The 124,515-nt window shown below is 40.8% G+C and overlaps 1 protein-coding gene and 1 long non-coding RNA gene across 2 annotated transcripts; both read right to left on the bottom strand.

The window, feature by feature from the left end:
* Window positions 1-856: 856 nt before the first annotated feature.
* tmtc2b (transmembrane O-mannosyltransferase targeting cadherins 2b) lies at window positions 857-86,484 on the bottom strand. The gene is made up of 12 exons (XM_040025041.1): window positions 86,002-86,484; window positions 48,849-49,425; window positions 28,793-29,639; window positions 27,223-27,337; window positions 26,667-26,752; window positions 24,909-25,093; window positions 23,803-23,881; window positions 21,036-21,157; window positions 13,464-13,545; window positions 11,034-11,148; window positions 7,546-7,609; window positions 857-3,245 (listed from the first exon to the last, which is right to left on the bottom strand). The coding sequence occupies exons 1-12, from the start codon at window positions 86,082-86,084 to the stop codon at window positions 3,066-3,068; spliced, it is 2,535 nt and encodes an 844-aa protein (XP_039880975.1). The 5' UTR covers window positions 86,085-86,484; the 3' UTR covers window positions 857-3,065.
* A 7,800-nt stretch (window positions 86,485-94,284) lies between these two features.
* Window positions 94,285-98,113, bottom strand: LOC120729379. Its single transcript, XR_005694923.1, has 3 exons — window positions 97,919-98,113; window positions 94,655-94,659; window positions 94,285-94,296 (listed from the first exon to the last, which is right to left on the bottom strand). It is a non-coding gene; the product is annotated as an uncharacterized LOC120729379 (long non-coding RNA).
* Between the last annotated feature and the right edge of the window lie 26,402 nt (window positions 98,114-124,515).

The raw sequence follows: 124,515 nt of genomic DNA on the forward strand, positions 1-124,515 counted from the left end.
TCCCTTTTTTATTATTATTCCCTTTCCTTATTACCAGTGCTATGATCAGAAGTTCATGTTTGCCTTGTTTTAATAACTGCATAAAAATCTACTTGTCTGGTTGCAGACTCCACTGGAAACATGACACTCCCTATTTTAGGGAATGGTAACTATGTGAGCTGACGTGTAATTTCACAGTTAGCAAGCTATGGGAAGACAGTCAAATGCCTACTGTTTCATATAGCAATAAATAAAACTACGTCGCATTTGCGGCGTGACTCCACAACCCAACAAACTGTCAACTTTCTCTATTTGATGCAGAGATTAAGTGAAGCGCACCTGTGTTATGAGAAGAAGAGCCAAACTGGACTGGACAGTGCAAGCAGCGCCCATGCATTCCAGCTCGATAAGGAAATCTGGGCACCATGGTGAGCTCGGTTCATGAACGCAGACCTTCCAAGCAGAACATGTGAGAAACATCACAAGGCAGACCGCTTCGTTCACAGGGAAAGGCCCTTTACTTGTCAACAGGGTCTGAATTGTGGGACGGGTGGAATCGAAACACACCGACCATATGTGGCTCCACACTGCTACCCCTTCCATATGGCAATATTTACATGTCTCCTTTGTTGTACAAAGATCAAAGCAGAGGAAATTCATTTGAGTTGATTTTATGACACATTTTAGCAAATTTACAGGGGGCAACTTTATATACCCTGTAAAAGCTGTTCCACAGCATGGAAGATCACCCCATTAACGCTTAATACAACGGAAATTTGATGTAAAACTCAAGCTGTTGCTCCAAAGTGTGACTGGCAAAACCTTAATATCAATCTGTGACCTACACTATCAGCAATAATGGCTGCACAGGCACTCGTCAAAGCAGAACACCATCAATTTATTGTGGAAAAACAAACAAAACAAATAAGCAGACAAACGAAACAAAGAGAAACACCACTGGGAAGAAAGGTCTACTCTGGCACATTGTTCATTTTATAATACAAAAAGGAGAAAAAATGGGGCTACAAAGCTCGATAATTTATACAAATACAACAACTTTCAAAAATAAATTTTAATTTAGTAAACGCTCCGTGAACAAGTTTCTGCAATAGCCCACCGCTTGAGATCCCTGAGCAGAGACACAGAGTGAAACATTTTTTTTCTCAAACACCTTCATTAAAACAAGCTGACAGTGTTTCTTCATAAACACTTTATATATACATGTGATAATTCCACGATATGTCTGATGTGTGTGACATACGGTGCTAGGAATTAATGTGAACTGTGAATCTTCATCATAGTTAAAAACAGAACGGTGTTATAGCATTGTGACTGTAACAAATGACAGAAACTCAAAAAACGTTACCATTCGTTGTAGACGCTGCTCTGTATTCACCCACGACGGGCCACATAACTGGGTATTTACTCCATAATGACCACAGGAGTAAACATAACAGCTGTCGTTTCCTTCTTTTTACATCTAAAAACACAGTACCAGCTGGTTCTGCTGCTAGTTAACACAGAGCAATAACTTAAAATGAAATAAACAAAGGACACGGATAGCTGAGAGGTTTGTGACCAGTAACAAACAAATTATTCTAAATATGGTACATGCTGATACCTCTGGGAAGGTGCTGTTTCACTTGCTGACAATAAAACAAACAAATTACACAGAATATGTACAAATGAGACTGAAAGACTGACAATGTGAGAAATACTGTAATAATGTAAAAAGCCAAACTTGCTCAGTAACGCAGTCAAATTCGTGTCTGGCTACTTTTTTGCTGCTTTCGATGATTTTTTTGATACTATACACTATGTAGGTATATATTAGAATTAATTTATACACACACACACACACACACACACACACACACACACACTAAACTTACTTATATCAACATAAAGGCATTAAAATATTTCCCTCAAATGCACCATGACTGTGCACTGTTCTGTGGTTAAAAGGTGTGCATCAGCATAGTTTTTGTATTTGGTTAGAAGAACTCCTTCATCTGCTTAAGGTCCTTACACACTCTTCTATAAAAGCTTCGGGCATGTAGCAAGGCGGTGTACCTGAATCTACAGTACCTACCTATTTTTTGTCTGTTACTTCCACAGGAAGGTAGCTTAACATTTCTATGTATAGTTTCTTAACTGCCATGGTGACTTCTTAACCAATGCAGAGAAGATCTGTAATGATAAAAACACTTCCTGCTACACTCATGAAAAAGATATTACACCTTTTAAGTCATTACAATGCAAATTTTTCTTCACTTTTTGAGCTTAACTGCCAAAATATGCTGGGTTTTGCAAAGCGGAACATTTGCAGAGGCTACCGTTGTGCTGCAATGGCTAACAAATTCAATTCCCTTTTTCAAGTTGTCACCGAATATTAGGAGAGTGCTACAAATGGTTTGCAATAATAGCAAAGTGTGTATATTCTAATGAACAAATTTCATCACCGAGACTATGAATCAGTACACAAGCTGGAGAGTTGAGATATAAATTTAAGTTGTGATTTTGAATGTTGTTAGTTCTTCATGTACTGTCTTCATGATCAAAGTGGAGTATCTGGTCAAACCAAGAACTTCATTTAATGGTGTTGGAAACTACCCGCTCCCCCCCAGTGCAGCATTATGAGATCCTTTCCTCTCTTTTATCTCTAATATTAAATTTTACCCAGTTCAACAATTCTTTTTGAGAAACCTTTCAGCAGAATTGCTTCATTCTCATCTTGCTTCTCAACTCATCTTAAATGTTAAAGGATGTACCTGGTCTTACTTCAAGTGCTTTAGTTATAAAGGAAAAAAAGCCTTAATTTTGAAAAAAGTACTTAAAAGTCCAAATACCACATAACGTCTGCCAAACTGTGAGCAATGATTGTGAGGAAAGCTGCTGGCCTGAGGTGTATGCGAAGCTCAGGAGTCACTAGGAGAGCTGTGTGGTACAGTCACGGCCTCTTTGAGCAAACATTCTCCCTGAGTCTCTTCCATCTTTTCTGGATGACAGGAGCAAATGAGGAGCGTGTAGGCTGTCCTTTTCTCGGGTCTGGTGTGCAGATGGTGAGTAGGCGGGATCTCTTGAGCTCAGGGGCTCGTGGTCCTCAAGCCCTGTTTCTCCATGATGTTCCACAGCTTACGCAAATTGGACTGGGTGATGGCATCATCTGGTTTTAGTTGAAGTGCTCGGAGGTAATTGGCTTCAGCTTCTTGCAGCTTCCCATTGAGGTGGAGGATTGCCCCAAGATTCATCAAAGCTGCAGGGTACTGAAATTTAAGAAGAAAAAAGAGCGATCTTAGTTATTTTAGGGTAAGACCAATTGGATTCAGAGATTAAGCTCAAAAGACAATGCAACAGTTTATAAACTAGTGTAGTTGGTACAAACACAGCTGCCTGGGACATAGCAAACGGGAGCTAACATACACATAAGGACAGTGTTTTAACTAGAGACATGTTTTAATAAAAAATTCAAATTTTACTACATCCACGGGCTGATAAATAATGCACATAAAGTCCATCTGTTCACACTTTGGGATGTACATAATTTAATGGAAATGGAAAAAATGAGTAACAGTAACTTGTCTCTTATGGCAAAAGCAAGAGAAAATGCCAGAGGTGAGGCTTAAATAAAGAAAGTAATTTTTTAACACAGTGGTTTCTGTTCGTCTGATCACCCAGACCCTGTTTGGAGTTTGGTAACCATGCTGCTTTGCGTGTCTCTGTGTCTTGTCTGTGGCCGTAGATGTCAGAGGGAGCGACCGCGACTTTGAAGTGGGTTGAGATGAATATACTGTTTATTCCCGTTAGTGCCGAGGGGCAAAATCATCAGCGGTGCAATGAGTGAGTCATGAGGACCAAACTACAGGAAATGTGTCTGGGGTGCAATCATGTCAGGAGGATATCCAGGGCTAGGGAAGGGCCACATCTGATCACTATTTCAGTTTGAAATGTGAAAAACATGTCTAATCGTGTAGTGAGGCTACTGCTTCGGACTATTGTGATTTCTATAATTGTAATTCCTAGGATACGAGGATGTTAAAAAAAAAAAAAAGAAAGACTTTCTTACTGTAACGATCATCACATGCACGTCTGACTTAAAACATGCATGATTATGATATTTAAAGAGGTGAACAATTTCTTTTGGTCCATTAGGTAACCCAAAGTATTTCTCTTGTTGAAAGAGCGAACGGAGAAATCATAATAGATGAAAACTGAATAGATGACACTGAATCTATATCAACATTTAAGTAACTCTCCAAATAAACAACCCCAGACGAATAACTGGACAGTTTACATTCTTATATTAATGTGAATCTGGAGTTTAAGTGTCACACTTTTAAGCACAGAAGCTCTCCTAAGAGTGTTAGCCTTTGTCTCATATATTCCCAACTACGAGGAATTGTGTGAACGGTGCCGTTTGCTGGACTGTTCGCTTACAAAACATTTCACAGTTTTTCCAGTTCCAGAGTAGGATGAGTGATGCTCCATGCATGATCTCCATTTTAATGAGAAGGAGAGTGTTTTTCTCTTTGGCAGAATTCAACCAGTATAGCCCAACTATACCACTGTCCCCTTGAGAGAAAACCATTTTCTGCTGTAAACACATTCAATTCAATTCAATTCAATTTTATTTATATAGCGCCAAATCACAACAAGTAGCCTCAAGGCGCTTCATAGATACAGAGGAAAACCTAACAATCATATGACCCCCTATGAGCAGCACTTTGGCGACAGTGGGAAGGAAAAACTCCCTTTTAACAGGAAGAAACCTCCGGCAGAACCAGGCTCAGGGAGGGGCGGGGCCATCTGCTGCGACCGGTTGGGGTGAGAGAAGGAAGACAGGATAAAAGACATACATAAAATGTAAAACATAGAACACATGCATGGTCCAAAGGAAGGACTGACACGACCAAGACCTCTACTGTAGCTCGTTGGAGAGGATCTTTCTTTTAATTTAAAGCATCCTGGCAAAACTAAATTTGTTCTGCTAGCAGCCAGGGTTCTTGAATTTAATGGCTGAGGTAGTTCTGAGGCACTCTAAATTACCTTCTTTTTGACCCATCATTGGATGTTTAAATCATAGAATAACCGCCAGGCTTCAGTTTACAAGTTGGTGCATTTTAAAAGTCGGAAAATTGTGAGCCAAAGTATTTTTTCTTACACAGATGGACACAGTTGAAAGTGACGACACATAAACGGAGCCACAATGTATTGATGTATTGTGTGTTAACAAAAAACAAAAAATGTCATTGCCCCTGTCTCTAATACATGTGTGAGTTCACTGAAGCAGGTGGGCAGTAAGACTTTAACAAACAAACTCTGTCCAGTCAAAGTCAGGGTTTGAATGGATGGATCCTGGAGAATAGAAGTAAATGTTTTCCAGAAAGCTAACAAAGCTTGTATTCACACTTTTTACCGCTCCCCAGGACACTTTCTGATGAGTGGTGTAACACGTGAAACACTGTGCAGTGACTCCTGGGTAGAAAATCCACAGAGTGCTGGTTTTCTTCTTAGCACAGCTGCAGCATAGCTTCAAAGATTGCTCTTTTCACCCATGCACAACTTAGCAATCCCTGAATTTTGTTTCCCTCCTAAGTCTACCCTGCAGACTCAAAGACTACTAAAAGCCTTTGCTTCTCCCCCTTCTTCATATATCTAAGCCGTTTGTGATTTATACCCCCGTTTCTGCATTCTTCCTAGCCCTTGCAACACACTGCAGAACACTGGCTTGTCAAAAGCTTTTATTTTTTTCTCATTTCCTGCTGCTCTGTAACCTCTCTGCCTCCCCACCCTCGCTGAAATAGGCATGCAGGAGCAGAGGCATGTCCAGATGCAGAGCATATTAGCCTAGACTGTAAAGCAACATATGCTATAGAGGTTGTGAATGTTCAGTGTAAAACCAGGTGTTGAATGACCTGGCTGCAATGACTTTAAATAGCCATTTAAGCAAAGACTATCCATATAAAGTTGGAAACTTTGAAAGGGCAGATGTCATAGGTTATAGAGAGCAACTGATGCTAAGCAAGCATCCAACCCGATTTAGTTTATCTAGACTGAGGGAACTGTAGGACTGTTAAATCCTTTGAATGGAAGGAAGTGTCCTCTCTCCCTGAAAGCAAGCAGACATATGTGCCTAATATAAAACACCAGGGCCTTTGGAGAGCAAAGAGTCAAGTCGCAGTAAAGCATGAAATGACAAATGAAGATAGACAGCGTACGTGGCTTAAGTCAAATCACATTGGAAAGAACAAAGGATACAGGTAAGGAAGACGGATGAAGATGCTAAATTATAATAATGTCTCAGCTGTAAAGCAACACAAATAACAAAAAGTTTCCCAAAAAGTGGACCAGACAGGGGCAAAACATCTGCATGTGGACGAGGACTACGGAGTACACAAACATCTCGAGACTTTAATTTACAGACGAACTGAACAACACTGACACAGAAATGGTGTTGTGTGTATTTCATACACTCTCCAAACAGTTTGAAGCCAACTTGTTAACTCCAAACTGGCTGTAGTTGTGTATGCAAGAGTCTGTTATGGATTAATGACAAGAACCTGATGTGAGACTCCACAAAATCGATGTGTTATCGATAATGAGTTTGAACTCTTTAAACCTTTCAGAACACAGTTATGCTTTAAACATGCTCATAAATCATCCTGTCATATATCAAAACTGCAATATTTGATGTACAATACCGACAGGATTCATTAAAAGCTATAAAATGTATAATTATTATTATTGTTATTTAAAGAACAGTATTTCACATCTCGTTCCTCACTTAGCTGGGCACACGGAAAACACAGCAGCTCTACCTCGGTCTATTGTCGGCAATGTGGAGCACAATAAGCGGCCTATAAACATCTAATCAACGCTGGCTGTGCATTTTGGGTGGAGGCAGTTAACAGTAATTATTTAGACATCAGAAAAAGTATCAGTGGGAACGGTCAGGGATCTGAACAGTTACGCTCTTTGAATTTCGTCATGTATGGAAAAAACATTGAATTCCTCTGTTATACTCAAGTTTTGGTTGCTCCATTTGTCAGTATTTGTTTGTGTTATCCCAGGGTTTATGTGGTCCTAACACTAGACTTTGCTTTGTCTGTATATCATTGTTCAGATATAGTTGATCATTAATCCCAAACTGATTTCTTTTAATCAAGACGCAGGAATAAACAGGGTGACCACATGCCAAACATACTTTGCTCCTTCTGTGACCCTCACTTAAACAACTTGACCCTCCCTGTCAGAGCTCTCAAAGACTGGATCCCATTCATTTTCAAGACGTCACAGTCCCCTGACTCAGTGTTATTATCATTATTCTTTTCATTCTGCTTACCCTGGCCTCTCCTTTGAAGTTGGTGATGGATGTTGGACAAGCAAATCTCTGGGCATAGTAAAAACCTAGCATTCATCTGTCTGAGCTCCATTGACAATGCATGGTGTTGTGCAAAAGCAGATCAGAGAGTAATAATACTGGAAAGCCACCCAGACTGCGATTGCGCATTGTCCATCAGAGTAAATAGTAACGGGGGAAGATTAGCTAGCTGTGGTTTTACTCACGTTGGGTCTCAGGCTCGCTGCTTGTCCGTAATACTTCTCGGCTGCCTCATTTAGGCTGGCTTGTCTGCAAAAGGAAAACAGAGAGGCGGTCATTACTCATTTTTATTGCTGCTGGCTTCGGATGAGGCCTTGAACCCCTCGTGTTTACTAGCGCTCGAGGGTCAGTGAGAAAGTAACGCAGAGGAACAGCATGAGGGATGAGAAAAGCCAATCCAATCGCCCGTAGGCTTCTCGTTCGATAGCATCTTTTGATAACATCTGTGCTGAGCAGTGCACTGCAAGCACTTTCTGTTCTAATTGAACCTTGAGGTCAGGACATCTAGTTCATTGCATACCAAGAAACCGAGGCTCATCTGGAATATTCACTGTACATATCTGTTTACATTTAGTCTGGAAAAATGTGGGTTGCAACACTTGATAGATATTGAGATAGTTAAACTGTGCAAACACCATTAAAACAGAAACGTAATCATACCATCAATAAAAACCCCAAAACCAAAACAGGACAGCAGAGCGTACAGACCGAATGCTCCAAAATATGCTGCATATGCCAAATTGTGACAAAAAGGATTTTTGAGCAGATGGCTTGTCGGCATGAGTCCCTGGAACCAGAAACACACTGTTCCTGAGGACACGAAAACTACAGTTACAACACGGCTGCATCGTCTTCTTTCATAACCCACTGTACTACTGCACATAAGCCGGTGGCTCCTCGGTCACAAAACACTTCCTGTTGTTAACTTTCTGGCATATCAGAAATCACCTTTATGACACACAGCTTCAGGCTGTGCCCTTATGGTAACAATTGCCCAATTAAAAACAATTTAACACTGACATAGTCAAGGACGGAGTCAACAGCGGCCGGCTGTGGAGCCCCTTAAGTCAGAATGATCAAAGGAAGCGAAGCTTTTATAGCCATGCTTTCATTTAGGCTGTCGTGCTTTATTATGAGATCGTCATCTGCGTAGTTCCAGAGAAACGTCTGGACCTGCGTATACATCTATGTTTGGTTTTGTGAAATCTTAATCCTTTAATTTTAACAGATGAAGGAGATGATTTATAATTCAGAGTTAGAAAAAAATACCTATACCTTATATTTTATACAGCAGGAAAAGAGCCTCCAGAAAAACTTGTAGCTTGTAGCTCTCTGAGGCTAACGTTAGCCACATACTGGTGTTAGCTAAATGCTAATGTTCTGACGGGTGTCCACGTTTAGTGATCATTTGGTGTCAGTCCATTCCAGTTCACTTCAGCTTACACCGTGAATAAGAAGATCATTGTGGTGCTATAGAAAAAATAATCCCCCCAGTCAGTCGTCGTTCTTCCTCTCAAGACTGTTTGTACAAAACTTTATGGTAGTTGTTGATATATTCAAGTCTGTGACCACAGTGGGTCAACTGACACTGCCAAAGTGTTGTAATTGGATCTTAAATAAGTTATACGTTGTGTTTGCTTACATATTCAGATATACAGAAGAATACGCTATGGCTGGGTTTCTCCCTTTTTTGTTTCAGAAAGAAGCATTTTACATTCCAACAGGGATCCAAACACCAACTCGAGTTGCTGAATTTGTCCTGAGATTATAAATGTGGCTTTCACATCCAACCACAACCATATGTTTGTTTGCCAGCATAATATTTAGAAAGCAGATCCTTCAGAGATGAAAAATGCACAAATCTAATTCCATAATATCATTATCACATTTATAAACACATTAAGAGAGGAGAACTGGAAAGCTGCCACACTGTAACCAGCAGAGCTACAGGACCTCCTAGAGCCGTCTGACTGTGGGTTGTGAGAGCACTGTAGACAGTGAAGGCCAACCATTGGAATAGGAGCTATTGTAAGGCTATACCAGCACAGGAACTGCGAGAGAGGCTGATGACAAAAACAGGCATTAATGAAATAAAAAAATAATAAAAAATTCTTGTCCATAATTAAAAACCAGTGATCTTGTTGTCTAATGATGCCACCTAAAAAAAGGAGATCACAACAAAGACAAATTCTGCTTGTAAGCCTGACATTGGGCTGCAATTTCAACACTTAGTTGCAGTCATCAAATATTTCACAAAATTTACATTTGGTCTCATAGTCGGTTTAAGATTATGGCACGATAGCAGCGTACAGTACTAAGGGGTTAGGGTATGAAGTAAACTGCGTGTGGATAAAGTGCTTGTGTGTTTTATAATGTTTGCTTTTCCCAGGGCTGCCTTTGGAAATCTACAGATTGTACTTTACTCTACGACTTCACAGTGTAATTTTTCACTTTCACTGGCATTTGACATACTCATGGGAAGTACAAGCATGTACCTCTTGGCCTTACTATTGCCCAACTTTTCCTGTCCTACATTCGTAGTGAAAAAAATAAAAGAACTCTTAAAACGAAGCAGATGAAAATTATTAGTTTGAAAGCAAAATAGTCAAAACCAAAAGCCCAAAGGGGTAATAAACGACATTTGCAAATTTGAGAGCTACTGCTCCCCCTTTTAATCTCTTCCCCTCTCCTGTGCAGATTCACTTGTGTCCCCACCAACCGATGGGCTTTCCACATCTACGTCCAAGACAAACACATAAAGAACACGAGCTGTGGAGGGAGTGAGACCCCATGCCAAGCAGGCGGAGATGAGTTCAACCCGAGCGCTGCTTGATGCTCACTTAGCTGCCAGGAGTCTGGACTCTAGGAGAGGCTCTCTACGCCTGAAACCGTTGGTGGTGAAGATACTACACGATCAGCAGAGGTACGCTGAACAAAGCTGAGTGGGAGTGCACTGATGTACTCTTAAGCACAGTAACTTTGCAGATCTCTGGTGAGTCCAGCGAAGCACTTGTCCACGAGTTATCTTTCTTTACAGCTGGCAGTCGTAGTTTTGACAAATATGCAGAGAGTTGCCCACGGTGACTAATTAAACAAGGAAATCGCTACACTGGCTAATATAAAGTTGGAGGTTTATTCAGGGGGAGGGGGGAAGCATTCAGTAAGTTGGCACATAGCTGTATTTATACAATCCCACACATGGCTCTCATTCACAAACAACAGTTTGTGGGCTTTCCTGCTTAGCCTCAACAGCTGAACTTTGCACTAATTTGTAATTATGCGTTCAAATATGAGCACTGGCCAGTGATGGAAGACTGAGACAGAGTGGTATATGTAATTTGAGAGACAGCCCTCTGAGATATATAGCTACACTACGCACTAAGATAAACCAGGAGTTCTAGAGCTGGCACTGCAGCAAGAGAAGAGGATTACAAAGTATAGCCAAGTAAATCACAGAGGCTGAGGAATGGTGTAAGCCCCTGGATAAAACGTGCAGACAGTAGACCTCCCTCTCTCATACACAGCTTTCTTTCTACTCAGCCACAGAAAACTGTGGCCCACCCATCTCATCTAGGCAGAATAAAATACATCCAGTGTCTTTATGCATGCTCTTGCACTAAGGAAATCATCAAACCTGAAGAAAGAGAAAAAATCACGCCAATCAAAAACATACCTGAGCATGTGGGCTGCATTGAAGACCACATCAAATTCCCCACTGTCAAGGCGTGCAGCTGTCTTTGCCATCTCTGCTGCTTCAAGCAGCCGTGACTCTTCCAACAAAAACTGACCTGGCAGGGCAGAAGGGAACAGCACCATTATTAAAACACTTTGGGATCCCCACAGGGGCACGTAGGGATACACGGCCTCGCAGTGTTTCTTTTGGCCTGGGCAGAGGGACAGACTAGTCTGCACTTGTGACAATATGATGAAACATTAAATATAAGTGCAGCATAAAATCTCTCCTTGGCCATCTTTCAGACTCATTTGTTCAGATTATCAGCCTTGATAGATCTGTTCCCTTTGGATAAAAATGTTTTCAGCAGGAGGGTTACGTCTTATTACGGGTGCGCCTACCTTGCAGTTAACCTCTGTGGACCAGCCTAATGAGAGGGGATTATAGAAGCCTGACAAGGCCCAGTGCGGGGCGGACCCCTCGGTAAGAGCCAGGTTTAGGGGGAATTAATACACTGTTGATTTTGGTAAGCTCCAATGCTGTGCCAGGATGCTAAACCACCAAGTGAACCCAAGCGCATTTTTTTAATAACTGTGGATGAAACTGGAGCCTTTAGTGCAGGACAAGGCAAGAGCTGTATTTTAAGTGAGTTTTTAGGCTGCAACTGTGCACTAAAAACCTCCAGATCTGCAGTTTTGCACTGTTTTTGATAAATGAAATCAAATCTGTCAGAGACAAACACATCAACTAATAAAACGGACCCGACTTTGATACACAACAGCAAAAATAATATGCTTTTACTTAAAATATAATAATTGTTATCTTTTGCATAATTTCTTAATTGGAGAAAGTACGGCTGTACGATTTTGTCAGTTTAAGCTCATACCCAGATTGTGAGCGGGCTAGCTAATGCTGGAGGACAGATTTCTACGTTTTGGTTTTTTTTTCTTTCCTTCGAGCAACACTTCAGATTTGGACAGCTGAAGAAAAAGAACTCGGGCTAAGTAAATAACTTATGTTATTTATGTTGAGTATCCTAACAGTTAAAACTAACATTAACACTATATTATTTACAGATTATCTTACACAGTGTATAGAAAGAGAATTAAATGGGACCAAGACCTGACCCCTGGGGAACGCCACGCGAGGTTTTCATGTGACAATTAGGCTGGACAAGAAATAAATAAATGTATGCGTAATTAATTTACTTGACCCTTTAATTTACTAAGTAGTTGGGAATGCAAGTCTAAACATAAAAGTATCACCTATTAATACTATTCCCAGGCATATATGACTCAATTCTACAATGGAAGTAATTAATTTACCTTAGTAACCAGCAGAATAGATGGATGAAAGCAATAATCAGCTAACTTCTTTACTTATTACATATTTTTTTAAACTAAAATTCAAAAGCCCCAAATGAGGCAGTACACTTCTAATAATGCTGACTGAAACTCCATTTGTAGCAGGATAGTGTATGCCTTTTTTAATACATAGGAAAAAAACACATCACTAGCATTGCTGCCTAAGGCAGGCAAGTGAAAATGATCAAATAAACACAGCTAAATTAAATTCATGATTTTTAGTGCACTCTAAGACCTTTTTTGAAGAGTCTTCTTCAGGCCTGAGGACACTCGGTCTCAGAAACAAAAAACATTTTGAAAAACAAACAACTTAGTCAATCTAAAGTAATGAAAACCCAGCAGTATATGGCAGATCTGATGTGTTTAGCTGTGAATAGATATATTTGTAAATTAAACCATAGCTGTGATCTGAACAAGAAATAGAAATTAATTGCTGCATATTTTTACTTGGGCCAACAGAAATAAGATAAATGATGTTATATGGATGTTCCATATGGATATTATATCTCCTTTATTATTAGTACCGTTTAGTAATTTCTTGAAATAACACTGTCTCTGTGCTTGGATCAATGCAATCCATATCCTGATTGGCTGGATAATTAACCTACACACACAGTACTCAACAAAATGCATAAATCCACCATTAACCAATTTCCTTAAATGTCACTTGCGACCTGGTGATCACAAAGACAAGGCTTTAAATGCTTTTACAAACTCAAAGGTACTATGAAAGAAATTAAATCCAAGAGGTAATACTGCTGATTAATGGAAAGCTTGAGAAGAGGCATATGCTAAAATTGTCACGTTCTGTACACCCATCAAATCAGTGAACAATCTAAGGAAATCAACCCTGCTTCCTGTGACTCTCGACTAATCACAAAGAATAAAAACAGAAATGGCAGAAGGGTCAGCCAACTCTGTTGTACAAACAACCGGCTAAGGTGCACAAGTGCTCGTCTTGCACAAGTGCAGCATGTATGCGTGAAATTTCCAAATCAAATATTTGAAATGTAAGAAGAAATCTGGTGTGAGTCAGACTGGAAGAGAAATATATATCCGTGCTTACCATAATGCATGTAGCAGTTGCCTTTTGTGGGATCGAGTTGGATGGCCTTGAGGAAGTACCTCTCCGCTTCTGTTTTCTGCCCCTGAGAGAGATGGATTAAACACAGTCATTATTGTTTCAACTGCTCCTCAAAGCTACTCAGTCTAAAAACACCACACTCGACTCAACAGCCAAAATACCTCTGTGTATACCTAATGTCCCTCTTCCAACCACAGACGTACTCTAACAATAAATCTTAAGAAATAGACACGAAACACACGGATCGCTACTGTTACTCTGTCAGGCTCATGTGTCGTCCCACAAAAGCAGACGCTGTCACGTTTAGCACAGCAGACCAGACAGGGTAAAGTCTCATTCATTAAACATTATCTTTGCAAAGAGCACTTGCGGAGCATAGCTGCAGATTGTCAGTGTGTGTGGCCTAACTGCTATTAAACAAGACAGTGAGTAGGGAAGAGGAGAAAACAGAAAGGCTTGTGTCTATAATGCCCCAAGTACAGGTGTACTGCACACAAACACATATGATTTTTATTTTTGTTTTTATGTTCCAGAAAGAATCCATACCGGAGGGGGGGGCGAGCATAATATGATGTGAAGAAGACACACTGAAGCCCTGCAGACCGCAAAAGCTTCCTCAGGCCCTTTACACTGTGACATGTAACCAATCACAGCTCTAACAGAACCGAGCAGCTGGCCAATAGAAGTGCCAACTGGGACTCTGACACATCGCTGATCTCAGTTGGGCACCAGATGTCATCTGATCAACAATTAACCATGTGCACTCATCGATAAAAGCTGATGCATTAATAATGCAGCCATCAGTATGCATTTGAGAGAGAGATAAAGCCTTCTCATGAAGACTAATATACTAAGGCATTACTGGATTATGCAAAGCCAGTAAAAACAACGTGAATGAGTGGGACACTTAGCGCAGAACTTCAGTTCAGTCATACAGAAGGAATGGGCCCTATGTCGTATTAATGACTGCAGACTTCATTTTCAGTGAGCGGTAGATTCAATAAATACAGAAATTTCTAATGTAAACATCTGAGTGTAGTTTCCATTGATGCTGCAGAAAACGAAGCCTGTGCCAAGGACACGTTTAACAGAGCTGATTGAAGTTCTATTCTGAAAAGCATCACTTTTGTGTATTTTTATACTCATATTCACAGATGGGGGAATGCAGACATTTTACCGCCAGCTGCTTTTTTCAACAAAGACCTACAGTTATTAAACCTCTACAGCTTAAACTTTGACAGACTGAAATGGGTTTTAGGTCTAAGTGCATGAAAGGTGTGGACTGTGACACATTAAGAATATTAACAGAGACCATACACAGAATAAGCGAGATGTTGGTAGGACCTCAAAAATGTAACAACTTTTTTCTTTTTTTTATTACTTGTTAAAAAATCATTTATTATAGGTCAAAATTAATAACTGTGCTACCCTTTTTAATTTCACTGAATCCCCTTAATCAGATGAAAACAATCTTCTTTTATCTATACATATCTATTAGGGGTGCAACGATACACAAAATTCACGGTTCGGTTCGGTTCGATACTTTGGTGTCACGGTTCGATATTTTTTCGATACAAAAAAAATGTTCATGCCTTTTTAATTTGTCATTTATTAAAATTATAAATATATATTTTAACTCAAAAGTACAGTTTTTAAATTTAATGTTGCTGAAACAAAAGTAATTAAAAAAATAAATATATCTCAGGGCTCTCAAAATTTCAAAATCCCTGGTAGCCCTTCGGGCAGGGACTCTTCAGTTTTTGGTAGCCCAAAATAAATGTAAGTAGCCCGAATAAAAAAGAGAGCAATTTTTTTGATTGATGTTTTGTTTCCTTTACAATATTATACATTAAAGTATAATATTGTAAAGGAAACAAAACATTAATCAAAAAATTGTTGAAAAACAAATTACAACATTGTATAAAAATTACAATCATCAACTCAAATACTTGGTTCTAATTGAACAGAAATTTCTATGAACTTGTAAGAACTGTGTAGGACATGAATCAGTCTGTGTCAGATCCTGACTTTGAAATTTCCACTGAAGTCACGGGTAAGAGACAAGTGGAACCAAGATCGAGGCCATTTGCTTTTTGAAGTTTGCAAAGACTGCTACATTGTGCCAGTGGTAGTTCACTCTTTGCAACATAGTAGCTGTTCTAAACAGATTTTTCAGGTTTATTTTTAGTATGTTCTTTGCAATTGGTGTTTGTTCTGGGAAAGATATTGCAGACTGAGCAATAATGCATTTCTTGCATTTCTCATGAGTTCTAATGGGGGCCTTTCTTAAAATGACTGGTCCCAGTAACAAAGGCGCTTGTCGACTCAGAAATCGAGAGAAAACCAACAACACACCCGGCAGAACATGATGTTATTTACACGGGTGCACATAAGTGGTCCACATGTGCGCATTCGCTGTCAAAATAAAAGACGCGCACCAGATAAGAAGTTGCAACGCGCGTTTGCGTCCATATAAAAAGCACTGTTTTGTCCGCTAGAGTGGGATTTTCACGGTACATTCCGCACCACATCTCTGTGCGTTCATCATTTGTTTGAAGCCAGCTCACCTCCTGCAACCACTTTTCCGAGAATACGCGCTTCTTTTGTGGTTCGGACTCCTTCTGACATTTGTTTGGAGGTGGAGGAACACCAAAGTAATTGCTTAAAGGAGCTTCTTCGACATCTTTAAGAGTTCTAAACAAATGTCTGTCCTCCTCCAGAAAATCTTATGTATGCAAACACGCGTTGCAACTTCTTCTTTTTTTTTTTTTTTTATTTTGACAGCGAACGCGCACCTGCGGACCACTTATGTGCAGCCCCGGTTATATAGCTCGTCATATTGCAGCCACAGAAATTCTTTTGTCCATGAAACCATAAAGCTGCACTTTCTTTTTGCCTTATAGTCTGATTTGTCATAACTTCTCCGTTTTGTGGTAAGCTTTTCTTTGGCTGTCACTTCTTCACCCTGACCTGTCTTATTTGGCTCAGCAGAACTAAAATATATATCCTGCTGCTTTTACACACACACACACACACATAACAGTCAGCGATTCTCTGTGCGATCAACCTCTCACATGTTTAAGCTTGCTGCGGGAGATTTCACTTGTCATGTTTGCATAGTAAGCTAACGATTGATAAGACGATGTCAGAGGAATTGGTGCGCAAATTATCGTCACTCACCAATCAGTGCTGTCGCTCTCTATACACAGTTTGCGCGATTGCAAAGTGAAAGCAAAAAACAAGCGCAAATTCAAACGCGATTTCAATATGTCACATATTGACAGTGGCTCACCGATGCCAATGACATAATTACCCAGCTACATTTCCGAAAGAATGCAAAAGCATTGACATATATTTTTCCTTCCTACAATAGCCCGACGGGCAGGGCAGAGATAGATTTTGGTAGCCCGACTGGAAAAATCGCTAGCCCCGGTACGTCGGGCTAGCGATTTTGCAAGCCCTGTATCTGATTGAGGAATCACTCATCTTTGGAAAAGAGAGTTTATTACAGAGAAATGGCTCTTTCCAAAATAAAAGCTATACTATACGCTTCTTCTGGGCTATATTCTCAGCAGCATATTGTAGCGGGTCAGGGCTGTTCGGGGTTCTGTTTGTACAGTTATGTTTTGTTTATGTTGCCATAGTGACGGGTGACGCCCTCTCGCTGCGACGGTGTGTCCTTCCGGGGTCAGAGGGCGCCCTGTGTGTTGTTGTTGTTGCTGTGCGGTTGCCGCACTGAGCAGTTAGCTAGCGGCAGTGTTCTTCTGCAGATGTCAATAAACGGCTGTGCTCCCTGGCTAGCTCACGGGAAGCAAGACCAAATGACACCTCCGTCTCCTCCTTGTCTGAGCTCGCCACAATATTAAACATATCAGGTCCCCATAAGGAGAATCATGTCCTAACGGCTGTCTAAATGACTCGGGTAAAGTTTGTAGCATGCATGCTTGTTGTTTTTGTCTGATTCCACTTGTCTTTGCACTAGGATGATGTCTCCATAAATGTGCAGTCATATTCGTTGTGTTCCCACTAGTGCTGTCAGCGTTAATCTCGTTGAAATGACGTTAACGCCACAACACGGCAAATCTCCGTTAACGAGCTACCCCTGATCGCCCCGTGCGTGGGGCTAGACGGCCAACACCTTAACGAGCTAACTGCGCTAACACACTAGTTCCCACCCATGTAATTGAGCATTGCGTGGCACATCCAACATACTGTTTTACTTTAGTCCATGACGCGCTTAGCTTCAGGGTCATACGTCACATGAAAACCAAAATAATTCCAAACGCCAGATCTGAATGAGGGTGGGGGAGGTTCAATTTGCCATGTTGCAAGGAGAGCTTAACTTCTGTCTCGCTAGCTTGCCCTGTGCTCTTCCTTCTGGCAATGCTGTCTGTGTTGAACGCTCAGTGGATCTGTGCTCGACAGTGCAGCCTAGGCGGAGTAGTCGAACGCAGATTCACTGAGCGCTCAACACAGAAAGTTGATAAAATAAATTACAAATTTTGTATTGTTCGATACATATGCGTACCGAACCGAAAGCACTGTATCGAACGGTTCAATATCGATACGAGTATCGTTGCACCCCTAATATCTATATAGAAGCTGTGATTATGAGTGGCAATAAATAGGAATAGCTTTCATCTAAGGTACGACCAATGCAGCACGAGAAAGGGATGAAGGAACCTCGTCTATAAATGATGACTGTACTCTGTTTATTACTCCAGTAAACATATCACTTCATTGGTCATTGTAAAACAGTTAATAAAGCAGGATGTGCTTTAGGACATGAGCTAAAGGTGTAACCAAGTCGCTACCATGTGGAGATATCGTATCTTGGGTTTCTCAGCCAACTAAAAGATAGTTTGATGTGGCTGTTTAGGTTTAATGGTAAGTAGAATCTGTTTAAAGTCTGTTTGTCATTGTCCAACACTAGTTTAGCATGCAAACATACAAACATCTGCTGAGTACATGTGAATACAGCTTTGTCGGATATCTACTTATTATGCAAGGTGACTTATTGTGCAATATTCTCCTGTTTGTCGCACACTCGCTGAGCTCAGTTGCGCACGCCTCACACCTCAAATCTCCTGATAACACTGGGCAAACTGCAGATGCATCCCTGGCTCTGTGAGTGTCGAGGTTATTATGAATGAAACCTGTACTGTATTAGTTGTGGAAATGACAAGTGAATGACTGAATCCAATATTGTGAGCATTGTAATTATAATTATGCACAACCAACAACACATCCTGCTTCTTTAGGGTGTCGGTGAAGGTGCAGGGGGGGTCAGCAGGGATGAGCATGCAATACTGATCTGTGTGATTAACTCTCCCTTTCTTCCCCTGTTTGTCCTTCTCACCATCCACGCCGTCTCTTTGCTCTCTTTGCCTCAGCAGCCACAGAAAGGCTCGCTCCGCCACCCACCACTCACCCTTCTCTGACCCTGCTGCTAAACCTTATATTGCAGCCTCTCCCAGAGGGATCTGAACCTCAAAGTCCCTGACAGCATCTGAAGTGTCTTCATCACTCACAGTTGTTGCACAGGGAGGGCAGAGGTGGGAGGTGACAGACGGCTGCTCTTCCTGCACTGCTTTGGATCACATTAAACGCCGGAGTCGGTACATATTAAACAACAGCCTGTGTTCACAGGTAACATTTGTCTGACACATTTCAATAAAATCTTTCAGAAATTCCTTTAAAGAATAGAGTCACTGTAAGCCTATCCAAGTAAGTTAGATCCCGTCTTTGATCGCACTTTCATTTGCACTCAAGGGATCACAGGGGTTCAAGACCCCTAAACCATCCATCATGGTCAGAGAGCTACAGAGATTTATCCCCGAAGGTTTGAACTCTACTTTCCCCCAAATCAATAACACTTTCCTAAGTTTCTCCTCACAGCTCACAGACTTCTTCTCTGAATCAACTTTACCAAGTCTTAATACTCTCCTTTAAAGTATTGAGTTATTCCCTGAAACCATCCTTGCTGATGGGTTTTGGTTCCATTGAATTTTTCACAGGGATCATGTCAACTTAATAACTTCTGAGTTTTATCTGCGTTGCCAGTTGATCTATTCTTTCAGCTGGCAACCGGTCAGCGGACAGAACGGCAAATCAATCCACCGCCAGTGTGCAGAGGACTAATAACAGTGATCCACAACTGTACAGCACTTCAGCAACTCAGATGAAAGACAGTTTGTGGTTTTTCTGAAGACTCAAAAAATGCAGAAGCAGTCGGCCCGTCCAAGCCTACAGTCTGTACAAAACACACGAAAAAAAAGACACATTCTTTGTTTTTTTCTTTAGGGGTATATGCCAAACTATTTCCTGGCTGGGTTCAGTAACTTTTGGCACATAAAAATGTTATAACACCACAAAGTGTGGTTTTTACACCTCAGTTTTTGTATGGATTAAACAGCCCAAAAATAACGTGTTAATTAGTGATCCCCGAAGCCAAGCTTTTTATTTCCAATTCATGTGCTATGCTATGCTCACTAGCTACTGGCAGTAGCCAGTGCCATACAGATATATAAGTGGTAACTGACTTCAAGTTTATTTCCAAGGCTTTTGGTTTTATATGTGTTGACACAAAAAAGGGTAACATTATGTCTAAAAACTGTGGAAAAATTGGTTTGCCTGTTAAATTCCTCCACCTATCAGTGAGGATATTCACAAAATGATGATTGAGGAAAAACTATAAATGAAACAAACTTGAAAAGAATTCTGTTTCCATGGAGGAAATAAAAAAGGGGCAGGAAGAGTGCAGCCGTTTGCTGGAAATCCAGATATCACTGCTGCCGGCTCCTCTCATTAGGGCCCAGGCAGTGGATGAAAGGGGTGTCTGCTGAACACAAGGCCTCCACCCTTTTTTTGACCTTCTAAGCAAGCCTCTGTCTGATTTGTTTATTTGTCTTCTGACAGTCCTTTTCAGATCCGACTACTTTTTTTCTCAGCTCTTTTCCGAGTATGTACGTCTTGCTGCAGTCGATCACCGAACGACTGCACGACCAGCTCCTCATAAACTCAAGGACTCTGGAAACTGCTCCTATACTGGAGACGCCTCCATTTTTTTCATTAGTAAAACACAAGACAGGTTTCACTTTCACTTGCTGACCTGGAAGATGCCGGGCAGTGTTAGCTTTCTTTCCATTTAGTGTGGAGATTCGAGCGCTCTCTAGGCAGTTGATTAAGAATACTGTTTTAGTAGCTTCTAGTAACACATTAAAGATGCAAATGTGGAGGCACGACAAAATCAGGAAGTCATTTCATTTGATTAAACTTTACAGAGAAGCTTAAATGACCCCGAGGACATCAGTGTGTTTGTTTTGCCCTGAAACTTGATGTATTTGCTCCAAAGCAAAGAAAGATGCTATAAAACAGCAAAAGTAGAAATTAACTTTAAATTAATCTCATAAACCAAACACTAAATGTGGGACACACCTTTAAATAATAAAGTTGGTCGCAGGGTAGTGTTTAATCAGAACACTCACTAGAACGTATGATAGCAAACTGAATGGAAACACAGATAAGGGAGGATCAAAACAAAAACAACGTTACCGTCATTGCGAGAAGTTTCCCATAAGTGAGATGTGCAGGAATGTGGTCTGGCTTGGCTCGCAGCGATTCTCTGTACCAAAACTCAGCCTCAGTCAGCTTATTCAGTCTAATGTAGGCCTCTCCTGTGATGGCAAAGACAGCGTCACATGAGGGATCAAATCAAGTGTCAGAGGTTAAAACATCACACAGCTGTCTTTTATTCTTTTGATTTTTATTACAGGGCGGCAACAAATTCAGACTATAATCCAGTCATCAAACTTAATGATTTTTCTTCCAGCACTTTCATCATATTTTAAACACATGGAGTAATAAGAGGCTTTGGAGGATGTTGCAATTGCTTAAACATGTTAGATTCATACTGAAGAAATTATTTATGCTCTTATTTCAGGGTTTTTCCTGAAGTAATTCATTTCAGCTAAGTGTGCTTGATTATAGCAGAAATTCACCGTAATGCTTACAGAACAATAGGACAAGATTTCTCCCGTTGTCCTCCTTCACTCTTCCTGACCTGTCAGACATCATCCGATACCTCCCCCACCGCCACATCTGACCCTCTGCCTGCTAAAGCAACACCTGAAATAACAAAGCTATCCAGCAACCCTCGCATGGTTGGAAAAAACTGACTGGCTGGTAACGCAACACAGTAAAAATCAACATCATGATGTATTTAGGGGGAAAGTGTGAATAAAGCCCACTTGTTAAAATATGACTTGTAATATGGTTTATATTTCAATCTACACCAAGTCTTATGAACTGCCAAATGACTGAAAGAGTTGTTTAGACAAGAGGAGACTGAGGTTTGAATTCAGTGGGGATTCAGATTAATCGCTTTACTGAAAAGACAGCGATAAGCAACAGGTGACATACGCCTGCCCACAGCCTTCTAGTCTCATGAAAACACACCTCCTCATATAAGTGATAACATAGAGATACCTCTTTCACACAGACGCATGCATGCATGTAAATAATGCAAATACATATTAATTTTATTCCAAAACATGTTAATATGTTATTTTTTCTCCAGTTATAGAGTGTAGTGGTTTACACATTTGGTCAACTAGTGAAAGATCCCTGTTCTGATGATGAGAGGAGCCAAAAATCCCTTTGGGGTTGTGTCAGGTGTAAAAATGCAACATGCAGCGCTACCTGCTGCATGTTTCCATCAGATTGTAGCTACATAATAACAAAACTCCCATCAACAGCAGAGTGGATTAGGCAGCATTACACCAAGCTTTCCATTTCCATTGGGTCATAATGAAAACCTCTGTGTGTAAAAGTCCTACACCGGTGGTTATTTTAAATGTATATACTGAATTATTAGTTCGAAGGTTAATAAATAATCATCATGTTTATATAGAGGCTTATCTAACCTGCAGTGACTTATAGCTAATCCAAGGTGCTGAGCTGTTTAAAAATGCACATATTGGTCCATTTTGACACGACCTCTTCCTATATTGATTGGCTTAAAAGCAGCCAAATTACTTGACTCCATTTCCTGGCAGCAGACCTCTGTACCTCTGAGATTAGCACAAACATTAACGTGCAATTAGAAGTGACATCGAATCCAAGGAGCTGAAAACCAGCTCCTCGGAGTGGAACATTCCTCAGCCAACCAGAAAGAGCTGGAGCGAGACCAGCAGGGTACAGATTACCACCCAGGTCCGCCTCTGATGAAAGCTTCTGCTCCTTGGCGTCTGACAAACAGCATGAGAGCAGCGCAGTGAGTGAAACTGAAAATAGATATGAGCAGGTGTGCCAAATGTGCAAATCAGCTCAGCGAGGAAACAACGCTAAGCTGCAGAAATCACAGATCTGTGGTTCGGTGCCTCCATTACAGGCGCAACGCTGCTCCTTAATGGGGCCTGAAGCTTTCATCAACATTTTGACATAATCTCAGGAGCTCCGTCGCATTGCATTTTGCCAACACATAAGCAAACCTGTGGCACTGCCTAGTCTGGATTACTTATTGTTCCAGGTTTTCTGTGTGTGTGTATAAGTAGCCTCATATGTGTTTGTGTGTGTGTGTGTGTGTGTGTGTGTGTGTGTGTGTGTGTGTGTGTGTGTGTGTGTGTGTGAGAGAGAGAGAGAAAAACAAGCAGGAAGGGCAGAGAAAAAAGAAAAAGCAATGGAGTGCACAGATATAATGAGGCTGAAAGCAGCTGTTCTACAGCTGTAATGCAACAAGCTGGGTTGCTCTTGCAGTGAAAAGCATCTGTTTAACATGACATTGTAAAGCTTCCGATTGTCTACCTCTGTCTAACTGTATGAATCAGATCAGCTGTCTCACACACTGCCTTCGTTCCTTTAAATTAGCACAGTTTGCTATACGTGTATTTATCTAACTTTTGTTTTTGACCCCCCAAAAAATCTCAGCAACACCAACAGAAATCCTGGTTTTGGCTCGTATTACTAATTTTTATGACACTGTGCCTCACAAATATTTTTTCTTTCTTTCTTTTTATAGGATATGATGGACCTGAATAGTGATTCTTTGAAGTTTTCATGTTTGCATTTTTATTGCCTTTTATAGTAGCCTGCTCTGGAAATCTCAGATCTTTAATGTTTATGCAAGGAATAAAGAAATATAGTCCAAAATAATACACAATATGCAGGAAGTACACGGCCTTTGTACTTTTCTTGTGTTTTGTGAAGCATAAATGTGTGATGACCAGCTGATAATACCTCCAAGACCTCCACAGACTTTTTTCTTCCACAGTAAAAACAGTATCTATTACGCTGATGGTCCTGAAACATGAGCAGCTCTTACCCATCATGTTGTAGAGGCTCTGCGGTGCAAACTGTCGCGGCATTTTCTGTATCGCTTCTTTAAACACAGAGAGGGCCTCCTGCGAATGAAACACACAAAAAAGAAGGTTTGGGACGTTTGCATTAGAGAGCACAGAGACCCCGCCAGAGAAGCCGGCTCTGGGGTAACTCGTCATTCCTCCCATGCAGCCGGGGCCATGACAATATGAATACACAGCGTGGAATTGGGGGTCGCCAGAAGGCTGCTTCATACAGAGCTGAGCACAAAGGCTCTATCCTCAGTGTCACGGCTGTTAAGACAACTAGAGCCGTGTCGCTTGTTGACTTTAGCATGTATAATGTGTTGGTCCGGCAAGTCACCTCAGACTCGCTCAGAGTTTAAATGGCAGAAGGACCTGAAAGTATTTTATTGCTGAAGCAAATGTTGCGGTTAGAGGTCAGAGGAAGTGGGAATGCTCTGTTCCTCAAGGATGCCAACAATTTAGAAAGGCCTTTATTGAATCGGCCGTAGGACCGCTTCATTCCTGATTGAATCAGCAGCATCGGCGCGTATTTTCAATATAAATGTACAGCAAGTGGAAAACCAGTTACTTTAGCCAGCGCTGGAGGTCTTTTGGGGCATGAAAGAGAAAATTTGTTAGAAACAGCCTGAGGAGTATCTGCACATACGCTTTGTCCCCTATGACTGAGACCATTTTGTAACATGTCCATATAAAAGTAAGCTTTTGTTTTTGTTTCCCCAAAAGGCTGCTTGGGTAACTGCCTGCATTTCATCTCAGTTCACTGTGGTATGAAATTTTCCAACATTTACGTATGCAGAGGAGTACTGTTTCAACTCCCATGGTAGCAATGGATCTGTTTGTTAGACAAATATAAAAAACAAAGATGAGACAAAAAAAAGATTTATATTACTGCAAATGCAATCGAGACATTTCCTTTTCCTGTTTCAAGGGCGGGTTTTGGGGGGAATTCACAAAAATAAAAAACAGTATTCTTGCCTCCACTTGGTGTATTTTATTGTATCCTTAACCTTTATTATGACATGCTATAAGGTTATTATTGCCTTCAATATGTTCTTAGCATACGAGATCTGCAATCTGTCATTACCTCCTGGTGTCCCTGTTCATGGAGCAGCTTGCCCAGGTTGTACAGGCAGCTTGTGACTGAGCTCTTGTGGGCGTGAGGGTCCTTCAAATTCTCATCTGGGATATCAGCACAGGTCAGGAAAGTGCGTTTGGCCTCATCTAGGCGACCCTGATTCATCAGGATGATGCCTGTGTTCAAGTAGGCTGCTGTTGGGATCAAACGAAACACAAACAGAAAGCTTTAGACTGTTCCTGTCGCTTCACTCGATCGATAGAAGCTCAGTGATAATTGTGCTTACAATAATAAACTGGCATCAGACGCTCCAGTCACAGTGATATCAAGTGATAAAGCACATAATATTGTAGCGTGGCTCATTTATCTGGGATCCAGGATTCCTTCTCCCTTGTTTTTGCCTCTGTTGATTTGAAGCAACGGCTAAAAAAATCATTTTCATATGAATTCCATTAAACCACTGTTGATGCTTTTCCAGCTTTACTGTATGTTTGATATTTGCACACGTCCCGCGGGATACTTTGAATGTACGTTAAACTTTCTCTTGAACGGTCAAAGACGGCATCTAATGATCAATACGCAGCTGAAGGGTAATTAGTCTCTGTAGGCCTTCCTCTCTAAACAACTCCCTATCAAGTCTGGCTGCTGGAATAAATTAACTTGAAACAGAAGATCAATCAGGACATATCAAATCAAAAACAAATAGCTAGAAAAAAACCCTCCTTTTTGTTTTTGTTGTTTTCCCTCCAACGTCCTTGAAAATCGTTATCCTGATGCTTATGTTCTACTCTTCACTCTTCCACCTTACAACAATTTTACCCATTCTGCTTATTGTTGTGCATTTGATGGTAAATATCTGAACCCTTTTCCCAACGACAGGCTGTGCAGACGATGGACGGCAGATAAGAAAAACAGAGACAAAGGAAAACTTTTCCAATTTCGTCAGCCTTCTAACAACTGATTCTCTCTCTCAAAAAAGTGACACAAATCAATAGTGCCTCATCAAAGAATGGGATAAATGTGCATGCCGGGTATAAATGTGACAGTTTGGCCCAGTTAGCTCCCAATTAGCCAGTGAGTAAAAGTGTAACCTTGAAAAAACACACATTAGCTGTCACATTCTCATCCGCCTTCAAAACGTGTGCTGCTTAGGGTAATTAATTAACCTTGTTATCAGCGTTAACAGATTGGATAATTGCACGCTGAATGGAAATTTTCTAGTCTAACTGTGATCTTGATTAGGTGTATAATTAATCTGGGGAATAAAGGAAGAAACTTTCAGGATTGTCTGTTTATCTGTCATTGATTGATGCGCAGAACAACGGGGAGCTAATTTATTTCATGATCAGGTAAGAATGTGATTTACACTAATCAGGGAGCAGAAAAAAAAAAGAGGTGAAAACATAACAAAAGAAATGGATAAAACTGCGAGGAACTCGTGGTGAGAAGAAGAGACAAAGCAGAGGAGGACAGGAGAGAGAGAAAAATAAGTAAATGAACAAAGCAAGAATAAAATAAACAGGAGCACCATGGCTTCAATCATAATAAATCACTTAATGTTTATGCTTTATCTGCGGACATATCGGGCTTTGAAAGCAGTCGCACAGCTGCACCGAAGGTTTAATTCAGCTGTACACACACTGGCCTTTGCCACCTCTTCCCTTCCCTTCACATAACCACAGCCAGTGTTCGCTGTTGCCTGGACACAGCACAACCACGACCACAAGTGCTGGAGATTGTCAATAAAAAAAGGAGAGCTGTACTTACAAGCCAGAGTTGGCCGGCTCCCAATGGCCAGCTTATAGTAGTGAAGTGCCTCTGAGAACTTGTTGCTCTCCTGTAGCAGCAAACCACTGGAGCAGACAAAGGAAAAGACAGTTCTGACAATTTAGAGCTTTAAAAACTCTAAAGAGGAGATCGTTTCAGTTTAAAGCCTCTGTTATGATTAAACACCAACATCAGCCAGCTGATAAATGTGAAGGGAACAGTTTCGCAAACCACAGACATTTGATCACACTGAGTATTGGCCGGTGTTTTGTGTTTTCCCCTCAGACTAAAACAGCATCATTAATAACGCTGTCAGACGGACAGCGCCCCGGGGAATTGAAAACAAGACGGCACTTCCTCTCAGAGGAGCTCTGATCAATGTACACATGAGAAAGGAGAGTTTTTCCAATCGTTCATTCACGTTTTAAGACAATGAGATGGTTATAAATGCACAGTCGCATCAACAGATTAAAAACAAACAAACAAATAAAAAATTTGGGGCCAATGTTTGACGAAAATATTGAATGCAACAATAAGTGTGATTAAAAACACTCACAGGTTATAGAGCATGTCAGCCATGTTGCTGCGGTAATACAGGGCATTTCTGTAAGCCTGCTCCGCCCCCTCCATCTCTCCCTGGCTCTTCAAGACATTTCCAAGGTTGCCCCATGCTGACGGGTCACGCAGGGTCACAAAAGAAAAGGTTAATCAAAAGAAAAAGAAAAAAGTCGGTGAATTATAACAGCAGGAGGAACATTTCTATGGCAAGTAATCATTTTCTTTTGTTATTCACAGCCTCATGCTGCCGTGGCTTCAGCGCCTTTTAACCTCTGAGGAGGACGTTGTTCTGCTGCAGCTGGCATACCAAGACAGTACTGCTGAAGAGAGATGGCACACCGGGGGAGCTTTGTGTATAAACCACCAGTTTTTCCAGTGTGTATGAAAAGAAGACCACCACAGCGCCATTGAATAGCTAACGGCATTAAATAGCAAAGAGCAGTAACTGACAGGAGATGTAAGGCTGCCAAGATGTTTTGTACATATTGTGCAGATACTCTGCAGTGTGGAAATACATCCAGAAAACATGAACTAAGTAATAAATACGAAGAGAAAAAGGTACAATAATGGGATTTTATGCTTAATGGCAGAGTGCAACATTAGCATCTCTTCAATTTGCTTTGGAATAATTTATAAAGTGTACAGTATTAAAAATAAAAGACTATTATGACTCCAGAGATGCGCCTAATGAGGTGCACGCTGCTCTAAATGTGTAAGAGTAGTACTTTTTAACCTTGAGGTATTATTCCATCTCTCCTCTCTAAAACTCATTCAATAGGAAGATAAAATCCATTAACGGGTGGTTACGCTGCTGTAATGTGCAGCGTTTAAAACACACAAGTGTCTAGGATAACGGGAAAAAAATAAAAGCTTTCTTCATTCACCTGCTCTGAACGCTCAGTGAAAAAAGTGTCATAAACATTCTGTGTAATCACAATTTCACACTTTGTGTGTGTGTGTGTGTGTGTTTGTGTATGAGACTGGGCTCTTTTCTCATCTCATATTAACTTTATTGAATGTGAGTCGTGGACATTTCTGCTCCTTGGTTCGGCTGATGGCCTGCCAAAACAAACAGCTGTCATGCCTCAGCGCCGCTGCAGAATCTGAAAGGGAAATTAGCTAACACAACATGCCCTTCTGCTGCTTTGTGGGGCCCTGTCCTGCTTCTCCGTTCAGCAGCTCCAAGAGCTTCGGTTTGGATAAGAATCAGTGTTTGATGACCTTTAATATGAAGCTTTAGAATATTTGATCTTTTACTAAAGGTGCCAGTCACAGATGGTGCCTTTCCAATTAAACAGATTGCATGCGGAGTATAAGAAAAGTGTCAGATCAAAACGTACAGCTCTGTTGTATTCCTTAGAATAATACTAGACTCGTAAGAATATTGAGAGTTAAAATGTGTTATTTGAGTTATTCAGGATGATAGCAAACTAATGGACGGTGCACATAATCAAACCTCACCTAAATATTTGCTTTGAATTATTCGGACAAATAAATATAATGGTTGCATATAAAGAGTGTGTGATTTTACATGTTTACACATATACGAATAAAGGCACACATCTTACCTTTAGCAGGATTGACATAAATCCCTGACTTGTAGAGCATTTCTTCATTTTGCCAGTCCTGGTTCCTCAAAACTGTTTTGACACCAAAAAATAGAACCAGGGCTGCGCTGGAGTACACCAACATTGTTCTGGATGATCTGCGGCGTAGTCGGATGTAGAGGGACCTGATCCCCACTGCAACCAGCAGGCAAAAGCCCATACTCGGGATGTACAGTACTCGCTCGGCTATCACAAATCCCACATAGAAAAACAAGTTTGTGGCAGGTAGGAAAGGGATAGCCAAGAGGCCCAGTGAGAACACCACAACATTTTCAGTGGTAGGTAGCAGAGTCCTGCTCTCATAGTGCTTTTTGGTCCCATTTTGCGTATTATTTATGTGAGCATCCGTATTGGAATTGTTCACGTGCTCATAATCATTATAACTGTAACTGTGCCCATTACTGCTCCCATTTCTGCCATTGGTGTAATGATGCACTTTGCCATTAGTGTCCTTTCCCCTCGGTGCACGATGTGTCCACAAGCCGAACCAAGCTAGCAACAACAGACCAGAATAGAAGACAACTGTATGAAAGTTCCTCCAGTCAGCAAGGCTCCTGATCAGAGGCACGGCATCCATCGACCAATCGAAACTTAGTGTGTCTGGGCAGAGGAGGAGCCAGAAGTTAACAGCAGGAAGGTAGAAGAAGGTCAGGGTCCTGGTGATGAGCGAGGGCGAGTCAGCCGCTGGGTTGTCAGAGTTGGAGAAGTTTGGAGGTTTGTTGCCCATCCAGTAGAAGCGACAGGCCAATAGGAAGAATCCCCACGCTGCCAGCAGAAACACGTTCAGCAGCAGGTGGGCGTTCTTTCTCTGAAAGACAAAGAAAACGAAAAGCAGAGATTATACCGTCAATCTGCAGGAAAGGAAAGTAGGAAATGTTACAAAATATACTGCAAACATTAAAGGCTCACACTGCAACTGTTTTCTCAGTGACTGTACATTTGCGACTCTCGGACCTTTACTTTCACTTTGACCCAGACCAACGAGTGGAAGAACAGAATCGCTACTTTGTGGCCTCGACTACAGACGCAGCGAGTCATCGGAAAGAGAATGATTCAATAACCATTCCTAAAGCGTTGACTAAACGGAGCAGCTTTGAAATGTGTTTCATCAAAATCTTCAGTTGTGCCCAGTGTGTGCGTCCACAGAAAGCTGTGAAATAAAAGCAATTACGTTTTGTGACACCTTTTTCCCTTCTTTGAACTTCATGCCTTCCAAGAGGAGGAACACCACATAAAGTTTTATTAAAGCCAGAACATTAACACTGTGTCAGTTTGGGAATTTTTCAAAATAAAGGTGACCTTGCATCCTAATGTTCTATTTATGGCCTCTGCAGACATAACAAAATAAACACAACTACATAAACGCCATTCATCGTGTTACAGGCTTAATATTAAACATTTTCCCAAATGTTGTGTGGAAATGCCGATGCAATATTTATAGCGTGTTTGGTTGTTTAATCATTTGCTGGCACAGCGTTGAAGAATTACTGGCTCTGTTTCTCCACGAGCCTGTTCCAAAGTTAGGACCAACCGACCTTTTTTAATGTGCTAATGTTGGAAAGTCTAACTTAAAAAAACATGTTTGTGTCCTACAGCAGAAGCCTGTACACGGCCTGGAAATAAAATGAATGAAAAACTGAAAATATTATTTCACACCCCAAACGCAAATAATATAGATCATCAAAATATGATCTGTTGGCTGATAGCTCACCCAAAGAGTCTCAGCCACCTGCATATAAATCACCAGGGCATCATTGATGCTGTAATCCAATTATTTAAGCTGAAACCCAAGGCAATCCTGAACCCACAGTGAATGTGATCTTTCTCCATCTCCACATGCCAAAGGGGATGATGATGTCTCATTTGTGATCATAGACATCATGCCACCACTGCTTAGGGGTTGTACTATTGATTTTCTCGCCTGTCCGTTGTCATTTCAGATTGTATCTGTGAAGAAAGGCTTCAGTAACCTCTGGGGACAGCTGTTGTCTGCTAATGATCACTGCAAATACAAAAAGCTGTCGCTGCCACACAAAGGCAGCAGGAAATTAGGCTTAAAACACAGCAGGCGACACCATGGAAATGATCTACAGACGAAAAATATCACATTCAGATGGAGAGGGTGAATATAAAAGACTCGTACATAAAAAACAAACCAACAGAAGTACTTTGTAACAACTCCCACTGGTGTGATACAGTGAAGAGTTAAATAAATCAACTCCCAAATGGCTTCTTTCACCTTATGCAACAACAACAACAACAACACAGACTCGCAGCTGAATATTGGATATATTATTCAAAACAGTTTGGGGAAATATCACAAGAATGGAAAAAAAAGATCTCGCATAAGGTCAGCTCTGTCAAACCCTTCACCGGAGGCCTGACATCAACCCCCAGCGATTCAGTATTTTGTGGGGATGTGCCAGGATATGCCACTGTTGGATAAGTCGTTTAGGCGCTTGGCAACAAAAGGTCAGATCCAGATCACAGTTTCTCATTAATCTGAGCAACTGTTGAAAGCGTTATGGTCAGCTCCCTGTGGAAATCCAGGGGAGACGGTAGGATGAAGACAAATTTTCATTAGATGCTATTAAATGACATCAAATTAGGGAAATGAAACAATAAGTCGCTGTGCAGGATCCTAATAGATGAACCACTCAAGTGAAACAAAAATCAATCTAGTTTAGATTTTATGTTGAAAGGCTAGACAAATTCGTAAAAAGCAATGACAATTATTTTGACCTAACCACCTGTCTGTGGTAAGGTCAAAATAAAGGTTAGAAGGTCTGGTAAAGAAAAAAAGAAACCATCTATGATCTGCTCGTTGCTGGACGAAGCACAGAACTGGTCAAAATAAAACATAAAACAATGAAATGAGACAGATCCTCAAATATGCAAATATGAAGCTACAGCTAGCAGCTGATTGGCCTAAATTAAACCTAAAAAATAAAACAGCTTTTTAAATTTTATTTTAAACAAATCAAACAAGTGAGAAGTGTTAACTGGGGAGCTTTAGAGTCAGCATGAGATGTATCACCTTTGCACAGAACCAAAGGCTTTTACTTTGTCAGTCATTGTGCCATTAGTTCATATTTGCTGCAAAGACACGATACACGGTATCATTACCTCTGCAAGAAGTCCCAAAAATGAACATGTCGATACCAGTCAGAATAACCTGTCTGTCTCATGATAAGTTCTTAGCGAGCTGCACACTGCACATGTGAATGAATTACATGCTTTTTGGCTTTGGGTAGCACTGAAAATCAGATGCACTTATACATACAGCAGTCCTTTAAAATGATTGCCCCACAGCCCAGATTTAAAAGCTGTCATCTGAACTTCGTATGAACTCTTCTTTTCCCCGGCACTTTTAATCATCTCTAAAATCACAGAAGCTGTGTCCAGTTTTGAATCTAAGCAGGTGAGCAGGAACCCTGCAAAGAAATGAAGTGGACTGAAATGGTCTTTGAGGCCCAGCGGCTGTACTTTGAGCAGACTTTAACAGAGAGGCTTGCTGAGCAGTGTTAATACATCTCAATGACTGCTTCAGGGAGATCCAGCTGGGATTTATGAGGATCTTTGACAGACTCTTTAGATGACTCTGGTTTAAGCAAATCTTAACAAGACGCTACCAAGCTGCAAACTTAAAGCACTGCAGGAGAAACAGGAAGAAAAGCTCCGTCTGTTTTTGACAGATCGTTCAAATCTGAGAGTCCTCGGTCACGGCGCCCGGTTCGTACAACAATCGAATGTCGTCTGAGGTGGTTTCAGTGCTGTTAATGAATTATGCTGTAAAAAAAAAATCCTATAAAAACTGTAATATTCCGGCAGCTGGGGCGCCAAAATACCAGAAAATACCAGAAAATAACTTTCCATGAAATACGGTATTTCAGTATGACAATACAGTTGTTGCCGCTAATTTGCATGGATTTTGCCTTTTTCAGTGCTTTTAACCCTTTAGACCTACCATAAACCAATCCGCCAGAGCTTTAATATTTTACCTGCTGTGGAGCCATTTGGGAGCATTTCAAGTTGCTAACATCAATACAACCATATAGCCCATGTTAATAATATGTATTCATTAGTGCATAGTAATTACAGAAATTGCAAAAAAGTGCAAAAACTACAAAAAAATTGAAAATCGTTTTTGCTTTTAACATATATTCTAGTTAGAGAATTTAAGAGGCTTATCCTCAAACGTAAATACAAATTCACAAAAAGTTTGCTACCACAGGAAACTGTATTTTGAGTGTCTTCAAGTTTTCAGTTTTGATACACCATTTTTATACCGAGAAAAACGAAAATAAATAATACTGCAAATTGGCAAAAAAGCAGCATATGCACAAAAAACTATTCCGCAGTGAATTGATCCTAAATCCCGAAACGACACGAAAGTCATAAAGTCAAAGATAACTTTAAAAAGACAGGATAGGCCCTGAGGCCGATGGTAAAAAGACTACATTTCCGCGAAATGACGTCATCCGGTTCGGGAGGTATGGCGGAAATGCAAAAGTTCGCGCTGACATCTACGGGGTGTTATGAACAGCTGATCGGAGCGGCAAAGCGTGTTCGGAATATATGTTTTTTTGCTGCAAGCGCTTTTAGCAGTTTTGCAAAGCTTTATGTGGAAGGAACCGTGACCTAGGACAAGCTGATGGCACAGATGTAGTAAACCTCCGTTCAATGCAAAAAAATTTTGCGCGAGCTACGTGGTTGCAGTGCTCCGGATTAAAATAGTACGCAAAACAGAGCGTGCCCGCCCGACGCCAGGGTTAAACAGTAATTAGGAAAAGTAAGGATAAGCAATGAAATTACCTATAAAAAGGTCATGATGCGGCAATAGAATAATAATACGAATGACGAAAACACAGTTGGTTTAATAACAATGATTGCATTCATATAGCGCTTACAGTCACTTTATAATTCCCCTCTGGCCATCACCAGTAGGCGGTAGGTGAAGCTTCTCGCCCGAGGACGCAACGACCGAGAGTGTCCGAGCCGGGGCTCGAATCGGCAACCTTCCAATTACAAGGCGAACTCCCAACTCTTGAGCCACGATCGCCCTAAATAACAATAATAATAATAATTATTTGATGTAAAAAAAGTTTATACGAATCATTTTATATATTTTTCCATAGCATTACATTTAACAGTTCAATCTTCCAAATAACGGACAGATATTTGTGAAATTATGATGCACTTGTGAATGTATTTTATCTAAATATGCTCATGTACAGACAGATACATTTACAAAACAAGAAAATTATGCTTTATTACATTTAGAGTGATTTTACGTTAATTTACATTTGAAATGTAGAATCAGAGTCTATTTATGTGAATTTAATGATATTCTAGAAGAACAGTACAAAACTGTAAAATACTTTTATATCACGATTTTTTTTACAGTGTACTTTTCTGCAAATAATTTTTGTTCTTGGCGTGATGCAGATCGCTGTCTACTGGACAATGAAGTGGCAACTATGTTTCAGTTCAGTCCATATTCACCTGTGGCAGCCCTAAATTCTAATCATTCGTACCTGGAAATGTGACAAACCGATATGCCTCGACTCTTCCCAGAGAGCAGCTAACACTCAGACACCTCCTCCTTAACCACGTCCATATGCCAGTGCTGTAGACTGAGGCGGTGTTTCATGCAAATTCTTGTGCTGCACTGAGGTTCAACTTTTTCTATGCATATCGAAGTCTTCGGGCAGCACCCAAAACATAAAACAGCCCTTTGATTTTGCTTCAGTACACATTTGTAACTCCATTACTCCTCCTGGCATACTTCACCAAATGCACTGACCTTTAAAAAATATATAAGTGGCAAAAGAAAAAAATGTGAAAATGTATATATTCTGGGACATGAACCCCGTCGCTATAATCTCTGGAATAAACAAACATGTGCATCCTCTATACTATGCCTCCAGTTAAAAACATCTACTGTTCAAAGGCATAAGTTCAATTACTACCAGGCAACGGCTCCCAGGGCGCTACGGCTCTATTATGCAGGAAAACCAAGGCGTTCCCGCTTTGTGTCTTTTGTCAATAATCCAGTTTAGTCTGAAATAGGTGGTTGAGCACAACCCTGTAGGAGGCATGGGGCAGTGTTTTTTTCTTCTCTTTTGTGTTTTAGCAGCAATCAGCTGAGAACTGAAACAATTTAGGCTTTATAAGGCATGCGTGTGAATAAAATATCCTTGGAGATAAAATGCAAAACAGGCCAATTACAGAATCCCTGTTTGTGCCTGCCTTTTTCCATGTCTCCACTTTGATTAGGTTCATTTGACTGAGAAGAAAACTCAATCAGGTTTTTTCTTTTAAACATCCATTTAGTTTTGTGAATGAAGGTTTGTGGCAAAAAAGTGGAAAGACCTCAGGGAGAAATTTAATTAATTTGTTTGGAGAAAAACGCTCTTTTCTCAAGGTACACACAAGCCTTTTTTTGCATTTGGTAAATGGGCATTATTCTATCGCGCAAGAGAATAAAAGAAAAAAAAAAATCAATCACACAACACATATAGGTAGCCCATCAAAATGCAGCGCTGTGACTGGCTTTCACTTCAGCGAGCACCTAACTGAAAATCCAGTGAAAGAAGTGGCATGTCTGACCTATCCCCACCTCTTCATCATTACTGAGATCAATTGTCTGCAGAAGGCCTTTCATCAAGATCCTGCCTCACATTGATAGACTTATAATGAAAGAAAAAATGAGCTCAGGGTACCAATCAGTGAGTATTACCTCTGTCACACGCATGTGCACACACACACTCCCAGAAAGCTCGAATTTAGTACGAGTCCCTAAAAAGTCTGCATAAACCTTTCTGCAGGCTTGATGGATACATTCTGTGCTCGTGCCTTTGATCTTTAACTGCTGGATCAACTAATCAAGCTTGTGGTTGATGGACCACAAATTTACCATCTATCTCTCTGCTGCTGCAGCTGCTGTGCTCTCCCTTTGTAAGACAGACTTTGGGTGTAAAACATGATAGTTAGCAAGTAAGACAAGACACGAGCCTGTCCATTTCCTAACAGTGTGTTATGGATCACCAACAGATGGCTGATGATAAAGCTCAATTAGCGGCTCGCAATTTTCTCTCACATGTGCACCAACTGTTTTATTTTATTATTTATTTAACCCTTTTATTTTATTCTATAGTAAAGAAATATAATAAATGTTTGTTTTTTACAGATTGCAAAATATGCTCTTTGGCTTTTACGTTTAAAGTTACATCCGTGGCTCATTTTCAAACTCTTAAATGGTGACTCCACAACTACAAATTTTTGGTGACTGTTAAATTACTTGCGGGCAATGTACATTGAAATGTATTGTAAGATATAACAAGTTAGTTGGATCAAGCTGCGGACTTGATCTGAGAAAGACAAGTGCAACTGTGTAGCATGAACAGTAATTTCAATGCAATTCTATTCTATTTATGCAGCGTCAAATCACAACAACAGTTGCCTCAAGGTGCTTTATATTGTAAGGTAGACCCTACAATATTCCATACAGAGAAAAACCCAACAATCATATGACCCCCTATGAGCAGCACTTTGGCGACAGTGGGAAGGAAAAACTCCCTTTTAACAGGAAGAAACCTCCAGCAGAACCAGGCTCAGGGAGGGGCGGGGCCATCTGCTGCGACGTCTATTAACACATAGTGAGTGAGAAAGGTGACTGAAGAAGAAATACTCCGTGCATCAATTTACCTGTAAAACGGAGACTCTGTCTTATGGCTGCCTGATAATCACTGTAATACTGGTCAGTACTAAGATGATGATTAGTATTATTCAAAACATGTGGAGTACATTGCAGTGAGAGAGATATGTTTGTAATGAAGAAGGAGGTAAGACAAAGTGGGAAGGAGGCCTACAGGAGGGGAATCCCACCACACGACTGATCAAAGACACTGACATGTTAAATGTGAAAATAACATTTTCATTTGTAAGTTCTGTGGTATCACCTGCTGTGGAAAAACTTGGAATTTATATGATGAAAGCAAGCAAATGTGAGCAAGAATATTTCCAACTAATACATGACAAAATATGCCAGTTCACGCTCTCTCGGTCAGCCTTTATTAACCATAATCACTGCAGCAACATGGGATCCATTTCTCTCAAAACCGTTAAGTCAACATTCCAGCCTCGCTCACTCTGTTTCTAACTGAGCCGCTTTAAAGGCCCTTACTGTAAAAGGCTAAAACATGTCATGCTTTCATGCTGCAATCAGAGGTCAGACAGAGTCACTCTCTCCCATTTATTCTGTCATCAACTGCAATCAGACATCTATAGATTTGTAATGGCACAGAGAAGGTGAACCTTATTCTGTCCAATCAGAGGGAGCAGCTGAGAGGATGAAATCTACACGTAAAGGGAGGAAGGTACTGTTTGTATCCACGAGGAGGATGACAAACTTGCTGAATGAAGAAACAAAATTTCATTTCATTCACTAACTTCTGCCATTTTGCATTTGTGAAGTTTTCCCAGTTTATTTGCTGGGTCACATCTGACAAACAAAGAATGAAACGACTCTAAAATCACCTTCTATACTCTGTATACACACTGGAAAAGGCAAAATGGTCAGGCTGCCCAAACAATAAGAACATAATGACAATGGAAAACCAAAGTGGACTCAAAGCCTTAACATTTCACAGACAATATTTATTGAGTGAAACCACAGAAATGGTTTGAAAAATAAACCGACTGTTCCCGATTTCTGGGCTTTCGTTTCCCATATTTATTTGTACTGCAAGGGCCAACCAGACTATGTGACCGCTACTGCAGATTCGCTGCGACAAGATGCTGATTCAAGCTTGAAGGGGGGGAATTTTTTTGTTGCTGGAGGGAGACGTGTGTGTGCCCCGCGCTGCTTACAGTACAAGTTCGAAACTTTAAAGATAAATGAAAAAAAAGTAAAAATGTTGCCAGTTGTGTCCAGACTAGATTTATTCTGTACATGCTTGGATTCTCTCTCATTACTATGCATTTGGGAGATCAGAGCCATTGTGTTGTTGGGTTTAGAGCGGCAGTAAGCTCCTACGGTGCATGAATGAATGACTCAAAGCCAGAGCAGGGTCCAAATCTAAGCAGATAGACTGTCGGAGGAATGTCACATGCTGGTTGTAGAAATTGCATTCTTCCTTCTGTCAACCACTTTCTGAACCACTCTGTCTGGTGCGTCCTGTTACAGTTCCCCACAGAAATAGTGACAGCATGTCATTTGTTACTGTGAATACTGGCCAGTAATAAGCATGAGAGAAGCCGAGCAAAGTAAAAAACAAAAAGATGACTTGTTGTGTAATAATGATGAAGAGTTCACACAAAATAAAAAGCAATTAAAAATGAATCTGAGCTGAATCATCAGTTTGTTTTGACGGCTGTTTGTGAGTCTCGCTCCTTTCACACATTTCCATTAATCTGACAGTATTCGAATGAGTCAGCTTTATGTCTGAATGAGCACCTTGCTCCTGACTGAGACCCTCATATTCCACTGCTACACTCACATATCATCATTTTAAACAAAAGTGCACGCCATTTTCTTAAATGGGAAGGGCACAAAACTACGGTTCGGACTGTTTAGAATAGAATAGAATAGAATAGAATAAACCTTTATTATCCCACAGATGAGAAATGTGGGTGTTATACAGCTCTTATAGCAAGGGGTACATCAAATATAGAATGAAGGAACAAAGTGGTGCTATATACATAAGCAACTTGTATATACAGATAACAATGTACAGAAATATGTATACATTTATAAAATATGTATAAATGTATGTATGAGCACACATCAGTGATTGACATTGAACTGGGCATTTTTAGCTTGTTAGGCAAATGTGTAAACCACTGCACTATGGAGCTCTGCTAATATTACTACTACTACAAATGCTTTGTCATAGTTTTCCAGTGTTTTTTTTAGCCTTTTTTAATGTCATGTTTTTACAGTGAGTCTTAGGGGAAATTCAATATGTTAGAATTTTTTTTAGTTTATTAAATGTAAATGTATTATTTAATTTAAACTATCCTCACTGCCGTGGAGACACTATGGGAGGGTGTGCTTTGCCCATTTTCCTCCTCAGGCACTGTTTCAGTGTTACAGTCAGACCTTCTCCTTCTTTTTAGCAGTGCAGGGTTCATTCTTCTCTCAGCACTGTCTGCACTCTACCCAAAGGTGAAACTGTTTGCATTGATTTAGAATAATTTTTATTCACTGACATACCACAGTAAATATGCTCCTGTGCACATTTCTTGAACACAACAGTATTTTTGTGTGTGCACTTATTTGTTTCATTGAGTACAAACATTTCTACACATTAGAAAAAGGAAAATCTTGGAGTGAGACTCCTGCTCTCAGTCGGCCACAGAAACACTTCAAAATGCTCTTTGAAAAAAGACAAAAAGCAACGAACAAACAAGCACAAAAAAAGAAAATCGACCCATTTCAAACATGTCGGCACCAACAATAATCTACAGACATCAAAGAGTGCACAACAGACACACACCTCATTGGCCTGAGTACACAAAGACGGCTCCAAAAATCACCGTTCGTGTTGCGTTCACTACGATAGTGAACTCTATCACAGTGAAAGACACATTCAGTGAAGGGCAGATTAACTATGACACTCACAAGTAACGACTTTTTTAAGAAGCAGGAGAGCAGGACACCGTCCAAAGGGAAAGACTGGGGTTGTGATGAGTACAGTCACCAGACCTTAACTGAGTGATTCAGCTCATTGTTTCACACAATTCACAGAATGCATCATCTGGTAAAATCCATGGCGAATCATAAAAGTCACCAAAGAAGCACGCAATTACTTTAATTTGTAGTTTTCAGCAAAGACACTAAATCAAAAATGGCCAAGCAGAGATGGGGTTCTAGAGAGTGAATTATTGATCAACATTACAAAGAAAAGGATCAAACAGAAAAGGAAAAAAACCTTTAATATTCAGGCATCCCAGACATCTTTCCGTAGGTCTTCAATAAAATATCTCAGTACAGCTGTATGGTGAGATTACCAATGAGTCGGGGAGTGACAGAAAAATTAACAGATGTGCTGGCACAGAAACCAGGCAGGTCTGACATCTCTTTTGCAATAAAAGGATTTAAGATATTACATATTTTACAGCTAAGTTAACACATTATAAAAGTATCTTTAATCCATTGAAGCCTCAATACAAATCACATCGTTGAAGAGGCTTCGTCTCACAATCTGAACCCATGTTTACAACTGATGGATTGTTCAATGTGGCTTGGCTTTACCACTGCAACAATCAATCCAGTGTGTCATTACAGAGAAACTAGAACTGGGTGTGGGCCAGATTCCATCCACACCAAACGGATGACTGAATGTTTAAGGACAAAAAAACCTGCAACTCAGCAGCTAAACAAGAAGGAACGGGAGACTATTAGAGAGAACAGCCAGAAATGAGGGGCAAACAGCTGAAGATCAACACTTGGCTGCGTTAGCATGCCCAACAATCTGCATGTGCTTAATCACAAGTTCAGCACACTGGAAGAAAATTTCCTGGCTCCACATGAAACTCTTTGTTTCAATACTAGCTGAGCATATAATCTGAGAGGAGAACAGCAGCTCTAAACGGACATAATTAGATCAAAAAAGAGAGAAAAGTTTACTGGAGTAGTTTGGGAGTGAAAAGCTGAAACAATCTGTTCTTCAGACTCCACGATGTCATCTTTATGGATGAATTTCACCTATAGTTTTATCTTATAACGTTAGTGCAGATAAAACAGTATTATTTTGGTCTTATATGCAGGTGTGTGACTTTTAATGCAACATGACTTTGAGGATGAGGAAAACCCCCAAAACTCTAAAAGAAAACATGATTTGCATGGTTTGAAAATGCCCAGAGGGATCCTTCATGACTGACTGATTTGATGAGTTCAACATCACCAGCTTGGTGTATTCCTAAATAGCATCCAGTGATTGAAGGCTCATGGGTAGCGACAGGCCATCCAGCAGAAGTATCTCACACAGACTCTACATCCTAAATTATCTTCAGTAGACCCGGGGTCTTCGTCTTTGTCCCTTGGCTGTTGCATCCATTACCATCGCTCTTCTTTAACACTTCTAACACATTCCAGCCCTCTTCCTCTTTTGCAGATGCACAGTTTCCCATCAATTCTTGTCCATCTTACTTGGAACGCCCACGCTGATAATCCTAGATTTGGACCTCATGTCATTTGTTTCTCCTGCTTCAGTTTGTGTACGGTGGCAAGCTGCCCAGGTTATTCATGTGAATGATTTTATTTATGGCAGCAGTTTAAAGTTTCCTGGATATCTGATTACACTTGTTTTGATTAGACTTCCTAAAAGCTGTATTTACTGTACTAAGAATACAAACAACTCACTTGAGAAAATTTCCCAGGAGTACTGTAAACCTGCCACACCACTCTGAGCCATTCCACATTTTATATTTTGACTGTGATTTGATTGTTTTGCATAACCATACCTCACAAAACCTCTGAAAACAAAGCGCTTTTGTAAACAGCTATATTATATGTAAAACTGAGGGGTGTAATTTTTGGTGACCATTTTCAATTTCCCTAATTAAATTAAACGACACTGAGTCAAGCGTTTCAAAGAGAGGCAAAAACAAGAATATACATGAGATGAAGTGTCTATATAAGGCTTACACAGGGCTGCGCTAGTCCATTTATATCGGCACGTTAGCTGGAAGTCTAGACGAAATGTAATTCTGACTGACTCATTTTATATGCCAGTTGATTTGCTGAGACCATAAAAGGATCCTTAAATAGGAGCCACGGATAAAAACTGAAACTATAGTTTGCAAAACTTTAAAGTCTCAGTCAGCCTTACTGTATCTAAAGAAGGAGCCAGCTCGCTTTAAATGCTGACTAAACATTAAAAACAAACAAACAAATACACTGAAGTTAATTACATCACTGCGACTCCCTGTAATACGTCTTGGCTGAATAAATTATTCCTTGTGAAAGCTTAATGATTTTGGGGAAACAGAAGGAACAGTAAATCCACACTCCATCAAGACAAGCGACGTATGCAGCTGAAGGATAGAGTAGGACACTGGTGCTGTGGGACGTTCCTTTTTAGAGCCGAGGTCTTACATAACAACTGCTATCGATTCGGAGACGTGCCGGCTACAAAAAGAACAAATGGTTTTCAGCAAGAAGCGAGGAAAGGGACAGTGTGAAATATTTCAAGCCCCATGCACTGTTTCACATCTGTTTTTATACCAGCATGAATCTTTTGCTTTTTTGTTTTTGTCAGCATAGTCAGGGCCACGATATTGGCTGTCGCTGGCAACGGGCCTGTCAGGTTCACTTATATTTAATGATCGGTACGCTGAGCCAAAGCCAGCCAAAGTCAGGTTCCATCACTGTGGTAGCACTTGCACCGTTTTAGCCCGAAGTGAAAGATATTCAAGGGCTGAAAGCCCGCCTCAGTAGTCTGTGTGTGGAATTTATCTCATATTGCACTGCTAGCATGTGAGCTGTTTTTTGGCGTTAGACGAGGTATCAGCAAACACTTCCAGTATTTTTTTTTTTTTAAATAAGAATGCTGACTTTTGATTAAATGTGTTGGCATCACTGAGTTGGACGAGAACATCTATGAGAATGTTAACAAAACCAAAATGCAATTTCAGCAAGTGGTTAACTTGGAATAAGATGTCAAGGTTCAAGTCAAAGCTAACACAGTTAGCCCTTCTAAAGCTCAGTTGGTAACATTTTGTTTGTTTTTAATTCTCTTATTGTTTGAGATCAAATGATGTTTTTCCAATGTATTACTCTCTCCTGGTTAACATTTAAGCTAACCATTTCTTCATTTTAGTCCTTATGCTGAGCTAAGATAATATAATTGCAGGTGTATAATAACAACAATCTTATAAAAGCAGTTCATGTCTTTAATTAAATACTATTTCCCCCAAATGTCCAACTAACATCATAAATTATGCAGCCTAAGCACTAATCCTGGTTTTCTATGAATGTGTTTACATTATCTATGCTTCCGATTAACCGTCTCCCAATCAAGACCAGAAGTGGGGATGTATTTCCCCACGTGAGAAGCAGGTGGGTGAGGGCAGGGGGCACTAGCTGAGCCCACCAGGCTCCATCTATCACACTGTGACAGGAGCCATTAGAGCATGGAGGAGCATCTGTGGAGCCTCAGGTAAAATGTGTGGGGTGGGCTGTGTTTCTAATGCACAGCAAGGGTATGTATGGATGTCACATTTGTATACAGGCTCTATACGTTTCATACACAAACTGGCATGTAGACACGCACTACACGTGTACATGCTGTATGTGTGCACGGACCTCACATCTCCCACATGCGCCTCCAGCCTCATGAGGTCAAGCCTTGCTGAACCCACCACCTGCACAAGACCTGAGCACTCAGTCCGAGAAAACTTTCACCCTTCAGACATGTTCCATCCATGCACACACGCCTCATGCTTGTGCACTTACCATACAAGCGTGAACAGAAAACAAGAGGTGAGGAAAAAATGATGCTTGTGATTTTGACAATCGCTAAGGGCCAGCTGGGTCTCATCCTAGATTTAGAAATGACTTTCCAGTGGTCTCGCTGTCAGATGTTGAAAGTGACTGCAGAGGACTGTCTAATGTTTCTTTTAAAGATGTAGCTGAACTCTTGTGCACTTGGGAGTTGCTATGGCTTGTGCAATATTGACATGACATCACCAAGACAATTCCTCTTTATCCATTTTACACTCTTAAAGCATCAGATTCCGACACCGCAGCTTCAAAGGATTGCTCTTGACACAGTCGTATCAGTGGTGTCGGGGCCTTAAGAACTCATACAGCATACTTTCAGGAAGGTGAAAAAACATCAAGACTGTGTTTTTGGTTAAATAAGGACATGTTTAATATGGCCATGATTCAAAGAGAAGAAAAATGGCCCCTTAAATAAAAAGAAAAGCATTTCATGAAGGAGAAGTATATGTCCTAACAGGTCCTGTTTTTCTCCACTGTTAGAACTTGCAAACAGGCCAGTTTCACTGTCTTCAATTGTCTAAACATGTATTTTATTGGTGAGCTAACAAAGAAAGAGCACCAGGTCCCAAGAACAAACACTTTATTGCATTATTCTATGGAATAAATTCGTCAGATCACATTAAAAAGCATTCCTTCCTCAGCTAAATTAGGACACTTAATTGCGTTTCAGTATCTCTTATTGAAAATGAGCCTATTAGCTAACGCTGTGCAGGAAATAGTCTCATAAAAAGCACGTTTTTCCACATAAACTGTGGTTACACCAAACATGCGCCACTGCCAACTATGCTACATTTGAATGCTATAAACTCATTGCCTTTGGAGTAGCAGGACACATAGCAACACATGGCCATAAAAGCTTTAATCAGGCACAAAGCAACTGGTGTGTATCAACACTGTAAAGGTCAACTTGAGTAAACACTTTAATGACGGTTTTTCATTTTTTTTCTAGTATTAGGAGACATCACACGTCTTAGAAAGAACTAATTAGCAGCCAAGGTAGGCAGAAGGCAGTAGTGACAGATATTAACACAGTAAGTGTTGGTACAGTCACAGGCTAATGACTGCACGGAGGAAAAGTAAGTGGGGGAAGGCGAGGTTCTTCAAAGAAACATGTCAAACTGTAAGTTCGACATTTTCACAACCGCTTATCCAACGTTACATTCTGGAGGTGAGGGCGATGGGACGAGGGGTACGCCTGCAGATACCATGAATCTGGCATCAACGCTCATGCAACACCTGTTGTTGTTGTTTTTTTATTACCGTCTGCGCCTATTGTTTCCCTCTAATCTCTTTCATTGTCTTTCTTTCAGAGCAGCGAGCAATATAAGCAGAAAGAGTCCTACACTTTGATTTCACTCCAAATGCAACATGTGTGAAACATTCAATGTTTACAATGCAAATAAATCAAATTCATGAACAATAATTGAATTTAAACATTAGGTTTTCTCTCTTTACAGATTTTTTTTTTTATGCACATTGCAAAAATATGCTTATCAACCCTTGCAACTTCCAGCTTTAGCAGCAATAGCCTATTTTCTTGTATGAAAGTGGGTAACCATTAGTAATAGTGTGGATGCCTCAAAGGGCATCCACACTATTGAGTTCCTGTTTCTCTTTATTCTTGATCTTCAAGTTGCTTCCGTACGTTTTTCGGTGTTCAAATCTTAAAAAAATTCTGCTCTTTCTTGCTATGACTTTTGGTGCTCATAACTTCTATACTTTTTGAGATGTTGAATTTTTTTTTGCAATATTTTTTGCCCATTTCTTCCACATTATCAGTGGGGTCACTGATTTTCCTTGTCGGGTTGACCTAGGTTTTAGCTCAGTGAGATGAGCAGCCGTTCTCAGACTGGGAGGCCCGGGTTCAAATCCCGCTTATGGCAGCATTTCATTCAGTTAACAGTTAAACTTTTTTTTAACTCTTTTCAGCAAAATTTTCAGTTTTTTCTGCTGTTTTCAGAAAAAAAACTCTTTTCTGCAGAAATTCTGCTCATTCACCTCTTCTGCAAAATTTTCAGCCTTTTCCCCTCTTATCAGCACAATTCTCAGCAGCTTCTGCTCATTTCAGCAGAATTGTCAGTCTCTCCACCTATTCTTTGTGAGAATGAGTTTGGCTCAGTGAGATGAGTAGCTTCCTTGAGACCAGGAGGGCCAGGTTTGAATCCTGCTCACGGCAAAACTTTTCATCACTTTTCAGAAAAAATTTCTCCGTCTTTACCCCTTTCAGTAGAATTTTTGGCTTTTCACCACTTTTCAGCAAAAATTTCTGCTTCCTCACTTGTTTTCAGCAGAATTTTCAGTTCTTCACCGCCATACAATTTTTTGCAACTTTTCATCTTTTTCAGCTGACAGCTTCAGCGTTACGGCATCCACACAGCATTTTCGCAGGAAATGCAAATTTTTCTAGTTGAATTACAAATATGCATACCCCCTTTTTCCACATCCAGAGTTTTACAGCAGTTAATATGTCCTGAATTTCATTTTAGTTCCAAACTAAAGTCACTGGAACAGCTTCTATACACAAAGCCTGGGAGAAAGAACTGTGTTTTATTTGGGGGACAAAAGTACAGGAGGAGACGATCTCTGAACATGCACGATCAGAAAGGAAGTATATTATGAGGCTCAGAGAAAAAGACACTAGTAGCTCTAGTTTTACATATTGCATCATATGCACATAATTCTCATGCACCCAGATCTGTTATGCAAATTTCAACACATTACGAGAAAAAAAAAAAAATCAGTCAAGATAATACCCATGCATTAGCTCCTGCCTCTGATTTGTATGCAGAGAGTCTGCAGTCAAAGTCTCGATGAGATGAGTTATGAACCTACATGGAATTACAGTGACGCCGAGTTTCGACTGCCTGCACTCTTTAAACTGCACACAGAAGCCGCAACGACACAAAGGGAGATTTGCAGCAGATATAAAACTCTAATGTAATTGACTGTGCGCCACAATCAGATAAGCAACACTAAATGTCAAATGACTCCAGCTGAGTGGAGCTTGGCGATAAAATATATAGTGCCCATTACGGCGTGTCAGTCATTCACCGAGCCCGCCTCTTTAACCTGAATGAAGAATAGTTCCTTGAAATCAAATGTGGAAAAAGCCAGAACAGGCTGACAGATCCTCTCTCTTGCATTTTATGCCTAGTTTCCCTCTTATCACAGAATATTAATGTGCCACTGTGGGTAGTTAGCAGCCAGATTTTCAGCACCTGATAAATCTCAACCCGCAATTTAAAGCGCAAACTGTATTTATTTTCACTGCGATCGTCATTTGCAACGCTGTATACAATTTAAATTTCATATGGGCGGCTGAAGGCTCAGCTCGCCCTGAGGAATAAGTCCCCCTCGCGTACCATTACTCAAAGTGACTGCCTCGCTCCACGGAGACAGAGAGAGACAAATGTACACGGTGCAGTAATGAACTGTTTGCCATTTGGGTAAGCGATTGGGTCACGAGACTCGCATACATACGTACTCACGAGAATACAGTACTGCAGCATTTCATCACAGATGTTCATATAAGAAGGAAACGTCTCGAGTTAACATGATTGAAGTGATGATGACAGGTCTCTGGCTGTTCTTGCTTTTATGTTGTCTGTGGTGTGACTAAATGACATGCTACGATAATGATGGTTGTCAGCTAAAGTTAGGAAAATCAAGCAAACTCACTTCCAAAAAATATGCTTTTTTTACAGTCTTGCCTCAAAAAAAACTTTGTTTTCCCCGTGTGCCTGACAGCCCACAGCTCCTTATTTGTCTCCTCAATGCACAATAACCCACTGCGACCTGACTTCTCTTTGTCTTGCAAAGATCTGTTATTTTTTCATACCAGTTTTAAGCTGTTTTGACTTTGAGTGACTGAGCACCCGTGACACTGCTTTAAAGAAAGGTGATCTGAATGATGCAAACACCACGAGGATACTCGGGCAAAGTTTACTGTTAATAAATTGCATACTTTTAAGTGGCTTTGCAATTCTTGAAAAACAACTGCAAGACAATCTTTGAAGCAAATGACAGATGTGACTTGTATTCTGTTATGAGAGCTACAGTAGAAATAAACACTTTAGTACTGAGAAAAGCTGACACACCACACCACACCCATTGTAGCAGCATTACACAGGCGTGTCCTCTTTTATAGAGCTGATAAAAAACCTTGTATTTCGATTTTACACGTCTCTGACTGGCTCAGCACCAATAAGACAAAGTAACAGCAATGGGACGGACGGCCTTTATTTGTCATTTCCTGCAAAAACAAAGAAACACATGCTGCAGACAAATCTTAACACTTCTCTTTTTAATTTTGCAACCTTGTTTACTTCAAAGAAATACATTACTCTTATTCGATTTTAATATCTGTAAAAAGCTTAAAACATTTTTATGTAAAGCACTTTGGCAACACACCGAGCTACAGAAGCTACGCTGGATGAGCGGCGCAGCAGCAGAGCATTTCTGACCCCGGTGATGTTTGCCAATTTAGCTGACCATGATGGCAAACCATGAAAGACATCTATAGGGCCTGCACTGTGCCAGAACTGTAACTATGTTCCAGTGGATTTTGTTTTCCTGCAAAGACAATTGGATCAGCAGGGTTTTTGGACTTTCAATCAAAAGTAGAAAAACTGTCAGCTTTGAGGCATCATCTCCTGCAGCCCTTTTGGCCCTGTTTCCTTTCTGGTCTAGCCATGCCTGACAAGCCATTAGAAGGTCTGTCCGCCTGCCGCAATAGATGGGCAATATTCCAGACAACACCGGGAGTCTGATAAGGCTTAAATCATGAGAGGACAGCTTGGACATGAAGCTAGAGTCCCGCAACCATCATTTTTAGACTATGCTGCACACTAAAAAGGAGAGGCTTCTCATTTTCTTCGTTGCTTTTTATCGTTTCATCTGTCTGTCTTATGTTTTACATACGGCCTTGCTGACCACAGTCCCTCCTTACCACACAGCATTTCCAAAAGAAAGATCCCCTTTCATTGGCTCCTCTGGAACACTTTTGTCACATCTGTGCACATGTCTCATTGAATTTGTGATGATGGGTAGGGATTCAGGGATGTCACAGGAAGTAGACAGCAAATAGTAAATACTTCTGACAGGAGCTGTTGGGGGAAAAGGGCTTCTTAATGGCTGGATGCTTCAAAGGCGACAAGGAAATATAAAATGACCATCGCTTTTTGTTATCTCAGCTGTTTCTCCTGAAAAATATTTTCATTTCCATCTCTTTTTATCGCTGCACGCCATCTGAATACACACACACACAGAAAAACGGAGAAAACCTCCAATGTCCATTGCATAAAAACAGCCCACTTGTGAGAGGATTAGTAATTTGCAATTTAAACATAAGAGGAGCACTGAGTGATCCTTCTGAATCGCTGCACAAAGAGACGATATGGAAGGGGGCAGCCCAGTTCAGATTAAACATGGACTTCACTTTTAAAAGGCTTACCTTGTTTTGCAAACATGAATGGCCAAAAAACTCCAACAGAACAAACCGTTTACCTTGTAAAGGAGCACAATGATCTGTCGCAGTTTGAGCCTGTGGAAAACGCAGACGTCATACAGCGCTGATACAGCCAGAACGGTTACTCCGAGCTCCTTCCAGAGCATGCTGCAGGCGGCGCAACCCAAGCTACCAAGGAACCAGGCCACGATTCGCCAGGACCCAGCACGCCCCCGCAGCCTACAGTGACGTATGTAACACAGCAGGGACAGCAAGAAGAAAAGGGCGGCACCTTCATCGGCTCGGCCGACTACACCTGCCACTGCCTCGGTGTGAATTGGGTGAGAGGCGAAGAGCAAGCCAGCCAGTATGCTCCACAGTCCTCCTCCGAGCAGCAGGCGAGCGAGTGAGGTAAACAGGCCTGTCACAGCCCCATGGAGGACCACATTAACCAGGTGGTAACCCCAAGGCTCCAGCCCACCCACAGCATGATTAAGGCGGAAGGAGAGGGTACACAGGGGTCGGTAAGACTTATGGCTGCCGCTGTGTGTGAGTAAGGTGCCCCAGAAATCATCGTAGAAGATGTTTGTCCAGGGCGTCTCTGGAAGCAGGTCCTGATTGGTCTTAATTGCACGGCTGTAAAGAGAGAGAGAGAAAAAAATGGTCAGACAAGAACTTCTGATTGCAACAAAATCAATCAGTATCAATCAGTATTTGATCTGAATGTTGCGTTGACTACTACAAAGACTACTGGTCTCTGACATTCAACAAACGTGTGACAACTGAAGACATTATTTGCTGCTGTGGGTTTCTACAGGCAATGCCTGAACGTGTGGTCATGTGGCATTCACACAGAAAATCAAACGGCGAACTTTAAGTACTGGGCATCTTTGCCACCACCACTTTGGGATTTAAGCAAGAGAACCACACCCAAACCCACAAATACAGACATCCGGTGTGTAATTTTCTGAAGTTAAGAAATAAGGTAGACTGAGACGACACCAGTTCGATTTCTGCTGCAGAGACCGAAGGAACAGATTTTTAGAAGGTAAATCGAGGTAAGTGTCCATGAGTAAGTACAAATTAAAACATTTAATGTGTAATTTTGGCCTCTGCTGGCAGCCGTGGCCACCAAATAAAAGACCAGTTAGACATCCCCTGACAGGGTTGAAGCTACATGACCTATCCTAATGCTGCTACATTAGCCACAAGCTGTGTGTCAGTGGTTGTGGGCACGGCCGACAGGGGTCAAGTAAGGGGGAAAGGAAGGCACATTTCTCCCTACGGGAGTCCTTACATAGATGTAAACTGATTTCCTATCTCTTCTGTCACACTACAAAGTGTCCGACAGCTCGTCAAACCTCTGCTGCTTTTTATCTGCTGATGATTTATCGACTCTTCAAATCAAACAAAGACATCAAAAAAAGCGAAAAACGTAGCGGTGTAATTGCAAATGTGATAGGTGGTGCATGACAGGTGATAACAAGCCAAGTGCACCCCATTGTAATCTCTCCTCACGGTTAACACACGATTAGTCTGGAGACAGATGGGAGAAGGTGAGACGGAGTGTTCAACGCCTCATGACGAGCAGTTTTTTTTTAAATATATGATTAAAATAAACACAAATTTGAGAAGAATTTAGGTATAAAAACCAAGTTGTCTCAAAGGTAATGAACTGCTTCCTCGGCCACTCTGAGACTTTAAGCAGAACACCTTGGCACAAGCCCAGCTCTCAATAGCAGAAAGCTCATGAGAAGTTTGGTGAGGTGCAGTGGGCACTTCAGCATTCATCAAATCACAAAATGATCCATCACCCAGTCTCTGTGAAACCGGTGAGCAGAAATAGCTCCACCTATGATGGATCTAAGGAAACTACAGGCTGCAGGATGTTGGAAAGGGCATGGAAATAATCAACAGGGATATAATAGAAATGCCTTGAATGTCAGCAGACAAATGACTGGATTTTTTTTCCCAATCTTCTCCAGTCACACTGAAGAAGCAGGCTCACGAGTCAGTAGCCCAACTCTACACTTCACCCCTCAGATACGCCAGTTTGTTTTCTCTGGCCCATTTGTCAAGCGAGATCTTCATTCCTCTGCAAAATCCTCACATAAGAGGCATTATGGTTCAATTACATCTCAAAGCCATTCTGGATAGAGTGTACTCTTTTTCCATTGCATAGTGCCGTGGAGCCAAAGAGGCCAGATAGAATATATATCGCCTCAAAACCACACCAGATTTTTCTGGCAGCAAAGCACAGACAGAAGCCGATGTGAGGCAGGCAAAGACCCACTGAGCCACCGTGCCAGGGCTCACTTCTCAGATTGTCTCTTTCTTATATGTCACAGAGGCAAGTGAGCACCTAACACACTCAACAAGCAGGGAATCGAGGAATACAGAGAAAGAGGAGGTGTGACATCACAATCCACTTTGCAACAACTACACAAACACGCCCAATAAATGAACACGGTTGGATACGGTCAGTTTCTCCGGTGTATTTCTAATTATAAATCCACTGCTTCTTGTCATCATCATCATCACCACGAAGCCCCATTGCTGTACCAGCTAAGAAGCCAGCTGGAGAGGAAGGTTCAGTTTCTGTTGTTGGCTGGGCCCATTCCTCGGTAGAGCTGGCAGCAGGAAGGACCTCTCTGTGCACTGCGAGCCTTTTCCAGGCGAGAGCACATTCCTCCTCCAACCGCCAGCCTGTACTCCGACTCCCGAAGGAACAGACGGATCATGTGGCCACTAACAAGAGAAGCCTCAGAAAAACTTTTCTACCTCCCATTACTCTTTCTCAATCATCTGCTTCTGGCTACCATCCTCAGTTCCTCCACAAGTTGTCTGGATCTCATTCACGTGCTTTAATCGGTCACATTTGTTTTCTTGTCAGAGTGTGGACTGAAACAGGGTCGTGTCAGAAACTGCGCTTTTATCCCTGTTGAGATTTGTTTTTTTTTTATATGAGCAAAGTTTTTGATTATTTACGAAACGGCGTGTTTACTTACACAGCATGAAATATTTAACGAGAAGAAAAAGGCTGTTAAGGCTCGTGAGCCTGGAGTGTGTGTTCTACTACGCATGCTGCGACCAATTGGAATAATTGTGGTGAAACTAGAAACCTGAGAGATGTTAAAAACATTTCCTAAACTCAATATTTTTAGAAAAGTGTAAGGTCACCAAAACAAGAATGTGTGTGTGACCCCGCTGAACTGAGAAAATAAAGACAGCATGGAGTCTGTTTATATCACATGCCTGACTAACTCCTCCTCGTCGCTTTACAAAAATTATCATTTCCATTCTCACACCACTTCTGAAAGCTGCCGGGGCACTGACCGATTCTCGTATACATCAGTCAGTCCTTCTGGTTTGTCAAAGACTCTTTGTTCATGGTTGACTTGGAAAGAAAGAAAAAAAATCCCTACTTTTCTTTGTGTCTACCTGTCTGCAGAACCTACAAGGCTGAATTTTGTGAGATATGGTCGAGGGGTCACGAGCCAGGGAAAAATCCCATTTTGATGCTGTGTTTTGGAAGCAAAGATTGTTATCATGGTTTGGTTACAAATTACATATTAAAGATGAGTGGACTACCGGCCTTGGAAGAGGTCTGCTATGACCACACAATGCAATTATAAACCCAGAATAAAAGCAGCACATCCATGAGAAATCTCCCCATCTCCTTACTCTCTTAGGCAGATCAAGAGAGAAGAGCTACTGGAACAATTTCATGTATAATAAGAATGCAGAAGGAGCAGGGTGGAGAAAAATATCCACATCTAATGACTGCAGGATTCCACGTAAGGCCATCGAACATTCAAGATTGATTGGCTCTTTATGGTTGAGACTAAGCAGCACATAGGAGACGAGCCTGGATATTAAAAAGGAGATTGAAATCCAAGGACATGTAAAGGGAAAATCCTGATGACAAGTACTCAATGAATTTGAGATGAAGCCATGAGGGAAACACAGCTGTATGACCAAACTAACCCCCCCCCCCCCCCCCTCCTTTTTTTAAATCCTCCAAAGCCTGAAGGAAAATGACATAAAAATAGGCAAACCATCCTCCCCACAGAATGCATCCAGGCTGGGCATGTGACCAGAAATAAATTACACAAGAGTAAAGGTTTTTGTAAAGTACCAAGTGCCTCGTATGCCTATGAAGAAAAAATATTCAGCAGCACTCAAGAAGCAAATAGGAAGCATATCAATAACCAATTTTACAAAGTGGAACACTTGAATTTTACTAGTAAGAGGCATCTTTGTACGAGTCAGGCGTTCTCATCGGATTCTAATTCAATCAGGTGATGAAGATCAGACTAAAGAACTCTCAGCCTGGACGCCGGTACACTGGAGACAAAGTTACCCTTTCAGAATAAAATACGTATTAAGATTTCAGCTTCTGACAGCATGTAAAAAGAAGAGAGTTTGGTGAAGATCTGCCAATTTTATGTCATCGTGGAGATTCGATATCTAAACGAAGCTCGCTGGTATTTTCGGTCTCCCCACTCAGACGCAGTGGTAGCCCACTCTCTGTTCCCCAAACGTTCTTTCCAGTTTTCCTTCTCATGAGCACGCTACCCGGTCATTCTCCCACTAGGTTACACTTCGTATATGCATGAGTGCGTTTTCTACTTTTTAATTGACTAGAAGGATAAATAAAGAAATAAATAGCTCTGGTTACGACCCCAGATAAATGGGGACGGTTGCATCTGGAGGGGCATCTGGCGTAAAATCGTTGCCAAATCAAGCATCAACAATAGGGATCAACAATAAATCTATAAACAATATTAACAAGAACGTGTAAGTGTAATTTCAGCTGAGCAAAAACAAGTTATTTGATTTGGCTTGCTTTTGCATCCCCACATATTCTGCATCTTAAACCAAATTTCATTATCACTGCAGTTTAAAAGAGCCAGTGACTGATTTCATAGATTATGCACGAAAGAGAGACGACAGTTCAAGAAGACAAACAGAGCCAGTGCCATTGTGGGGTATCTGCTGAAGCCAACACACTGCTGGGGCCCACCATAAAATCCCCATTGTCATGAATGAATAGCTTCTTTCTTCCACTTGACACATGTGATTAGCATGTTTATAACACCATTTCTTAAAACGGCCCGAGTGAACATTACGGATATTTCAGTCTTCTTCATTTTAATGTAATTGATAAGAATTGAAAATTGGAAACAAGTTCAATAAATATTAAAAGAAAATTAAGAGCACTGCCACTCCTTACTGTGGATCCCGTTCAGTCACTTTAATTGATGAGGGTGAGGGTGGATGAGCCGGTGGCTTTGTAGGCAAAGTGGCGGCTAGAGATGAGGGAAATCATGGTTCCTGCCAATTACGTGGATATAATTTGAGCCTAGCTCTACAGTCTCCTATGTATGTTGAAGAGTTTAATTACTGGTGGTGCACCCAAGTTTATATTGCCCGTTTCCTTTGATCTATATTCTTACTTTCTTCTAATGGACATGCACTCCAGTACTGTGGATAGTTTGCTCTAATCTGCGCTTAAAGTTTAAAAACTATGTTTAATATGCACACACAATAAAAAAATAAAGACAAACTCATTCAAAAGGATCTAAGTGGTCTTCAGAGTGTAGCAAGTAACACTGTGTCCAAATCACCCAGCAGCACTCCTAAGCCTCCCCAGGTCTTCCCCCCGAGCAGTGTATTTGCATTGCTTCACTGGCACAGTCATGGACCCTTACTCCATTTCATGGCACAGTAGACAAGCAAACACTGGGACACTGAGTCTGAAGTGGGCCAGGCTCGTCCAGTGAGCTTGCAGAGAGCTCACTGAATACCCCTGCCTGCTGCCTAGCATCCCTGATCAGCCTTTCAGTGGGGTACAGGATGGCCACAGCAGGGTGTGAGCTGAATACTGATCAGCTCAGCAAACCATCCAACCAACCAGTGAATCACACTTCTGTTTGGCCAAAACAGGACTGACAAAATAAGAATCCGGCCAATCTAGTACTGCATCCCAAGGGTGTGCTTACTAACCTGTGCATTTAAAAACAGAAGTAAAATTTTCCCCGAATAGCTTCGGTTCAAGGAAAAAATGCATCACAAGGATAAAATATTGTCTTTCTGTTTTAAAGAATGCTGTTGGCGATCTTCAAAAGACAAAATGAACCCTCAATCACTGTCCAAAGCCACAGAATTCTGAGTAAATCATCTAAATGTCACATTTTCGGGCCAAGTGTAAAGTTGTGTGATGTTTATGGTTTATTCCAGGTGCAAGAGACAATTATGAGGAGCTGCCCATGCAGAGCTGAGTGATATAAACTCTGATTATTGCATCTAATAAATCTGTCAGCATGTGCAGGGCTGAGAGAGACAGCAAAGAGCTGCTGGGTCACCCCTGTACTCCCCTCTCTCACACACATCCCTCTCTTTCGTGTCGACTGTTCTGTAAGGAACTGCTCGCTTTAGCATGTTAACATGTTTAAAGTGTCAGTGCTAATCTGAAACATTCAATCGCGCGGCGTCTTTTTGGGCTTTTGACCAAATTAAGACAAAATCTGGAAATGTTTCCATTAAGTTTAGTTCCACTGAGTGTTTTAAAATAAATGTCACAGCCCAACAAGACTAAAATTGTTATCCTCAGACTATTCCAACTGCATTTTCCCCCAACGCTGACCCATGTCTAATGCCGTGGTAGTCACACAGGCCCTGCTCGGAGGGGGCCACTTCACAGCACTCTTCCTCACAACAGGGGGCTTTTGTCGTGCTCTGACCTTCTTGGGCACACGGTAATAAATTAGTTTGACTTGTTCCTTCTCTCGTGTTCAGGGTGCATCTTTCACACTGCGAAGCAGCAGAGAACCTACTCTTCCTCAGTTTGCGTATAGACCCCTTCAGCCATTACTGGGCTATTTAGGCATTCTCGCTCGGGTTGGGAGTATGATGAAGCATGGAGCTTTTCATTCCAGCCCACATCAGATGGATGGAACAACCACAGCAAGATGGAAAAATCCTGTGGAAGAGTTCATGTATGCAGAAAAGCAACACATGAGTGAATTTGCTCATCTATCTAGCGTTTTGCCATCATACTTCCCTTTTACACGAAGGCATTTTACGAGACTCAGCAGCCCCGAAGGTTGAGCATGAATCACGGAGCATCACTGCAGAGACCTCTGTTCAGTGATGTTTATGGCAGGGGAGCTTAAGAGCAGGAAGGGCCTTTGAGAATGCCAACAGAGCAGAAAGGAGAAGACATCTTTAGTACCCCTAGCATCTTATATCTTCAGTATTAGAACCAGCTGCGCCTCGTCTCAGATCTCACGGCTATGTCTGTTTAAATATGAAGAAGCTCCTTTAATGCAGCCGTGCTCACAGAGCCCGTCTTCTCTGGGCATAGCGGTTAGTGGCTATTTTCAAGAAGTCTTGCGATCCATCAAATGCGAACAAATATGACAAAGCTGCAGAGGGCGGGGCCTTATATGTAGTAAACATGCTGCAGTCAACAATTTAAATATATAAAGAATCACTGCATTAATGAATGGCAGCATTCAAGGATGCAGCGCTGACTAATTTGATTAGATACTATGACAACAGGCCAGTGTTCTCACACTGCTCTCAACCCAGCCTTTCTTAGTGCTCCCATTTGGACTCCAGTGCTAATTGAATGCACATGTAGCAGATTCACAGAGAGCCCAAATCAACAGCCACGTGATAGTAATGAGGCTGCTGTCGGTGTTAATGTGGAGGGATGGGCCTGTGGTGCTCCGTCAGGACTCAGCACAGATCTGTCTATGACAGACTGGACTGCATTAGTGTTTGCTTCCCTTTAGATAACCAGTGTGAGTGTAAGGCTGTGCACAGTGATGAAGAGTAATCTGTTATTAATTTCAACTGAAACTGGAAACGAAAGATTAGTTTGCTGAAGTTAATACTTTGAAGATCAACAACAGTCTCAGCTTCTGCTTGATAAACGAGGTTTGTCCACGAATATGGACGATGGAAAAAATGACTGAAATAAAACGAGGCTCATCTCCGTGGCCTGAAGTTGTCTGTTAATACAAATGGAGCTCACTGTAAATATCTCCAGCGTTGCTTTCCGTTGCGTGAGACTGCTTTGCATCGTAAACTCATAAACATAACCACGAAAAAACCCAAATAGCCTCTTATGTGTTTTTAAATGCTTTGTCTTCCACATGGTGTCAATTTGGATTTTTGTGAGAGGCTCATTTACGCATTTGAATTTTTACAGCCACTAAATCGCACAAACCGCACTGACTCCTTAACCGAGGCCTGTGCTTTTTACAGACCCTGAATTTCCTCATTTACTTTTCCACTTCGAAAGTGCAAAAATCAACACAAGTAAACAATCTGATGGGGCACAGTTAAGCCATACCTTCAATTATTACTGAGGAGCTTGTCCACACACAGTTCCTTTTTTGTTTTCCACTGTCACAGAGGATTTTCGTACAAAACGTTCACCCCACTCAACTGACACGGTGAATAATTTCAAATTCACTTATCTCACCTTGATTTTATTGGACAGTCCTGTTTTCTCCTGGGTGGCAGCGGTTAGCACAGTGAACTCTTGCATCATCTCCCTGTGCCTGGGCACACCAGCTTCTTTGTACAGTCTAAATATATGCATGTCATTCTAAGTCAGCGGTCCCCAACCCCCGGGCCTCGGACCGGTACCGGTCCGTGAGTCGTTTGGTACCGGGCCGCGAGAGTTGAGGCTCAGGTGTGAAATGTCTGGTTTTCAGGGTTTTTAACAGTTTTCAGCGTTATTTTGTTATCGTTTTTATCGTTAACTCGGTTTTCCTGGGTCTTTTCATGTGTGTTATGAATAAATCTTCTTTTTTTTTTGGTACCGGTACCAGTTTTATTTTGTTGTATTTATCCGCGACACCTTAAAGGCCGGTCCGTGAAAATATTGTCGGGCATAAACCGGTCCGTGGCGCAAAAAAGGTTGGAGACCGCTGCTCTAAGTAGTCCAAAGGTGTGAGAGTATGTTTGCTTGCTTTTCTGTGTGAGCCCTGTGATGGACTGTGGGCCTTTCTCAGTATACCCCACCTCTTGCTCCATTCTCATGTAGGATGAGCTCCGGCCCCCCAGCATGGCCCTGGATTAGACGGGTGGTAAGAAAATGGATGAATGAATCTTTTATTTCTTTTTTAATCACAAAAGAAAGAATACTGCTACACTGATACAATTACAAGAGCAAACAGAGAAAGACCCATAAAATTAAGCATAACAATCTAATCTAATCTTTGTGCTTTGAAATAGCAAAAAATGGGAAACTTCCTCTATTAACAGTACTGTTTCCTGCCATGTCTTCTTCATGTCTTCTCTGTATTGTATTGTTGCTGCTGTCACTGCTCCACAAAAGACTTTCCACAGCTAATCTTTTTCTCCAAGTCAATAACATTCAGAGGCAATTTTCTTCAGTTCCCTTTGTCGAGCTAAATTGAATCCCAAACTAAGACGCTGAGCTGCTCTGCAACAGTCAGCACTACCAGGCTTTCCAAAGCCAGCTGTTGAACACGGACACTCCCGGGTTACAAAATACAAAACACTGAAATAATATCAATAAAGTAACAGTTGATGAGGCTGTATCACTAGCTTTAATCGTTAGCTTTAGGTCAGCGGGCTTTGAACTAACCTGAGCAGAAATCGATGTGTTTGGGTGGGTGTCTGAGAGCAGGTATCACACAACATCAATCTATAGTCTCTGTCCTAAGGGCAGATCTGGTTGCTAAAGAGGCTGCGTAAATAACCAGCCATGTGACTCCACAGGGGGAGTTGCTCGATTGGATCATTTTCCCTGTGGTAAGCTCATATTTTAAAATAAATAAAAGATAAATGTTATAGATTTACAAAAGTTTGTAAAAGATGGTGTGATGTCACAGACCGTGTCTGGCAATGAAATGTTGGTCAGTAAAGCGAGTTTAACATTTTACACGGATGCTAAAAATGTATGTTTTAAACTGCGTTGAATGCTGCCGACAGCACAGTGACCTGAACGGGTTAAACAAGAAATCCTTATTTTCAAGGTCTCTTCTACCCAAGGGGTAACAAGTTCTCTTTGAGGTTTCTCTGTAGTGTAATTCTGGTTAGCTGCGAAACAATAAAGGACCATGTGGTGCAGAGGTCTGATGAAATGAACAACTGTATGCTATGCTTTATTCTTCAGCCAGACTGGCAGCACCAATAAGTCATAACCATTCGTATGGTAAACCAGAGCAAACCGGTAAATGACTCAATGAGATCCATAAAATGACAGTTTTAAAACATCTACAGAGAAATCCTGCTAAAATAAGAATAAGGTTATAAATAAAGTGACATAAATTAACATCCCGTATGCCTCGTGTTAATAACCGGCGCTAGCTGCAGGCCTTGACAGAAGTTTTCTAAATTAGCAATATACTGAAAAAAACCTGACTGACATTTGTGTCAAACATCAAAAGGCTCCAGTCTGCAGATACGAGGAAAAAAAGGAAACTTAATAAGGTTTGCACATAAAGATTTATGCTTGCAAAGTCAGACACCGCAGTAAACGTGGAGACATGAGGGACAGATATAAAGGACGCAGACGCAAGACTGATGCCTGTTTTTTTGGCTTTTTAATTCACCCAAGTACGATAAATATGTCTACAGGTTTGATCAAAAAAGCTGTGATGGGAGTTACGTACTGATGCGGGCTGCGACGTTGTCTGAAATGCAATTGTACATGAGATTTGAATTTCCTTATTCACTAGCATCATAAAAACAACGAAGGAGATGGTAGTTTAGTCATTTTATTACATCAATGCTATCAGCTCATCTCAATAAACAGCCCCAATCATCAGCAGAGCAACATGAAACTAAAAACCTTTTCCCCTCTTCTTTACTTAGGCTCTGTTCGCTGTGACAGAAAGACATGTATTGACTGCATTTCTGAAATACTTGTTGGTGACATATTGTAGGTGGATCGAACAAAGCTGAGGGAGTGGACGCTGGGGCACCGGGCCCCCAGATAGGAGGACAAAGGATCCCGCATAGCTCCAGCTATGTGAAAGGGTCCTAACAAAAGGCTGAGAAGAAGAGTGCTTTATGAAGCTGGCTGGAAGGAGAGGAGGCAGAGTCGGGGTCTGTGCCCACAAACCGAGGCCCCCGGTCTTGGTGAGTTACTGGAGCACGACCATGTGTGGTCCGTAATCACACCCAGCAAGCAGCAAGGACCACGCCTCCCTCAATGGAAAGACGGATGCCCCCTTCCTGATTGCTTCAAGACCTGGTAAGAAAGGCTCAAGGAACAAAGGAACCTGCCCTGTTGGGAGAGGGTCATTCAACAGGTCGCAGGAGCATGCCTCTCTGGGTTTACTCTTCTCCCGAGGACGACAATAGATTTGACAGGTGCTGGAGGAAGAAAGACGAGAGAACGCGGTGAGAGAAAGAGACAGATGGGTTTGAGTGCAGAGGTAGACGACGAGCTGAAAGAAGAAGACCTACCTAATAAGCAAATGGCTTTCGGAGGGGAGAACAACAATTAGCATGAAGCCAACAACGGAAACCGAGTTATAGGAAGACACGTCGTCAGCGACGCTGCCCATTGTTTGTCCCATTCGTTTATAGAAATCCTTGACAAACAAACATGTTCAACGTTATTTAACAGCCTTGCCAATATTTCCAGCCTCACACGCTCAAGCAGAAACACTTGTCATAACATGACAATAAAGCGATGACTCATCCTTCCGTTTATTCATTTGTCTTCATCCTGATCTGCCTGCAAATGCTGCAGCCTTCAGGAGCAGGAAACAGATGGAACAATGTCCCTCATCACACCATAAAACCAGCGACGCAGTTCAGGCACTTCAGTGCCTCGTCTGCAGTCTCCGTCTGCGTCAGCTGCTCTCCGTACCGTTTCCAGGTCATCTGCCAAAAAGGGGGAAGGGAGCAAGAAGTGTCTCTTCCCAGGAAACCTTTCCTTAAGGAATTAGGGTCAACGGCAAGGAGCAGCTGACCTCTCGAGTGCTCGGGATCAGAAAACGGAGCAGAATTGGAAGGAAGAATGGGAGGACACTTACGTCATTCGCTGTCCCCTCCTGCCCTGCCTTTGGTGATCAGGTCACTTACACAAGAGGCTTTAGAGCCGCATTATCCGCTGCTAACAGTTCACAGAGCAGCGGGCTGGTGATGCTGCTCATGAGATCCCGCAGTCCTCGTCCTGGATGTTTAGGCCGTATCTTACAAGTGTCACTGGGTATCCATCAGCACTGAGCACTGTGTTGCAAATACACACGCACACTTCAAGCAGCACTCAACGGCTTATTACACAGAGTGATGGATGCCTCAGTGTAGCCTGGATGTGCTCAGGAAGCTCAGCAGTACTCCTGTTTCCATGCAGCCAGCCATCTGAATTCAACTCAGATAAGGTTAAATAAACTGCAACATGGAAAATGCCTTTTGCTCTTGGATAGGGTCGTGTGTCTCAGTGCTGTAAAATATGATATTTAATGTTACGCAGCTGTAAAAGCTCCAGTTTTAAAGTCTGTGCTACTCATAATTGCATTTGAGTGAAAAAAAAAAAAAGAAGCGAACAAGTCATTCTAACCGTGCGTTCACACTCTGAGTAACAAGATCAACAAGTCACCAGAGGGCCTTTCATTTCATACGGAGCGCAAAGAGGAGCTGAGGAAGCAGGGAGGCTCACGCTTGTGCGAGAGGCCTCGGAGTTATTAAAAGGCCACCATATCTGCATCTTTCAGGGCCATCGGCTCACGAACAGGCCACGGCTGTGTGTCAGATGATATCTGCAGATAAGTCAGAACTGACGTTTAAGTCAGACAAAACAAAAACTGGAAATTCTGTTAAGATACTTTTTTAATGAAAAAATGACTCAACTGGATATTTTGAGACAGTTTTTTAAACAGAAAAACAACACAGGAGTAAATTTGTTCATTTTATCTTTAAAGCTATTTTCTGTCTGTTTTCCAGTGTTTTGTAAAAGTCCCAGGTTCATGGACACGAAGATCTCCATGAGGTGATTTTATCATGAAGTGGGCAAGAAATATTGTTACAGAATATTATGATGAAGACCTCAAAAAGGCGGTCAGCTTAAGAAAGTCGCCCACATCTACAGAAGAAGGCTCTGATCTTACAGAGATCATCTTCTTTAACTAAAAGTAACGAAGAGTAATGCCTATTTTAAACAACAGATTTGGTCAAATGGATTGTCTTCATGTATTTACAGTATGTGATCATGATCCACATTGTTTTGCTCCACCCCCACCGTCTGGCTTTCATCATGGAAGGCATAAAGGACGGGAGCATCTCTGGGGTCGCATCCTTTGGAAAGGAAACACCTATATGAGAGTTTAGTGCTAACTTCTGTGGGCAGCCAGTTAAATAAACAAACACAAAAACAATATCTGGTTTACAAAAAACAGGCATTAAACGGCCATTGTGAAACATTACCAAGGATGTGACCACCCATGTCCGGCATCTGGGATTAAGTTTGGAAATGAGTCAAACGCTATCCGGCTGTGTGCAACATAAAAAGAAAAACTGCCCACATGTTCTTCCTGTGGTGCAGAATCAAAGCTCTTCCCTCCAAGATAAATATCATCCAGCAGAGTATCACACACATCTTTCATCACAAGGCCAAATGTGGAGGGGGAAACAATCATTTTAGAGTTTGTGCAAACAACATACAGGCTAATTTCAAACCGTCTGGGAATTTCTGGGGAAGAACAATAAAGTCACCCCAGCCAAGAAGACTTCACTGTATCTGCTTCCAGTCACTCCAGCGTGCTAACCTTTGCTGCATGGCTTATTTCTCTCTGGACTGTCTGAATTAGCCTGGGAGATGCTGTATCACACCATCAAGACAGGAACATTTAAACAACACTGCAGAGCCAGCTACCTCAAAAGCCTCTGCGCAATCTGTCTGGCCTAAGACGAGGTGACACGTTCATCCTTATTCAGCCTCCCTCACTCGCTATCATTTCACTCCCACCTCGCCGTCAGATAAAGGCACGACATCCAGATATAAACCGAAAGAGGAGATCAAAGATGCTTGAGGTTAGCAGGCCAGAAATACCATTCTGAGGTGAAAGGTGCTCTCCAAGTATACGTCCGAGTAACAAACTGTCATTTCTGGTATGTGCTACTGAATATAATTGGCTGGGAAGCTGTTCGCAAAGGTATATTTTCATCTTGCAGCACCTCTAGCTATAATTCATGGAGTACACTCGGGCATATGCAGAATATTAATAAATCAAGACAAAAATCATCCAGAGTGCTGCTTTTGGATGTTTCTTAGACACTGGGGAGTAATTTGTTATTGCAGGTGGCCCCTTACAAGCCCAGTGTTCCTTCTCAAGTATCCCAAATAAAGAAAACAAAGGCTCTCAGATTAGAACTGCAGTGGGCTTTTTTCCTTCGCCTGCACAGGAAGCACAAAACACAGAAATTGTAGGTTTGGGTAATAAAAAGAATAAAAACTGTAAATACAAACAACTTTTGCAACAGTTTATTCCCACTCTAACATTAAGCCTATGCCAGGTTTGAGCGGTAAACACCAAAATACGTAAATTCGCAGAAGTAGATTAGTCCATTTCCACCATAATCCCTTTGTTGCCTAGAAGGAGGGATTTGTGGGTCAAGCCCGTGGCGGCGGGGGGTGGGTGGGTGGGTTGGATGTTTCCACGTATGGAGAAGCTACGATGCTTCAACCAGACAAGGAGATGAAGCATCCGTGCCCATTCCCCCTCCCCCCACCCGCACACATCCAGACACACAGTCAGGCGCATGCATACATCCTGCCTCAGACAGGCCAGGAACAAACCATAATGGCACAATGACCTACAAACCACAACCCCATGGGAATTATGCACAAGCTTTCAAATCAGATAGCATTAAAAGTCCTCTGCAGCAGCAACACCAGAGAGAGGGGGGCATGTAACTCTACCCCACCCCGAGCGCATTCTAACACACCATCATTTCATGATCTCACAAAAGGCCTGCTAAACATATGCTTTTGTTTCTGATTCCCTGCATACTCGAGTCATGATTAAACGGCTGCGGTCGGTGACTACATGAATCTGTAAAAGCAAACGCCTAAAAAACAACAGCGAGCTACGTGTGTGGCATTTTTCTTTTTCTATCGCATTAATGTGGAGAAACAACAACATTTGTACTCTCTACTGTGAAATTTATAGAAACAGCTTTATGTACTGTATGTTAGTAATTTGTAGCTGCTTAGTGTGACACAATTACTGCTTAATATCACGCAAACACTTTACACTTATTGTGAAGTCAAACGAACGTTGTGTACAAGCGAATAAACTGGAATTGCAACTGCAAACAATTAACACTTGTACCACATTTCCAGCAACACTTTTAATTGCGCCTGTATAAAATTTGCTGTTTGTAATGCGTCCAAATTGGAGGCGGGGAAAAAAGCAGCGTTTTCACGGCCCTGCTCACACAGTGGTCAATAGCATCAGCCAACACACTGAGCACCTTTCAGGTTTTCTTGAGCTGTTTGAGCGTTTGTAGTATAGAGCTTGGACAGACAGACGGTCCAAGAAATATCGTATTGATGATTTCATTTTCGCACTGGATGCAGAAAAAACGTTTTGCTACTGGAATATAAATAACCGTCTCTACGCACACACAGCAAACAAGCATTACCCGCTAATTCCTCTTTTCGCCGTGCTCTGAGGGACCACCTGTTAGACGTGATCCTCATTAGACTGGGGACTGAGAGGCTGCCATGGGGCTGTTCAATCAAAAAGTCAGACTCATCCTGGAGGAATCCAGCTGTAAAATGCACCCTCGCTGGGAAATCACTCAAAAGAGCTCATAAAAAAAAAACCACACACACAAGCATCTACTCACATAAGCTCCATTTCTCTCTCACACACACACACACAGCAACAGTACACCCAAACAAACACACATTTTTAAATTCTAACTGCTTTCCAATGAACTCAGAGGCAATTGCTATCGCCGGTCCTCGAGGATTCAAAGGCCCATTATCCAGCAGGCTGGGATTTGATTTTCTGTTCGGGTGGCTCCGGCGTGACAAGTTGCTGGTGGAAATAGATTCTCTCACCAGGGAGTAAGAAATAACTTCCTTCAGCACACAACAGATGATTTCTTGTAAACATATTGCGATTCCGTTCTTTTGATGGGTCCGTGTCATCAGCGTTTATTTGGAGACGACTCGATCCTTAAAGATGTTCATAAATAAAGCGTCGAAGTAGAAAATCTGTGGAATGGGCAAGAACAGCGCAGCTGATAGTCCTGTGCCCTCCCCAGGTAACCTCACCTCTGCAAAGAGTGCTCACAGTAGTTACACATTTCCTGATATCTGCTACATGTGAGGTGATAGAGGCCAAAGTAACTGCAATGTTTATTTTAACAAAAGGTATTTTGAGAAAACAAAGATGCTAATCTGTCCAGATTTTAAAGGTGTTAAAAGGTAACAGATGCCGTTTCTTTTTACGTCCTCTGCTGGACTGTTTCTACTCGCCTCGGGAAGCGGGATCACCTACACCAGATTGCGGACGATGTTAAGTCTCCCACAAAATATTTCAAGCTTCAGGTTACACTGTTTTACATGAGCACAGGAAGTTTTTCCAGAGGTAATGAGAATCTGTGCCAGCTCGGAAAAAGTGCAAAGCGCACTCAGCGGGCCCCAGGGGCAGACAAAACAGCATTAAGTATTAAGGTTGCTTAAATGGAAAGAAATTCACTGTGTCAACTCAATTTCCTCGTGAAGGAGCGGGAAAGCCGGAATCTCAAAAATACCATGTTGACAGAAAGTGCGTGTTTAACGTGTGGTATTGACCAAAACGGCGAGGTGCTGAGAAATTGCACTGGCTCTGTTTGTGATGCTCTCACAAGAGCAAGTAGTGATGAAATATTCAAGCCTATTGTATGACTAACATGTATCCATACTCACAAGCTATTGTGTTTTTTTAAGTTGTGAAGTGACTGACTTTAAGATATTTTAAGTTAGAGAGCTTTAATCGTCCAAACAAAGTGTCCCAAACCACCCAAAAGCTGCCTCAGGGTCTGGAAAATGGTAAGAAGATGTAAACAACAGTGCAACAGTGGGATTCAGTTATATGAACCTGCAGGGTTTTATGCTCGTTTTGACCTGAAACAAGTCAGTGAATTAAAAATGGGAGGATGGATTCATTTCAGCCTCCTACCTAGTAAGTCATATATAATCCAGAATTATGATTAAGTCAAACATTTTTGGCTGCATACTACATTCTCTATATCACCTCCCTTTTATATCTTAACTTATGACCCAAGAGCAGACAAATACATTTTTCTTTTTAGAATAATGTTACAGGTGTTGTCATGGTGCGTGATGTTTTATCAACCTGCACAACATTTAGTCCAAACATAAAAAATAAAATTAAAAAAAAAAAATCTATGAAATGTTTCTCGGGAGCCTCTTTAGCAAACTTTAGATTGAAATGCAACAAAAACTAGAACATAACAAAGTTTGGAGCACGTCTCCCTACATCAGGGGTCCAGGCCTCGAGGGCCGGTGCCCTGCAGGTTTTAGATCTCACCCTGCGTCAAAACACTTGAATCAAATGATTGGTTCATTACCAGGCCTCATGTTGAGGAGGTCATTTAGCCATTTAAATCAGCTGTGTTGGATCAAGGACACATCTAAAACCTGCAGGACACCGGCCCTCGAGGCCCAGAGATGGACACCCCTGCCCTACATGTTTTCACTTTCTTAATCTATCTGCATTGTACCTGCTATACATGAGCATATTAGCTTCTTTATATTGGTTCTTGTCCAAAGCACCACTGGGCAAAAGTTCACACCCTCCGTCCCACCTTTCCACCAATGCTAGTTCTGTGGTAGCTTGTGCCAGTTTCAACTTTTCCCCTTTTCCACCAAGGGCGGAGTCGGTGGCTAACAAGTTGTTCATGTTCTGCTTCCAAATATTCTTCTCCCAGTTGGGTAAACTGGGATGCTTACAGCTGCTTTCAATGGGGTGAGGGCTGAATTATGCTAGCCAACTATATGAACTTTGTGAATGCAAGTGTGAATTTATAAATGGATCTAAGTGCTGTGTTACTACAAGCATTTTTTAATATGGGCATTTACACTGCAAATGGCAAACGTGAAATGTATTCAGCAGAGGTTCATTATGAACTAAGATTGTGTTAAGAACTCGATTAGCTTTAAATCAAGCACTGTCGTAGAGTTGCTAGCGTGGCGAGAAACTCTTATTCTTGTTAAGTATGATTTTCACGTTTTGTGATGAAAAGCTCGGTTCTTTGCAACAATGAAACCAAAGCAAGTGACATCAAGGTCATTAATCAGAGCCAATTCTGGTCTCTGGTGTTTCCTATAGCTTAGATGATCAATCAGTATTGCCAATCGTTTGAGCAGTTTAACAAAAGACTCACACAGCACCAATCTGTACACATCTGTGAGAGTGTACACAATCTGTACACATCTGTGAGAGTAAGCACCAAACAAATGGTCATTTGCCCATGTATCTCGTCATAATTCATTCAGCGAAGTTCAATTCCAGCTCGGTGCTAAACATGTTGGTGGGTGTTAGCGAAGCTCTGCAAACCACAAAATCAAGTGCAGTAAATGCAATGAGACTCTGCAGTCTCCCAACCCTGTTATTTCAGTGAAACAGAGTACATTACTGGAGCTCAGCAGATATTAAAAATTCAAGTCATGCAAACTGGGTTAAAATGCCACACAGCACACACATTTTGTTCAGCTCAGTAGCCGAGGGTTTAAGCCAGACTTCTGCATTTGTGGCAAAGAAATACCCTTCTGGCACTTTTTAGAGTCAACTGGCAGCTGTGAACATCCAGAAGGAAAAGACTGCTAAACTATGACTTTCTAAATTTATGGAAGTGTCTCATCATCCTTATAAGTGTGTTTTAAGGTGAAGTACGTTAAACACACGTATCAGTTGTGTGGAGGCAGACAGGATGCACACCACTCCTCTCCACCTCTGAAAGCTTACAAGGATTGCTCTGAGGCTGTCAGTTGAGAGACCTTCAGCATAAGGTCTTCAGCAGCAGCACTTGAGGTGTGCTCACGGACTTTATGAGGTGCAAAGTGAGCTATTATCCCTCCAACCCTTCAGCTGCCATTCCAGAGGCTGAAAAATTCTCTCAAAACCCCAAAGAAAAATACTTGTATATGGATTTTTATGACTTGAAAAGTGCACTTGCAATTGACCTATCCCCTCTCTTGGCTGAGAAATGCTGACTGTGAAGATGATGTTGCCAAATTCCACACTGCATGGTTCGACTGTGCACTGCACCCACAAATAGATCAAAGACAAAATGAAGGTGAACCCAAACTTAAAAAACATGCCCACAACATCGCTGCCTCAGTGTCCTTTGTTTGTATTATTCATGTTATACCAACAAATTATTCAGACTTTGCCTGAAGGCAAATGTCAGTATACGGTGGAAAATGGACGGACACCGCGTTGCTCCACGTGAGTCTACGATCCAAACATGTGAGCTCAGCGATCTCTAATAGTAAAGACGGGCTTGAGTTTGAATCCTTTCAGCAACTTTTAATGTGGGATTTCTGTGTGATGTCTCCCTTTATTTGTGGTGATTCCATGTCATGGTGCTGGATATTAAAAGGCTATTTTGGGCATCCACGTTGTATTTTATATCCTTGATATCACTTACAATGGTGGGCAGTTAAAAGAATTATTCTCGGCCTTGGAATGGAAAAACCACATGGCCAGTGAAAACAAATGGCCTGTGTCACTGATATAAGTTTGTCTTTTTTGGCAATTAGATTCCAGCTGTAATGTGGTAAAAAGGCTGGTTGATAGCAAAGGCTGAATGAGAACAAAGGGCTGCAGCAACATTTCCACAGCTTTATCGTGTAGTATTGATCTTCCTGTTGGGTCATGGGTTTTCCTTTTCCCCTCTTCCAGTCAGCTATGCCTCAGGGCTGTAGTTGGCATTTCATTTCACAAAGCCAGGAGGGATCCTGCCACATGTAGTACCAGCCGTACTGGATAGCTGGTTATAGGCAACCAGCTATCCTTGATGTAAGGAGCCAACACAATGACTTAGTCAGCCCAAACCATTACAATGTCTGATTAACCAGCCCATTTTAAGATCATTTTGCTTTGATTAATTAAATTCTATGAAAGCTGAGACAGAACGTGGTAACCTGCATGTTTAATGGTACGTTAATTAACCATGTGCTGAATGCAAATAACCACAAGTAGCACAAAACATGCTTTCAGTTGAAATCTGCAGAGTTAAAATTGTTAAGTAATCCCAAATACACAATATACAGTATATCTGCAAACGTACCCATTAGTGCAGCAAAGTAGTGAATTAAAACTAACCCTGGATTAGTAACATTTTAAGCAAATCACTGAACTCTAATTTAGAAACAAAAATGGATGCCTTTACTTGCTTCTGAGTCAAACTCAGAAATTTCACGAGTTTCTTAAAACCAAAATTAGTTTTAGCTATACCAAAACTCTCGAGGTAAACTCTGCTGAACACGAAGCTCTTTTTTATATATATCCAGCTCATAAATGTCTAAATTGCCTGAATAGACGTACTGTAAGCTGCTGGTCCCAAATAAACAACTCTAAATCCTGAACAAATAAACACAGTCCCAACAGCCATAAACACATCGGCCTGAGCCTATAATACAGACCAGCGCTGCTGAAAACAACGCAGTAAATATGAGCTCAAACACTGCAGGCGTACCAGAGAAAATACTGATGCTGGTGCTATGCCAGGAAATGTTTCCACAGCAGTGCATCTAGTTATGAACGACGTAAATGAGATTTAGTCATCTTTGCTGAAAGATTGAGGCAAGTGTTTCTGCATTGCTGGAACGACTTATTCACCTGCATCAGCTTAACAATCACCACGAGGCATCGCGTGTTATTTCACATTTTTCCCAAACATGCAACACGATCTTCTCTACTTAGAAAGTGTGGCTGACCTGTTAAGCATTAGTGAATGAGGGGAGTTTAGAGTGTCCTCTATTTCTTTAAAAAAGGGGAAAAAGCAGAAAACTGTAGCATATTAGGAACACAGTTTATCCCGAGGAGACTTAAGGCGAATTTTCCAGTAAAACTAATGCTGGCTACTGCACAAAGATGGCAGGAGACGGATTCAGATCAGACAGCGGTTGCACCACACACGGCTAAACTTGCATCATTGCGGTTTTTATTACGTTGACAAGGTGAACGCTCTCAGCTGCTCCAGATTTTACATCGTCTTGTCATGCTGCAGCGAGTCCTGCGTTGGGATCATACAAAATCTGCCACGAGCTATTTATATAGGAAACAGCTGACTCTGAAATCATTTGTGTTGCTGTTTATTCTCAACAAACCACAATATCTATGCACATGTGAAAATATTTAGAACTCGGCATCCACGTCATCTGTGCTGAGGTTTATGAATATGCGAGTGACCTCCGCTTGAAGGTTTAGAGCTGTCAGAGGGAGTAACTGTGCTGTGGCCATAACGCTGTGCATGCCCACAGAGGAGAACTGGGTTTTCATCCCGTACTGGGACGGAACACGTCGATGCTTTGATCAATGTTTTAAATAAGAACACGATGTTTGACCAGTTCTGATATTCTTTCATCTCACTCATCAATGCTGTGATGAAACCTGTGTTGGAGATCAAATGCACCTTACCTTCAAGGCTTTCTGTTTCAACTCTAAGAATCGTGAATATAGAAAAGCCTGATGTTGATTTTATTTTTTTATTTGTATGGGAGAACTATCCAGACTACAGCACATGCACCGGCACAAGAAATCCCTCGCAAAAGGATATGGATTTAATAAAGTAAGAGAAGTAAAGCAGGCAATTAACCACAGACTGAAAGATTAAACAATAATCCACTTTACACTGTGGCTGCAGCTGAATCATCCTTACAGTAAACCAAAGTCTGAGACTGGGCTCCTTTGTAAAAATAACATTTTTATACACACACACACACACACACACACACACACACACACACACACACACACACACATATATATATATAACAATTCTTTCTACCACAAAAGATGTAAAATTGTGAAACGCTTAGATATTGATTTCTTTTCTGCACTGGTCTGTTTTATTACAAGAGAAAGCCAAGCTTCTTAGGGAGACAGTCCATACTCAGGAGCTGGAACTGTGTGGTGATGCTGCGATACTTTACCTAGTAGACCATGGAGCACGTTTTTCTTGTATTTTTTTTCTTGTGAAATACTGTTATTTTAAATTTAGCATCATCTTATTTCTACATTTACGTTTCCTATTAGTTGGTTTTTGTATTTGATTTGATCCAGTTTTAGTGTCCTTTCAGGAGAAGCTAATGACCCGCCTGTGATCATGTTTAAATATCCCCAAAAGTTGATTCTGTTCATCTGGACGTAGCGTTTTCACTCATCCAGGTGACGTCTTCAGTCTCAGCTGACTCCAGGTTCATCTTATGACCAGTACATTGCAGCGGTTGTTGATCAATGGTTATGAGAATTTGCATATTAATGATGAAGGAACCGACCTCCCAGCCCATTGTTCCTTCACTGGGCTGGTTTCAGTCATTATGCAAATGTACGGTTTATAAGATTGAAACCTGCAGTCGGCTGAGACTGAAGACGTCACCTGGATGAGTGAAAACGCTACGTGCAGATGAACAGAATCAACTTTGGGGATTTACTTACCTGGATGATTCAGCATGCATCAAGACATGTTTAAATATATTTGAATGGGTGAAGATTTGTTTGTGTTTACTTTTAAAAGACAACGTTGAGATTAAAAATAGGTTCTGATGGCTTGCTTGAATAAAAAGGCAATATTTTTTTGAATTGTCATTTTCTCTCTCAATCACACTGTGGATGTTATGTTAAACAGGCTACTTTTTGAAGAAAACCAGAGGTCTTCTTATTAAATGCCATGAGATCATTCATAATGATAATTATGTGATGATGGCAGGGCTAACCATGCGTCCTTTCCAACAATACTCAGACAGCATATTTTAAAACTATTAGACTTTGGCAACACTGAGCATGAGATGACAGGAATTTGAGTAATTTGTTCACAAAGTGCTTTTTTTTTTCCATTCATATTTCTACTCTAAATAATTTCTATTTCCATGTAAAATCTAGATTTTTTTTGGGATTATTGCAATAAGAAAGCTTGCCTTGTCTGGAGCCCAAGCATAGCTTAATCACGGCTCTCAAAGGGGAAATTGTAATTGCACGGAGTGAGAGCCAAGTTTGTAATTTAGTGTAAAACACAAAGTGCCTATGAAAACAACAGCCAATTACACTGAAAACAATACAAATGTGCAACAATAGCCAAACTGAGAATCAGGGATAATTATATGTGTTAAACAAATAAATACTATAAACTAGCCATGAAGGCAAATTGTGTCTAATAACTGCGGCTCAGTAGAAAAAGTGGAAGCTGTACTGACTAATGCTTCATGTCACTTTTTCTTACCCTGACACCTTCTTTTATGTATTTTGTGTACTTATAAAAGTCGGCCTGTTTAAGGAAAGCTGGACCTAAATAATATATTTTAATAAGCCCCAAAAAAAGATGAAGAAGAAAAACAAAGCTGCATGAAAGTAAAACAAGCAATTTATCGGCACTCTTCTATCAGGTATATGAAACAGTTGTTTCGCTCCTTCACAGAGGTCTGATTTTCTGATTTCCAAATACCCATAATTTGCCGATGTCAAGTCGTTACCGCAAATTAAAAACTCATTGAGCAGGAAAACATGCCAGCGTGTGTTCCTGCCAACTCATCTGTTCATAGTGACAACTGGCATCCATCATTCATCCACAGGATTTACCGCCAAACGTCTCCAACAGTAAAGTATCAGATACACAGTAATCCCCTTTATAAATCTGACCTATAATTGTTGGCTACATGCAACAGATCACACGCAAAACACAAAAGAGATTCTTTTACATTCTCATGTTAGTGCGTCTATTTGGATCAAGCCATAAAAAAACAGGGAGAATGACCACACGTGTTAAATGGAGACGTATGCTACTGTGACGCTGCAGGCAACAGGAAATATAAGTAGGTAATTTTTACCTTGCAGGGTTACACTTCGCTGAATGAATGAAGGAAGAAACAAACGACATCCTTATTCATGTAATAAGCACCATCCGTCTGTGGCACTCGCAGGGAAACTATGGGAGGATTTTTCTTTTTCTCTTCGCTAAGAATCAATAACCTCTCAATGAACTGGTGGGTTCCTGTGGACAATCAGCACTTCAGAATGTGTTGTTTAGCCAATTAGAAAACAGAAGCACCAATCAAGGTCTATTCTCCTCAAAGAAAAGGGGCCACGTCTCAATGGAGCGCACAGGAAGGTAGGTTACCTGCCTGCTTTACTTTCGCTCTACTTTACTCGCATTGTTTAAGAGTCACCAATCTTATCAGTTAAAGTAGAGCGACGGGTATAATTAATTAGGAAATGTTTAGGCGTTACATCAAATAAACGGTGGAAGCAGTGAAAGTGCTCATGTTCAGTTCTGATAATGCATTTTTCTTTACACAAGTGAAGGAAATCTGCCAAAAGGATAAGATTTCTCGCTTATTGACTTGCCTCAAGACATTTCTTATTAAAATTGTCATTCTTCTCATTTGTCTTTTTGCGAGACGGCGCAGTAAGCTTCTGAAAAACATAACATTAATCCAAAACACTTGCTAAGTGGTTCAGATTAATGTTATGTTAAAAAAAAATTGGCAAAAAGAGAAAAGACTGGAGGTTTATGAATGATTGTTTGAACAGACATGTCGGGTGGTTAGGGTCTTCATCTGGGACCCCAGCAGCCACTCACACTAATGAAAACAAAGGTTGCGAGCCAGCAGAGCTGAGGATGGATTTTCTCTTTAACTGCTTCCTAATTAAAAGAACCACTGATGTATCTGCCATGTGGTGGCAAGAAGTGGGTCTTCTGTAAATGCTGGACTCTTTTGGAGAAGCCACTAAGGGGTTTGGTTTGGGGCACACTTGACATTTCATCAGGTAAGTATTATAAGGCACTGCATAGTTAAATCAGAAAAAGACCTGCACACAGCAAAAAAATGTAGACTTACCACCAAACTTTCACAATCCAGAGTCAGACTTCCATTTACTGCCTCAGTATTGAGAGCTTGATATGGTGGTTTTCTTTCTCTGTGGTTGGAGAAAGGGGGGAAAAGCTGTCTTGGACACCTTTGCTAAACTAAATGTTTCTCTGCTGCCCAGGAATAAACCTGTGCCAACTGTGCGAGTCCACCTTACTCGGCAGAACGGCTGAAAAACGAAAGTCGCACACGTAAAAGGTCAAAGTTGAAGAGAAACACCTCAGCCGCAAATGCCGAGGGTCAGCGCCGCGAGCCAAAATAAACCGCCGAAATCAACCCTGTAAACAATCACGATCCCATCAATCAGTCACCGGGTTGATTGTGTTCACAACGACAGAGAGAAACAGTGAACTACAGACTTGGCCCCGCGCGTGAAATACTATACAACACAAGCTGTTCTCCATCTGGAGAGATGTCAGACTCGTCTGCCTCACCGAGCCATGACAAGCTACATTAGAAGCAGTCATTTCACACCACATTCGATTGGTTTTGGTAATTCCACCTTTACATGTCCAAACACAAAAAAGAAAATAAAAAAAAAAATGCCCCTGATGGCCCCGCAGCTGTATTCAAAATACAGAAAATCATTTATTTAAAAAAATAAAGAAAATAACCTGAATACTTTGCAGGTGTAGCTGCCGGGGAAAGCACATGTACCAACAGAAAAAAAAAAGTAGGAACCTACTTCTTTATCTTGTATGGAGCTTTCATATCGCACACAACTATTTAGTGCGCAGCCCCCCAAGGCTAAGATTACAGCTCTGGATTGGATTCAACTCTTGCCCTCTCCCAGTGAAGCTATTTGATGAAAGGCTTGGCAAAGGCCACATCCAAGTGTGGTGGAGTTTTCTTCCCCCCTTTTTTAATTCACTTAAACTATATGAGGTCCTGGACCAGACTGGTCGTGTGGTTGTAAATAACCTGTGGTGTCCCAGAGGGTGGCATGCTGCAGGCTGTTGTGCTTTGCACGCATTTTTTCAGAGCGCTAAAACCACACTCCGGGTTCCCAGGGCTCAACAGTATCAATTAGAGGCAGCTTGTGAAAAGATGTGCTTCCTCCGTTGCTGTGGTCTGGTAAGAGGTAGGAAGTGAGGGAAGAGAGAGGGAGGAGGCAACTCGTACTGCTGGGACTGTCCGGGTCCGCAAGAATTCAGTCTCCAATTTGCTCTGTCAGCTTCTCCATCCACATATATAGAAAAGGAGTGCAGCAACTCATAAACAAGCAGTCCTTCTCAATTTCCTTTTTCTCATCTGAACTGTGTAATAATCTGTCCTCCGTACAACCTCAGCTCAATGGCAAACAGCACACAACTTCAGAATATGTGCCACAAAAGGCTTCTGTTAAGTCCCAGTGTTAAAGGTCCAAGGGGAGCAGCAGCTGCAGCAGGTTACCCACAGTAGCTCAACCGGCCAGACCACAGGCTCTACTGCACTGCATCTGACTCACTCACTACACTCAGGAAACACCAGATACTGTAATCATATGTGAAAACCACTTAAACCACAATAATAACAGAAGTCAGAGGATTTCTAACACTTGTTTCCCTTAAAGGAATGAACCTGAACCTGACGAGAAGCAGAAAGAAATCCTCAACCCTGCAATGTTAAAATAACTGAAGCAACAGAGCATTGCTCGAACACACCATCTAAATGCAGCAAAGGTTGATTCACAAACATCGGAACCAAAATACAGTCCCGATCAAAGGTTTAAGACAACTTGAAAAATGGCAAAAAAAAATCATCATATTTTGCATGGTTGGATCTTAACAAGGTTCCAAGTTGAGCTTCAACACGCACCGAGAAGGAAGGGGAGTGAGACAAAAGACTTGTTTGAGCATGCAATTTATTGAAAACAATGCTTAATACCATGTTGCTTTTTTTAGCAATAATGTAGTTAGAGCACTGGCATCTACATTACCCGTGTTTAGTGCATTTAAATTGAACTCGGGTTGGTTTTCGCCCCTGAGCACTCGGGTGTGGACCAAAACAACTGCCCCAGACCCTTTACAGGACATGGTGATGGTGCGGCTCAGCTCGAACTCCGGTGCGCTTCGTTTGAACGTGATCCGACCTCGATGTGAAGCGACTACCAGGTGTACATTACAAGTACTATAGATGTGTCACGCTCTGTACAGGCTAGCAGCCATGAAATGAACATAAATTCTGTGTTTTCTAAATATTCTCACACACTGTAATTTTTAGTGGAATTCACTTGGATTTTTCTCTGTGTGAAAACAAACCACAGAGAAAAGCTACAAGTTTACTAACTCATCAACTGAAAAGAACTATAGGTGTGAAAACGCCCTTAGACTATGAACCTTTCTTACTTTGAACTAATGAACTTTGTTCATTATTAAAACATGGTTCGAAAATGACAAACACTGTAACTGTAACTGATGTGATTTTCCAGCAATACAACCAAGACACTGGATAATTTAGCTGGCATGTTCATAACAGCCGGGCTTCTTTGGGATCACCAACCGTGAATCCTCTGACCTCATTCCTCTGTCTTCTTACCACTTGAGAACAGCCAGAACTTTGAGAGCATGTAACAGAGCACGTACAGCCGTAATGGGATTGCCCAATTGGTTCTGACAGGTTTGGTGCACAATGCTGCAGCAGTTTTCTGCTCTGTTCAAACAGTGACCTCTGGGGTCTTGATTCTTTGTCCTTCATAAACAACAGGACAACACAAACGGGGATTAATTCCCCTCTATTTGGCGACAAATGGTCGCCTTCACTGGGTCCAGGGAGAACAGAGGGAGCACACAAAGCTTTCTTTTTACAACGAACAAAGGTGCTGGCTCTGAACCGGCCAACTTGTGTCATAACCTTATCGAAATGAGCCAGTGCTTCTTGCCACAGAGATGGTGAGGCACAGTGAAAAGAAGCCTTTTCCTCTTCATTGATGAAAAGGCCAAACTATAGCATCCCTGTTGGATATGGGGGACAGGGAAGTTTTTGTTTCTAATAGCTCGGGGTTCTCTGCTTACACGCCCTCATCCATAGTGCTGTTAATCCCATTAATATGAAGAGAGCCAAGAGCCTGAGAGTGGCCGTGGCTTAAGAGCCATCAGCCAGCATTAGCCCTGGAAATCCAAACCCTTGTCTAGACCCATTGCCAACTTAGCCCAACAGAGTTTAATCATCTGAGACATATTTACAACGACGGCAGCAAAACCTATAGCTGCCCTTTATCAATCGATGCGCTGATTCTTGGCAGCGTTAATGCCTTTCTCACATCATTGAACTGTGGTCGTGAATGTCTGCCACACAACACTGACCGTGGGTGGGATTTAGACTGGTATTACACATTGTTTAAGGCAATTATTGTGTGTGTGTGTGGGGGGGGGGGTCTGTCTGCAGTACACTGTGCGTGCAAGATCTATTAAGCAAGACAGTCTGTCAACTTTAATTAAACAGCCAGCCGAGGCAATGAGAATACTCAAAGTGGACTATGGTCATCATCTTGTGTTGTATCGTAAAGACTGATCTCTAATGCCTCAATCCACCACCAGGCAGCACACCCGACAGCTACATATGGACCATTTTTCATCCCACTGCATGGCAGTTGGGTGATTACCCTGCTTCAGAGCCTGATTATTTTAAAGTAGCTTTAAAGTATCTCGATCTGGCCTGGTGAGAGCACAGAGGTGGCTTTCAAGGACTCGTGGGCATGCTATATATTCATTATCAGCTTCAATCTTATAATGAGACAATGTATTCCCTGCATTTTAGCATGCAGATATCACAGCGTGCCATTTGATCAGGAGCATATCAACTATTAGAGGTATTTAAGACTCATGTATGTCTTAAATACCGAATTTCCCAGAGGAACCCACCCGAGGGATTAATAAAGTTTTATCTTATCTTATCTTATCTCTTATGTATCGTGTTTCTCCAACGTCTAGACACCATCTGGATCTGGAGGTTATGCGTGTCCAGAAGCGAGGAAGGAGCATGCTCGCTGTGTAAAATGGATTACATATTAGGTTTAAAAAAACCTGGCTTAGCATTACAGCCTTGTTGGTGTGCACAACCTAATCAGATTTAGTAACAACTAGAGCAGGGCGATATGACCAAAAATATTTATCACGATATACATTTGAAAATTTGCGATAACGATATAACTGATGATATAATTGATACTAGACAAAATACTTTACAACTCCTCAACTTTATTAGTGCAAAAAAAACCCCCAAAACATCAATGTATTTCCACTTAAACAAGCAGCTTTTTTAAGTGCATTTAAGTTATATAAAAAATTAACAGTGCAAATGCAAATTCCTCGCTGACAGCTTAACTAAAAGGCATTTCCAGTGGAAACTGGCCGACATATCCTCAGCATAACCATGTATAATATCCACAAAACTTAAAAAGAGGTTATACACACACAATACGGTAATATTATGTTCAAGCACAGTACGTATCACTCCGCGAGGCTCCTGCCTACGATAGCTGTAATGCTCCGACAACCCATCAAGCGTTGCGGCTTCGTAGCTTAGCAAAGTCGTACTAAGGCATTTGACAGATTTTTGAGCGCCGTGCACATAAAATCGTTTCGAGGTCAGTAAACACAACCAGAGTTCATACATAAGGCACACGGGGTTATAAGGGGCTCTGTCGACTTTCAGAAAAATCTAAGGATTGATTTTAAGTGCGCCGTATTTTCCAAACAACACGGTAATAACGACGGCCCGCTAGCATGCGCTACCAAAAATAGTGCTTTGTTGTGTATCTGACGGACGAAAGCTAAACCAGTTCCACACCACTGAAGTTGCAGCATTTTTACAAACCAGTTCTGGTTCATCCGTTTCATTCAACGATCCACTTTCGCTTTTCTCATTCTCCGTCGCCGCCATGTGCCTATGAAAACAAAGGCACTGCGCATGCGCGTTTCACCCATATTCTATCGCAATATTTCATTTTCTTATCGTTGCCCAAAATTACACCGGTATTACCGTGAATGGTATGATATAGCCCCGCCCTAGTAACAATGTTCAGAATATTTAGGTTGTAACACATTGAATGCCTTAATGTTCTGTAATGAATAATGGATATTATCGTGATAGAATATGGGTGAAACGCGCATGCGCAGTGCCTTTGTTTACATACGCACATGGCAGCGACGCAGAATGAGAAGAGCGAAAGTGGATCATTGAATGAAGCGGATGAACCAGAACTGGTTTGTAAAAATGCTGCAACTTCAGTGGTGTGGAACTGGTTTAGCTTTCGTCCGTCGGATACACAACAAAGCACTATTTTTGGTAGAGCATGCTAGCGGGCCGTCGTTATTACCGTGTTGTTTGGAAAATACGGCACACTTTAAATCAATCCTTTGATTTTTCTGCAAGTCGACAGAGCCCCTTATAATCCCGTGTGCCTTATGTATGAACTCTGGTTGTGTTTACTGACCTCGAAACGATTTTATGTGCACGGCGCTCAAAAATCTGTCAAATGTTTCAGTACGACTTTGCTATGCTTCGAAGCCGCAACGCTTGATGGGTTGTCGGAGCATTACAGCTATCGTAGGCGGCGCCTCGCGGAGTGATACGTACGGTGCTTCAACATAATATTACCGTACTGTGTGTGTATAACCTCTTTTTAAGTTTTGTGGATATTATACATGGTTATGCTGAGGATATGTTGGCCAGTTTCCACTGGAAATGCCTTTTAGTTAAGCTGTCAGCGAGAAATTTGCATCCACACTGTTAAATAGCTTTAATGCAAATAAAAAACAGCTGCTTGTTTAAGTGAAAATACATTGATGGGTTTTTTTTGCACTAATAAAGTTGTGGAGGTGTAAAGTATTTTGTCTCGTATCAATTATATCGTCAGTTATATCGTTATCGCAAATTTTCAAATGTATATCGTGATAAATATTTTTGGTCATATCGCCCTGCTCTACTGGATATTTTAATAGTTGTAAGAGAAATTAAAGGCCACTTTGTTGTCATTGTTTTCTAAGGCTGTACTCACAGAACAACAATGCTATGAACTAAATGCTGGGCTGGAGTCTATCCCAGCTGGCAGGGTCCACCCTGGACAGGTCACCAGTCTGTCAGCGAGAGACAGAAAACCTTTCATGCTCTCATTCACACCCGTGACCAATTTAGGATAAACAATTAATCTAACATGCGCATCTTTGGACTGCGGGAGGAAGGCAGAGTACCAAGAGAGCGCCCGTGCAGGTACGGGGAGAATACACAAGTCTTGGCAAAATTGAGAATTTATCCTCTAAAGACCATGAATACGAAAACCAAATTTCACAGCATTAAATTCAAATTGATTCTTAATCCGTCTTCTTGAAATCTGCTTTGTATTTAATTAACAGTTAGTGGTTTACAAGAAGTCACACAAAGCATTGTGGGGAAAAAAAAAGTTTCCAAAAAATCCCAAACTTCCTCGCACCGCAAACGCCATACAGGAAGTTGTGGCTGAAGCATTCAGTGCATCAGCAGGTCCTGCTGTGCCACAACCACACGACCGTTTGCTGAATGTTTTTTACTGGTTCAACCACCAGAATATTCTTTGTGTGCATTTTTTACATGTTAGGACATCCACCAATGAAACGCTTTCTCAAGTTTAGTCTCCATTGCATGTTTACAGATATGCAGGTCTTTCTGTCTTACTCCCCCCTTTCTGTCCTCACCACAGTGAATGCAACATAAGAGCCAACATTTTTTAAATGAACTTCAGGAGTTTCGGTGCAGTAACAAAGATGCAGCGTGGCCATATCCTGGGCCCGATGACAGCGTGTAGGAGTCAGAGTAGCATCGTTTCTACTCAGCTGATTCCTATTAACCTGAATATGAACTCACTCCATCCAAGACGCATGCTTCGAGCAATTCTGTGGGGTTTTGTTGGAAAGAAAAGAAACATATCAGAACCCCTCATTAATGGTATTTTTAGAAACAAACGAATTTCTGCCAGGCTAGCTTATCTTGCAATTGTGGTGAGAGAGAAAATAACAATTTCTACCCTCACTGGCTATCTGTTGGAAAACGAGAACTTGGGAAAATTGAGATCCAATCTTTCTGTGGTTGAAAGTGAGCCGATCTTTCCGCGCTGGTGTGAAGGAGTCATGTTTTAAAAGAAGAATCGTCTTTCTTCCTTTTCTCTTTCTGGTACATTTGAAGGGAAATCTGAGAGATACTGTAATGAAGATTTCAAAAAGTTGTCACATTCACCGCACACTGGCAGCGCTCACACGTGGAATGTCAACAGACTCACACTGGAGCTAAAAAATCTGTAACTGATAATCAGAAACATTCCTGTTAGAATATTTATTAGAGAAAGTGTGGAGCCACCAGGAGTGAGTAGGATACCTCCCACATGTCTCCTTCCTATCCTGCCAGCAGATTATACAGTCTGGCAGTCGAAGGAAGGAAATGCAGGACCCAAGGTTCTTACCGTTGACAACAGAGTCGCACTGAAGAAAACCATTACAGCTTTCATCTGTGCTTTTTTAAAACGAATTCTTTGCATTTTTAACTTGATTTAAATTTGCAATATATCTTTTTTAAATTTTTGTTTTAATATATTTGCTATAACTTTGAAGATAAGAATCATTACATATGTTAATGTCCATAAAATTTCAAGATCCACAGAGTCTTTCAAGTCAAACGTGAAGGACTTTGACCCAGGAGACTGGGGTTCGTGTTTGTTTGCATCTATGACTGCTGGGTTAGGATTAGGTTAGTTTTAGGAAAAGATCACAGCTTTGGTAAAAACAGACCTATGATTTTTTGGGTCTATTTTAATGCTTTCTAACACGTGTAAATGTTTACCACATGTTAGAAAAGCCCTGGCTGAGTGGAGAACTCTTTCCTGTCAAAGGACATTAAGTTAAAAAGACTTAATATGTAAAGTCTTTTTAACTGAATTTAACAGAACAGCACTGCAACCTAAAACTAACAGATTAAAGAGTTCTTCACATTTACACAGAAGAGCTTTAATTTTCTTCAACTGAATTGTTCGGGAATAGAGGAAACCTGACTCCAATATTAATTCTGCCTCACTTTTTCAGTCTGATACTTGGTGCTGGGAAAAGCAATCGAGGAATATGAATCTGTTGTGATGGAAAACCATATAAGAGCGGTGAGAATGAATCAAAGCAGCTAATCTGAAGGCCGTAACATAAATGATGAGTTGAAAAATGCTGGAAAGCTCTGTGCATCACAGAGTCAGGTGATAATTATGTGCACGTTTGTCGTTTTGGTTGCATTACACGGATTCGATCTATTCTAAACAGTGATTATGGCCCCTTTGAAAAACTAAATACATGAGTTTTTAAATGCATTATATTATTTTTGTCTATCTTCACTGACTGTCAGCATGAACTCTAATGTCTCCATCCTGGCAACTACAAGCAACAAACAACCTACATTTGAATCCACTTCAAATGCTCCCCCTGAAACTGGTGAGGGGAGAAAAACCCTAAACTGCTTACCGAACGAGACCATCTGGAGACGCTGGATGATAGAAGCCGGGGGCCTAAAGGTTTTTGGGGGGGATAGCTGAAAGGAAGAGAGACGGAGGGAAAAAAAAGATGCAGAGAGAAACAGCAGTGTAGCTGTATCTACGAAACCATGTCGTGAGTCCCTCTCTGCAGGCAGGACGATAATTACAGGGCGCAGGCTAAGAAACCCTGACTGGGGAAAAAAGTAGAGATATTCAGGCTGCTGGGTTGCCGCCCTTGGGCCCTCAAGATAACCACAATGCTAAGCAGCAATCCTACAGTATAGGCTATGAGAGTAGGGTTCAAGATCACTGCAGTGACACTGTGCCAAAGAGGAGACAGCTATGGCCAAGCCTATACTGGGGCAGGTAGGTCAAAGTAGTCTGGTCTCCACCTCAGAGGCCAGATTAAGGTTGTCTACACGTCTCTGAAGTTAAACTTGAAGAAAACTTGAATTAATCTGAACTAAAAACAAATATTTAATAGTTTCTTTTTCCTTCACCATATTTACTATAACATTTGGGTGGTGTCAACATGAGTCACCACCCAAACCTCACATAAACTGCCTCAGCAAAGCAGCTTTTGGTTCTGCCCTCAATCCCAACTTCTCTAATAAAACTTTCAGTGCGTGGAGCTGTACGATGACTCGCCGTTACCAACTGTCTGACCATTATAAATCACTGGCCATGCCCAGGGAGGCTGCGTCCTTCAGCGTGACCCACAACCTTCACACATCCTCACACAGTCAAATTGTACACCATAACACGAGGCTGGAAAAATGAGGTGGGTGCAGTTCATCACATCCATCAAACTCCTGACAGTGAACAATAATCCATAAAGCCAGTGTGTGTGTGTTTGGGGGGTGAAATATATCTTAAAAACAGTCCAGTGTTTACAGCTATTAAATGGAGAATTTGGCAGCTTTTTAAGCTTCATTAAAAACACCGTCACCTTGATTAACCTGCGCTCAACAGGTTTTTATAACCGAATAAAAGAATCCTGCAATCAAACCACGGAGGTCTTTTCATTATCACGCGAGTTCCTGGTGCACACGGCTTACAGAATATTGCACCAGTATTTCTCGTCTGACGTTTATCTGAGCTCTCCCATTCCTTCGCTCAGCCCTAACTGTAGATTGCAGCAGTGCTGATATGAACTACATGACGTATGATTCCCATTTTCCAGTGCAGGTGTCAAAGCTGTGTATGTGCTAATGATGACTGTGTCCCAGGGAGGGAAAGGAAAAGCCCCCTCCCCGCGGGAATTTGGCCGTGGCGAGCAGGTCGCTCCTCCACGCTGTCATTCGTATCAAATGAGGGGCCTTACCAGCTGCAGGGTCAGAAAACTGACTTACATGGAATTATTTTATTTAGACTCTGGACAAAAATAATTAAACATGTGTAAACAAAATTTTTCCCGTCTCCTTTTAAATGTGAACTTCCTTGGTTACCGCCTTGGTTACCAGGCATAAAGTTATTAATGTGTAACCACTGAACACACATATGATAAGACGCATGTGACCGAGGCACTCCTGATACCATGAGAAGAATGAATTTGAAGAAAAAAAAAAAAAAGCACTGCTACAAAGCGACTATGAATCCTCAGGTGTCTCTTCTATGGCATCTTTGTGCCCCCCAGGCATTTTATGCACACTGCAATCTTGAATTTTGATTTTAAATCACAAACTGATTTAAGTCTGGGCATTAGTTTCACAGCCAGCAGCAAAGGAGAAACACAATCTATCTTTTCACCGACAGGAATCAATGCCGCCTTGTGAAAAACAGCTATATTTATTTTGTTCTCCTCAGCTGTTTACCATAAAAAGTTCAATCGAAGCTATAAATCTTTATTTTGGGGCATGCCGTCGTTATATTCTGTAACTCTGGTGTCCTTTTAGTTTATGAAAAACAATATCTGAATGATGCATAAATTAGTGTCACAGTTTAAATAAATCCACTCTAAAGGCTGCAGGGTGTTTAGTAATGGCAAGCTCGAAGTCTGATTTATTGCCATTACAAATTTAGTATTTTCCATAATGACAGCATAAAGACATCATCTTTTTTCAAACCTAACCCAGCATTAGCAAGTCAGATCAGTTTGTGTGCCCAGGACTGTTGTACTTAAAATGATACAGCACCGCCGCACACACCCTTCCTCTCTCCTCCCTCCTCCCTCCTCGCTCTCGGTGGAGCCCAGGGGGGGACAGGAGACGGCTGCTAATTGCAAGCCTGGAACACACGGTGTTAAAAACAGATAACGCTGGATGTGACAGATAGCCTGCAATAGAACAAGATGTCAGAGACAGAATACTGTACGTCAGAGCAAAACCCCGGCTGGGATGGGCGAATTCGGTCACTCATCTGTTTCACCAAAAAAGCCAGAAAAGATTTGGAGCCAAACTCCTGCGGTAATAAATAATTATTTTACAATTATGTTAACATCTCCTCATAGAATTATCAAGGTTTGGCGTCTGTATTACATTCAAACTTGGAGGGGCTATCCAACAGCCGGCTCTCACCTCTCCACCTTCCTATCATGTAAGTGTGTGAGTCACCCGACCTAAGCACCAAGTGCAAAACGCACAGCAACACACAACTGTAAAAGAAAAAGTGTCACACTTTCAGCAAAGAAAGAAAGAAAGAAAAAGACCAGGGGGAATGTGCTCAGCAGGAAATGTTCTATATCCAGAGCAGTGAGCAGAGATGTGCAGGAAATACACCACGTTCAGTGTTTGTACACTAAGCTGTATTCTCTGTGCGTGCTTTACTCTTTAAGACACATATAATAAATGCACAGCACTGCACAATATTCTGTTCAGAGAAAAAGCATCCCAGACTGACAACTATGAATACTGGCTGTAGTAATATTGATAGGATGTTGATACAGTGATAGGAGCATAAAATGTGCATGCAGCTGACCTACATCAAGGCAATGGATGGAGAGTAAGGAGCCGGAGGCACTGACAACCATTCAGCCATCAAATATCAAAAGGCCAGCTATGAGTAATGCATTTCCCTGCATAACAGCGACTGAGCCCACAAACCAATGAAATGGGTTACAACGTTGCCTCTTTTAAGTAAATGAATAAGAAAACGCTTTGCACACTCGTGCATGTGTGGAACTGCTGCAGAGATATGAGGCACGGTTTTTTCCTGTTGGGATCAATTGATTCCCCAGCACATCTCAAGACTTTGAGACTTTGAAGAAGTTATTTCTGAGGCGCACGGGCGCGCTGCCTGACTACACTTTTCAACTTACGGAAAAACAACAAGCTGTGATCCAAGACAGATCAGCTGTAACACGGGAATGTTGAAATATTAGCCCAAAGGAATTATCTTTCAAGGCAGCTGCCACACATGTCACAAACAAGCACGTGTCTGGACTGTGGACTCTGACAGTGACTTTCAAAGCAGTGGGACATTTCCATCACTCAGCTTCTCCTCAGAGCACAAACTACCGATACGTGATACCTGCCTTCAAGCGGACTGTTTGTAGTGATAGACACGCTCTGTTTTGATGCTGACGCAATGAAATGCCTCCTTCCTCCAAGTTGTAAATCATCGCTTCTCTACAGAACTGATGAGGTTTCCTGCTAGTGGATACAGCACCGTGCGTTTGGATGTCATTCATTCACTCAAGTACCTGTCATCGTAGCAGAAATCGGCGCCCAGAGTGTTGACATACAGGACCAGAGCCACGGCGCCGCACAGCAATTCTGCAAACATTTCTGCCTCGCACGCGCGCGGGGAAATACTAACAAAAACAAAACTAAACAAACTGGGAAATGAGAAAAAATAAAGAAAATTAAAAAGATGCAAAGCGAGACACAGAGAAGCAGCGAGTCCCGGTTTCTAGTCCCTCTCAGTCCCCGTCTTTGTCAGGATGTCTCTGCGAAAACAAGTCCATTCTCTCCCCCCCATCATCCTTGCTTAAGTGCGCAAAGTGGATAATCCATAGGTGGCTTTCTTTCTAACCCATGTTGGGTCTGAGCCCGAGAGCTTTTTATCCCGCCGAGAGTTGGGCAGGAAATAAAACACGAGCAGCGTTTCGTGGATCTGTGACAACACACGCAGCACGCCTCCCTGACACAGAGGAGGATCAGCCTCTGATGCTCAGCGGCCGCTGCTGGCTAAACGTCGCGATTGAGACAGAGGTCAAGTCAGACAGTCTGGAATTGTCCAACATCCGAGTAGACTTTCAAAATAAACTTTCCAGTGAGCAGCGCGAACAAAAACAGGTGTCCAAGTGCATCTAAAGGCTGACAAAAGAACACGGTAGCCTTATTTAATGAAAGTCCTGCGATGTAGTGTGAGGGTGTAGATGAGCAGATAAAACAAGGCGTAAAAGACACATAACTGCTTTTTGACCCCACATGAGGTTCATTTTAACAAAGCTTTATATTATTCAGTGAGCTCCCCCCATATAGGATTTTTATATATACTCTTTTAATAATTAATATTTAGTTTTCTAATATAACTTCATTTCTGTCAAACCTTAAGATTTAATATGGACGATTAATCTACTTCACTTCCGCTCCAAACCTTCGCATTTCTGCAAACTTGACGCAGCTATGCTCCTAACACATGTGGTTTGAGAGAACCCGAGCGCATGCGCACCTCCCCTCCTCTAGAAAGGGGATAAATCACACTAGGTGGGGCTGAGAACCGCTGGTAGGGGTCACTTAATACCGCTAAGAGTAGTCCATAATGTCAAGGTGGTCCTTAGAGTGGAGTTCGAGGATATGCTTCATGAACGAATATCATATTAAATTTCATAAAACCTGTCACTGTAATCTGTGGCGCTCATCTAACATCTACAAAAGAGAATAACATATACTATATTTGCTGGCTACAGCTATTATTGCTTACGTAGGAGAATTAATAATTAAAGAAACACAGGCTTGCTTGGCTGTAAGAAATATTTCCCTCTACTTTAAATGTGGCTTCAGTTTGCTGCACATGTAGACATACAGGGAGCAGCAGCTGAAGCAGACGCACACATCCCGTGCGCTTGCCTTGATGACGATTCTTATAAATAACAGTTGCTTATTAAAAGCTACATTTTTGTAATTTATGTCAGTCCAATGACAAGATGGTGTGAGAGCAGAGATCACTTTGACCTAAAAGACTGACTTTCTTAGATAAATGATGACGGGAAAATCTTTTCCTGCTTTTGATGTGAAGAGCAGATTATATGTTTACCACCCTGAACTATGAGTCGCGACAGTGTGTTTTCAGGAACTTCTTTCTCCTCAACAAGGGTCGGAAAAGTTGTAAAGCTGGGCCCAAAGGGACCACTAGAGGGCCCTTAGGCCAAGAATATCCGTGAGAAGACTAAACAAGGTGAATTATTTCAGCCTCTAATATACAACTGAATGCATTGTCCTTAGCTAAATACCGAACATTTCCGATGATTTTCCCGTGATTGCACAAAATTGCCACTTTAGAAGTGAACAAGCAAAACAAAGCTGGGTGTTCTTTTTCATGATGGGTAAATTCAGTGTCTGGTAATTATTAAACTCTCCCAGACTTAGTCTTTTATTATCAGTTTTACATGGCCAGCGTGTTTCTACATTTCCAAAAACAATACATTGAATCTCGAAATTACAATGATCATCACGACCGTTAACATGATTCTTGGACTTCCTTTAAGAGTATATTGCACAACACAAGGAGGTATTAGACCAGCGGCAAAGAAAGAAGAGAAGAAAAGAATAATTGCAAAAGTGTTGCAGACAAAGTCAGTAGTCTGGCGACTGCTGTTGATTCAAGGTTGTTTCAATAGGCAAACCCCATCTGTCAGGGCAGCATTTCAATGTAGCCTTTCACAGGACGGCAGCAGGACACTGTGATGTAATACATTTCAGGAATTAATTAGTCTGATCAAAGTTTTTCTGTTTTTTGGCTTAGAGTCTCTGTTGACTGATTATTCATGCTCCTTTTTATTTATTTATTTTCATCAGGTTCATAAATACATTTATTTTCAGGTTCAAAGCGCATAGATTACTTACCACACCTCTGATCACTGGATCCTTAAATAAAATTCATAATATATCATTATGAACATAACCCACTTGATATATATATATATATATATATATATATATATATATATATATATATATATATATATATATATATATATACATATAATGGTTAGTTCTCAGCGTCACACATATAAATGTTTCACCAAAGTTAAAACATGTGTGTCTGGGGGTGAATGAGAGAAAGAAGAGTGTCCTGGCAGGGTGGAGGGAGCGGGAGTGTTGCCCGATGTATGTGACAGAAGAAGACCTCCCTGTACGGATCCTGGACGGTAAAAGAAATTACAAGGACACGACTAATAGTAGGTTCAACGCCACATCTGAGCCGCAAATCGCCCGTGCATGGAATGAAAATAATGACGCAAACGTGAGCATGTTAAAGCAGAAAGTGACACTAAATGCAGGCTTTCTGAAGTATGGCTATGCATGAAGCCAAGCAGCTTAATCCACTTTGTGGACGGTTTGAAGGAATATGCATTCTGCACAATATCAAATAAGAAAACATTTAATATCAACAGAATGTAATAAATGTTATCTTAACCAGGGTTAGGAATGTGAACTTTCTTTTATTCCTCGTGCGCTCTCCCACTTTTGTCTGCAGGATATCAGACCTCAGCTTTTTAGCAATCAGGGACAACATGACATCATTAGTTCGAGATACGAGCTCCGAATATCATCTCGACACTGCTTACTCAGCAGTAAACTATCTTGAGCAAATTACTTTTCGCTTGAGAGCTGATGGTGGAAGCATCAGTGGAAACATAATGCTGAGTGGAGGTAAAAAAAAAGGAAGGTGTCCATCAAATGAAGAGGAGTGGCATTTCAATTAATATAATTTGTTGTTCTCTTTTTCACTGGAGAGTTTGCAAGTCTGTCCACACGACAGGCTCATTATAACTCCGACTCAAACTGAGGAGAAGGGAGTTTGATGGACTTTCTCCAGTGGATGGTGTCGTATTGAGCGCTGGTCTTGGGAGATTTAAGGCGCCTGCTCGTGTGATGTCAGGAAGATTAGACTGAACTGCTTCTAAATATGGCGATAACAGTTCTCTCACATAGATTCTCTCTCCAACACATTTTCGTGGGGCGCTGGTACATAGACAGAAACAGATCCAATTTAAAAAGCAATTAAATTGTGAGCAGAGAAGAAAGCACTTTCTATTATCTTTAGGACAAACTTGCCCAAATCAGAGGTACATAACCTCAGGTTCTTTAACTGTTTTTTGAAGATCTGCACTACCTTTTTCTCAACAAGTATCCACAACCAAGTTAGGAATCCATCCACATACTCTGCATCTTCCTTTGAACCGCGATGCCTCCTGCAGTGTCAGGCGTGCTGCTCTTCTCTTTTTCTCTCAAGTTTAAGTAGAGAAGGAAAGTCTTGATCTCTGGCGAAGAAGGGATTTTTTTCCCTTAAAGCCAGAAATCTTTCTGAGAAAGATTCGTGTGATTTTCTATGTGAAAATTAAAACAAGCTATAGAAGAATAACTGATTTTAAAAAATGTGCATGCATATTACAAGTCGTCTCTGCTAATGATGTAAAAGCTGGCAAGAATATGTTTGCATTGTTAACATTTCATAGACTTTAAGCATAAAAACATCTGCCACAACAACAGAAATGGTTTAAAGCCAACATGGAAAAGGAGACGGGATTTTTATGGCCCAAAGACATAAAGGAAGGAGAACAATAAAAACTGTCTACAAGAACAGAAAACCAGAGAATGATGGAGAAAATGAACCATTCCCATGGTTTATTGTAACACTGTGAAATGTATAATATTAAATGTCTTCTTGAATTTTTCTTATCATTAGCAACGGTGGCTTTGGTAACTTCCCTTTCTTCTTGTTTAGGAACCAAATTCTCCACAGGAGCAGATGCCAGAACAGCAGCAGCCTGCTCTAGCTTTCAAAAAAGGAAAAAGAAAAACAATAGATCCTCGAATAAAGTTAAGCCCAGGCTGAGCTTAGCCAAGATCTTCCATCTGTTTATGCTATACAGACATAGGCATTGTCAGAGGAATGCTGTGGCTTTTTTGTGGATGCCATTTTTCCTGTTAACTCAACCCAAGGAAAGTGGACAACTGCAACTGATCAGGAGATCACTGCGGTGGCGGTGGTATACAGATTACCGTGCCAGGCCGTACGTGTGCTGCCAGCAGCACGCCGCCCGTGTTCTTTTCAGCACAGGCACAGAGGCGCTCCTTCTCATCTGCATAATGAAATTACCCGCAGCAAGGTCTTTCCACGGATGAATCAACATCTCCACTCCAGAGAAAATCACTGAAATCTTCGTTATTCCTAACCTCTGCCTCGATAATGGCTGGTACTGGACCGACTCCACTGAACAATATAACTGTGGGTCGTGTTTAATCTTTAAAAGCTGCAAAAATGAACATTTATGTCTTTCTATGGCACAGAAATGATCTTCTGCTTGAGCAATCTTGTAATATTGTCTCTTGATATTGTCCTTAGGATACTTCAACAACCAGACATGGTTTAAAACTGTTTAATAGACCCTGATCCTTAACAAAGTCTCAACAAATAAGTGAACGAAAGCACCATAAGGAATATTTAAAATTATACAGAAAAAGGAAGAAATGGTTTGTAGAACAGGACGAAGGAGCATGAGAAGCTTCAGAAGTAACAAAGTCTCAGAGAAGAGCTCGAGAAGATGTGGAGGGTGAAGGTAACAGTGGTCCCAGTGGTAATCGGAGCACTAGGTGCACTAGGTCCGGTGACTCCCAAGCTTGGCACGGGGCTCCAGCAGATCCCAGGAACAACATCGGAGATCTCTGCCCAGAACAGAGCAGTCCTAGGGACAGCTAGGATACTGCCCAGGACCCTCAGGCTCCCAGGCCTTTACCAGAGGCCTAAACCAATAAGAACACTTTAAAAACAAACCTTTTAAATCTGGATGCATGTCAGGTTCATTTAAAATGTGCAGGTGTGAAGCAGATAATTAAAATATATAAAATATGGATGTTTGCCTTTCTTCTTAGCTGTGTTTTGTTGTTCTTATTTTACTAATACTTTCACTAGTATCTGGCAAGGTACAAAAAACTACCAGAGTGCAAACACATGCAGCTTATTAATGGGATACCAGCCTTAAGGGCACGTTACTTAATTTTCTGAAGGTGTCAAACATGCAAACGTTTTTATGTTTGGGGATTTTCTCGACACTGGGGTTGTAGGTTTAAAATGTGTATTTGTTTGTGAATGCTGCCAGAGCATGTATGCATACTACTGATTATTGATTATATTATCATCTTTGAGTCTAGTATCCTGAATATGTACAATATTTGATTAGATATATTATATAAAAGTGCACCTTTTGGCCTCAGGACTGCATATAGAGAGGAATGTGCAGGTAAATCTGATGCAAGGACATTTTTCTCTTATATCTTTGTTGTTGTTTTTTTAATGGCATGAAAAAAGAAAAATAAAGAATCATTTTAACCATTTAAAGATTTTCCAGTGAAATCTGTCACCCAAATCCTATAAACATATCACGAGAGGATGTTTATAATCTTTTTATTGAAGACACAGCTGAATCTGTCGCAACAACCTGAGCTATGAATCCCAGGACTGTAGTTGTGTTGTTCCACTGCGAGTGTCTAGATGTGTTGCACATGTATATAAACCAGTGTGTCTGTTTATAAGAGCATGTGTTTATTTCAGGGTTTTTTTCCCCAAGTGTAACATTTGATCCTCGGCCTGAGTGCCTCTGATGAGAACCACAGCTGATCGGAGCTAATGTGTTCAGCAGAGGATTGAAGAAGAAAACCGAGTCGAAGATTCCTTTCAACGTCAGCTCAGGTCTCTTCTGCCTGCAGTCTCTCTGCTCTCTGTATCTGCTAAATGCTCGCCAGAGGAGGCCAAACTATGAATAAACGTCTTGGTGATGACAAGGAATTCTGTGTTTTCTGATGTCTTGAGACTTACATAGAATTACATGGTGGTTGGTCGCGAGTCTCTCGGCTCGTCTGCAGTTAGGGAGACGTTTGAATGAGGGAACATGGATGCAAACAACCAGAAGGAAAAAAGGAAACATGTTCGTGAATATGACACTGGCCAATTACTTAAACAGCACAAAAAAACAACCCATGCCCAAATAAATTTGGACATAATTCGCAAAAGGAAAAGTGCAGAAATGACTCATTATTAATGTCCCTGCAGCCCATAAAACCATGACAAATACAAAGCACTTAAAACTTAGGGCATTTAAAATTGTGGACTTTGGATTGTTGATCTTGAAGGTTCTTAAGTAATAAAAAATTTCCACACAAAGCTCCTTTATCTGGTGTATTTGAAGTGTTTGTTGACACTTTGTAGACTTTCTGAGGTTATAAAATACAATCATGAGCAAAAGTCTCAAGTCACCTGATTTTGTATATTTTTCAAGGCTATGGGAAATAGGTGCTACGATGTTTTCATTAAAATTTGTACAAACATGAAAATACAGCGTGTGAGGCAAAAGCTGAGTTTTAAAAAAATGTGTTTATCATTCTAACAAGTTTAAAAGTTTGGTATGACCACCTTCATTTTTCAGCACAGCCTGAACTCTCCTTGGCAAGCTTTCTCAGAATTTCTTTAATTAGCCTTCACAAATAGTCCTCTGGGCTTCTTGGAGGACATTCAAGACTCTTCTTTAAACTGTGGTAGAGCCTCCACCCCGTTTCTCAGATGGCTATACTCACTGTTGTACTTTCCCTAACTTCTCTGCACATATTGACAGCTAATTAAACCAAAAAGTTCAAATTTTATTTCATCAATCCATCAGACTCGTTGCAGCTGATTTCACTGCAGTTCTTGTGTAATTTAGTGTGCCTCAGCCTTTTTTTCTTGCTTCTGTTCTTTATTAAGAATGCCTTCTTGACAGCGACCCTTTTATTGCAGTCATTTCTGATGATTCAGTGAAGGCCCCGACACATCTCTCAGCTTCTGTTCTTTGGTGGATTTTCGACTTTCAGATACTGTTCATCTACAGACTGTGTATGTTTTAGGCCTGACACGCCTTCTTTTTTCCACCACTTGTGCATTTTCCTCATTTCTTATAAGGACACGCTACACATCACATCAACATATGCAAGTTTTTAAGTAATGGCTCTTTGGGAATCACCTTGTCAATAAGCAGTGTTGGTCAAGTTACTTGAAAAAAGTAATCAGTAACTAATTACTGATTACTTCCCCCAAAAAGTAATCCCGTTACTTTACTGATTATTTTTTTTCAAAAATAATTAATTACTTAGTTACTTAGTTACTTTTTAAAAACACAATTTACAACCTGAAGAGGTGATAAAGCGATAGATCTTTCAGCCCAATTCCACTTTTTCTACATAATCCATCATACAAAATGTAATCAAATGGAAAAGTCTCTTTTTAAAACTTGTTTTATTAGTTTTAATCTTTTAACTTTGTGCATCAAGCAAAAATTTAATTATCTGCAACATTCTCTGACTGGAAGAAATTAGTTTAGCATTTAAACCTATTTTCTGCACATTCCAGCACATAAAATAAAATATTTTTTTTTTGTGTTTACACTCAGTCTTTCAAATAGATGCAAGTAAAACACAGCAGAAAATAAATAAAGTCAAAGACTCAGCGGTCCTGTTGCTCTATTTTCACCTGTAAAGCAGGAGTGGGGTAGGCGGAGGTTTACCCTGGTGCAGGTGTGCCGCGGTCAGTGGAAGAATCCGCGAGTTTCTCTGTGAGTTTCCCATTACGTCGTAGCTACTCGGTGCTTGTTTGGAAGTTTAGGGGTTTTTTTCACTGTAAAAAGAAGTTTTCTTCCCACGCACAAGGGACACTAATGTTTTTGTCACTTTTTATGGAATCAAACTCAAAGTAAGGTCAGTACTTCCACGCTTTAAACGCTGCACGCTCATACTCTCTCCTGCACTGATATATGATCCATTGTTGATCTGCACACAGCTGTTGTCACTAACGTCGCACTCGCTTACGTCACTGTCATGAGACATTCTCGCAAAAAATCACAGTTTTAGTAACGCAGTAACGCAGCGTTCATACGGGAAAGTAACGGTAATCTCATTACCGTTTTTGCAATAGTAATCCCTTACCTTACTCGTTACTTGAAAAAAGTAAGTGAATTACAGTAACGCGTTACATGTACTGCGTTACACATCTCTGTCAATGAGTGGAAAACAAACAAAAAAATAAATAAACAAACAAATGATTTAATAAAGTATATTATCTTTGACATTTTTATAAAGCTCAACTAAAGTAATGGGAACATATTCTTATTATTATGGTTTATTACTATGGCTGCTATGGTAGCTGGGATAGGCTCCAGCCCCCCTGCCACCCTGATAAGGATAAACAGCAGAGAATAGATGGTTGGTATTATTGCTATTATTAATTATTGTTGTTGTTGTTGAGACTGTCTGATGGTAACACATGAAATCTGTTTTTGTGTAGTTGCTACTGTCACATACGAAGATGTGAAGCCAACATGAACCTTCACTGCTGGTGAGGTAATGACGGCAACTCGTCACTCTCTGAAAGTGACCCATGATTGTTATTGTCAGCTGTCCAAGTCAGTCCTCTCTGTGAGATATTTTTTGATGAGGCCTCACTGTTTTGGGCAGACCTCAGAAGTGGAGCCTTTTTGGAGGATGCTGGCCTGACAGCTGCCTGTTTGGCAACTTTTATTTCGCCTCTGTGCAGCCCTTGAGGACAGCCTGGCTGTTTGTTGTCAAGTTTGGAGAGACTGCAGAGTTTCACTGTGTTCCCATCGAGTGGTAGGGGATAAGGGACGTTGTGGTGCTGCGATCCGTGTTCTCATGTCCTCAGAATTCACTTGATGAATGTATGTTTAGATTCTTCTGTATCTAGAGCAGCATTATGACTTCTGGAAAACCATATCCCAGAAAATTTCCAAAACACCTAGTATCTGCTTTTAACCTGAAAGTTTCTCTTTTTCAAACACATGATTTTGATATTAGCTCAAAGTAGCTATAAGCAGTCAGACAGACAATATCGCAGAAACTGTAAAAGGTAAAATCACTTAAACGAGTTCCTGGAAGATGTTCTTGGGAAATAAGAATCTATTGTCAATAGACAGTCCAATAATTTTATCAAGATGTTCTTCTGATTGTCATCAGCACAGACATCCAGCTAAGACTGCAATCTCTGCACATAAAATGAGAATGTGAAGCACTCAGAGGGGTCTCGTGATGTGCTCTGCATCAGCAACACCATCTCTGTCAGTTTGCTCCTGTGCTGTAAACATGCGCTATGATTTATAGCGCAGCGAACACATAGTCGGGAATGACTAGTCACTGAATTCTAATGTGCCCAAGCAAAGCCGTGCATGCAAATGTCTTCCTCCTCTCGCCTTTGCCAACACACTTGTCGCCCTATTTCTCCTTCATCCTCCTCTCCCTCTATTTCTCCTCTGTGCCCACTCTCCTGCTCTTGCTGTCGCTCTGACTTACTTTCATGCTTTCTCTCAGGAGACGGCACTCAGTCGACAAAATGTTCAGCATGCTTTTTACGTAGTGGAAGACAACACATAAGTTAGGCTAAGGCAAGTTCCTCCAGTTTCTTTGTCCTTATTTCTACTGCGTTCTTTTCTTCTCGGCTCAAGTATAGAATTCAGAGCCAGGAATTCACATGGTGCTTCAGCGTTTAAGTGGTGCCACACACCAGGATATTAGGATGGATTGATCTGAAGCAGACGTGCGGTACCCACTGTTTAGGACTGAAAGAAATGCACTTCTGCTGTAATTTGTCCATATAATGTGGTTTCGGTGATTATGTGTTATTATACTTCAGAGAAAACCAACATCTTTTTTTGGTAATAATGTCTATTACATATATGATGCAACAAAGACGAATGCTTTTAGAGACAAACAAGTGGGATCAAATAAATACAAATGTTTTTTAAAAACACTTAATAAGTTTCATGTGTGTTTGGGCTAGAACTGAGATTTAGTGACACTGCGCAGAGCTCGTCCCTGTCACGATGCCATGAAGCTTCATTTACCCGAAGCTTGATCGAAAAACACATGCTACGTTTGGATTTGTTGTTCAGAGATCAAGGCACCAACGAGGGTCGAGATACATGAAAGCGATAAAAGAACATACTGCATATGCTCCTCTGTAACTAGATGCTTTAGTGTTACTACAATGGTAACTGATCATGTGATCAGCAAATTACTAGAGTGAAAATGAGACATAACAAAACGCAGATAACGTTGCGTTTTCCTTTGACTTGGTTTAAAAATATGTCCTGAATGCAACTGATCTAAACCCTGTAATAACTAAACTCCAGTCTACGGTGCATTTTCTAAAACAAGCTAAGCACAACAAGCACTCGGGCACTCGTTGCTCTCATGTTTGCCAGCAAGGCCAAGAGATGACAGATACTAAACAAAGGCTGGCTGCTCAAAACACCACAACACCACAAACAACTTCGACATATTTTCCATCAAATGTAATGAAATTGGATTTAAATGTCGCATCTACACAAGAACATCTGCCGGGCCTTACGTAGATGGATCTGACTGTGAGGCAATTTGGGTCGATGTGCCAGTGAAAAACATGAATGATGTTTATTCTTTTCTTTTTTTTTATCTCTGCCCCTCACTCTTTGGGCGTGTCAGACAAATGGAACTGAATTGTTACAGAAGACTGTTTTCTACTGACAAAGAATAAGATGCAGTAGGGGTTGTTTGCTGCTGATTAGCATTATTTCCAGTCTCAAAAAACCAACCAGCCCTCATTTTTCAGGAATTGGGCTAAAAGCTAAAGCCAACATGGAAGTGCCAAAAATCATGCAGTTCCTCAAATAGCCACTTGAGGTAGAATGCCTATTGACTCCCATCCATCCTTTTTCAGGGTTGCAGGGGGGCTGAAGCTATGGAAAAAAAAAAGGATCCATAACTCAAAATTTCGAGTTATTTTCTCGAAATTTCGACATATTAACTCGAAATTTCGAGTTAGCGCTGCCAATCAGTAATCTACGTGAATGACGTCATTTCCTCGTTACCCGGAAGCTGAAGCCCTCAGCTACAAATGCTACAGCTAAGCTACTGGTATTACATCCAGTCGTGAATGCACAGATTGCTGAGTGTTTTCAGCCTGGCTTCACAAATGATGAAACCCCCGTGTTATTAGCTGAATCACACGGTGTTACTATCAGCAAACGTACTCGCGAAAGCGCCAATTTGTTGGGATCCGTTTTTGAGTGCGCGTTCCTCTGCGCCATATGCTTCCGGGTAACAAGAAAGCGACCTCATTCACGTATATTTTTGATTGACAGAGCTAACTCGAAATTTTGAGAAAAGTAACTCGAAATTTCGAGTTAATAAGTTGAAATTTCGAGAAAAGTAACTCGAAATTTCAAGTTATGGATACTAGCTGTTTTGTTTTTATTTAGTGGTGGAAACGGGCTTCCATATGAATCCTATCCAAGCTGTCTTAGAACAAGAGGCAGGTTGCACCCTGGACAGGTCACTAGTCTGTCACAGGGCTAACACATAGACACAGACAACAACACTTATGGGCAATTTAGTTACCAGGTAACCTAACCCCACTAACTGCATGTCTTTGGACTGTGGGAGGAAGCCAGAGTACCCAGAGACAACCCACACAAACACGGGGAGAACATAAAAACTCAACACAGAAAAACCAGCCTGATGGTGGAAGTGAACTCAGGACCTTCTAGCTGTGAGGCACCAGTGCTAACCTATTGACTCCCATAGTATTACAATACTCAACTTTGGAGTAAAAATAGAAACATTTACACTCGGATACAAAAATATCTCTGGTCTTCGTGGCTAATTTCATGTTGTAGTATTTTATTTCTAGTACTTTACTTCTGTTACTTAGTTCTTATTTCTAGCCATCTGTCTGTTTTATATTACAGATGTACAACGATAACCACGCTTGCTAGCATCTACTGATAATTTAGTGCACTATTATCTTGTCCAAATATGGTCACTTTTGGCTCCACAAAAACAAAATGATCATAATCGTACAACTGAGTTTATACAAAGGAAAAATGTGTAATGAAGGCTACAGTGACCTTTTGTACACAGAGTCTATGAATATTCCTGCAGAGCAGATATTAGAGTGCACTGTGTTTACCAGTTTACTGATGCGGTCGATCCAATCACCCATTACTGTAGATCAGAAATGAATAAGTAAGAGTTTCTGAGTGCACACAGTGTATGCACAAACCTGCTCGTTGCCAAAACCCTGGAGATAATAAGAGGAGAGAAATGGCGCCAAGTCCAATCTGAAATTACAGAGCGCTCCGATACAGCATCTCAGTGGCCTCGTATCACGAGTAATGACCGTGGGTGAAATTTTTCCACATGCATAATGATGTCTTTTGTCCTGCACAGTTCTTTGGGTGCTGTGATATTTCAAACTGTTTATATCATCAACTTAGATTACACGGACCCTCTGCTCTGCAGTTCCACCACACTTCCCTGTGATATAGGATACAGTGTCACTGAGGCTCTAATGGACTCTTTAATCTGCACATCTTTTCAACACAGCTGCCACACGCAGCAGACATGGGTGGGGACAGATGTGGAGGATGTCGAGGAAAATATTTTGACTGGTGATAAACAGTGGCTTGGTCGTGTTTGGATATTTTTCCTCAACATTTCAGTTTTCAAGGAGATTGCGTTGGGCAGGTCCGTGTGTTTATTTGAGCTCTTTTCTGTTCTGGACATCTGGAAGCGATTCAAAAAACGATTTCTTTTCTTTGTTGTGTCCAATCAAATGTGGGGACGTGAGCTAGTTTTCTGTTTTTCAATGCTTTTAATTGGCTGTCCTGGGTTTTCTATGACACACATATGTCTAATTTAACACACCAGCATATTGCTGAGTATTAATGCTGAGTTCTAATAAAGAAATTCAAATGCTCATCCCGAGTTGTCATCTTAGTTAATCATTAAATTTTTCAACAGGCGATTTTCCCGCTACTCAGTAGGAAACGCTGTGTCCTCACAAATCGAGAGCAAAGTAGATTCGTTTCCCATAAAATATCCTTATTGCCTTGAAATTCAGACTTTGACATGACACATGTGTAAACACTGCCTCTTTTATCATAGTTAGATAACATAATGTCTTGGTGGTCCAAACGGAAGTGACAGTCAAATCAATTAATCCTAGTGACTCCAAGAGGGTCTGATGGGAAACAGTCTCAATGCATCGATCTGCTTCTGTTCCCTGGATTGAAAAAAACAATAGAAAATGGTCAACACCTTTATACAAAAGCAAACACAGAGGTAACGAACCGCACAGTGTTTCTGAGTAACAGAGAAACACAATCTTTGGTTCTCGTGTAATCTGAGCGGTCATTAATAAAACTGCTGTAAATGTCAGGCTAAGCCATCACTTATTGGATTGTCATGAACACTAATGGTAGACTTTGAATCGCAGGCTGTGGTTTGATGAAGGCAATAGCAGGTTAATTATTACGATGATGATCAGAAGTTTTTTTTAAGCAACCTTTTGTCCTTGCTGCAATCATTTAATGCAGGTTACACAAAGTTCAGCTGAACAAATTGCTTTCATATTGGGAGAAGAGCAGAGAGTCGTGAATAAACAAAACGCTCTCCAAAGTCAATGTGAGCAAAGCAGGAAGAAACTTCCTGTATTGGGACCCCAGTTAAAATAATTTAAGTGAGCACTGATATCCTAAAAATTATCTGAATTTTAAAAAAGGAAATAAAATGAAAAAAAAAAGGAAATTAGCAATGACAGTAACCTGCTGAACTTGACTTATTATTACAGTATATTATATGACAAATCTAATTAAAACAATTCCAGAGATGATGAGTATAAATTCATGAATAAAGACATATATAGATATGGACTCAGAAATATAGTTCATAGGGTCCATCTAGCACTGGGTTTCACCCTCCTTTTGCCTTCAGAACTTCCTTCATTCTTCTTGGCGTAGATTTAACAAAGTGCTGGAAACTTTCCTCACAGATTATGGCCGTGTTGACATGATGGCGTTATACATTTGCTGCAGATCTGCTGCACATTCACGATTTGAATCTCCTGCTACACAACCTTTCTGAGGTGCTACTGGAGTTAGCTCTGGTGACTGTGAAGGCCATTTGAGTACAATAAACACAATGTCATGTCCTAGAAACCAGTTTGAGATGATTTGAGGTGTACCAAGAAAAATATCTCCCCATACAATTTCACCACCACTAGGAAGCACTGATGCAACGCAGAATGAGTCATACAGTCATGTTGTTTATGGTGACGCTGCCATTTGAACGAGAGCAAAAGTCTTGACTAACCATGCAACAATGTTCAAGCTTTCTCTTATCCAATTTTGGCAAACCCACACAAGCCTGCACCACATTCCCGTCCTTTCCTCACAGGAATGCGGTGCGGTGCGGTCTTCTGCTGCTATGGCCCACTTACTTAAAAGTTCAACATATTGTACATTCAGAGATACTTTTCTGCATATCCTTGGTTGTAATGAGTGGCTGTTTGAGTGACTGTTGCCTTCCTCTCAGTCTAAGCAGTCTGGCTATTCTCCTGCGAGGCTTTTTAACCCAAAGAACTGCTGCACTATGGATTTCTTTTAGGCCACTCTCATTACCAGGAAAATCTTGACCTCAACAACCATGCCACATTCAGTTTGATTTAAATCGCATTTGTCTCCACTTTGATACCCGATTCCAACTTCAGGTCATCTTAACTATGTCTACACGCCTAAACGCACCAGTTTCTGTCATGTGATAAGTTCATTAGATATTAGCACACATATAAGCAGTTGAACAGGTGTAACGAAAGAAGTGGGTGAGATATATATTATACATAGAAATATAACAGGCTATGTGGTGCTATACAGAAAGTCAGTAGAATATATCAAAAGAAAAGAAATACATGATAGTGAAATTATACTACACTAGTACATCATAGGATTATTACTACAAGGTGTAGCATGATGTATTGTTCTATTGTGGTAGGGTGACGGCTGCTACTGTTTATGCTACTACTCTCATGGCTCCATTCATTATGCATCATTTTGGTGATACATAATGAATGGGACAAGATGCAAAAGGTAAATGCAGATTGTCCACATTTTAGCCGTGCAATCAAGCCATCTTTTCAGGGAGCTGCCCTCACATAACCCTGGGCTTCTTCTTTGCCATTTGTCTCAGCACTTCATGCTGTTGAGCATCATCTAAACACAGGTCAGTTGCAATAATAGCTTGATAAACAAGTATAAAGAACCCTTTGTTTTTATTTTAAGAAAGAGAGGGGAGCGTTTCTGTGGAGTCGTGAAAATGCATGCTATTCTAGAACCCTTTGGCATCTGTCGATACCTTTAATTAGTAAATATATTCATAATGTGTTTAAGATGCTGAAGAAAACCTCTGGGAACCAGGGAGTCTATTTTTTCTATTTCCCTTTGCACTTCCCATGAAGGGCCTTTTTTGGATTCAGCACAAGTTGTTAAGGGCATCTATTCCAATACTCAGACTTGTTTTTTTACTCTATGTAGGAAGTGATTTATTTACAGCTGTTAGACACATGATGACAGCAGCCATTGTATAGCTGCATGCTTTCTGTAAGCATCACACAAAGCATGTGGAGTGGAAGAACAGCCGTACAAACAACAGGATGTGACAATGCAATGCCCCGAGTGGCCCTCTTTCTCTCGGCTTTAAACCAACATGCGAACATCTTGAAGCGCTTAATCAGATCAAGGCCTCCCTTTTCCCCTCATGTAGCCTCTCTCCTTTAGAAGTGGTGGGCAGCCCAGAGTGAACATACTCCACCCATATGCAGTATCCCAAAAAGTGAGGATTGAGGTCCGTGAGAATCCAATTAGCCCCTGGCTAAATCTTTTGACGATGATGGTTTTTCCGTGGGGCAGAAACGCAGACAGATATATTTTTCAGAAATATGTTTTGACCTTTACTTAAGAATAAATAGGTAATTATATTTTTGATTGGACAGCCCATACAGTATCAGTAATTCTAGAGTCTGATGAAGCTCTAGGCAACAATTTACAGTAGTGTCCCTTCAACCAGCATTCATCACCGTTCTAAACAATCTGACACCAACAATAATAACCGTAGTCGTATAAAAGCACGGGCAAAACACGAGAAATAGCAGAGACCATGTTTACTTCTCTAACAATACCTAAAACCAAGCTGACCAGTTATGAACTGCTGTAGTTTAACGACTAGTATAACTACCAGGAAGGACTCCTTCAACCTTAATTCTAACAAGTGGCCAAAATGAGCCTTTAGCACAAACCAATAAATGGTTCTGTGGCAGATGTCTCCATTTTATTCAGTGATCCAGTAAAATTCACACCTGAAAAACTAAGATGAAGCTTTACATTATAAAGGATTTATTTCCCTTTCACTGCCAAACCATTCTTTCACAGTTTCATGTGTTGCCAGAAGACGGGACGAGAATCACAAATCTGGAGTTTCGTGGTAAGTTTGGGGTCACACGGAGACGCACTCTTTGCAGTGTAGTAGCAGAGATCGCAGATTTCTCTTACATCCCTCACATTCACATTACAAAGCCACTGTTCATCCATAAATCTCACCATCTGCAGCCCATCTTCACACTCAAACACACAAGCCCAAAACCATGATATCACTGCTGTCTATCTCATACTATAAAACTTGGGTTCATCTGCACACACACACACACACACACACGCACACACGTGAAATGTCTGGATTATATGCAAAAATGCACACATGCATGCACACACTATTGTGAGTGAACCAGAGAGGAGGGATCAGCCAATAAACAGTGAAATGAGTTAGGGGTGGAAAATTCTGCAGAGCCAGGCATCACATTTCTAAGCTTCAAACAGGAGTTTGACTCAGTAAGCTCAGTTCGGCATTGGCTGTTGGCTTCTGAGTAACTAATAACTTTGTGTGTCAGACAGGTATTCATTTGCCTTGGTTTTAGAATCTCTTGCAAGCAAACTATATTTCACTTTGATGGTTTTCAGTCCAGTGTTTCATATTTTCAGAACAGCAAACAGGTGTAGGTCCCGAGGTCCTGGCTTGCATCAAAATACAGCACATTCAGCAATTTTTGGATTTTTGCACAAAGCAAAGCTTTTGAACGGTCATATAAATAAAACACCTATCTAAGCCCGGAGCTTTTGTGAAAGCAGGAGTGCATTAGCAGACAAACATCAAAATGTGCCCAGAGTGTGACAAATGAATTTGGGAGTATGGGACCTGGAACTTAAAAAGCTGCTTCTTGATATTTTCGAGGTGCTTAGTTCAGCATTCAGCGTTGATCAGCTGGAAAACCTGTTGCATTCACCTTAAATACTTAAGACTGCCATGACCTGGATGACCCCGGAGCTACAAAGATATATACTTGGGGGGGGAATATAACATCATGATAAATATACTGAATATAAAGAAATTAACTGTGGTGATTTGAGCGCTTTTCTTTCTTTTAACCTCCTAAGACTTGAACTCTTTCATGCATTTTTAATTTCTCTTTGTTATTTGGGCTGATTGGGACCTGATGAATGTAAAAACAAAGAATTATCTTTTTATCTGATTTTGCTCTACAAGGGCCTGATATCCACATACGAGGACATTCGTTTTAAATTTCAGTATAATGTCCTCGTAAGTGGATATCAGGCAGGTAGAGCAAAATTCAGTATCGTGGTCTAGACAGTCCAAAATGTGATGTCCACATATGTGGACAGCAGGTTGTAGGACATTCAATATAATCAAAAATTATCCCGTTATTATTAATCCAAAAAACACAAACTGACCTCACTGACTGATCCATAAAACACACAAAGATGAATTTAAAATAAAGTCAAAGAGGTAGCATACTGATGTTGGGCATAAAAAGGGAAGCTGTGAATCTTCTGACAAATCTAAGAGGGTTTTTTTCATGACTGTGTGTATAGAACATTTGATCAGTGAGACCCAGGTGATAATTATTACGATTAAACGAATGTAAATTCTGCATGCTAATGTAAGTGAGCCGGTCCATTGGATTTGCCTTGGGAAGAAAACCATCAAGATTCAGCATTTTAAGTATTGGGATGTATCTAGAAGACACAACAAGCACAGTGACATTTAAAGGACACACAGAAATGAATGTCTTCTCCTCAGTAATTAGGCCTTTACCATGTGTTCTGTAATTACTGTAAATTCTATACTGACACGTGTATTACCTTTCCATCATCTCTATGTTTGTGTATGTGTGTTTATGCAGTCGGATGGATACGCATCCTAAATGGTGCCAGCAGTTCTTGCAAAAGCAACCCAAGTCTGTCAGAGACAAAAGAAAAACAATGAGCTTTCAAAAAAAACTGTTCAAATGAAGGCACGAGATAAAACAGCAGTAAATGCATAGCTAATATAAAATACTATATATTGAGTGAAATGTTGACATGCTGTTGACATCCATATTTCATTCAGAGCAATCTTCGCAGCTTTGCTAGGACAAGTATGTCAAATAAGGAGATTATCCAACACGCAAACAAAGCAAGCAGACTGCAAAAGAAACCTTAAATCACTGGCCATATGGGAGCCATCAGTTCTATTTAGGATTACATCATGTCCATAATTTACTACTCATACATTCACGCAGAAGTGGACTGTGCTTTCTGGAGAACATGAGATGAACTGTGAGGTTCAGCACCCCCCCCCACCAGGTTTGGAAACAGCAGGCCCCAGGTGTGAGTGTTTATGAAGCAATTATATGACAAAGAGAGTTCCCTTTGCGACACACCCTGGCGTAGTGGCCTCAAAAACAGCAAGCTTTGAACTGTAATAGGTTTCCTGTGATGTTTCTGTTCTCCTGTGATTTGGGCCGTACGTCGAGAAAAGGTCAAAGCTTTGATTAATGCGTGAAGACTAATTCTAAATCTCGTTTTCAGTATAAAAAGTTTAAATGGAGGTAATTTGTTCAAAATCTGACCCTATCGTCTGAGGTGCAGAAAAAATACACACTCTGGTCCCAATGTACAGTACACTGAGAAACAATAAAGGTTATGCTGATTCATGAAGCAAGTTTTAAAGGATGGTACAACGTTCTGCTGATCATAGATCTTCTTGCTTGTTTCTTTTGCCAAACTGTGAGTTTAGGTTCACACCAGCCTAGAGTCGTGCTGCCAGGCTATAATAATGCTATAAAGATGTTAGTATGCTGTATTGGAGTTGCATTGTTTACTAGTGTTCAGACACTACATTTAGACTTGTAGCATCTTAACAAACTGTAGTGAAGACAAAGTATAGTTGAGGGTGTACGGCTTTCAAATGATACAATGTTATCTGTGATAAACTCCTTCATTGGTGTGGCTGCAGCTCAAGTGATAGAGCAGGTCACCCACTAATCGAAAGATCGAACCATCGACTATGGTAGGTTGGTGGTTCGATCCCCGTCTGCTCCTGTCTGCAGACGAGTAAGAAACCCCGAGTTGCTCTCTGATGTACTGAAAGGGCTTTGAGTGCTCAGAGTAGAAAAGCGCTTGATAACAAGCAGTCCATTTACCATTCATTCCTGCATATTCAAAAGGTCTTCAGCTAAAATTACATGTTTATCATAACTAGGTATATTCAATACTGCAAGGTTATCAACAAAAACAAGCATCTGGATGCTGTTGATGCAAATAATCGTGGATTCTCTGTGGGAAGAATAAACATGACATAAAAACATCCAGCAAACCCTGGTGAAAAAGTATGTTTTAATAATCACTCCATGGAACCAAAGAACAACATCTGGTAGAGTACTGCTGGAGCCCCACAGCATCATCTGGTAAACCAGCTAAATTGCACAAAGTCATCTGCAATACGGAGGTCATGTGTTTCTAATTGGATTTGCTTGGATGCACAAACAATTTGTCTCTAGCTTGACAATTACAATTTATCATGAATAAAGAAGAGAAGTTAATCGAACAGTGGTGATGTTTCCAAAGTGCTCTGATGCCAGCAAAGCTACGTAACTAATCAGAATGTTTTATTTGAAATAAAAATTCACTTTGGTTTATTCGCAGCTTCAGCTAGAGTGTTATGACAGACAAAATAAAACCCACTGTTGCAAGATGTACGTTAATGACAGATCCACAGATGGAGAATATCTGAGGACCCCTCTAGACTTTTTTGTAATCTGACCAATGAGGACATGCACAGCCACATGTTGTCCTTCAGCTGATGGCTTTCTTGTTAATAGTGATGAGGCCTCACTAAGTATGAATACTGTGCTATTAATAGGGACTAGAATGAGAGATCATACTAATAAAGTTGCCATATTAGCTACTCCTCATTGGCCGCCAGTCCAATTCTCTCTCTTCACATGCAAAATCCTAAATGATCAGATGCATTTGTATCTTAAAGACAACATTTCTAGTCTTCTTGTGTCTCCAGAAGGAGAATGGCGTGCTGACGTCAGCTTTAAAGTTTCTCTCATGTGTAATCGGCTCCCAGCTTGGGTTTGGACCACAGACTATTTATCTATTTTTACATTTCAGTTTAAATCTTTTCTTTTGAATAGCATAAGGATAGATCAACTAATTCTGTAGAGTCAGGCTGCTGGGAGACTTCCTCTTGTGCTAACAGTAATCCTCTCCTCTTCTAGCTCCCCATGCATTTAAATGCCATTCTTATAGGTCATTAAATTTTGCTTGTTCTCTCCCATAGTCTGTTTTGCCCTGTAGTTGCCTCTCTATGCTCTTCTATCATTTCACCCTTGACCCTTCAAACCAGCCATGACAGAAGACTCCATTCACCCGAGCCTGAATCTGCCAGAGATCTCTTCCATTAAAAGATAACTGCAGGTTTCTGGAGCTCGCTCTGATACTGCACAGGGTCTTTGCTGTATAATACTGGAACGATCAGGTTACACTCATAACAGTGCAATGTGTGGTAACTCCCAGTTATGATTGATTGTGAGTTTATCTAATATGTCAAAAGTTGTTTGTAGGCATCTTGTGTCAGAACATTAAATGCCTGCAGCTTCATAGGAGCTGTAGATAACCCTATGTAACCAGGATTACGCACAGTTTCTCTTTAAAGACGGGATTAGATGGCTGGTCAGCCCCAGACAGTTCTTTTTTGTGCTGTTCCTACCCTCTGACTTGAAATGGGCTTTTCAGAAGTTCAGAAAGAGGTTTATGCAACACAAAAAAGAAAGAGCAAGTATTTAAATGTAGCCTGAATATCTACCGGGCTGAGGCAAATTAATCCTAGATGCATTTGCTACGAATGAGAAGATGCATGTGAGGACACTTGTAAGCTTACAGCTTACCAATTCTACGCAGTAAATATTATGCAGAGTTTTCAACTGTTTATTTCTACATAAACACAACTAGTTGGTTGCAGTGTTACACTCCATCGTGCTTCTGATTTGTATGATCAAAGACTTCCATAAAACAGTTCTAAACGTTACACAAATAGAGCTCTAGATGCTGCGCTTATTTCAGTGTTGAAAACTGTACTTGAGAACCTCTTCATCAGGACAGCTTAGTGGCACAGTAGCACATGTATATTAAATGAAGAAAAATGTTTGCATGATTAAAAATATTCATTCGATTTATGATGATCCCTCCCAAATCCAGCTTCATAGAACAGCTTGAATTGAACATGAAACTTTCTTCTGTCTGTATTGTTTTTAATGAGAAAACCCCAAAAGTCCAATATACTAATCAATACTGACTGTTAGCGAGATCTATTTTCCCCTAAGGTTTGTGCACAACTCAAAACTAATGTGGTGTTATACAATCAGGACAGATTACTTTAATATGCAACACACACACACACACACACACACACACACACACACACACCACACACACACACACACACACACACACACACACACACACACACACACACACACACACAGCACCGATTTAGTTAGCTTTCTGAAGCTATGCTCTGTTTGTGGTTTCTACATGTGCTGTGCATATGTCTTATAAGATTAAATCTGGAAAACAAACTATGCTACTCAAATCACAGACACTAATTTTTGTGGTCTATGTTGAGGTTCGGGTTAATATTTATTTATCATATCACAAAGAAACAAAAGAATACAGAGAATTTTAGAATAGAAGAAGTTCTATCTGAAGATTTGCTTATAATAAAACATTTATTAACACAGATTTAAACATCAATCACTTGCTTCTAGTTGTCTACCAACTTTTACAAAACAGCCACGTTTAATGACCATTAATATATTATTTTTGGCAGACATGCTGCACCTAGTGATACTGCAGTTTTGTTAACATAACATTTTTTATTATTTTTGATTGGCTAGTATATATATATATATATATATATATATAAAAACACCCAGCTCGCCCCTGCGGGCGGTTTATCCTTCAAGCTCGGGTCCTCTACCAGAGGCCTGGGAGCTTGAGGGTCCTGCGCAGTATCTTAGCTGTTCCCAGGACTGCGCTCTTCTGGACAGAGATCTCCAATGTTGTTCCCGGGATCTGCTGGAGCCACTCGCCTAGCTTGGGAGTCACCGCACCGAGTACTCCGATTACCACGGGGACCACCGTTACCTTCACCCTCCACATCCTCTCGAGCTCTTCTCTGAGCCCTTGGTATTTCTCCAGCTTCTCGTGTTCCTTCTTCCTGATGTTGCTGTCATTCGGAACCGCTACATCGATCACTACGGCCGTCTTCTTCTGTTTGTCTACCACCACTATGTCCGGTTGGTTAGCCACCACCATTTTGTCCGTCTGTATCTGGAAGTCCCACAGGATCTTAGCTCGGTCATTCTCCACCACCCTTGGGGGCGTCTCCCATTTTGACCTCGGGACTTCCAGGTTATACTCGGCACAGATGTTCCTGTACACTATGCCGGCCACTTGGTTATGGCGTTCCATGTATGCCTTGCCTGCTAGCATCTTGCACCCTGCTGTTATGTGCTGGATTGTCTCTGGAGGTCTTGCCTGGTGTGATAGACCCCAGCCTCTATGGATCTTGTACTCAGAGCTTGTTCCTGTGCTGCCATGATTAGCGCCTCTGTGCTGTCTTTCAGTCCAGCTTTGTCCAGCCACTGGTAGGATTTCTGGATATCAGCCACCTCCGCTATCTGCCGGTGGTACATACCGTGCAGGGGCCTTGCATGTCCTTCCTCACTACATCTATGAATCTTGCCTGAGGTCTTCCTCTTTTCCTCCTGCCTGGCAGCTCCAAATTCAAGATCTTTTGCCCAGCGTACGGTATCCACTATCCCTCCTCTGCACAGGTCCAAACCATCTCAGCTTTGCCCCAGAAGGTTGATTCTGTTCATCTGGAAGTAGTATTTTCAGTGGGAGAAAGGTTTTGTCACAGTGCATTTGCAAAATGACTAAAACTAGCCTCAATCAACAGTACATTGCGCAAATGTACTGTTTATAAGATTTGGGGAAATCTGCAGTCAGCTGACACTGAAGAAGTCACTTGGATGAGTGACGAAACGTCTCTCCCACTGAAAACGCTGCGTCCAGATGAGCAGAATCAACTTTTTGGGATTTACTTACCTGGATGATTGAGCATGCATCAGTGTGCTCAGACAAATATCAGAGCTAAGATGATTGTAATTGCAGAAAAAAAGCAGTGTCTGATAATCAGTTGATCATTAGCTTTATGGTAAATGGACTGATTCTTATAGTGCTTTCCTACTCATTCATCCTTTCATGCAAGCACTTTCTGTCATGGTCCTGGGTCCTTTTGACTCAGCGTTTTGTGTTTTCTATTAGTGTGATTGTTGGTTCTGTTCTTCCTCTGTCTGCCCGTGTGTTCCTGCATCAAGTCCGCGTTTCTTAGTCTGTGTCCTTGCATGTGTAAGTTCCTGTTTTATTGTGAAGGTCTGCGTCTTATGTGAGTGTTTTCAGTTCGCCTCTCTAGTCTCGTCACGTTAATCACTCCCAGCTGTGTCCCCCACCTGTGTGTAATCTCCCTGTGTTCTCTGAGTGTTTTAAAGTCGTGTCTTCTGCCTTAGTCGTTGCTGGTTTGTCTGTGTTGTTTAGCTCGGTCTCCCTGCATCTCTCCATCCGTCCTCCTGGCATCTACATTTCTGGTTTGTTTTGTTAGCTCTGCCCAGTTTAGGTTCCAGTTTCATGTTCCCGCGCCAGTGCTGTTTGTATTTTCTTTTGTTTAATAAATACTCACCTGCACCAGAGCTGCCGCATTTTGGGTCCTATCTTCAACCCCACACGTCTGCCACACCGGACGTGACACTTTCTTCTATACTTTAAGTGCTTTCTATCTAGCATTCACACACACTCATAATCAGATGGAGAGAACCTTGGTTAGTATCCTGCCCAAGGATATTCAGCATGCAGACTGGGGCAGCCAGGGATCGAACACCAACCTTCCGATCAGCAAATGACCTGCTCTGCCCCCGGAGCTACAACCACCCCAGTGTGGGCTCGTGTGCAATACATCACCGCTTTGAGGGTCTCGAAAAGCGCTATATAAATGCAATCCGTTATTATTATTATTATAATCACAAGTCAAACTGTATATATGCTTACTCCACCTCAAATGGTACAATTTCCCGTGTTTGGGTGAGTTTAATTCCACACTCAATCTTTATGAGTAAAAGACTTAGTAAAAGAAGTGTTTCATCTTTTTTAAAAATGTCTGTTTCTTTGATTTGCATTTTCCAAGAAAAAGATTCCAAGACTGTTCGTAATGAAGCATCTGGATAAATCACAGTGATGTGATGGAAATAAAAAATTAAACGGAACGTGAATTTCATCTGAAACAATTAAGATAGCCCGTGGTAGGTGTCCTGTATGAAACGCTCAGCTGTGGTGTCTGTATTCAAGTCAAATATTTGAGAAGCAGAGTAGACACCGAGAACTGATTGATCTTTTCATCCTGTATATGTGTTCGTCTGAAGGTTCAGCAGATGAGCTGCCTGTGAGCCAAGTTTAATTTACTACACACCCAGATGGAACACATATCAGCAACTCTCCTGATTTTTCTTTGTGTTTATACATTACAGCCCGCTTATCATAAACGTTGACCATAAAACATAAAGAAACTGGTCACATGTGATTCATTATTACAGTGAACCGGCTTTAGGTTTTGAACCGATCACAGATGATGTAAACATAAAAGGAGCCATATTTCCCCCTTTCCTTTGATGCTGACACATTCCTCCTCATCGTCAGTTTAAAGGGGCATTTGTAAGAGAAAATTAAAAGGATGCTACCCGCTTACATGATCAAACTAAGTACTTAGAGCATAATAAATCTAACACAGCATATTCTCTTTTTTCCAAAAACAAGAATTCAAAACATAAAAACAAAGACATTACTCATTCTAATGAATGCTTTGAATAGTGAATTCAGTTCATGCTTCATGCAGCATTTCTCAAAGTCAAATGCACCGTAAGGATATTGGTGACACTGCACTGATTCCACCTTCCATAATGCCTGAAGTGATGGTCTGCTACATGACAAAGTCACGATCCCAGGTAAAAAACTGTATTTGCCCGGCACTTCTTTCAGTTCTACATTTTCAATACTATTTCCATTTCCACTGTATGCTGATTATCTATTGACGCTTCAGTCATTTCTTTCTTTCCCACTAATGTTTTTGTAGCTCTATTTAATAACGAACAAGCACGGATCGTTTGACACTGACACTTTTATAATCTGTCAAAATAAAGTACATTCGTATTTAAAACGATCTAGTCTGATAGTAATGATGGCTTTGAGTATGACAACAACTGCTTGTCGTGCATATGGCGGGCCCACACGATCATAACAGCGAGCCAAAACATTCCCTTCTTCGTGAAAAGCCACAATGTCTTAGTGTTACCATCTGAAACTCGTTAGCTTCCTACTTACAGAGGTTTTGCTTTCGGTGACTGACATCTTAAAAGCCCTAAAACTTGTTTTTAATGATCGACTCTTGCATGATAGCTGCAATACAATATCCCACAATGGTAAGAAGTGATTCTCATGCATGCAATCGTTTAACATCTTGTGAACTTTTCCTTATTCGAAGCTCACACTAACCAAAGTTAGGCCTTTAATTATGTGTCTGTAAGTTTAGCTGTCATGGGAAAATAATATTACTTCTGTAATAGCGAGCTAACGTTGTTTTAAGCATCTCTGCTTGCTGAACTCAAGGCTTCTTCCAATGCACTTGTTGTTGATCTTTCAGTTGGATTTCAAAGATTCATTAACGGAGCTCTAAGGTGAGGTTAAAGTGTAACGTGAGTCTACGCACTTTTATCTCAGGAACAAATTCCTTGTAGTCATTCTCATTTCAGCTGAAAACTGGCAGTCGTATCAATGCAGAATTATCCCAAGTGGCTATTCATGTCATTTTTGTTCGTAACAGTGAATTGTAGAATTCATCATATCCAAAGGTCATCTTAGTGCTATCCAACAACGAGAAGCCTGGGACGAACCACTAAAATATTGATCGTTTCAATTGGAGAATTGCAACATTTATGCGAGAATTAAAGAATATCTTTTTGTTAATTTCATGATATTTGTACAACAAACTTTACGCTCTGTCTCAACCAGAGATTACATGCAGAATGCAGAAGAGCTGTTTTATCCAGGTATAGTCCAGGAGAATTTATTGACCATGTGGTGTGCAGATTCAAACAATACATCATCATACCATGGAAAACAGGACATTTGATTCATGGTTTCTTGCTCGACTTGATGGCTCTTATCTTTTGTGTGAGTGTGTGTGTGTGTGTGTGTGTGGGAGAGAGAGAGATCAGTCCTCGCTTTACAAAAACCAAAACAATAAAAAATGGAAACATATGGTGAGATGGAATAAACCCAAAATGACCTGCTGTGCTCTCCACATCACCCACGAAAATGTATGTGCTTTCAAATGCGTTGTCAGTCTAGTAGTTTTGTCGGTACGCTCTATGATCAACGTGAGGAAAATTAAGTGCATTACTGCTTAGCTAAGAGCAGATGATTAGGTCCAAGTGCAGCCCAATAAGTAGGCATAAAGTGAAGCTAGAAGAAATTTGTAATCAAGGAACAAAAACTGATTAGAGTGGTGATTTTATTAAATTATCATTAAATTATTGTTATTTTTATGTTCAATAGACATGAAGATGTTGCATCGCAATTTTAACTAAATACTACTGTATTAGTGAGCCACAACAGACTACTGGTATTTCAAGTACTTGCTATAAAAGTCCATCCAAAGAGGAGCTGAGTGATCGCAGTCAGAGATTGTGGGCAAAGTTGGTCTCGGGTTAAAGAAAGCTACTCCTGATGTAGGATTGGAAAACAAGTTCAATAACTTTGATTTTGAGACAACCACAAATCTGCATTAGCTGCACAAGAATTGTGGTGGAATCTGAGACTTTTCTCAGAAACTGACAAATAACTTTTGTTGATTGAAGCCAAAAGCTGCCTCCTCTGTCACTATCAGATTATCATTCCTGCTATTTTTTTTTCTCACAGTTTGCACTTACTCTGCCAAAACTAGAGCTTATTTAAATCCAGTTCCAAAGTGTTCCCTGTACTAGCAACACTCAGAAATGATTAATATGCTGTGAGCGGCTAGCAAAACACTGCCATTAACAGAACTTAAAAAGCAGAAACTGAAGTCAAGAACATGCAATTCATCATAGTTTAAAAATGATTTTATTTGAGGTGATTTCTTGGAAGGATGTCTACACAGACATCCATTACAACACACATTTCATTGGTTTTATGTCAAGATTTCATGCACAGCGTGTTTAGAGTATCTGGTATGTTGGCCCAGTGTGACAGTATGAGTAAAAGAATGTTTGAAGGAATATTTGATTCAAAGGGGCTAAAACCAGCACAATGTACAGCAATCAATCAGGTTAATGTCACGCATATATACAGTTCTGATTCAGGTTGATGCCAAATGAATGTTTTTATTTTATCTTAATCTTATAATAAGATAAGACTTATAAGATATGAATTTACTCTGTCTGCACATAATTACCACTTCATAATTATAAGAATTTATCACATGCACTAAGAACAATAACACAGTAACACACTCATTTTGGGGCGATCGTGGCTCAAGAGTTGGGAGTTCGCCTTGTAATCGGAAGGTTGCTGGTTCGAGCCCCAGCTTGGACAGTCTCGGTCGTTGTGTCCTTGGCAAGACACTTCACCCGTTGCCTACTGGTGGTGGTCAGAGGGCCCGGTGGCGCCAGTGTCCGGCAGCCTCGCCTCTGTCAGTGCGCCCCAGGGTGGCTGTGGCTACAATGTAGCTGCCATCACCAGTGTGTGAATGACAGGTTGTGTAAAGCACTTTGGGGTCCTTAGGGACTAGAAAAGCGCTATACAAATACAGGCCACTTACCATTTAATTTTGCCTCTGTATTTCTGTATGACACCACAGTGGTGTACAGAGGGACCTTTAATCCATCTCAATTTAAGGCTTTTAGAAATGTAAACTGTTTCTGTTGATTGCTATTTTTATACATATCCCCCCATCGGCAGAGACTCAAAGGTAATTTAATACTTAAAAATGTTTTGCACTCAGTGACCGTCTGAAGAATAGAACTCATCAAATGGTGTGTTTTCTCCCTCGAGATGCTCTGCTGGCTTTGCTGCAGCAATCTTCAGCTGCCGTTTGTTTGTGGGTTCAGATCAGGTGACTGACTTGGCCGCTGAAAAATACAAACAAATTTCTTGCCTTGCGAAACTCTTGCGTTGCCTTTGCAGAATGCTTTGGCGTTATTATCTGCTTGCACTGCAAGTGCTGTCCAGTCAGTTTTGCAGCATCTGGCTTAGCCTGAGCAGAGTGTAACTGGTATGACTTTTGATTTTTTCCTGTTACTTCTTTCAGCAGGCACATCATCAGTAAGCACTAGTGACCTGATTCTGTTGACAATCATGCATTCCCATGCCATGACTTTGCCTCCACCACGTCTGAAAGACAATGTGGTATGCTTTGGATAATAAGCTGTTCCTTTTTCTTCTCCATAATTTTCTTTTTCCATCATTTCGGTGCGTGTTTTTCTGAACCAAGAAAAGAGAGAATTCTGCGATGATCTAGTCAAGTTTTCTTCCAAGTCTTTTGGTTTTGTTGAGCTAGCGAATGCATTCTTTGTTTTTTAAGAATGTACCAGATCGCTGAGCTGGTTACTCCTAAAGTTGTTGTTATTCTTGGGATAGGTTTATCTTCAGTTTTCATCCTAATGATGGTCTCCTTTACTTGGACCTCACTGTGGTAGTTCCAGTGAATGCAAGTTCAACACCTGAAATCAAGTAACTTATTGAGGGGACGGGTCTTACTTTTGAGCCTCCAAAAATAGTGGCTTTTGTATGAAACAGCTGTAATTCCTAAACAGTGAATGGAATGGTTTTTACTATTAAACTCATTCAATTAAAGCTAAAAGTCTGCTCTTGAATTATATCCTGGCTGTTTGATTTCAAATCCACCGTTTTTTGTGCACAGAGACTAAACTACAAAAACTGAGTAACTGTCCCAGTACTTACAGACCTAACTATATTTCCAGTCTATTTAGCTGCACCTTGTTGTATCGTATTCCTGCAGAACAAATGAGTTCACCACCATGACTCACACAACACAGTTTCCATGAGTTAACTGTAAGAAGTGAGCAAAAACTTCAGTGAAACTTGCAGCCCTGTAAATCTGTGTTGACACAGACATGGCAATCGATTCAAATAATCCCTAACAAGTACCAGAATACTTCACACACAGTCTATTCATGAGAACATCTGCAACAGCTCCAGGATGTAGTCTCCAAAAAGGCACTATAGTTAGATTTATTTCATGGCATACAGGAATGGCAGCTACAGTAAGTGGCTTGGGTTTAAGATACCGAGAAGCGACAGCTCCCACTTCACACTTTGACAGACCCAAATCACATCAAACATTCAGCTTTAGATGCACTCTGGATTTAAAGTTGACTGAGAATTATATTGCTTGCAGTATGCGCTTTGAATATAATAAACTGAGACGGTCCAAACCCCTTATGGCTGAAAGGTCAAACCATATAAGTGTTATGTTTTTTAAATTGCTTTAACTGAAGTAAACAAGTCACTCACAGAATAAAAGAACCCTCACTGCATCGGCGCATTTATCTTTTTATGGAATGAATGCAGACGTTTTATTCCGGGAATAGCTGGTCCTTTCAGCCACCTGGCTTCAAAGCCGACAGAATGTATTCAACACAGCTTCAAAGGACGCTTGGCATAAATACATCAGGAAAAACGATTTACCTGTAATGCTTGTTTACTAGGTTAATCCAGAGGTCACTCATTGGTCTTACCAGCTGTTGCATGTTGGTTTTGATCAGTGTGAAATAATTTTATATAAGTTTAAGCAAATCTGCATAAATCACTTCTGAAACTCTGAACTATTTCAGCCCATTTAAATTAGGCCTTTGTTTCCTAACTGCAGCTGAATCTTCCCTACAGTCCTCACCCTCTTTCCTTTCATTTTTGTAATTTTAGCTGATTTGTAATTTGTTTGTGTTATATTTTTGTCACCGTCCTGGGTCAGTGACCCAGTGTTTTGAGTTTCTTGTGCCTCTGAGTTTTCTGTATTATGTTCTTAGTTCTCTTTGTTGTCCCAGCTTATTCTTTAGTGTAGTGTCTTAGTTTGGTTTTCTTGTATTCTGTTTAGTTCTGAGTATTTAGTAGCTGCCTCTGTGTTTCTTAGTTGCTCTGTCTCCCCTAGTCTAGTTTGCATCTGTGCTAATTCCTGTTTTACTTTGAAGGTCTGTGTCTCATGTGAGTGTATCCTACTTTGCTCCCTTGTCTCGTCAGTTCTGATTTCTCCCAGCTGTGCTCTCCTTCTGTGTCTCATTCCCCTCGTTACTTCCCATTGTATTTAAACCCTGTGTTTCTCTGAGTCAGTGTCGTGTTGTCCCTCAAGCTGTGTGTTTCCTTGTGTGCCTCGCTGAGTGTGAGTTTATATTTTCTATGTTTAGTTTAGTTTATGCTCATGCTCGTTTTCTGTGACCAGCAAATAAAGCTGTGATTTTGAGTTCATCCCCTGAGTCTGTGAGTCCTGCATTTTGGGTCCAACGCCTGCCTGCCGCACAGCAATTCATGACAATTTTGGTATAATTCCATATCATTATTTTTAAATCCATTTTTTAAGAAAATAATGAGCTAGAGGAGGTGGGTGGAGAGAGGGAGGTCTGGGCTTCTCTGCTTAGGTTGCTGCCCCTGCCACCTGGCCCCACATGGGCCTCAGAAAATTACTGGATGGAGTTCAAACAAGCCAAAGTAGCTTTACTTGACCTTTGATTTATCCCTAGAGCATCACTTGGTAAAGTTACTCTGTGTAAAACTTTGCCAGAGTTATCCTTTGTCCCAGTGTAGACTAGGCTTTATGGACAACAGCAGTCAGTACTGTTAACGATCAATTAGATGCTGATAATCAATACTTGAAACCTTAGCGAGCACTTTTTCTCAAATGATGCCACTCTAACAGTCAAATCATTCTTCACTTTGCTCTTCCCTTATTTCCCAAAGGGTGAACACAGCAGATGAATCCACATGATTGATTTGGCAAAGATTTTACACCAGATGCTTTTCCTGATGCAAGCCTTCCAATTATCCATGCTTGGGACCAGCACTGGGAGTGAACTCGATTGTGACCCCCTGAGGCCGGATTTTCATCTTCTCCCAAACCAGGGATCTTTCACGTGTAAGGCGAACGTGTTAACCACCACACACGTAGCACATCACAAACACTTTAGAATACATCCAGTAAATTACAGAATTTCTGCTTGAATAAAATGTCATGATGGACTTCAGGTACTACACAAGGATGAAAATTGTGCTAACACTATTTTTTTTTTTTTTTTTTTGGTTTTTTTTTAAAGGAATAATGCAATTTTTACATGCTGAAAAATGATTGATGTGAAAATGCAATTTAACATTAAAATATGAACAATGTGGATATATTATTAAACTTAGATTAATTTGGAGTATGTCATGCACCTTAAATAATGTACCTTTTTTTTTAATATGTATTACTAAGGATGTGTCATTTTCATATTAAATTCAGTTTTGAAAACATAGAACTTTAAAGAAACTGTTAAAAGGTACTGCCATAAGAAACAAATGTTACTTTACTTCTGCAGAAATCCATTTGGTACTATGTAATCAATTTGTAATAAACTGCATGAGTAATTCCAGTGATGATAAATAAAAAGTTCATCGCTTGGGTTGCAGGATTTCATTCTGGTAAAATCCTAGATGTTAATAAAATATTAACATCCATCTGATTCCAGTCCAGCACAAATCAGTGATCTGAATCTGATGAATAAACGTGAGCCATCACAGTTTGTGGAGCTCGTAATTGTCTCACAAGAACTTTAACAGTACAAGAACAAAACGTCTCCTGCAGAAACATTAACAGAAAAGGTCTGTCATCTTTGATAAAATGCAAATACCACTACTGCCAAGTCAATCTAGAAAACAATTTGAGTTATGAACAGCGGTTAACATTTACAGTTTTCATCCTCAGCCAAAATGTACTTTTAGGTTTCCACTTGGACCAGTGGACACTATCCTAAATCATGACTTGCACAAATAACAGAATGTTTCTGGTGTAAAAGAGCTCCCTGGAAAAAAGGCTGACTTCACAGAATGCCTTGCTGCCATCGACTATGATATATGAATGGGAAATGTATCAAGTCTGTAGCAAAGGAATGGGATGCATAATGGATAACATACATGAAATTCAGCTCTAGTTTGAGTGATAGCCCTGAATTAATATTTGGAAATGCTTTCACCAACTTTAGAGCAACATGTATTTCGTCAAAGTACAATATTTAAGTTAAGTCACATTTGACAGACCAATGAAAGTCAACCAAATACTCAATCATTCCACAGGATGGTTACAAAACCAACCTGTTATGCATCAGCCTCTCTACTCAGGCCTGTGTGAGGTTCTGAAACCTTTCTTCTTTTGCTTGTCCCGCTGACTAACTAATTCCCCGACCTTCAGAAAGCCCAGCCAAGCACGTGGTTCAACCCCTGTGGTATTTGCCTTCTGGTCAGAGCAGGCATTTACAAGATGTGCCACCCAGCGAGAAGGCTGTGCCCATTCAGCACAGTGATTATCAGTGGGAGGTCCAGTCCCTGTCTCTATCTGTATGTTTCTGTCTGTCTCATTATATGCTTTATCTGCAAATGTCTACAGGTAAATTCTTTGCACCTCCAAAGGTTCAAGATATAATATAGAAGATTTATTTCTGCACTGACACATAAAAAACTGTAAACAAATTACATGAACTTCAAGAATCATGTGATGCATGACACGATGCAGGACATCCATAATTCAAACGTGTAATATACCATCTGACTTTTTATATAACATAATGCATTTTGGAATGTTGACATTGTTAACACAACCTACTGAAGCTCAAATTAAGCATCAAAATAGGGAAGAAACTTCTTTTACTTTGAATATGGCATGGTTATTAGTTCCACTTGGATTTTCCCATAGAACTACTTTACTTTTTACTTGCAGAAAATGGTCAGAAAAAAAAATATCCAGTCACCTGCAGGTCAGAGGAGAACGGCGAGATGGGTGTGTAGGTTCTCAATCAGTCAGGTGATGGTCATCGAGACTGATTAAAAAGAAGGATAAAGAACTCCAGTGGCCTTCTTTTTAAGCAGTCAAGACAAGAATGTCCAGACTGTTTCATGCTGATAGGAAGGCAACAGGAACTCAAATAACCACTCAATAAAAAAGGGTCTACAGAAGAGCACCTCTGAACACATGTTGAACCTTGAAGCACGTGGGTTACAGCAGCAGAAGACCACACTGGGAGCCATTCCTGACATCTAATAAAAGGAAGCTGGGGCTGTAATTTCCATACACTTGACAAAATTAGACAGCATAATCATGGAAAAATGTTGCTTAATCTGATAAGTCTAAATTGCGGCTGTGACATCTGGAATGGTATGGCCAAATTTTGGTGTAAACAACAGGAAAGCAGAGATCCCACTTGCCTCATATCAAGGTTTCAGCTGCTGGGGGTGGTGCAGGTACAGGGGATATTTTCTGTGCACTCTTTGGGCAACCTACACAGCCTACTTGAGTATTGTGGCTGACCGTTTCCATCCCTTTATGACCACATTAAACTTTCTGATGGCTGGTTCCAGCAGGATAAGGCATCATGTCACTCATTTCAGCTCAAATCAACCTGGTTTATTAAACATGACAGTACGTTCACTATATTCAAATGGCCTCTGGAGCCATCAGATCCCAGTCCTATAGAGTCTTCATGATGTGGAACATCAGATTTGCATCATGGACATGCAACCAAACATATTGACAGTAACTGCATGAGCCTATCATGTTACACTGTTACAAAAAACATCTTTAGAAAACAGTAATATTCCGGCAGCTGGGGCGCCAAAATACTACCGTACAATAACAGAAAATAACTTTCTCATGAAAATACGGTTATTTCCAGTAATGACAATACAGTTTGTTGCGCTAATTTTACATGGGATCTTGCCTTTTCAAGTGATTTTAAACATTAAATTAGGAACATGTTAATGTGATTAAACAAGGAAATTATCTATAAATAGGGAAAAAAAACAAATCTTAAAAAAACGGTAATATTCCGGCAGCTGGGGCGCCAAAATACTACCGTAAAATAACAGAAAATAACTTTCTCATGAAAATACGGTTATTTTCAGTAATGAAAATAGAATTTGTTGCTCTAATTTTACATGGGATTCTGCCTTTTCCAAGTGCTTTTAGATTAGGAACATTTTAACGTGATCAAACAATGAAATTACCTATAAACAAGGTCAATGAATATGGCAATATGAATCATAATACGTAAATGTACAGAAATATACAGTTAACAGTTGGTTTAAATGATGATGGATTGCATGCCCTGGGACAGACTGACAGAGGGGCACCATTGGCCAGAGGGGCCGATGGTGCAATCACCATCGGCCCCTCTGGTTATCACCAGTAGGTGAAGACTCTTGACCACGGACACAATACCGAGAGTGTCCGAGCCGGGGCTCGAACCGGCAACCTTCTGATCACAAGGCAAACTGCCAACTCTTGAGCCACGATCGCCCTAAATAGCAGTGATAATAATACTTATGTGATGTAACACAAGCTTATAGGAATCATGTTATATACTTTTCCATAGCATTACATTTGAATTCAACAGTTCACTCTTTCAAATAACGCACAGATATTTGTGAAACCATGATACATTTGTGAATGTATTTTAACAATCTAAATATGCATATGTACGGACAGATACATTTAATAATCATGAAAATTATGTTTTATTACATTACAGTGAGTTAACGTTAATTTACATTTGAAATGTGAAATCAGTCTATTTACGTAACTTTGACGATATTCTAGAAGAACAGAACAAAACTGTGAAATGCAGTAAAATACTTTTATATTAAGATTTTTTTCTTCAGTACAGCCATACCCACGACCTTGTGGTTGTTAGTTCACATTCATTGGCCGATGCTTAGCGTCATGTTATGTGTCCCAACATCCAATGGCATGTCACATTGTTTTCATAGCCACACCCTCACCCCAGGTGCAGAGGCCTATTTCTGTTCAGGAATGTTGTGAATACTTTGAGATTTATATTAATTGCAATCCCTACCTCTACATTTATTTTTTAAAATATATAATTAGCACAGTGTGGCCGTGCAATGTTTTATATATATATATTTTTTTAGTTTTTATTCCTATTAATTATATTTTCACTGGTTATCTCTGAATTATTGAATCAGACCTGGATGACATGTAATTTTCAGCAAAATTATAATTCAAATACTCCTTTAATTATTGATTATTCTCATTAATTTTCTATCATTTTATATAATTTTCCATAGTATTACATTTGGATTTAACAGACAAATATTTGTGAAATGATGATACATTTCTGACTGTATTTTTACAATCTAAATATGCATATGTACAAAAAATATATATTTAAAAAACAAGTAAATTGTGTTTTACTATATGTACAGTGATGTTATGTTATTTTACCTTTGACATGTAAAATCACAGTCTACTTATGTAAATTTCATGGTATTCTAGAAAGACAGTACAAAACTGTAAAATATACAGTAAGATACTTTGACATTACTATTTTTTGGAACAGTGTAGTATAGACCAAAATATTTGAGGAATATTTCCAGGAAGTTATTGAATTTGTGGCATAAAGAACAAAGTATTGAAATGGACATTTTGATAGATATATAAAGGTGTTGGTCTATTAAATTATTAAAATCTGCCTTTCTGCCATCCTACAAAAACACAAAAGCTCTGTCATGATGTGACAAATGTCAGGAAAAGCAGATTAAGCATTTTATCTGAAAAATTCTAATTTTGGGTGTATCCCTTCCTTCAATTCCCTTTAACACAAATCTCAGACATCGCAAAACAGGTCTTTATGATTGAAATAACACCTGCAATTCATTTCTGCAAGCAGCATTTATCTTGAAGTTATGTTGGCCAGAAAATTGGCTTTTTTTCTTCCTTCTGGTACAGAATTCCACTCCTGTGGGTTGTAAAACAGGACTTGTGAAACCCCAGGCCAACTAAAAGATAAAAAAAGATAATGTTTTCACATGCATGAGTTACGAAAGGCTAAAAATAAAGAACTTGGGGTTTTACACACCATAGTCGGTAAGAAACTGGGAAAATGATTCTGCTCAGCTCAAGCTGTCAGATATCAAATGAAAAAAGTATTTTATCAGAGTCAGATAGATCCCTCTTATTTTATTTCATCAAGCTGGAAAAGATTATTGGGCACAAATGGGAAAATAAGAACTAAGTTCTTTAAGACTCTGCTTACCGACCGAATCTGGTTCAGGTGATATTATCTAAAGCCAAGCAGGACATGCTCAATCTCAAGTGGAAAATGAGTGTGGTCATTGGGAACATTTGAAGAACAATAGAAAACACATGTTCTATTTTCCTCTGGGAGAGGGGCCGTTTGCTTGGCAAGTTTCTTATACGTAATCATATTTTCTTGGAGGAATTCAGGATCAACAGGGTGTGGAAATCCCTGATACAAATATACAATACCAAGATAAGTAAGAAGATTTTCAGCATTTCTCATCACCGTAGGAGACTACTACTCAGTCGCAGATAATCCGAAGACACCAACTATATTCGCTATATGGTAGCACTGACGCAACAACGGCAGCTTTAGAAGCTTTCCACTATTTCTGTTAAAATGCTTCCCCTCTCTGCAGAAATCCTGTAAATGGAGCACATAATAGCTTGTCTTGCACAATAAGACTTTGTGTGATAAGAAGCGATACCGGCAGCATGCTTGCTTTGCATGCACAATATGCCGTTCCAACTTGGCAACAGTCAAAAGCCAGTTTGCCACATGACTGCACTTCAACATTGTCACAGTCTTGGAAAATATGTCAGATGGGTCAGATCTATCATCCCTGCGATGTAAAAAAAAATATGGCAGTAACAGCACACAGAGGGACAACATGAAGGATGGAGCTGTTTGTGAACAGAAGTTTTGCTGTAATGGCAAATTAACCATAGTTCCCAGACAACAGCACATTAAAACCAAATCAACATTTCCATTTTAGATTTACGCTCCCACTGTACGAAGCAACGAGTAGAACATTTCTCTCTAAAAAATAATAGGACTTCACACAAGCTATCATAAAGGACTAGAACATTAAGGTTTTTCAGAGATGTGGAGATGAGAGAATGGAAACGCTTAGCTCACGCAGATCATTAATTGATTCAAGAATTTATATACAGCTAATTCCCCACTATCTCCATATCCAGAGTCATTAGTGAGAACTTAAGTCTACAGGTGCTGAGGCATCTTTCACATTAACATGCCTTTTTTAGAGAGCCACCTACAGGTTCCAGTAAGACAATGAAATTCCAGTGGAGGTTTATGTTCGAGACAACTGTCATATACTGAAAACCCCCCCAATACATTTTGCATTACAATAAACATGAATAATTTACCTACAAGCAATGATGACTTCAGCATGGCAACTTAAGTTGATCATTTTTAAAACATGGTTGTAAGTGCTTATATAAAAACACCCATATACTACAGCAATGACATTTATGCATATAACCTGCTAACCAAGCTTAGACGCTTTAGCTGACGACCCAACCCTCCACCCTCTGCAGCATAGCCCAAG

The sequence above is a fragment of the Simochromis diagramma genome, unplaced genomic scaffold (genome assembly GCF_900408965.1).
Source record: "Simochromis diagramma unplaced genomic scaffold, fSimDia1.1 OVJJ01000293.1, whole genome shotgun sequence".
NCBI lineage: Eukaryota > Metazoa > Chordata > Actinopteri > Cichliformes > Cichlidae > Simochromis > Simochromis diagramma.

Excerpts from the sequence above, each read along its gene's own strand:
- tmtc2b (XM_040025041.1), bottom strand. The coding sequence starts at position 86,084 with ATGTTTGCAGAATTGCTGTGCGGCGCCGTGGCTCTGGTCCTGTATGTC. Across the intron at positions 49,426-86,001 it reads GATTTCTGCTACGATGACAG|CCGTGCAATTAAGACCAATC; the intron begins GTACTTGAGTGA and ends CTCTCTTTACAG. Across the intron at positions 23,882-24,908 it reads ATGAACAGGGACACCAGGAG|GAGGCCCTCTCTGTGTTTAA; the intron begins GTAATGACAGAT and ends TTTCATTCGCAG.